The 121896-nt window shown below is 31.8% G+C and overlaps 1 protein-coding gene across 8 annotated transcripts; it reads left to right on the top strand.

Moving 5' to 3' along the window:
* The first annotated feature begins 555 nt into the window (after positions 1-555).
* Positions 556-103778, top strand: LOC123709414 (atrial natriuretic peptide receptor 1-like). 8 transcript variants are annotated; one of them, XM_045660738.1, is made up of 21 exons: positions 556-729; positions 18686-18938; positions 21815-22004; positions 37744-37927; positions 38788-38993; positions 75404-75518; positions 75839-75986; positions 76919-77117; positions 77969-78060; positions 83054-83192; positions 84135-84216; positions 88452-88575; positions 89286-89612; positions 91893-92052; positions 92957-93115; positions 96563-96728; positions 97752-97901; positions 98745-98937; positions 99319-99493; positions 100499-100689; positions 101972-103778. In XM_045660738.1, the coding sequence occupies exons 2-21, from the start codon at positions 18756-18758 to the stop codon at positions 102575-102577; spliced, it is 3789 nt and encodes a 1262-aa protein (XP_045516694.1). In that variant the 5' UTR covers positions 556-729; positions 18686-18755; the 3' UTR covers positions 102578-103778. The 8 variants fall into 8 exon arrangements, with proteins under 8 accessions (XP_045516694.1, XP_045516693.1, XP_045516691.1 ...); XM_045660737.1 differs by lacking the exons at positions 556-729; positions 18686-18938; positions 21815-22004; positions 37744-37927; positions 38788-38993 and adding exons at positions 43707-43815; positions 59819-60686; positions 60881-61074; positions 68483-68693 and having other exon boundaries at positions 101972-103776; XM_045660735.1 differs by lacking the exons at positions 556-729; positions 18686-18938; positions 21815-22004; positions 37744-37927; positions 38788-38993 and adding exons at positions 43707-43846; positions 59819-60686; positions 60881-61074; positions 68483-68693 and having other exon boundaries at positions 101972-103776.
* The last annotated feature ends 18118 nt before the right edge of the window (positions 103779-121896 follow it).

Genomic DNA, 121896 nt, shown 5'->3' with positions numbered 1-121896 from the left:
TGTGTACCAAGATACCTTCACACAGTGGTTTAAGTTTAAGTCGATTTTTTTTCTTTCAATCCTTAAAATTTTATTTGTTTGAATATCTATGTAAAGACAATATGACATGTACTGTTCATTGAACAAACACTGCTTTTGAACTAAGTGGAATATGTGGATTTTACCAAAACTGGCTAACCGAACCTAGGAGCAAGACCTACAGCCGAATCACAATTTATAACTAAAATATGTAATATTATCATTTTTGACTAGTAAGTCAAAATTTTTGACCGCTCAAGTATGAGCGGTCAAAAATGAAAAACATATCCGTGACAAACTGACCTAACATTCAATTAATTTAGACGCGATGAAATAATAAGCAAATATTGTGGCACAAAAAAGTTACGTCAAAACAAACACTTATAAATCACAGTGCGCATAAAAATATTCAGTATCTGCCACTCGATGTCGATAAGTTATATTAAACCGCGTTATCTATATATTAATTCTCTTAAAATATTAATTGACTATCTTATCAAAGTACTATCCTATCTATATACCGAAATTTATTTTTGTACATTCCATGGTGGATAACAATTGATTTTCTTTTGAAATATGTTTTAGTTGCACGGGGCTTGAGAATTATCAGTTTGTAGCGTGATATTGGCGCGTCGAGTCGCGTTTTGTCGCTCGCGCTCGCGATAAACTGTTTTGCGAAAGTGCATGTGACATTTTTGAGTGGAATCTGTGGTAAGTCCACATGAACATTGACGTTTCAGCATAACTTTCAGTATGATTTGATTTATTATCACTTTTAAATAAAACTGCTTTCTTTTTGAGAATTATATTTTTTTGCCTATTGTATTGCAATTTGTTTGGAGTTTGTTCGAGTTTGGACAGTCAGTGTAATATTATTTTTAATATTATCTGTAATAAATGAATATCGGTCAGACTAATTTCTTTTACTTTATCTGATATAAATTATCTACTTAAGATAAGCTATAATAAAATATTGCAAAGATTTTTATTTCATTGATGAATTTAAAATAACATCTTATCAAATTTTGCTAACTCGAAGTCCATTATCAAACTACTTTTTATCTTTTATTTGCTCTAATTCAGTATTTTTTTGCTATAATTGTTTACTCCACATGTAAATACATAGGTTATAAGTTAGTATTAAATATATCATCACAACAGTATTTAAGAAGTTAATACGCTTCTGAAGTAAATACACAAATGTAGATTTGTAGCTCTAATAAATGTACTAACAATATTTCCGTGTATCAGTAGGTTCGTAGTTAATTTAGTGGTTCCGTTTGTGAAGTACAATTATTTGTTTCTAACTGGATTAAACTGGTTCGACAAAAAAGCCTTATGCTAAAACAGATATATATCTGCCCTATGTTCACCATATGACAAAAGACTTAAAACAAGAATCGTTAAAACTTTTCGCTTCAAATAAAAGGCCAAATCTATTAACAATTCATTTTAGTAAGTATTATTAATAAGTAAGTGTACATAGAAATCGATCGGAAGTTCTTATAGCATTACAATTTTTCCATTAGAATAAAGTTGTCATAAAACAAATTTTCTATTTATCCATTTTAATTATTAAAATTATTACTATGGTTGTTTTAAATTCATAGTGCGGGCAAATAAACAAGTATAATATGCAGCGGTTATTAACGATATGTTTAATTCTTAGAGAGCTTTTATAACATTAAGATATATGTTCTCTAAGCTTCAACGAGCATCTGTTGAAAGTTCTCAGCTTAGTACACAGCTTAGGAGTAGTAAATCCTAGAGTCTATAATAATATACATAAACCTTTCAAGATATTCGAATATTAATTCAAAATTAAATATACTAACCACTAATAACTTAGAATCGCTTAAGATTTCTTAGACTCACATTTTATAGGGAGTTTTAAAAGATAACGAATTGTTTTCCGTTATACGCAAAATTAATTAAAGGATAGATAATATGAATTGCTATAACAATTACGCATTTGTTAAATTTAATTAGCTCCGAGTCCTATATATCGAGGATTTATTAAATCTGATTTCTATTAATTTCACTAGCATTGAATGTGTGTTAATAATAAAATACTTATGTACGCTCAAGGTTTGAACATTTTAAGGAAAGTTTTTAGTTATACTTTTTAGTTTTCATATACACTTATACGTACATCCCAGTACAAGAGCTTTATAAAGACCTGAGCAGGAGCTTACTCCGAGGACCATAAAGCTGGGGCTTTTCTCGCCTTGGTCTTTGAAAATTATTTATTTGTTTAGGTTTTAGTATACTACCTTGTATTCTAAAGCGCGGGCTTTAGAATACAAGGTAGTAGACCCGGGTCTTGTGCAGTAGTGCGGGATACCCCTGAGACAATTCCAGTGGGTCCTGTACCCTGATCTCCGAGAAATATACAACTTGCTAATTCGACTAAAAACATATCACAAATTTAGAGATGCAAAGGATGCGAAAAAACCATTACATTAGGTTGTTATTTTATTTAACATTTTACGAATTTGAATCTACAAGCAAAGACCTACTGTCTCAAAGAGTTTAGTAGAGCTTTTTTTCCATTTTTACATCTACCTCCTGTGATAATGTCTGTCTTATAGATTTTCTTAGTTATCTAAATAGTACTCACCATTAACCTTAGAGGCAGACATGATTTAGTATCGATTTTTTAACAGATTTAAACGTAGAAAGTTTTGTCGTATTAATCCGAACTTTAATTCCTATCAATACGAAATACAAGCAAATCATATACTAAAACGGTTGCTAGCTATATGTATGACTGTGTGAGGTAACCGGTCGTATGCAAAATCTAATTTAAATTAATTAATAATTTAAAAAAAACTAAATAAGCTAACCTAAATATGGAATACGGTGTTTTGAAGCTATTAACTCACTTTATACTCGTATTAAGTACACTTGAAGAATCTTTTGGACTCAAAACAGTCGTAGAGACTTTAAATTAATGAAATGAAAGAGTTCAGCCAACGAGTTACGTTAGTGATTAATTGTATGAATCGTTTTGAAGAAAGTTAGCAAAATTTTCTGTGAACACATTTTTGAAATTAATTACTAAAATCGAATTATAATATAATTTTGCTGCATATCATCAATTCTTGATAAAATTATCGTTTCAGCTAATTTATTAAGAATAACGCGTAAGAATTTTGATTTTTTAATTTATTTTGAAAGGGAGTGAAAACTTCAGCCAAAGTGTACCAAGATACTTGGATAGTTCTATAGTTGTCATCTCTTATCCCGTAATATTGCAATGCATCTACATAAATCAACAATAACATCTTAAATAACATGTGAGTTACGAAAATAATAACTTCAATAATTTTGTGTTAATGTATAGCTTGGTTGTTAAATATCGTTATTGATGTTAAACAATAGTATCCTTCTATAGATTTAGGGACATAACAGTCCGCAGTATAGGCGTAAGAATCTTTATCTTCTCCGGCAAGTTATATTTAGTAGCAAGATTATCTTTTTATGTGTACTTACACTTGCGGTACAGGGAATATTACAATAAAATCGGCAGGATTTTTAGGTTCTAAAACAAGATGTCTCAAACAAGGAAACTTGATAAGCACATGCAAACGAATCATTCTTATATTATTAAGTTTATTTATTATTAGTATGGAGTAAAAATAAATTCTCACATCTCAACGTCGTGGTCGGCAAAGTCTGGAGAGGACTGTCGCCATCAGTTTTTTGTCCAGCGATCTCTTCCTCACTATCATTACACTACATCGTAATGTAGAATAGAATATATTATATTTAATTGTAGGTTAGTACTCTAGAATTATAGTAGCCAGTCAATCAAATTATATAGTACATAATGTGGTACATCAAATATAGTGTTAATAGTCAAATCATGTTATTGCATAACTAAATTGGAATAATTCTCAAATTCGATTCGCCCATTGTTCTTTGTATAAACTATTATCTGTATTAATAACCAGTGGCCTATCCTATAGAATATCTAAAAGTACATGGTGGAAACCTTGGGCCTCAGATTTCTGTATCTTTTTCGTAGTTTATTTTTCCATTAGACTAGATAATAGTAGGTAGGAAGTCTTCTGCACCTGAAACATACCGCTCACTTTATTGGTCTAAGGCATGCCTGTTTTCTAAAAATGTTTATCGTCACCGTACGAGTGGTGTCCATTGGCCCACAGCCAGCATCGAACCTAGCACCTTAATGGTTAGAACCACATGCTGAAACCACTAGGCTGGTGTTGACCAATCACAATCGAACGGAGCGCGGTCTATATATTCTTACCTGTTTAGTTTAGTAATACTTTTTCACAAATACAGTGTGTTATTGTTTTTAGTATTATTTTTGGTGTAGCCCAGTTAAAAGGATTTAGTTTTATTTAGATCATAGATAAACTTAACAAAGTTATCTCTAGTTATCTTATTCAACACTAGATGTAATTATGATATATTTACAATCGAAGTATGTCTTACGTGCTAGTGAGACTATGCTTAAGGTCCACGAGAATGTAAGTGCGTGCTCCCATTTCACCATGCCTTCTGCTGATAGAGGATCTTTGACAATCTGAGACAGATCTTTGTTTTTAATTTATTTTATTATTATTTATTACTTAAGATGTCACGTGGAACATGGTGTAATGGTTGTAGCTCCTTACAAACGTTGTGTAATACAAAAAAACAACTTGGCGATTAAAAAGAGTGGCGGAGAGTTTATTGCCAGTACTTCTCTTCCGTTCTACGCCCTTTATTCGAGAACTAGCAGTAAATGTAAAATTAGTAGCATTTAATATATGTTTCTTTTTTGACGTTCATAACTGTACATTTTGTTACCTATATGAATGATTTTTGACTTTGACTTATCCTTATAACAAGGTCACTGGTCCATTTTTCAGATACTAACAGAAACTTAACATACTCGTAGTTTCAGTAAAAAAACTAAACTTATAAACTTTAACAGTTACGTTACCTAACTGCATTACAATAGCCAGAGTAATTTGAAAAGGATATTATAGAAATAGTATCGTATATTAATAAAAATATCAAATATCTGTATTGAAAAGAGGCGGGTTTAGCGACCGTCAGGCTACAAGGCGTCAATACAATTCACGTGAATTTTAGGTGAAACATTATTCCGAATGTTTATCTCGCAGCCAAATACATTAATTAGCCGTTCAATTAACAACCTATCCGTTTAAATAGGGGTCTGAAAGATGTTCAGCCAGTTGATCAAACAGCTAGGCAAATGACTTGACTGTTGACTGTTAATTCAAATTTAATTCCACTTTCTGCTACTCTCAAACTCTTCACACTGTCAATAGGGCGTCGGCAAACCACTACTTTGATGGAGTTTTCCAAAGTTTCATGAAAAACAAGAACAATGGAAGAATGTTGTGACAATAATAATGTGAATTTGACTTAAGCAATTTAATTTTAAAAGCAATATTTTTTATGTCATCTTATTTATTTCTGCAAAATAATGACTATCGTACGAATGGCCCAAGCATTAGCCAACCAGTTTATTAAATGTTATAACAAACGCTACGGCTGAATATCTTTCAGGCTGTTGTTTAAACGGCGCCGTTTAGTTAAAAGGCTAGGCTGTTAATTGAACGGCTAATTAAACTAGTTGGCTGCGACATATGTATATATAGGCATATAAAAACGAATTGCTGTTTTTTGTATCGCCAAATCTCGGGAAGCTAGACCTAATTTTGATCTCGATTTTTTTGTGAAATAAAAGAAATAATAAATTTAAGCATAAATAATTTAATCTTCCTATAAAATAGTTTATTGCGCTGAAATATTTGATTTCTTACCTTTTTCTAAAAAACAATACATTGCTTTTTTTTCAATAAAAAAAATGTCACTTGGTTTGTGAAATATTTTTAGTTTTGTTTAGAAATTTGTCCGTTTCATAGACGTTTTACAGTGTAACCATTTACACCATTATAATGTAGGTGATACGAAGTTCACCTTAAATAAAATTGCAAGTAAAACATACTAGAATTCTTAAGACTCAAGCCGTTGTTTTTGTAAAAAAAAACCAACGGAATTAGCTAAATATATGGAAAATTTAGGGAGTCAATGTTATGTACACATAACACATTTGAATATCGATGTAAAGTTATGTTTGTTTTATATATTAAGTTATCAACGCGTATTTGAAAGCGCCACGTACAACTTCCTATCTATTTTTTTACCTAGAAACTACAATACGTCATTTGGCGTAAGCGTTCGTTTTATACGAATCTCAAAAGATTGTAACTATTCAGGCAAATCTTGGGATAAAACATACCCTTGTGAAGGGTTAAGAGACCGTGTTAGTTTGATGGCCACTTGACCGAGTTACAGCGTGGGATGATTTTGACGATTGAGAATCCTTTATAAGGCAACTTTTGATAAATAGCATCTCTGTCGCAAATTAGCTCGATTTACAACACGCTTGGTTGAATAAAATACTTTAGCGAATCGCTGGCCGCGACTGGTGTGAAGTACAAGAAATGTATGTTAAAATAAAAACATTTTATGATCAGCGTATTCGTGTATGAGTACTAATATCATGTTTATTAAATCAGTTTCGGCGATAGTACATGTCAGCCTTAAAAGGTAGACTTATGTATTTCTTATTAATAATATTCCGTTTCCATTAGTAGTAGGCTATATTATTATATAGCCAATTTACAATTCAATTTATATACACATATTATTATACACTTTAATTTGGATACTTTTGTATCCGTAATTTATTCAAGGACAAAAAAAATGCTACCCATTTTTGGTGACTTTTTATATCCAACACTGTTATAAGGATATAAGATCAAATGGCGTTTTTGAAAGATACAAAGTTCATAGTTCAGCAAAGCCTAACACGTTTTATTACAAAACGTAAAACGTATTTTGTAGTAAAAGATAACCTTAAACACGTAGTACTAACAGAAAACTAATGATATTATAAATACAGGCAGAATACTTTGAATATTTTTAGACGAAGTAACGTTAGAATTGATTTGTTTGAACGTAGAATGATCAGTGATGTACGTAACTATTTGTAGTGAGTTTTGTTTGAAAATAGAATTTGTTCTTATTTTTTTCAATTCCAGTAGTTCCGCGCTTTAGTTCTTATTAAACCTCCTTATTACTACTACTGTTCAAACATTAAAACTTCAGGTAATGTATTTAACAGTTTGTTTTATTTTCATTACCCATTAATAGTTCATTTATACTATACAGTTCATAATATTTTCAATCAAATACATATTTTACACAATTTTCTGTAAATATAAAGTTACTAAGCAATCAAACTTTTTCAATTTGCGGCTTCAACTGAGGAAACCTGACGTTTGATATTCAATGTAGCTAATAAAGTTTATACAAGTTCCTATTTCATTAAGTTGGTTAAGTCATTAAGAAATACTTAAATATTAATTAAGTAGCGGACCCAACCGACGTAGTCCTGTAAACATTCATGGATTTTCAAGATTAATGCCACAAACACTTAGCGACTGTAAATATTTTATATGTATTTTATCAATATCATAACTACGATCGAAGCATTTATTTTTAACGATATTCATTTTTCTTACATCAATATTGTCAAAGTGATGAAAGGATGTAAGAAAAATATTGTCAATGTTATGACAAACGCCATAGGGTTACACGAAAAAAGTTTAAATTGTAAAGGCACTATGCACTGAAAAAAAACTTGATATCGTAACAAGTTTTCTTAAATTTTCTAATTTTCCCGCGAAATTTTCTAATTTTTTTCTTTCATAAGAACCTTCTCCTGACAATAGCAAACACAACAAAAAAGAAATAGCGAAATCGCCCCAACCGTGACCAAGGGAAATAGAGATTCATTTTTATATATATAGATTAATTAACCCATTTTGTAGACCCTTAAATGAACCTGCCTCACTTAACTATGCGATAATATGTTTATCTATAATATGAAGCTATTTAATATTCAGTCCATGCATGATATTTTAATTAAATATTTAAGGCCCATCATTAATACCCGCTTTCTGTAATAAAGAATTAGTAATCATAATTTTGTTTAGGGAAATTTAATTAAGTCAATTTATTAAGTCAGCCAAGCCCCTGAACAAAATTTGTCTAGACGAAGTTGAAATTTTGCTAATTTTTTAACCAATAGCGAGACATGACTCTTGTGTCTGAGGGCATACGTTCGAACCCTGTCTGTGTGCTTGTGCTGACAGTGTGTTTTCTCCAAGCTCTGACAACTAAAGGTAGATGCAATAAGTATACTTCCTTTTCATTATTTCCTATACATTTTCTTATCAAGGCTGCAGACCTTGTTAATAAATAAATGTAAGTATTATGTAAAACTAACGACGGTTATATACGGCTGTTACCATGGTTACAATCTTTAGTCTGCGTTTTAAATTTTTTTTACAGAATAGGGGGATAGATGGATACTCTCAATGCCAGAAGGCTCGCGAGTGCGTTGCCAGCATTTTAAGAATTGGTACGCTCTTTTCTTGAAGGACCCTAAGTCGAATTGGTTCGGAAATACGTCAGTGGGCAGCTGGTTCCACATAGCGGTGGTGCACGGCAAAAATTGCCCTGAACAACGCTTAGTCGTGGAACGGCGGACGTCGAGGTGATACGGGTGAAATTTTGTATTCTGCTTCGACGTCCGATGATGAAATAATTGTTACTTGTGGATATCATAAATAGTTGTGGGTTACGCGCAGAACGCGTCGGTACCTTGATGTCGAGCTTATCCAAAAGATAGCTGGCAAGTGAGCCATTTGCTATTTTATGCAAAGTGTCCTCCTTTCAAGACTCTGGTCATATTGATTTATTTAGCGCATAAGTACCATACTGTGAGCATAAAGCTCTAACAAACTGCCTTTGTTCAGATTCTAATCTATTTGTATGAATTTTGTATATCGTAGCCCATACAGCTAAACAGTATTCAACCATCTTTCTCATGAGAGAGCTGTTTAAGACAATCAAGAAGTCGGCTTGCCTGAACAGTTTAGCGATTCTAAGAGTAAAGGACAACATTCGATTATCTCTACAGATATGTTCATGATGAGGTCTAAATAACAGAGTCGAATATTACTCCCAAGTCTCGAATCATCTCAACTCTATCCACGAGAATATGCTTAACATTATAGTTATACTGGACAGGGTTCCTACTTTTGTAAATGCTATTGTTAAGTCCTAATACTTAATTAAACCTAGGTTTTTACTGATTCTTGTCTTACAAAACACATCGAAATAAGTAAAACAACTAGATGTTTGCTTATATTCAAGTACGAAACTATCATTTCGAGTGGCTGTCTCGCGATAAGGTGTATTAAAAGAACATGTTGCCGATAACACGGTAATCCCACAAACTTTGTTTTTCTTTTGAATTCTCGAAGCAAATTGATTAAGATACAAAAATGTAGAAAAAGTATAGGAATCAGTACTGCAGGGACTCAATAGGCAATGTCAAAACAACAACCCTATAACTTTTAACCCTAAACCCTTCTATTGTATCTGTTTGCAACATTCTGTGTCAAACACGGCGATTTCCTCACGATTATGCCTTCGTAGGGGCAAGTACGCATATTGACAGATTTTAATGGAGCATGCACTGCCGTGATTCGAACGCAGGATCTCAGGTATGTCTCTACCAACACTGCTACGATTTATATATTATTCAATTAAAGTATAACGGAATACTAATGGTCTACGTTTCACTATATTTGTGCAATTGCCTTTTAAAGTCACACTGGTTCATTAGATTTTTTTATTGTCGTGATATCACAAAAGCATTAATATAAGATGACTCGTCTATGCAAATTTTAGACAAGTATATAATTAATTTTTATACGATATAAACGCAAACATGTGAACAGAATAAACTAGTAGTGGATGTTCTATTAATTGAAATTTGATTATTTTTATATAGATAAAAAAAATCAATAGCGCTACAACCATTTTAGGTCTGGGCCTCAGATTTCTGTATCTGTTTCATGATCATTTGCAAATCGAATAGGCTAGTAGGAGATCAGCCTTCTGTGCCTGACACACGCCGTCTACTTTTTGGGTCTAATACAAACCGGTTTCCTTACGATGTTTTGTTTCACCATTCATGATAATATTAAATGCGCACATAGAAAGAAAATCCATTGGTGCAAAGCCGGGGATCGAACCTACGACCTCAGGCACGACGAAGGCACTAGGCTAACACTGCTCTAATTCTAATCTTATTTTTTATAAGTGGTTTGTATTTTAAATATAATTGTATTTGAATATGCAGTTTAAAGTGAATATTTTCTTGCAGCATACTTAATATATTTTACACAGAGAATGCATTATTCAAGATTCAATTCAGACAAGGTTTTATGTATTTTATATTTCACCCTACGGGATCCAATAATTTAAATTGGTCTGGGTACACTCACCGACTCACAAAATCATATATTTTTTATCTTTTCGTATGCTTTACGCTTAAGCATGGAGATGGATACTCTATTATTAAAGTTTGATTTGAAATTACAAAATTTTGACATGTGCCTTATCAAATTTTTTCATAATAGTAAGTGGAGAGAAAAATAGCTAGGTTTCCTCTTATATTGTTTCTAGTAATTTAAATACACAAGGTGATCGCAAGCTCGGATACATTTCTAGAATATTCCAGATCATACTCTAATAAAATAATTCCATCCGTTCAGTAGCTCATACAAAATAAATTAACTGATAAAACTAATATTCGTCGTTTCACACAACGTTCATCAATATCATAAGGTGTGAATTTTTGCTATGCTCGCGTTCATTTTGAAATATCGCGCAAAGGTATTTCGGAAGAGTAATTGCAAAAATAAAGCTACAATTTTACTAATCCTTTTGTGCCTTTTTCGAAAATAAAAATTAAAACATGGCTACCAACATTATCAAAGTCAAATATTCCGCTTCCTTGGCTCAATAATTTAATGTTGAACAATCCGGCGACACAATATTTCGAACATAAGTGACTTACGAAGAAAATAATTGTGACTTGTAAAAGACATAGTATCGTAAATTATATCGCTAATCAACACGGGACAGACTAAATACTAGCGATCTAGGATTAATTAACCTTGAGTTCTCCGATTTATATTACGGTCCTTAGGGCTGAAATTCCATTTATACATATATTTTTATATGTCCCGCTTATTTGTAACACGGTACATACACCTGAAAATAAGAGAGTATGATGACTGTCTGCACATTCCTCTAGGGTATTTCACCAGTAATTTCAAGAAATGCTTATAAAATTACTAGCTGCCCCCCCTAAATTATTATCTACTTAATATCATGTTACTTAGCCCACCTTTTTATTACATTGCACATTTTGGAACATTTTGCTATGTTGCCCCAGAGACTGTTCGGTTTTATGGAATAAAAACTTTTTGATTTTTTATATATAAGCCACATGTACGAGAGGTGAAATTGTGTCTTGCATGCGTTGATAAACAGCAGACATGACATGACAAGACATGACTAGGCATGGCAAGACAAGACGACGTGCTGTGATAAACTGATACCAATTGTGAATAACTAAACTAAAATTTCTGTTGTAATAAATTAATTTAGGGGTTGGACCACCTTTAACATTTAGGGATGAAGATGATAGACGTTGTCCGATTTGCAGATCTAACCGATATGCCCACAAAATCTCACAAAAATCAGTCGTATGGTACGACTTTAATTACAAACACCGTGACACGAGAATTTTATATATTAATATTGTGAAGATTGTACGACCGGATTGTACAATTGTCATAGTTCCAGATGAGTTCATAATTGCTTTTTTCATACTCTAATGCTAAGCTTTGAATGATAATAATTGTATAAAATAAATATGGTATCATACTTAAAACTCTTAGTATATCTTGTTAACAATGAAAAACAAATTGCTACCATTGGTCGTAGATTTCTGTATCTGTTTTCTTTGTAAGTAAGCTTATGATCAGCTGGTGTCTAGTATATATACGTAGACAAGACAATAATATATATTGGTTGATTGCTAGAGTTGGTACAAACGACCTCAGGCTTATGGGTCGTGCTCTCAGCTACTAAGCAGCTATTGTTAACAATAGGCGCTTTAAAATTCCAGAGCACATCACACATTCTTTCGTTTTACATTCATGCGCTTACGCAGCGTTCATTTAAAGAACTATAAAACAATATTAATTATAAACAAGCCTCGTCTTACTATTGTGACTATTCATGAATCTTTCGCTTAACTTTTATGTTTACTGCCGGTGTTAAAATAGCACCTGTTTATATTTTGTCGTGACTTGCGATTCTTCTATTGATCTATAAGTTTAATAATTATACATTTCACACCTAAAATATTATCTCTATTTCGTGATAATCAAATAACTAAATTTGTTAATTCCTATCCTAGTACAAAGACCTCTAGATTTTTTAAATGACTTCTTCTTTGCTGCGACTAAGTAATAGTTATATAATGTAAATTAGTTCGTGTAAAAAAATTACATTTATTTATCCAGGTAATTTTTTATACTATTAATTAAACAAAATGTTGCATAGCGAAATAGAATACAGTTGACATTATGAAATGAAAAGAGGGGCAACTGGTGGCCTTATCGCTTTCGAGCGATCTCTTCCAATCAAAAAAAATAATTTTTGTAGGCAATTAATTATGTAAGTAGTTATTTTTAACTTCAGTTTTCCTTAATTATTTTTTTTACTGAACCCTTGTTATAATATTAACTTTATAAAAACGATCCTCAGAGTTCAACTAATAAATTAAAAAAGTATTTAATTGATCCAGCAATCATCGAATATTGCGGTTAGCAACATATTTTTGGATTCTTTATTCATATATAAGATAACAAAAGGTATGATGAAGGTAAGGTAAAAGTTACTAAATGAAGCCGAGCGTACGTTGTGGCTTTTCTGATTCAAAGAAAACATCTATATATATCACGTACATGTTTTAAAACAAAATATAACATGCATATGAGATGTTTATAATATAATTTTATACTGAAAGTTCTAGCAAAAACCTGATGTGTTTAAAATTGCCGTTGAACTTATGATGTTTTAGTTTATAAAAGTAAACTTGTTTTTATACTTATACTAAAAATACTCTAAAAACGTGTAGATTGTTTTAGGATACATTATTTAAAAAAAATGTCTCAAATAGTGGTTATCTATTGTACTCGTACTTTAGAAGAAGCTATACAAAAAAGAACAAAATGTTCTTATGTTTTTCTCACATGTGTTTATACTCTGTATTTTTTATGAAGACTTTATGTATTATATGATAATACCGTCATTTATTATAACATTATAGTGTTAAAAGCTTAACATGTGTGACTAAAAAAATATAATCGAACGAACATATACTATAGTTTAAGTTAACAGAACTAATAATAGAACTATGAGTATTCTTTCACTTAGTAACAAAAAAGAATTTAAATCAAATTATTATTTAATTCGACATTTGTCGATAATAATGTCTTCTATAGATTTCAATCTAACCTTAAAAGAATTGAAAAACACTCGGATTTTGAGAGGTTTGACAGCAGAAAAAATGTCATAAAACATTTTTAGAGTTAAGACAAACAATATTCATGAATTCAGTGTAAATATAATTTATTAATATTAATACCTTAACGTACACTTACAAAAAAATGACTTTTAATACCCCACCTAAATTATTATATATTAGTAGGATTTCAGATAAATTTCACATTAGGTTGTGATGTACAAAATCATGAATTTCAAAGATCCTCAACGTCACTATGAAATGTTAAGATGAGTGATGAAATGTATAAGCCGACTACAAATTAATCATAAGTAAATAGTTAAGCTACGATGTCTTTTGAGTATTAATAAAAATACTAAAGTCCTTCTGACAAAATTTATTTCACATATATATTCTTTAAACACTATCTAAGCAATCAAAACAATTGATTACTTTTATAAAGATGTAAGTATCTTGTTACTAATGACAAAATACTGTACTACTGTACTGTATTATGTACATTTCAGCGAAACAAACCACACGTTAAACATTGTATTATAGCTATTTATTATTGTAACATAAATATGCCGAAAACGATTAGTCGATTAGTGGTAAAATATTACAAACAGCAGGCAGGTGGCGAATTTTCTATCAGTCTATGAATATTAAAATATATGAACAGGAAATAAAGATCGACAATATTGAAGTGATTGATGGTTTAAGATGGTACTAACTGTGCCAAAAACTCAAAAGTTTGCCTTTTTCTATCAAATCATATATATCTGTTATTTCTATCATAGAAGAGGCATGAATATAAAGCGTGGTTACAAATTTAGTAAAAACTACATGTACATTTCGTTACATGTACACGTGGCATTTCGTTAGTGAATTCAAACGGCTTACGATTTCAAATCATTCAAGCTCTAATAGGCGAAGACGCAAAATAATAACTTTTTAGTTAGTAATGATAAACTAATCTATCTTTAATGATTTGAATAATTCAGATTACAATTCCAATATATATTATGCGGAATTTATCCATGAATATTGCTAACGTGTTTACACAACTTAAACTGGCAGTTAATGGGGGATAAAGTGATGGAAGTGGTAGTGACGGGAATTTGACGATGTTTACACTTCTGTGCCTTGTTCTTCGGACTCGATATGTATCGGGATCTTCACACAAATATATTTTGCTAAGGCTTGATCCTCTGGTGCCAAAAGAATTTTTATGGTAATGGTCATTGTCCTAAGCGTGATGCAATGTGATTCCCATTTAATGAAGTTTATCGGTCACGCCTGACACACTAACTATTTTTGTCTTATCAATTAGTGTTTTATTCTAATTTAGCATAAAAGATATACTTTTTATACAAAAATCAAACATTGGTTAGATGTTTTGGATGAAGACAGATGGTGACACAGCCTTTTATAGGTTTTGGTCTCAGATTACATGTAACACTATGATAATTGACTTTCATAATTTATTTAAGTATATTTTTATCTTAGATGCTAGTTAAAATTCAGCAATATTTCATTATTGTCCTTTTAAAACCTTACCACATGAAAACGAGTACGTTATAAACGTTATCACAATTAATTTATTCATAATGCACACTTGTAACTCAATATTAAAAAATATCATCAGAAAGCAAGATTCGTATCTGCACATTTCAAAAACTTATCTGCTTAAAGTAATTGCTTCCGCATGGAAATAAACATTTTAAGACTCCATAATAGATGTGCGATAAAAATTAATCACCCACTGAAGTAATAAAAGAATCAAAATAACACATTATTTCAGATATCTTTCATTGCTTACATGTGCGTATTGTATTCAAGGTTTTGAAAATCAATATTTATGGATGCACATCAGCAAAATCAATGCACTACTTACGATTTTGTTTACCACGGAAAACTATCAATATAGATACGGAATACCCTTCCCTTGATACCCGAAGCCTCAAATGAACGCCTGATATCGTGATATTTGGTCGTGTATAATCCCGATTCAATTTATGCGTAGGAGTTATTTTACAATTATATTACAGTCAAAACCTTTTACGATGACATCGTTTAGTACAACATACCGGTTATATTGATAGAAAACCAAAGGTACCGGTTGAATTCTATGTATTAGGTACTTAATAACAACGTCATCGGCTGTTACGACTATCGGTTTTTACGACCAAATATGACTAGTCCCTTCGATGTCGTTATAACAGATTTTGACTGTAGTTTATAATATTCGTATTTTTTGAAATTTGATTAAAATTAATTTATCAGTCTTAAAATATATATTGAAATAGTGATCAGCATGTGCTAGATAACAAGTTATAATAATTACATTACCCATAACTCATTTATATTTTATTGCTCGCCAATACACCTTGGTATATAATCTCTAAGTGTTTTACAATCGTACTAATAATATCACTATCATAAATCACAGAATTATCAATATAATCAGTCTATTAATAGATATTGTGTAGTTTTAATGAAAATATTTATTTTCAATACATCCTATAATTTGTCTTTTTGTCGGAAAGCCTCATAAAACTCTTTAAAAAATTAAGTAACTTTTGACGTGACAACGTCTTATAATTTGACGGAGGCGGCTGCACGCACGAAAAAACATGACTCATGAGGCGTTACCTCGCTCTGAGGCGTTTCATTTATGCGCGGAACGAGCGACAAAGAGGCACAATCGGCCTCCGCGTTCGGCAGCGTTCGACATCTGTCTTTCTTCTACTTGAGTGAGCGATGAAAAAAAAATTACATAAGTGTATTTATGCGTACCAATAAATGTAACTTGATCAATTCAATTGTGATTTCCATGTACCTACTTCTATATATCCATACAAAATATTTATCAACAAATAAAATTAAAATTTTCTTTTGAAAAAGCAACCATTCCATCAGTATTTTCTTATGACGTTGTCACGTTTAACTATCTTCAGTAAACCGACTTTACAGAAAACTGATTTTTTTAAATTGTAAGCAGAAGACTACAAGCGAAGGTGCGTACACGAACTCCATAAATATATGTACTACTATCATTAGATGTAAGCCATATTCTTGTGAATATTGAAAATTTCAAGACATATAGTAAAAGTTCATTTAGTGCATACCTACACGCTAAATCATAAATTATTAATTTAATTATTGATATCTCATTTCAACGGTAAGCAAGTGGCAACTCTCAATCAATCGACACCCTAGAACTAACCTCAAAGGAATAAAAATAATCATTATTTCGAAGAAACGTTATTTTTGGAATCCACTGTATGCTACATAAAACATGCCTACGTAACAGAGAAATATAAAGAAGACGTCTTAAATCATTATTTCTTGTATTATATTTTAAATAGACTGTAATAATTACAATTTTGAACGAATCTAGATAAAGTACATTTAGTTATCGTATTTCACATAATACACATATACATTGTTTATTAAGCCCTAAAACAGAAGTTGAAATAGGCAGGGCATATTGCAAGATATACAGATAAAAGACGGACTTTAAAGACACCTATATAGAATATGGAAGGAAGCAAGGGAAAAAAGGAGTAGTGGGTGCCCCACTAAGAAGTGTTAGCAGGAGATGGAGAAAGAAAGCCATGGGCAAAGTTAGTTGGAAAAAAATGGAGGAGGCCGTTACCCGTGAAGGGGTTCCGGTCGATGGTACTGAAGGTAGATAGGATATAGGTTATACAGGATAACAAGAAAAATATTTGTATAAAGCTGCCTGTCAACCCAACTTTGGGGCCTTCAAGAAAAGTTCGTACCATTTCGGTATCATGTCTATGGGCAGTGGTGTAACTTAACATCGGGTGATACTTCTGCTTGATTGAAACCTCTTCTATAAAAAGAATTACATAAGAATAATTTTTATACCCAAGATTGTCTTCATTGAAAGATATTATAAAGGTACAAGGAATGTTTTTCAGTAGATGTTTGTTGTACTGACTTCAAGACTATCAAATGTATAGAGTCAATCATGATAATGTACTCTATGCGGTCTTACAGAATTAATCAGATCGCTTAAAATATAATTTATTAACACTAAAGAAAATATTGTATGCGGGATCAACCTTTATATTAGAATTGCCATTTTTTTCGACAATATTATCGAGTCGTTCTATTTTACCGAATCGATTTATCAAAGTGACGAAATGCTGCTATTTCAATCTACAATTCGATAATTTCAGATAAGATTATACATATTTTTCAAACTATCTGGTAGCCGTACTGAATTACTGTGGAGACAAATGGTTCGATGGTATATATCTAGTTATTTAATATCTCGGCCTATACGCAAATAAATTCTAAGTACCAAAATACAGAATCGTATACGAATATCCAATATATAACTACCAATATATAGTAGCCAGTTTATGTCTCATAATGGACTGTTATTACCGTTATAAATATACGGCGCAATGCATGGCTACACTAAGCGAAGTTATCAACAAATTACAAAATTAAACCCAAATTTAAATAGGATTCAGGTAGTCGGGCTGAAATAGTTTTACCTTACATGGGGGTTTGGATTAAGTTTGCATACTAATACCGACCCTTCTTACGATATACGATCTTTAAGTACAGATTTTATTAGGGTAAACGTTTTGTTTTTGGACAAATACCAAGAAGGATTTTAATTTTTATCTACAAAATATATATACTATAGATAAATACCATAACTCTTAAATAAAAGATCAAATACATATTACATAAAAAATACATTAAAGCCATTTAACATTTTATTGTTTAAGCGTTTTTAATATCGGACGAAGCTCTTTAAATAAATTACCTATAACATGATTTTGAAATAAATATTTATTTATACGGTAAAAGTGTATTTTCAAAATCTCTTTTCTAATACCATTGTATACTATTGTAAAAATTAAATAAAAAGATCACTTTATACCTAGTATATAATAAAATGCATTTTAAAAACACAGTGTTATGTCATGGCGTAAAAACCTGAAGTTTTAGCTTTTATGACCTTTAAATCCATATAAAAGCATAAAATTATATTTTCAACTGACTTAAATACGTAAAAATGAAGGAAACTTTTATCATTTCGACGTGTATTGTTTGATCTGCCGGGATCATTTTGCAAAGAACTACAAATCTTATATATATTATATTATATAGTATATTTCTTTGTTTCAGATGGTGACAAAGTGAACTAAGATGTAGTGATAATCTTAACAATAGTGATGTGAGTAGTTTTATCGGTAAAATGGATTGGCGGGCAGTGCTAGTGCTGTTATCGATAGTTGGTGGTGTCTTTACACAAAATTGTAGAGGAGAGGAGCTCAAGCCCAGGGCTTGTGAGAACGTTTGCGATGAGAATGGACAATGTAAAATACGAGCGGCACTTCTCTTGCCAAAGAACACGACATTCTACGCTTCCTTACCCGTGGTAAGTTAATATCATCCATGGTATGATTTGTTCTTACCGTGGTACCATCAGCTGTTTATCCCACATTCTATGAGCTACTTAATTTATGCTACATAAAATTAAAATATAAATAAAACGAATACTATTTTAGCCATACTATGAGTATAGAACTTCGAATATTCCAAGAAAAATTGAAACTCAGACTGGCTATCAAATTCCATGTAAAGTGAAATTACCTGTGGAGCAAATGTGTCGCAGGGCTTAAGCGATAACTTTTTATCTGTATGATATATGTAATAAATAGTAGCTTTCAAATGTTTGTGAAATTGGGGTTTCAATACTAAGCCCCTACTCGACGGAATGACAAATATTTTGGTACTATCGTAGATTCTTTTAGGTTGAAAAAATATGTCTTAAAAACATAAAGGATGGAATGTTTTTCTTTGTCTTGCTTTCAAATGTAACGAAAGTATTGAAACTGTGTAACCAAAACCGATATTAAATTCAAAACACTTCTAATTTTTATTGGAATTCAGTTGAAACATGTATTATTAGTGCTCATAAAAAAGTACATGGGTCAAATTTACCATCTCAAATCGAGTTCTAGCAATATGAAGCTATAACTGCTCACTAACATCAAAAGTTAGTGAAATTAAAAATGTTTAATGTTTAGTCATCGTGTAAACAAATATGTTATATTAAGCGTGAAACTCTGTTAATATAAATTCCAATGTAATTTTATTGTTGTTATGTAGACGTTGAAATATTAAATCTGGAATTAAATTATAATTCATTGAAGTTTAATGAGTTCACTGGTTTGTGAAAGCTTTGTGATCGAATCTGAAGACATTAATTATTCTATAATAACCAAACGTTTCCCCCAACAAATTTTATTATTTTTTTCATGTTTTCGTGTGACAATATTTTCGTTGTATTATGCTTTTTACGTTTAAAATTTGCTAAAGTTAAGCAATCTATGGTATTCTTTTTTTATTTTCACTTCACCGAACTATAAGAAAAGGTCCGATTTGCGATTAAAACGGCCAAATCTCTTTTAACGTGCTCACAAAATTCTGGGAATTTTCTAATTTTGGTCAGAAGCAGATCCTAATCTGATGATCATGGGTAGAACATTTTCAAATAAAAATGTGTACGTGTACTAGTTGTACACACGTAAGAAGTGAAACTTCTTTATGACCTTATTTTTCGAATAATGCAACTTTACTAATTAGTTAAGTACAGTTAAATAAGATAAAGTTTACCAAAAGGATTTTATTATCATAGACATGAATACCAATAATACAATTATTTCATTTTACCTTATTACTACTAAGATTATTACAGAATTTCATTATTTGTAATAGTATTATTACTATCATTTTTATCGTTATTATATATTTTTGTTATAAAAGGCTTTGAATCTCTTCGAATCAACCGTGTCAGGGAAAAGAAAAAGATGGCGCGTAACGCAAAAATTTAACGCCTAACTGAAAAATGTGGCGGTAATTTTTTTCCAAATCCTTCTGTGCCTGTATTCATTTATTAGTTCAGAAATAAACATTGTATGGTTATAATGAATATATATTTTAAATAAATTTAGTTCTGTTTAGTTTTGTTTTAATAAATGTGTATAACATGTATTTTTGCACTACTTGCCTATCTTATGTAATTTAATACATTTTTTTTCCTTTACTCACAGTGGTTGCCTGGAAGAGATCGCTCGAACGCGATAAGGCCGCCAGTTGCCCTCCTTTTGATTTAATTATGTTCAATTTTTATATTTTTTAATATTGTAGTGTAATGAAGTGTAAATAAACATATATTGACTCAAAATCTTATAAAAGTTTTTTTTCAATAGAAAGGTCATTCACGCCTTGGGAATAGGTAAGTTTTGTGTAAAAGCATATTTTAGCATATCATCTTCAACAAGTTTGAAGTATGTGTTGAATAACTCTTTCACCCATGAGGGTTAATATAAATAATTTTCACGAGAATTCTTAAGCCATTAAAAGAAATTAGATAAATTGATAGCTTCATCTGCGTGATGAAATAATAAAAAAAGGTGTGCGCGTACTAGTCTACACACGTAACAAGTGAAACTTCTTTATGACCTTATTTTTCAAATAATGATCTATTATATGCAACTTTACAGAAATTAGTTAAGTACAGTTAAATAAGATAAAGTTTAAAAGGCTTTAATTATCATAGACCTGAATACAAATAATACAATTATTTCATTTTCCCTTATTACTACTAAGATTACAGCATTTCATTAATTGTAATTATCTCTTCGAATCAATATGGTAGGGACAAGAAAATGATGGCGCGTAACCGAAAAATGTGACGGTAATTTTTTGCCAACTGGCGTTGGCGAAGAAGAAGTTTCACTTCAAAAAATGTAATGATTTTGCCTGAATACCTCTGTACTACTCTGAAATTTATATAGCAAGCGACATCTTGGTGTTTTGGTCTCCAATTTCCTTTTATAATTAAAGTTCGTATCGTTATTAGAAGTAACACAGACCAGCACTGTATTTTCAGCGCTATTAATTCCATACCAATAAATAATTATATGTACACAGATTTTGAATTCATTCAACACATCTAAATTAAATTAATTTAGTTTATTTATTTGTGTTTTGTAATTTAGTTTACAAATAAATAAAAACCCAAAAATTCTTGAACTTATTAACTCATCAGTATTGTTCATAAGTATCATATCATACATTTGTATCGTATGTAAATTGATATTTTTTCATTTGTTTACTATATTTGTTAGTTATAAACGATATGTTCCCATTACAGTACGAATCATTAAAAGTCTGGACTCTAACGAACCAGAGAGTTCACAATGAAAAAAATGACAGAAGAAATTAGATCTAAATGTATTATTTCAGGTGGAGCCGGTCCTTGATCTTGCAATTCAATCGCAGGCCATTCGAAATGCATTCCCACCATGGCTCAGTTTCGAATGGACGACTTATGACGTCACAGATTGTGATGCTGCCTACGCGGTCATATCCGCTATAGATGCCTACAATGACTGCGCGCATGTGTTCTTTGGTCCAGCCTGTGATTTTGCTCTTGGTGAGTTGATTATATTTTTTTAAAGTCCTTAGAGGCAAAATATATAATGTGGAAATGTTTGAGAGACTGGGGCTGCGTGTGGTAAGCGATCGCAATTGCTGGCAGTGCCTCGGGCGCGTACGAACTTACTTAGAGAAGCACCATTTACGCGTGTCTTGCGCACCCTAAATGTTATTGCTTGTGAGACACATGTTTTTATTTGCACACTGGCTGAATTCACAAGAATTGCATTTATTTATTTTTAATTAGTTATAAAATGGTTTATGTTTAAATTATGTTTTTAGTTTAGTTTTTTATTATAAATAACTTTACAATATTTATAAAAAATAAATTTACTAAAATAAATACTTATCGATATTACACGTATATACATAATCGATAAAAGGTTTCCTAGATATTATTTGACGCTGCAATTAAAAACAGATTGTTGGGGTGAACCAAAAACAGCTCAGGCCGGTTCACAGTACCCGTAACTCCAGCGTTCCTAACACAGTTTTTTTTAAACCAGTACCTTCATCTTATTACTATTCGTAATTTTAGTTACTGTATTGTCAAACTAAGCAATCAATAATACATTAATATATATATTGAAGTTATATTTCTTTTGGCGCGTTAGGGAAAAATAATAAGAGTAAATTTTAACCATACGCGCGTACACCGTCTCAAAACCGCCAGCCTGAAGTTTGCATAGTCTACATTTTATAATAAAAAATGTCAATTTCTTTAATTAAGTAAAAAATATTTAATATATATATATATATATATAAAAAAGTATATAAATAAACTCTACTTAGCTAGATAATTCGTAATAAAACTTTCAATGAACTAAACATTTTTTTTCTATTGTAAGTGTCGTTTTTTCGACAAACGTAGAAATAAGGTGAAGTATAAAAAATTTAAAAGATTTTTATCTTGTTACGTCAAAAAAGTAAAACTTCTAACGCGTGTACATAAGTACACACACATGTTCACATACATATAACACATACATCTTCTACCAGCATTTCTTAACCTGTCCTAAATGTCAGATGCTGGTGCTGTCAATGTTGATTTGCGTTATCAATTATACGCGGGACCGGAATGGCATATATAATAAACATAATGGAATCTGATATTAATTGAATTATATGCGATTGTTATCGCTTAGTTTAATTAAAAATATTTCATAAAGTACAGGCAAGTTGACTGTATGAACCAAGCCTGTACATGTATTTACATGTACATGGCTATACTCTCGGGGCATACCTTAGATGAAATCATTAATCATCAGATACAGGCCATCTCTTCATTAATTAGCAAAGCATTCCATTTAATTACATAACGTTCATTTAGCATTAATAGCATTCAATTGTTAAGCAAAAAAATATTATTTTGTTATACCTTAGCATTAAAAAGTGTACATTATATTTTAAATTTTTTTAAAGTCTTTCTCAATTTCCTGACTTAGGAACTGTACCATTCTAAGAACCATGCTATTTACTATGTCAGGTTAAGTGAGTACGTGCTCCCTAAACGCTTCCCTAAGCGTAGGGAATTAGGGAATTTGTATGATGTTTGAAGAGTTGTATCATTAGTCAGGGCCAAACTTGAGTTCCAATACATGTTCCTTTTAATTGCTATTTCGTGTTAACGACGTTTCCTCTTCAAACTGTCTTAAATGTTTATAACATCATCAATGAAGGCTTTTATGTAGTATTTTATGACAATTCTATTTCTTTCCATATTCCTTTGCTGAGTTTGGTTAGGTGAGGTTAGGTACACTTTATACTGTCTTTTGTTTGTGCGAGTACTATTTATTTACTAGTTTTAATTCACAATTTCAGTTATAATAGTAGTAACTTCCGTAGCATATATTGGTCACGAATACTGACTCGTAACGACTGCGTAACGCTACGGCGCTACGAAATGGAATATAAAAGTTTAAATTAGTAATTTGATAAAATGCTAAATTATTTTAATCTATATGATATATTTTGTATATAAAAAACATTAAAACAATATTTAATTTAATTATTTACTTATAATAAAGTCGTGTAACATCTGTTAGCTTACAACTGCCATTCATATATTATTCTTTGTCTTTCTTCGCGAAATTCATCTAAAATAATGAAGTAGTAGTTATACGAGTTATATACTAATGAAAATGTATTCAAACTATTTCGGCCATGATATATTTCTTTTACTTCAAACTCAAACTCAAAATAACTTTATTCATATAGGTAACCAAGAACACTTATGCAGAAAAGAAGTTAAATTAATAGTAAATTTACATTTACTACCAGTTCGCAAGTCAAGCGTGTAGAGCGGGCAAGAAACTTTCCACCACTTGTTTGAATCGCTAAGTTTTGAGTCACACAAATTGTTTGAATGGGAGCAAATCCATCCCAAGGATTGTAAAAACGAATACAATTTCCATATAAGGAGTGGTTTATCTTCTGGAGCCTGGTTGGTCGTACACTCAAATTGGTTGTGTTTCGACTTACCTAAAGTAACATTATAATTGTAACAGACTTACGCTTAGAAGTCAAGCATTATAAATTTAATACGTTGTGATAACGCTTAAACTGGACTATCTGTGTTCACCGGCTTCTGTCCAGGGCAGTTCTTATTACAGGATTAACGTTATTTGGGGTACAAAGATAGACACTGAGAAGTAATGGCTTTTTTAATTATTCGCCAATTATTGACATGTTTTTAAACATGGAAATGTTCGCAGTTTTACCTTATTACAGTTTTTGTTGATACGGTTATGTTGTTGAATTTAAGTACCTATATAGATACACAATTTTAGCTATAAAAAATATGAAACATGTATTTTAAAATCATTTTAGGGCCATGACGTCATCTTTAGCTATCCGCCAAGTCTTCCACTTTTGAAGGGACCAAAATAAATGTTAGTCTGTGTCTGTGATAGACTAGAATAAATAGAGTTAGCAAAGTCTACGTGTAGCCTAAGAGAGTTAATGTTTTCATTAAGTAGCCTTTGAGATATATTTATATCTAAACATGTGTATAACACGATAAAAGCACTCCATTATGGTACCGTGTCTAGTTACTATATGAAGGGAACATACGATACTTTGAAAGGCTGAAACACGGAAAAGTGTTTACTTAAATAACTTTATAACTATATAGAATATCTTATTTAGGAGTAGCGCACGTCTGTGTTATTAAAACTATAATTGATTTAACCATAAATAATCTGTCTACTTTATCAATGTTTCAAACAAAAAAAAATTTTAAATTATTAGGCTTAGGTTTTAATAATAAATCATAAAATTTTATTTCTTTGACTCAGAAATATTACATTTTGTACTTACATTCTAAGGGTTGTAAACGTAGAATAGGCAACGAAACGTTGAGATACAATATTCATTTTGGTTAAGATTAAACTAGGCCTAGCCTGTATTATAAACGCTAGTTCGTTCCAGTGTCATTAAAAATTGGTTAATTTGTTACAATTTATTTTTTTACTCTCATTAGCAGGGCAGCGGGCACCTTACAGTTACGCAATCTTCGGTAATAAAGAATTTACTGAGATGAAATATACTTTAAAAATAAATATACATTCTAAAACTTTTATGTACAAAAACTAAATAAGAACGCGTTGTTTCTTATTAAATACATAGACGAAGGTTCCTTATTTAGGTGCCACTTTTTGATGCAGAAGGGCTATTAACAGTTTGAGTTACATGTGTCTTGCGCTTATTGCAACTTATAATGATAGGTAAAAGTCAAGGCTCTTCTTGGCTGGTAGAAGAAGAAGGAGAAGTGATGGTTGTGGAACGTACAGGCGTACAGGCGTACCGGCATACCTTCCGCCAAGGAATTGTTGTAGACTAGCTAAAGGTAAATATTAAGTTAAAACTGTGTAGTAACAGAATTTACTACTTCTCATTACAATAAAGGAAAGAAAGGCAGTTGTAAAAACAATACTTTATCCAAAGGTACTTACTCGTTTTCTTTAAATTAAATTACTTCCATAATTCTAAAGTAGGCCTGAAGTCTGCGTAAATTTATTTGTGACGCTTAAGTATCTACTCAATGAAGTGACAATTGGTGTAAACATCGTTAAATCGGGCCAAGGTTTTCGTCTGAGTCATTTTATCCAACACTTGATCTACGAAGGAACAAACACCTTTGTAAGATATGAGGAACCATTTCTGAGGGCTTATGTACGTATTGATCAAATAGACGGTCTATTTTGGTATATACCTACGATATTCTCCGTTTTCACTAAATCAGTTAATGGTACTCAATAACTGACTTTGAAAAATGTTAAGGAATATTTTTTTTGAATGTACAAAGACTAACCCCTTAAAAACAATTAAGTAAAATTGCAACAATTTAGGTAAACACTTTTTGGTTTTCGTTTTAATCTTCTTTATGATGCGATGAAATGAGATGAATTCTTTTTTTCTCTTTTATCAATATAAGACTAATAATAATTTGACTATTACAAATCTTATCTATCTGAATTTGAATTGCTTTGAAGCGTCGAAGATTACGCAAAAATACGATCGAAACATCTTAGACGATTTCTGTCAAAACAATTGAATAGCGATACTGAATAAATGAGAAGGGAGAATAAATCATTCAATAAAATATAAAAGATTCTTCTCTTAGATTTCTCTCAGTATTTTGTTGATTTTATATATTTTTAAGCTAGGGTGGGATTAGATAGAGAGGTCGGCGGCGTTATATAATTCATCAAATTCGCCTTTATACGCAACCAATATTAAATAGGAATAATGGTAGTATTAACTTAATGATTTCACGGCCAGGCTAGACGTTAAGTTCTTGGGATTTACAGTACTATAAAAGAAAAGGCTAAGAGATAGTTAAGAGATTTTTATGTCTAAGCAATACATGTTCGAAACGTTTCATAGGCGTATTTAACCTATGAAACGTTTTAGGCCTAGTTTTTAATTTAATTTATTTTAAAATAAGTTCGTGTATTCTTTTAATTAGGATTTATTTATTTATTTGCTCATCAGTATTCCTACAACTAATCCCTGATCAATATCCAAACAAATACAATATACACAAAAGCCAAAAACGGAATACACATTCAAACATAAAGCAAACTTAACAATTTTTACCTATTCATACAAAAAAATAAAACAAAAACAAAATATACATTTGTAAGTTCTAATATGCATTGATCATTATAATATATATTTAATATAAAGTAATACGAAGCCATTATCAATAAAAAACAGAGATTTTTAAATTATATTTTAAACATTTTTTAGTTATATCTATTTGCTGCTAATTTGTGATAGAAGGTATACGATATATACGAGTTACGTAAATAGCTTGTTTTTAATAAAATAAAACGTTCAAGGAATGAGTTTCAACTATATTCATGCTGCGCTTAAATTTAGGAGAAACCGAACGGCTTCGTAAGAGAAGTCGATTAAGCGAATATACAATAACGAATCACCGATAGGACGACCAGATGTAAGTATCAAATACTCTACTGCGAAAAATAGTACTTATGTTCACGTTTTACTGCTCAATATTGCGTGTACACCCATTACCAGTACTCATCTACCCTTTAATCTCTTTGTGCAAAACTAACTTATTAAATTGTTTGCGTTTCCTCCCTTTATTGTAAGGTCGTAATTGGAATCCTATTAATGTTTACCTTTTAAATATTTAATGGCTTATTTTCATTACGCTTTTAACTTTGGAATTTCGTTGTAATATTTTATAAATTGAGGTTGATCGTACTCTCCTAGTACTCGTAGTTCGCCCTTTGTAAAGTTTGAATTATATCTGCTGCCGTTGTACATTAAATGATGTTTAAATGGCTTTGCGTTACGATTTTACGTTCAGATTTTTGATCATTTTCATTTCATTGAATTTTGTCGCATGTTTTAGCCTCTTCTTTTTGATAATAATGTTGCATTATTATTTAAAAGCAGTCACCATTAGTAGTAGGCATGACGAAATACGTTTTGAATAGATATTCTAATATGAATTACTTAACGGGTCAAACCACGTTTACCGTTATTTGATGGCGGTATCCCGGAGCTTTTATTTTATGACTTTCATTTCAGGCCTCGTACTAAATTTATTAATCGTAAATATTCGTTGTGTATCCTATTTATAAATAATCTATTTATATTTGACTTATGTAATTTATATACGGAAGTTTAAACACTTTATTATCAAAGGCTTTAATTTCACAAAATACATATAAGTTACATCAGTCTTCATATTCGATATTTCATATAGAATTTGCAAATAACAAATTGTAAATTCTCTCCCTCATTCCCTTTTATTGTACTTATCAAATGCATGGTTATATAATTATTATTAGAACAGTATTTATTTACTAACACTTTGTTGCATAATACATAATAACAATTGGACATAATTAAATTAAAAGGAGGGCAACTGGAGGCCTTATGCTTTATCGCGGCAACCACTGTATGAAAAAAAATTATCAAATTAGATATGGTAGGAAAGAAGTGCAAAAACATATATTACTTATAGATATTAAGGAATAAAACTAAACAGGAACAAAAAACAAACTAAACTAAAAAAGGATACATGAAAAATTATAATGCACATGAATCACGATAATTTAAGATTGGTATATAAAAGTTAAAAAGTAAGCCTTTTTTGTCTTTCGTGACGTTATCAACTGATTATCCATAACAAGGGTCCTATTTGCATATTTATCGCTATATTTGAATTCGAAAATAATGTTTTAAATTAGAATGTGTTTCAATGATGATTGAACTAGGCCGTTAAGTAGCTTTATAAATGGCAGTGCTGCAAACATGGAAAAGCTGATATAGGTTCTACATTTCTAATATTTCTATTTATATTGTTTATTTTATACTCATATATGCAGCCAAACTTTTATAAGCAATGACACTAAAGTCGAGTGGTATGAATATGCTATGTTATTTCTACGATATTGCAAGATATGCAATTGAAACGAGATACAATAACAAAATAACTGTATTTTTGTATCTCTATAAAAAATATACTTTGTATATTATAGCTATCACAATATAGTGATGGGTTGTGATGGGGTTGATGATGTTTCTACTCATATTATATTTCTTACATAATATTGCAATTTCTTTGCTTGTTATTTTCGTTATTCCCACAAAAGATTTATACCAACAAGCTTTTGTTAGTTTTACTTTTATTCTCATCAAATAGCGCCGTCTGTGCTTTGAAAATCTCTGACAGAAATAAGGCCAGCAAATTTCCAAATTTCCGTTAAAGAATAACTGACAAGCTTTATATAGATTTAATAACAATTTCGTATAGTAGTAAAAAAGACAAAAATGTAATGTTAATTTTTTACTACTGATTTACCATTTACACAGTAGTTATTGTGAAGAAAATTAAGTTAAAATGATAATATATTGTGTATTATAGTGTATTAGTTTAATACATAAATATAAAACAATTTAAAATAAAAAAGCAAACCGGCCGGAGGCTTACCTGATATTAAGTGATACCGCCGCCCAGGGACACTCTCAATGCCAGAGGGCTCGCGAGTGCGTTGCCGGCCTTTAAAAAATGGAACGCTCTTTTCTGGAAGGACCCTAAGTCCAATTGGTTCGGAAATACTTCAGTGGGCAGCTGATTTCAGCAGTAGGAACCCTGTCGAACAGGGAATCTGTAGCCGTTTGAATGTGCTCGATTAGTCGGTTAGTTTCGTCATTTCCGCTATGGGACCTATCCAGGCACGCATAGAATCGCGGATGGTCATCGCAGTCTACGCGCAGCCAGAGGTTAGATAGGTCCCTTCCTACAAGCGTCCCGAGGCGACGAGTACAGATATCCTCTCTGATGTACATGCAAACTCCCGCCCGCGGTACAATGTTCCAATTTGTACCCCGGGTACAGGAGAGGTAGGAAGTATCACCCGGGGAAAATATCCGAGTCTCATTAAGGAAGAATAAAGCTGGCTTCGCAGTTTGAAGGTGAAAGTGAACCGCGTTGAGATTAGAATTGAGCCCCCTAGCATTAGTAAAGTCCACTGAGAGCGTGGAAGAGGTTGCCTTCGGTAAATTCTTTCGTTTGCCCCAAAACCTAACACTAGATATTAAGTTTTTATCGCAGTTTTTGCCCCCCCCCCCCCAGCGAATACTGATTGTTTCCATGATGGACGCTCAGAGGGGGATTCTCCACAGCCGAAACGAGTGGCACCCCCCCTGGGGTAGTCTTTGTTTAAACTGCACCTTCAAATTGGGGGGGGGGATTGATGGGCTCCGGGAGTCTCACTCACCGCACGAAACGCGAGAACAAGAAGATGAACCTACTATATCACTTCACGCCGGTTTTCTGTGAGACAGCTGTACTGCCCCGGTCGTGCCTGCCCATTTGGCTAAAGCCCGAAAGCAACAGCATGGCACTTCCACATGGTTTCTCACGATTGCTGTTTTTTTTTTAGATTCGAAGCAGTGTTAATGTCTGAGGTCCATTTTAAAATGTATACAGACCGGAGTTCTGTGAATTACTCACGTGAGGAACATAAGAAACAAGGCACGTCAACGAGTAAACAAATCACATCGAAATTATGGAGATTTGCCGATATTTCAAATTAACGTTATTTGAAATAGGAAAAACATGGCTTATATTTCAGTTCGATCAATACACGTTTCGTATTTTATCAACAAAACCCGATTGCGAATAAATTGTCTGATCCTAAGCAAACGCAAAGTTTTCACGCGGGTGAGAGGTTTTTGCGTGTCGCGGTGTAGCATGAGCGAATGAATCTATTGCTTTTGTCAAATATTCGAATTGGATAAAAAACGTTTTAGGGAAACAAAACTATATACAAATAGTTTATTCAATCCACGACTTTAAACGGTTCAGTGAGTAGTATTTTCCGATAGAAAGGTCTTCAAAATCTATGACCCTCATTTTATAAGTCTTATTCCAATAATGAAGCAATTGTGATTTTATTTCGTTTTTATCATTTAAACAAGAGAAGAACAAGATGGATAATTATAAAAAAACCGTTGTTTCTCTCAAATCAAATAAATTAAATTAGCCCTCAGCTTCACTTTTAAATTTTAACACATGAAGCTTACACATCTTTTCATACATCATAACCAGTTGGAGGTTAACCAAGTAATATAGATATTTTAATATATAGACAAGCTACCCGTAAAGATTGACGTCGTATAGGTACATAGTTACCAATATGATTTAAAAAATTGATTTGATATTTACCATTAATTCACTTTAGTACAGGGTTATATTTTCGACTAATATGACAAAACCTCGAATATGTAATGAATATGTATTTCTATTGACGAGCTGAAAAGTTAGACATTTTTGCGATGCAATGTCCTGCGTATAAATTTACCAAAGGCAAAATAAATTAGCACATTATTATATAGGTCATCGGGTATTCTCATTATTATAACTATTGCTTTTTGAACGATCTATTGCATCTAATTCTTCGTTTCGTAAACTTATAAAAAGGTATAAGCATGTAGCTTGGTAAAGTTGATAAAACGTCTTAGAGGTCTTGCTCCGGTACTTCCAATAACTAGCGATGTTGATCCCTGTAATTTAGATGTATTTTTCGCAATATTCGTATCACTGATGTTGTAATCTTGAGATAAAATCTCGACATTGAAGTTGGAATCGCACTCGCGATTGTCAGTTACAATTTACCAACGCTGTATATTCTATATCTACAAAATTCAAACACGCTCTATAGAGAATATAGCGTATTATTACCTTATATACTGTAAAATTAAAATGAACCAGACACAGAAGGCTGTTCAATGCCCGGGTTACGCGATTTCACACACACACTCTAATAAAATCCTGCCAACGCTAGGTACACTAATGCATTGGTACATAAAGGAAAAAAAAACACAAAAACACAATATGACTAGTGTAAAACTATAGTGTTAAAAGAGTAACAATCACGACGAGACGAAGACGAGACGAGACGAAAAAAAAACATCTATTTGAAAATTATAACTATACATATATACCAAGATTTGTTTCTCAGAATCTGGATATAGGTGAGTTTTGGCTTAAACACGTTTTTCTAAAAGATGTACGTCCCACAAATGGGACGAAGGGTGGCCTTGGGTATCTAGAGACTGATACACAAGAAAAACCCTTTTACGTCACAATTATGTTTGGAAGTAACAATTTATTGAATTAAGTGATGAGATTTATGAATTTAATAAATGATAAGGTTTACTCAGTACTCCTGATCCCATCTACTTTTCGTTTCTTATTTAACATTGAAGTCGGCGAAAAATTATTATCCGCTAGGTAAATTTAGACATGATTTACCTAAAGGAATAATAAAACGACGAAGCAGAATTATTATTTTGTAAATATATATAAATATTTTTAGCGTTTGTTATAATTATAGCTGTAGTGGTTTAATTACCTTACCAATACTTTCTTATAAATTTTGTGGTTCAATAACAGTCTTTATACTAAATCTCGTGAATAGGTTTAAACTGTTTTTGTAATTTCTCTTAATTTTAATGTTTTGCGGGCTAATTATTGCTGTTAGATATCTACAAAATTGAATTGACTTAGTGCAGGCATCAACTAAAACCGGATATAACAGTCCAGGCGCAGTAGTAACCGGAAATCACTGTCGGTAAGCCTCTTAGTCTACATAGTAATAGACAATCTAACTTGAGTAAGATTTAGGAGTGAATAATTGAGGAAGTTGGATGGTAGATAATAATTTAATACATGCCCCGAGTACCTAACTTTGATTACCTAGTACGACAGCTGACTCCTTGACAAGTAATAATCATAATCGCCGTAGTTTACTTTATTGTGCATGCCGAGCGCTCTCGTAGGAACGACTAAACGTACATATGTGTTTCATTTATGTTTCAGATTTCTATGTCTGTCATGTCTATCTGTTTTATATCCAACCACACGGGTACTCATAATACAGGGACTTCCTAGTGTGGAGACTATGAAAGCGATGTATGAATTTTGTCACAACCCTTTTGTCATAAATATTAAATATACAGGTTAATGGGTTTGATTTGTTTGTAGCATATTTTTTCATATTCACTCCATATGACTATCACTCCTGAAGGGCTGAACGAAGACACATTGGAGTGACCGACGAACGAAGTAAGGGACCTCACCTTCTCTGGTGTAGCCGATTGTTAACTCGAGTCTAAATTGGTTTTACCGCGCGGGCGGCTTTTAATTTGTTATTAGCTAACGTGGTTAGGATCATCCGGATTCCTTAAAATGTGTCGGGGCGTCCTACGCCCCTAGGGGAATCCAAATCTTGAGATATATTCCTAGGAACACTCGTGAATAACAGTTCAACAGTTCTCGTTGAACTTTCGAACATTATACTAGAAATAGTTATGATTAGAATAAAGTAAGATTAAGAAGACCATAATTTCTTAAAATAACTTAATTGTTAAAGAACTATCAAACTTAAAAGTTTTCTTTAATGAATGTGGCCCTCACTGCTGCTTCACGCTGCAAGAAAACATGGTGTGTTTTGAGATTAAGGTGCTGTTGGTGGTGGAGGCAGGGTCTTATCATCATTTTAGGTAGTTTGGTTTAGGTTGATTGGTCCTTATTTGGTTAAAATAAAACTTCCTAATAATTCGTTGAGAAGAGGTGAAGATGGAATGTGGAATGTGTTTAATTTTTAAAAACTGTGATTTATATACAAAAATTATCCTACACTGGCCACTAGTAGTAACATGTGGTACCAAGATGCGAAGGGTGCGTAGACGATAAAATCGAGGCGCGGCAAAAAGTTGTCCTTTTCTGCGCGCAACCGTCGAAGCGTACGAACGTGTTCTTCTCAGAACAGTTCGATATCGTGGTCTTACGATAACGCAATTAACTGTTCTTTTCAGAACAAATTATTGTTTCATGACGATAACGTTTACAACTGTCCTTGTCAGGACACATCACTGTTTCATTACGACACGTACTAATCACCTACATCATCATCAGAGATAGGTTCCTCTTTGTTTGTTGGCTTTGTGCAAGACTGCCAATGTTACTTTATACATCTTGGTTCTGTAGATGTTCTGAATCCCCTGATCGGTTGTTCCATACGCTAAAACATCTCTCTACAGTATTGCGAGTTCTAATGTGGGCATAATTGTATGTTTCTTCTTTATGAGTAGTCGGATTTATTACTGGAGTCAATAAATAAGGAGTGTAAGCATAGCCAGAGTCTCCATGTAATCTACCATGAACTTTGTAGATTATGATTATGACCCTCTCAAAAAATTGTTTAAACGACTTTCATTGAAAATCCGTCAGTTTAGGTTATATCAGACTTAAACTATGATTGCGGTTGGAATAACGCTAGTATGAACAGTTACACCGACGTTATACTAGGTTTTAGTTATTCCAGGTTATTTAGTAGACATTTTGCTTATTCTTAGGTTATTTTTAGTATAACATTTTAAACCACGTTTATTTGTACCACTGTTACTTTCACGATGTGACACGAGAATTTTATAGACAAACCTGTAACTTAATGGTTGGCCCAACCGATTTTCGTGAAATTTTACGTGCATATTTGTTAGGTCTGCGAATAGGACATCTATTTATCATCCCCCGAAATATTAACGGTGATCTGACCCTAAACTTTATTTTTTAGACAAAGTTTGTTGTTGTATTTTTTTATGATACCGCATATAAAAATATATGTAAATCCTCTACGATCAACCCCTACTTTTTATTTGTAAATTAAAAACTTATGGCTTGAATTCTAAGGTTTATATAGAGAAAAACCTAAAAAGTTTTTATTCAAGCCAGTGTTCTTATAGATTTATTCTGGTAAGAATCTAGCCGAGGTAATATGTACTTTAGTTTGTGTATCTTGACGGTTAGCTAGTTTATATTAGTTTACATTTTTCTATATGTTATTCAGTAGAAGTTACAGGAAATCCATCTCCAGACCTGGGGGGATGAGAATGTAAAATGAAAAACGCAAGGCCCAACATTGCGTTCGGCTGTGATTGATATTAATAACATGAAGTATAATGTCGCAATACGTGTGGGCCTAGATGAAGCGCACAATTGTTTGATCTTAAGTTCTAATCCCTAATAACGATATGCAACTAGATATCTTCAAAATCATACGATTTCTTTCATACATGTTTACCAGAACTCATTCTGAATGATTTGCTAGTAAAACAGAATTTACGACGATAATAAAGGCCATTCCGTTTTATTTAATTAGTAAGTTAATACCGTTCGACAAGGCTGGGTGTGGATGACACTATCAGACATCTTTTGTAGAACATTCTCTAATTAAACGAAGATGGATTTTACAGGGTGATGTTGAATGTTAAAGCTTTTGGTTGTTCGTGATTAAAAGCTTTGTTATATGAACGTTATAATAATTTAAACCAACTTCAAAGTTCGCAAAATAGGAAATTACAATTTAACGTATATTTTGTATTAGTTTTGGGTTTAAAGCGTGTATCGCCGTAGTCGAGCCTTGTCGCCTTGTCGCCGTTGTCGAGCCAACAAAAGCCCTCAAATTTTAAAAAAAGTAACTAAATAGGGCAAACTTAAAATCTGCCAAGAGCAGTACTGAATCTTAACTTCTCTAAAATTGGATTTATTGTTTTCATATATTATAGTAAAGCTGGTGCAAATATTAAAATAAGTACTTTTATTTTAATACACTTTTACTTTAACACTTTTTTCAATACTATATAATACAAATGAGCGGCACCTACATCAATCCGATGAAGTCATACCCTGAATCGCGCTATCTGCACCCAATTCGACCGATGTCTACCGTTTATATAAAATTCAATCATTATATGACGTACGAAAGTCAAACTTAGCGTTCCCTTTCTGAATATCTTGATGCCGCCCTTTTTTATGCAAATTCGCGTTAGTTCTCTCAATATTCGTAGCGCTGATGTCGTAACCTGCTAACCTGGGGATCGTACAGAAACTCAGAATTGTGATCAGAAGATAGAAGGGCTTAGTTTTCGGGTTAGAAGTATATATACAACTTCTCAAGTTTAATATAATAATAATAATAAAAGCCCGTTTAATTTCCAATCAATAAAAAAATAGAATTTTTACACTTTTTACAAATTACCGCCCCATTTTTCGGTTACGCGTCACAATTTTCCGTTACGCGCCATATTTTTCATGTCCCTACCACATACTTGTATTATTTGTATTCATATCTATGATAATAAAAGCATTTTGTTAAATTTTATCTTATTTAACTGTATTTAACCAATTTCTGTAAAGTTGCATATAGTATGCGAAAAATAAGGTCATAAAGATGTTTCACTTCTTACTTGTGTACACTAGTACACGCACACATTTTTTTTTCTTGTATATATCCTAGCTACCTTCAGCACCGTCGATCGGAACCCTTTCAAGGGTAAAGGCCTCCTCCAGCTATTTCCAACTAACTCTGTCTATGGCTTTCTTTCACCGTTCCTGCTACCGTTTCTATTTTGCTCTCCACCTTTTTTTGGCTCACCCTCTTATCCTTGAGTCCCCTTGGTCATTTCTACTTCTCGACTTTAGTCATTATAATTCTTACGAACAGTGATTTTTTTTGACTACAAGTATTACGGAGAGTTTAAATACTCTCCAACTATCGAGCTGTTAGAGTTGAATATAAATGGTATTGAATAAATTACTTTTAGCTACGCAAGGTCTTCATCATCAGATTTTCCAATCTAATTATTAATAAAACGCATCTGCAGCATTATGCGAATGAAGGTTATATACAGAAATATACACGTTACTTCGTAGAATTTGAAGGACAAAGAGATTTAATACGAGACACGCAAATGAAACTCAAATGTTTTTCTAATCGCGTAAATAATATAGCGAAAATTTCGTACTGAGATTAGACTTTAGCAACGAAGACAACAGGGAGCACCGTATTTAATTAATTCAATTTATGGTAAATACTATCCATTAAAATTAATGAGGTGGGTGTATGCTAATGACACAAAGAATTAGTATCATTTTGTTTGTATATTGAATTATTATGAAACACGCGATATTATCAACTCTAGTATTTCGAACGAATTTTAAAAATAAAGATTTTTTTAGAAAGTTACCTTTATTTAAATACAAGCAGACTCGACAGACGTTGTCCTGTCTTAACTATGAATATTGATTTCAAATGATTAACTAAACATTTATTTGATTTTCTGGCGCGTATATAAATAGTTTTCTTGGTATTACGACACGGGAACAGGCGACATATAACTGGCGGAATATAATATATTCTTTTGAAGTGAAAAGAATATATACCATTCCATCGAACTACAGTTGACCTAATTAAAATAATTTTTTTTCTAGCCTGATTTTTAATTTGTTGGCGGTTGTTGTTTGGAAATGTTTAAAGAAAACTCTTTGTGTGAAGCTGGGTAACAACTGGTTGTAATGGTTTAAAACATGAGCTTATATCTTACATAAAACTAAGGGTAGTGGGGTTGCGACGCTAGCAAAAACTAATTTGGCTCATCTAAGGATAAAAATCTAAGTGACATTTCAATACAAGTGCAGTCAACCTTTTTGGACATTAGTAACAATAATGTAAAAATACAATTTTAAGTGTGGTAAAAACTGAAGTGTTCATAAATGTTTATATGTTACAATCAAATGTTTATATGTAACTTAAATAGAAGTTAGGTTATATAACTTTTATGTGAAATTAATACATAATAGAATAATATACAGAACATAATTTTTCAAAATTACATTTCTATTGTTTCAGCTTCCGTGGCGCGCATCACTAAATTCCTGGGTAACTCTGGTATACCTCTTATTACGACTGGTGGTTTTACCTTCGACTTCGTACAGCAAAAGCAGACATGCCAGGATGAGTTCTACATGCTGGTACGGACCAGCCCTCTTGGCTTCAAGGACATGGCGTACTTCATTATAAATGTCATGAGGCAGTGAGTATATTGTCAATGCTAAAGATAAAAATCTATGAAGAGTGAACCTAGACATTTCTTACATTCGGTACTTCTATAAACTACAAATCGCATATGCAAGATGTAAAAAGCACTTGCAAGCTTTTCTTTTACGACCTAACGTCTGTAGAATGATTTTCATATAAATCGTCAGCTTTTCTTTTAAATTACTAAGATTTAAAATGTGAGAAATAACGGCTTCATACATTTATTATTTCTTTTAATATTTCGTTTAAATATTAATGGGTACAACGGAATATACATGGGTTAAGTGCCAGGGCTAGTGACGTTACTTAGACTCCGAACACTCTTGGAAAGTCTGTTATGATTGTTTAATCACGTGGCATATATTGTGAAATTTTTGTAGTGAATACTCTTCCATTGTTAATTATCTATTCCGTGGTGCCCTGGCATTAAATAAACACTGCGTTAACGGGAGTCGATAAAGGCACCATCAAAAGGTAATTTACTATGATTTCGGTGGTAGTGTGGTTTTTAGTTTAGTATATTATTTTTTGTTAAATAGTTTAAAGTGCGAAAGAGAATAAAAGGTAAGGGCTTTCACTATTTGCACGCACTATAATTATTATTGTAGTTCACTTTGCTTTGAATATATAACTAAGTATTATAAATAAATTATTGTAATAAAGAAAAATATTCTTTTTTCGCGTATCATTTTAGTCTATTTAAGGTAAGGTTAATAATATTTTATATATAATGGTGACAAGCTACATAAATATATGTATACATATTTAAATTTAAAAACATGTACTTTATTGTATTTAATATATTAATTTTGCACGTGTGTTTGCACTAAATGAAACTTATTTTACGCCATCTAGTTACGACTGGCGACAGCTGCTTCTCATCAATGAACCCGAAGCACAAGTCGACGTCGCCGGCAAATCCACATGCCATCTCATGATGAAAACTTTCGCGAACTTCCTTAAAATAGAAGATATAATTTATACCCCATGGGACACAACGTCGGACGGGGGATTAAATCATACTGAAAATTTGAAATTTTACCTCGGATATAAATATACAAGTAAGTGTATTATTTTAATGTCTGAGCACAATGTAGTTCAAACATTGTTTTCTAGAGGGCGTTAATATAAATAAGTGCGTTTTAAAAATGTCTTGACAAATAGTTGGACATAGTTTCAAATATTACCGAAAGATGGCGTTATAAGAAAATAATTTTTAACAGATTTGAGTGGAATCGTGCAGCACTTTTGTATGAATCATCAGCTTTTGCTGAATACGTTGGCGCTAGAGGGGGACACTTATTGGCTAGCACTATTCACGACTACCTGATTCGTGAAGGGTTTCACATTATCGGTAGAGAATTACAAGGGAATATACCGGCCATTGAAACATTAAGACATTGGGTCGGGTTTGACTACAGCAGTAAGTCCGTGTTTTGTCCGAGGGGTTATTGGGATTGAACACTGTGTGATAGTTTTTGGTTTACGGTTTAACGAGGGCTTATTTTTAAATTAGAGGATATATAATTATTATAAGCACTTGCAAGCTTGTTTAGGTTACTCGTAATACAGTGTGACTTTTTTGCACGTTTTGAATGAGCTTCACAGTATTTTATAAGGTATAACCAGTATTACATAAAACATTAAATTTGTTAATTTCCTGCAAAATAACTAAATTAACAAGAGCGAAACCAAATTTACAACCATCTTTATCCTGCGTTAAGAATAGATTGAGCAATTTTTCTTCATTGCCAAAATCGATTTAAGTTTAAATTAGTTTACAAATAACAGCAAGGAATCTGTTATATTTAAAGAATGTGGTACTATTTTGATACTGTAAAATATTTTTATTGAATAACCTGCTACGTGCTTGTGTAAAAAGAAATAATGACCTTTCATTCCATTTCATCAATTTCATTTGCAGAAAATACACAAATCACGCCAAACACACTTTTTCATTATTTTTTAATTTATTACACATTATTTATTGAAACAGTAAATCAAATCAAGAAGTTATTTTATAGATATTCCACAAATTTTGGGAATATACATGAGTGGTTACTGTCTATCTGTAAATTATTTAAGAAGCATAAAAGTAGAATTTGGTCAAACATACATATTATTAATTAAAACATGTTAATTTTAAAACATTTCATTTTGAATACATAAATATTCCATTTTATCCTTTTAACAGGTTTTCATAAATACTATGAACATGAAGAATTATAATAAAAACCCGTTATTATAGTCATTATTATGTTGACCCAACGTTTCATGTGATTTACAGCTAGCATGGGCTTAAATATTATATAACTATATTTCTGTAAGGCAAATGATACTCGGGTACTCGCTACGTTATTTTATATTCGAAGAGTAAGTGTACTAAAAGAAATAACATTAGGATCTATGTAATTGTTTTAACCAATTTAAAAAAAACTCTGCAAATAGGCTTGCTTGATTACATGTTGTCTCTTCCGTGGTCATTATATAATGATTAAATTTGTATTTAATAAAATATTAATATAAAACTAATTGAAATACGAAATATATTTATTGTATTCTTTTTAATACTAACCATGTTTCCTAACTGACTTAGTCCACAATTAACAAGTCTGAGCTATATTATATTATACACTCTGTATATAAAATGAATACTACTGTGTGTATTAATATCTTATAATAGCTTTTAGTCTCGATGGTGCTGAAATGTTTGCCCGAATCGCTTCCCTTAACATTTAATTTGTACAGAAGCCTTTGATGTGGTTATCCATTGTTCTAAAACGAGATTTAGTTTCAAAGTGCAGTAGATGAAATCAAGCTGTCATGTTATGGGTTGACAATCAAATCAGGATATTTAACCGAATGCCAAAAATCCGACCTCGATTCCGTCTGCTAATCAATATTAAGAGTCTATTTATAATGAATTCTTGAACCTATACGGCGCAATATTAATGCACAGAATATGGAAGGAATGTGAAATCTAAGTATAAATGAAATGGTGAGCTGTGAAGATATAATTGCACAGTTTTTAAATATAATAGCTTGTATTTTGCCAAACGATATTATTACAAAAAAAAAAAACAAAATACATATAATTCTGACAAAAAGTTTGATGATATTATTTGTGTCTGTTCAAGGGGATTCGAGATTTACAATGAGATGTCTTTTTCTTTAAGACGTGTGAACAGAACGTTTTTCCAGTCCTAGTATATAAAAATCCCAGACTAGTATATAAAAATTATCAACTCTGAAAGGTATCTATTTAGGTAGGCACCGTTTCCATAAATAAACCGTGATACAAGTACGGACTAATTTTTTCACAAAATTATTAGGAAAAGCTTTATTACATTTTATGAACATTCCCAGATTACACATCATTCTACACTCTATAGCTCGTTGATTACACCCTTACCTTTCCAACCGTAATAGAAGATATGTTAAACTGGCATTTTATTTTGAATCTTTATTTTATTTTGTGACGACTTCGTGGATTTTTATTAATTAAAACGTTAAAATTCTAGTTATTTTTTATTAAATCAATAAGGTTTATATAATATCCAATTTCATAAATCTTAATACGTATAGAATTGCTTCACGTTCATAAATGGACGAGGTGCGTCCGATTGTGATTCGATCTGATTGTAGTGTCAGATGAATTTGGTGAAAAGTTCCTTTAAAGGCCATGGGTTAAATTAACTTGGAATGGAATTGTTGCCCATTACACTCAATATATCTGAATGCTGTGTAAGTGTTGCAAAAAATCAAAATCTTACCTTGAAGGATTAGATTTGGGTTTAGAACTCTCTAGTGCTCATGCTCACATTGTCATATAAACAAAAACGCTTAGTTCCAGAATGACGGACAAGGTATTACGTACGTGTAGATTTGATGTCTATAGTAGTTTGCTGTGACAGTTGCCCTTAAGATATTCAAAGTGTTACGACGAATAAGGGTCGCTGAATTTTTGTACCTTAACATATTTTTGGTTCTCTTTAAATTAATTTTGTAACGCAGCGATGGAATGGATCAAAAGGACCTACTTTAATATTCTCTTAGAGAGTTTAAAAGTTACCTATTTCACCGAGTTTACTATAGCACAGTTCCGTATGTTTATCACTGACTCTCTGAGTACTGTAGTAAAGGATTTCATTTAAATTAAGACCTATATTCTGAATTTAGACTTTGTATCAACCACATTTAAGCAGATACAACAGATATGTGATTATTATTATAATAACATTATGTATTTACATAATAATATAGGTACTAGCAAAGAAAAGGGGTTATAAGATCCATATTTTGGGTTATAAGATTTACTATCTGCTTTTATTGCATTTTATGGTTGAATATTGTTCACAATTTACGTTACGTTATAGGCTTGAAGGGTAACTTTGTCTAAGGAAAATCGAATTCACTCTATAATTAACACTATGTTATTATGACTAATTATCGTAAATATTATCACTTAAAATTGTCGTAACATACAATGATTTGTAGCACCAAGCACAATACCGGTGGTATAGAATATTAGAGATTGTAATAAAAAAATGATAAATAAAAATAATTATAAATACATAATTATTTATGATTCATTTAAGTCAAATTTTAAAATAAAAACTTAGATATTATTCAAGTGAGCAGTGTTGGCCTAGTGGCTTCAGCGTGCGACTCTCATCCCTGAGGTCGTAGGTCCTAGGATCCCCGTCTGTGCACTAATGGACTTGCTTTCTATATGTGCATTTAACATTCACTCGAACGGCAAAGGAAATCATCGTAAGGAAATCCGCTCAGACATTCTTAGTGCTCAACTTGCCCCATACCCTTGCTCAACTTACCTTACCTATGGGGTACATTGAGCATACTTGCTTTCTATATGTACATTTAACATTCACTCGAACGGCAAAGGAAAACATCGTAAGGAAATCCGCTCAGACATTCTTAGTGCTCAACTTGCCCCATACCCTTGCTCAACTTACCTTACCTATGGGGTACATTGAGCATACTTGCTTTCTATATGTGCATTTAACATTCACTCGAACGGCAAAGGAAAACATCGTAAGGAAATCCGCTCAGACATTCTTAGTGCTCAACTTGCCCCATACCCTTGCTCAACTTACCTTACCTATGGGGTACATTGAGCATACTTGACTTTCTGCATTTAAACAACATTGGAATTGTTACAAAAAAATACCATGGATACTAGGGATAAATTACTTATCTATCAGGACGAAAAACAACTCATGGAGACTTATCATTGTTGAGCTATATCCGCTCAAGTTAAAATTTGCTCAACTAGCCCCGCTCTACCCTACGTTATGCACAGAAGACTGATCACCTGCTTGCCTATTAGATTAACAAATGATTATGAAACATATTGTAGCGCAAATAAATTTTTATTATTTTTCTTCTTATTTCAACTTGAAAAAATATATATTTTTAATAACAGCATTAGGTATATAATACCATAAGAAAAAAATACATAATCTTATATTACATCAAAGAACTGATGCGTTTTAAAGTCGCTCACTCTTCTATAATTTCTAAGGAAAAATAAAAGATATTTACCCTTAACTCCTCCTTACATCTTCGTAAAGCTTTGCAAATCCTTCATGAATCAAGATGACTCACTACTGTCTACTCGAAGATAAGGCTACTAATTTACAAAGCGGTAGTGAGTGGAAAACCGGTTTTCATATCGGCAGCATATTATACGTCAAGTGGAACTAGAAATTTGAAATTCGAATGCCGCCAGTCAGTCTATTTCAAACCGCGCGGGAGGTTGTACGCTTCTCGTGTGTGAATTCGCGGGAAGTATTCGAGAATAGAATTTAATCTCTTTTGTCGTCATAATAATTACAATAACTTTTTAATGAGTGCTCTAAGGTGTTGTGAAACGTGTTGCTAGTGCTTTGTGGTTTGTTTCCTTAGAAATTAATTTTAAAGAGCGAAACGTTGGTCGTTTATCGGGTATAAATTCAGCTGTACAAAGAAAATGTATTTGGTATAAATTTACATAAAACCTATAAAATTATTTATAATCAGACGAAAAATATAATAAAGTTAAAATTTGTCAATATTTGCTACTCTTAATTAATATGCAATATGATGTAATGTATGTCATTGAATTGATGACTTATACATAATTTTCGAAGAAATAAATATTTTTTAATTTATTATACTACAAACGATTTAAAATGACAAACAAACAAGAAACTCAAAACGAATCTGCATACTTTGTGTACAAGTCAATTATGAAGCAAAAGTTTTATAAAAATAATTTCTTTATTATTGAGGAAATACGGTATTTCATAAAAACTTATTTTAGGCCCAAGGTTACATAATAGTAATTCGTAGGTAATTACCACGATTAATAATACGAACTTTGAATAATAATTGAGAATTATATAATTTTTTACTCACGTTTTTCAGTGCCTTATTACACGTGTGTCAACATAAAATTATTAGGATATAGCCTTAAAGTTTATAATAAGGAATTTATCATAAAACGTTAATACATTTAAATAATTAAAAATATTTTTACTTTATGATTTTTACATCGGTGACAATTAATGCCATGTCAATGTCATGTCATGTAAATATTTTACTACTAACTAAAAAAAGCGCTTATGAAAGTAATAAATACACAATTTATATGTGTATTGTTTGAGTTCTAGTTAAATATATATCATAAGTAAGGTAAGTAAGTGTACAACTTGCTTTTTAATATGAATCTTTTGTAATAAGATGTGACAATACAGAGTGCATTTAATGTTTTATAATGATTTGCTGTTATTCCTTCACTTTTTAACAATTTTATATTCATAAAAATCTCTTGGGGAGCGGCGCGTGTCTTACTATTTTTGGTGACATGGTACTAGCCTCAGTTAAATAAAAAGTAACCTACTTAAAAAAAAACCTGTTGTTCAAATGAAAGTAGTAATTAATTCTTTTCGTTTCTGTGAAAATACATTATTTTCGGAAATGTATATCTCTGCTGTATTTGTGTGGTTTAATTATAAACACCACTATATTGAACGCTACTCTACATACCTGCAATATACAGTAGTTTTAAAATATGAGTGAAATTACTATTCGTGCAAGTTAATGTTGATTTTTATTAGTGAGATGTATGTATTTTTTTCGGCTTTTAGCCAATAAGATTCTGATATTATTAAACGTCAAAAATGCATGTCATTTTTCAAATGAAGGAGTTTGATGAAGTTGTGTGTTGATTTTCTGTCTGCAGTAATTATTGTACTTACCCTAACTAGCCAAATGGCATTAAAATGACACACTGACAAATCTTCATAGCGAATACGAAATTTTTAAGTTAGAACAATCCTTTGCCATAGTAAATGTTCTGTTAAATATAAATATCACACAAACCTCACAATTTAATCTTTTACACATTTTTTTATTTGCCTCCGCTTATATTGTGAAAAGCCTTTTATCCAAAGCCAAAAATCTTGTATAAAAGGTAGGCTTTTCTGACATCGTTAAAAAGGGTAGATATTCATCATCTTCAAAGTGAATGGTTAATCTACGAATATTATTTTTCTGGCCATTTGGCACGGTGCCCAAATCTTCGACATGTCGGACTACAGTAATTATTTTGGATGGCTGTTTTATTTTTAATAATAATAATTCAGCAGCCTTCAACAGCCCTTAGCGAGTCTTGACCGGGTATAATTAATAAATTATACTATAAGTAAGCACTTGATTGTATTATAGTGAAATGAGTACTACTGATGGATTGCCATTGGCTCCCTGTATTTTACATGTCGTCGATTATTGTTTAAAATATCTCGGATTCCTCTTAATATTTTTTAATATACGAGTAAATGTTATAGGTATGCATGGAATGCGTACGCTTAACCACTAGACTAACAATGCTATTTGTATTCAATTCAATAACAAAATTTTCTAAAAATTTCAGGAATTAATAATCTTCCTTTTGAAATCGATACATTATTTTTTATTATTCATAGAAATTGAACTGTATATTAAAGATCCCTTTATGTCAAATGACATTAACTAAGTCATCTAGTCTGATAATAAATTATGGTACAATAATGTTTACCAACCAAAACTAAAAATAACTGCAGTAACCTTTAGTTGTAATATGTAAAGTTTATAATTCCAACGGAAGTATTAATTGATTGGGTAATTAAACCCAGCAAATATAATGTTATACAGTGTATACTGTATATAGCGACACTGAAGGGACTGTGCATTTATTTTATGTCGTTATAGAGAGTTGTCGTTGAATGAAGAGAAGAAAAAGTATAGATAATCCATGACTCCTACTTATTAGTCATGGTCAACTACCAGATGTAGATTACACGTGCAAAAATCCCAACTTGAAAAACAAAAGAACTAATTTCTTAGAAAGTTCAGGTGCATGATGCCGACAATCGAGTTTATTGCGGTCTTAGATAATAAAGCGACTACTGAACGTACACAGACAGCTACGTAGTTTTTACTAATTTTAGCAACTTTAAAGGTACTTTATTGCTCAATTGTTGGCGTTATTGAGAGAGGGTGTAACAATGTAGAGTGTATGGATGACAAACTAAACCAACCAAAACCAATCGATTTCGACGACTCAGGGAGACCGTCGTTAAATTGAGGGATGTTACATGGAGTTTCACTGAATATAAAATACGTATTTATACCTATAGACTAATTGATAGGCGATTTACAAACTCGAAAATAGTATCATAATGTGTACTCATAATATAAAAATTGTATTGAACTAAATCTATTTGTATATGTAAAATACAGATATGCGCCGTACAAAGTATGTTGAATAGTTGACGTTACTGTAATGTACTATCAGCATAAAATCACAATAAGTATTTTACTATTTTTTTCACTTAATTTCATTAAACATTTACTACTACGTCCTTGTCGTTCGAATAAGTTAACAACAATGAAGAATTTATTTATATAAGTTAAATGCCTTACAACATTTTCTAAAATTTTAATTTCTAATTACTAATACATTAACGGTACTATTAACAACTTGTCTTTTTATATTAGTTTAGTCTTTCGATAAAATCTGTCACATTAAGATTGGTAACATAATTTTGCGGGCTGTACATTTTCCAATAGTTGCACGTGCCACGTACGAAATACTTCATGAATATTTTACCAAACTTTATATCAGACATATCGATAATATTACGTGAAAACTTTCTATAATCTTGGTGAATTAGTAACTACTATTATAGGTGAGATTTCACTTTATCCCGAAATTGTATAATTCGAAAAACATACTAGCAGCCATTCTCAGCCTCAAAAGGAGGAACACAGTATGGAAATAAATACAGTATATACTCAGAGAACAGTGATGAATTGATAGGTTGATCCGCATGGTCATTCTTGTAGTCAAAGTTCACGGCTTGGCACCAATGAACTTTTCTGTCTATATGCGCAATTAACAGTCGAACGGCAAAGGATCGTGAGGAAACCCAAAAATCAAGCTCGTACCAGCACAGGCTGATCACCTACATCCGTTTAGAAAAAAAAACCGATTACGATATACAAACCTGAGGCCAAGACCATGGGTTGTAGTGCCACTGGTTTTTTAGTAACACTCAGGGATTCTGTAGCATTAAGAAAACACTTTTTAAACGGATTGAAGCTATGTATTATTATTAAAAACTTATAATTATTTACATAATTTTAAATTCTTCTCACTACGTAACTCTTGGAGTTGCGGGCTTCTACCGCATCTACCATGGAGAATGTGCAGAGGAGTTGTTCGCGATAAACTTCATCATCGGACGTCGAGGCAGAATTCGAAATTCCACCAGTATCACCTCGACATCCGACCTTTCAGAACAGACCGTTTTTGAGTTTCGGCCGCACACCACCACTATGTGGATCCAGCTAAAACTAAAGTATTTCAAAGCCAATTTGACATAGGGTCATTCAAGCAAGGACAAATTCTTAAAAGGCCGGCAACCCATTTGCGAGTATTCAGATTTCTAATTAGGTGAGCCGGGCAGAACCCCTGTTCGATAAAAAAATATATAAGTGAATATATTAAGACTGTTAAGATCTTGTGATATGCCAGGAGGTGCTAAAATCAAAATCTTTGCCGAAACATGTTTAAATCTTGTTTATTTATAGTTGACCTTCACTTTATAACGTTAAGAAATAAATAATTTAATGGGAAAATGCCATTCTATTTATATTCTAGTTCTGTTATGTAACAACGACATCCAACTTCTCATATTTGGTCATAAAAAGCGATAGTAGTCACAGCCGATGATGTTGTTATTAACTACCAAATACTTAGAATTTAGCCGGGATCAGTCTAATTATATTATATATTTGTTAAGAAGTTGTTTATATCATGTAACTTTACGAGCTTCACTTAACTGAAAGATTTTTATTATTTTGACAATAAATATAGCCTATACTAGTATCTATATAGCCTATACTAGTATATCTCCTTATGTTGAAAGTGGTTTAGAAATCAATGCAGTACTTTTAGAAATTATTTGTTACTAACAAAAATACAAAACTTTTCTCTTTGGAAAATTTGTATTGATTAATTACTGACCAATAAGAACTCCAGTTTAATAAGCTTATTGCTCACTATTATTGAATTTAAACTGTGTGAAAATCCGTAGAAATAACAATTTATTACTTCGTCCATATTTTTAAAACAAGATTCTGTAGCCACGATATTTTGGCAATCAATCATGTTATTTTACGAACACTGTATGCATTTCCAAGAATAACTCACCAATTACAAATAGTTACGATTGTGTTTAATGTTTACAAATATCAAAATACCTAAAATAATTTCCATAGAGGTGATTAGTATGTGTGTGTTCTTCAATAAATATCAAATGTTGAACTATATCTATTTCAAGTAACAGTTACTCATAGTCTAGGTGCGATCTGATTTGCCCTTAGTACATCAATGAGTATTACAGTCAAAACCGTTCACGAAGACATCGTTTAGAACAATATCTTGATTATATTGACCAAAAACAAAGGAATTCTAAGTATTAGGTACTTAATAACAACGTCATCGGCTGTTACGACTATTGGTTTTTATGACCAAATATGAGTAGTCCCTTCGATGTCATTATAACAGATTTTGACTGTAATTATATTTTATATTACGCAATATCTGATCGGAATATGTTTGTGATTTTCGGAAAGCTGACAGCTTTAATGAGCTCCTGTTACACTGACGTTGGTATTGTAAACACAATTTACGATTGGCTACGTTTACGTTCATTAAGAACAGTCTTATTTTAATGTAGATGACCTCTGTTCATTCAATATTTTCGGTTTGAACTTTCAAAATCCAGGGCTATTTTTAATGTAAAGGTGCAAACTTACCCACGTTTATTACATATTAATTCGTGGGAAGCAATTTAAACAACTGTGCAATTTATTTAAACTGAATTATTTACTTCTTATGTAGTTGATTTTGGTTAAAACTAACTGTGAGGTTTCCAGTCTTCTTAGTAGAACTCATTCACCCAGTGAAAGTTAAAAAATAAAATTTCAATGAGATTTCAAAATTATTTTTTTTTTCTCTGATACATTTCTTTTGATATCGAACGCAGGTCACACATAAGTAATGGGAATATTAAATTTATATTTTCTTATATCCCTTTAAGAAGACAAACAAAACGTATTTACAATTTTCTTCCATCTATAAAATCGGTCTATAAAATCATCAAATCTTGATCTACGTATTTGCAAAAAGTGCAATTTTAAAGTTGTTCTAATAAAACTACCATAAAAGTCGAGAGTCTTATTAAAAAACCAAAAAAACGCTCTATTGTTTTTAATAAAATTAACTTATAATTTTCATATTTAAAATAATTCCACATAAAGAAATATGTAAATGTACTCTAAAAAGTACTTAGACTTGTGAGGAATTCGCCATTTTTATAGAGTTACTAAAAATTCTAACTCTATAAAAATGGCGTATTCCTTAGCTTTTGTGTAAGTGTTGACTGAGATTGATGCTTGTGTCTGTGACCAATTGGTGTAAGAGACACAGAGGGTGCTCATTTGTGATTCAAATTCAGTGTTCTCGACTCGAATAAGAGGGTTTTTATAACGTAAGCAGAAAAGGTATTTTTATATTTAGATAATTTTGCAGTGTGAATTTTGTAGTAGGAAAAACCAACGTGTACAAATTAAAACTAGAATAAATTTTTAATTGCATTGAAATAATATTATCGTTATATGCTTTTAAGTTTATACATATTGCTGTTTACACCTATATATTATAAATATTTAAACGTAATAAATTTGTAATTTAATAATATTCAACGTAGTATTTGAAACCAAATATAAATTATCGGTTGATTGATGCAAGTGCAAATAAATAGAAGATTTACTTATTTAAAAGTTTAAAAAATATTCAATCAATGGAAAATCACATAGAATCAAGGAACATAAATGTAGACAAAACAGAAAGACTTTTATACAAGTTGATGCGTGTGGTATTAGCCTATCAGACTAGAGAAGTCGAGATATGTCATTACTTAACTAATTAAGTATATAATTGAGCTTCGATTTCACAATAAACTTTACCCTATTTGGCAACTTGTTATTTGGCGTCGGTAGCAATTACTGTAAAACAACAAATTATTATTTTTAACCATTTCCGTTACTTTAACTCCTACGTAATAAAAATGTATTGAAGCTAGCAACAGTTCATATTACAAGATGTAAAGACATCCTTTGTTAATGATTAAAAACAAGGAAGAGGTTCGATGCGCATGTTCTTTGTATATACACGCATAGCTCTACTATCCATGAACCGTGAACACATTGATTTTTGGCACCAGCTAAAAACTAGCCTGAGAAGATCATCATACCAGTTGTATGCAAAAATAGTTTTTATTCCGCCAGGCACACGGTGTCGGCGTAAGAGTCATGCCATTCTCCATGCGGTGTTTCCGTGATATTTTCGATTGATTGTTATTTGCGCATTGCAATTAGAATTCAAACGCTTCGGGTTAAAAAATTACACTACCAGGGAAAAAGGAAATTTTTTAAATACAATGCCGGCTCACATCAATTATAATTTGTAATATGTTATTTGAAATTATAATAACTAGAAGTTGAAATGCGCTTTGCTTTTTTATTTTGAGTTATTATTATTATATACAGGATAATATGATAATATTGATATGCTTTCTTAGGACTTGGAAACGAAAATATTAGCTAAGTAAATAATTTTGTATGTATGTTATTTGTAATCCTGAGAAAGCTAAATTTATTAAAATAAATGCGTAACTTTTATACAAAAGTTTAAATTTTCTACGAAACTGATGAGGTCTTATATTCTGGGTGTGGGAAAAAACGGAATTTAATATTGCTAATAAAATATCAATGGTAATGTAAAAAGTAGGCAATAAGGCCATAGCTCATCAGCTCATGATGCTGTTGGTCCTCGTTATCCATCACGGGGTATGTTATTGTAATTGGTTAATCCCAAAAGACTTGAGACACCATAGCCAGATCAACCTGATGATATCTATTCTACAATAATATCCATTCTCTCAAATTCGTCTATAATTCTTCTGTATTCAGCGCTTTTATAAAAACAGTGTGATGAGATATTATTCCATAAAAACAAGGGAAAAAATATCTACAGATCCGGAACGTTGTTTTGCCACGTATATTATTTTTAGTTCAATAAAAATAACCCATCTACTATGATGACAAATAGTTAATCGTAGATCGGTGACAATTAAGGGTTGTATGTATGCTGAATCATAAAAAAGTTCATAATCATCGGTTGAGCTGTTTCTGAGGAATATGGGAACAAAAATTGTGACACGAGAATTTTATATATATAGAGATTATTAAAATGGCTTAAAACTTTCCATAAACATTTCCGGTATCCGGTTTATTTTATTTAATTTTCCCCAATGTTTAATCAATTAACACTGCAGTGGGCGTGAAAATTGTAATTTTTATTAAATATTAAAATATGCCCTTCAGCAACTCGTAATTTATGCTTGTACCAATAATATAATTAAAGTAAATGTGATATGTATGCTACAATGGGTATAATTAATGTCCAACAAAGAATAAAGAGCTTATTTTCTACGCAAAATTGTAGCAGGCTCAAATCTTACAAAAATGTATTTTTATTTACATGAGATACTTAATATATACGAATGAGATACTTAATATATACGAATGAGATACACGTCGCTATCAGCTGTCCTAATTTTAGTCTTCTAGGCTTATGATATGTATCTTTAATGCCATTTTGAATTGGTTAAACGCGCTTATTCTCATATTACGAATTTTAGACGGTAATTGATTAAATAATTGCACACCCTCATACTTAAAAGACTTCTTCAAATAATTTGTACACGGCTTTCGCAAGATAAGCAATGTAACACCTTCTATAATCATAAGTATGTCGAATAGACACCTGCCCAGAACACAGGCAACCCTTATTATTTATACCCTTGCTTCTCACTTTATTAAGTATGCGCTCTACAAAGGATTAACAGTAAAGTACATTCCAAATATATAATTAAAATAATATTTCTATGAGTAATTTTGCTTCTATAAGTACCTAGACATAAAGTTTTGTTCATCGTATAGGAACTAGGCGTTTTTATAACTAGTTTTGAGAAGAGAGTATGTATTTTTGAATTGGAGTATTTGGAAAGTAATTTCTCAGAAATTCAGGATTCTCAAAGCTGAAGTGTTTCAATTATTTCTTGCTTGTTTAAATAATTTAAAATACTTAGTGCGTTCTTTAAATCATAAAATACATTACTTTTAGATAAAAATAGCAGTTTACATGAAAAAGGTCTACCATCATGAAGTTTTCAATCTAACAAATGTACTGTAATTTTATTAGATTTTCGTATATAAATCTATATTGATTATCTGTAACAGATTGAACAACTGTCACATATTTGAGCACGGCCATATGGAATTTTACAGCGACCGACATTGGAACGAATTAGAAAAATTCTAAATACATACCTATTTGATTTATTTATCTTCATCCCATGTATGTTATCGAGAAGTCTATTTAAAAAATCGAATAATTTTAAGATTACGCGAGAGCTTGCTTAGATTGTTGAGTTGTAATTAGAATGTTAGCACGCGACTACCTTAGACCCAAAAAGTCGACGGCGTGTGTCAGGCACAGAAGGCTACTTATATACAGAAATCTTAAATCCAAACCTAAAAGGTTTTTGTTATTTGGTTATATTACGGTTCTCTTATTCAAGAAGCCGGGGAACACATGTATATAGAAGCGACCGTACCGAGTCCGTACCGTTTGTAAGTTTCTCTTGTTCCTTGCCTTGTATTCGACTCACCCTCCAACGAACCTAAGACGTCTCTACGTCCGATCTCGCGATGTATTTTATTTAGACTGTCACATGGCATGACGTCTACATTTGCGTTAGGCCAACTGTCTCGATTTGTGGGCTAAAATTAAAGAGGGAAGGCTTAATTTTTAATCAAACATTATTATTAGTATTTATACATAATTAATATTAGTATTTTGAACGGCGTAATGAGACACGTGTGAACTACATTTTACATTTTAAGAATATCAATATGAAATTTGAATTTCAAATAGGAATTTGACTTTCGAATCAACCTTGATAAATATTGTAACTAAAATTACACGCGTCTGAAATCTTTTTAACAATAAGTAAAATAGATGTTCTCTCAAGTAACAGAAGGTCTCATGTATATTTCATTGTATATAAAGCGAGGTACGGTTATCGCTAACAATACGACTATAAATAGTTTTCAATTGTATTGACTATTGTTTCAGTCACACTTTGTTAAAATATTTTCGATAAGGTGTTACGCAATTAAAAATGCTCGCACTGTTTTTCGTTTATGCTATCATTATACATAGGAAACATATTTTCTTTTACAGGTAAATTCAATAATTGTTTTTAGGTTTTAACAATTTTTATAATAGTTAATAATGAACATGGCCTTTACAGTTGGGTAAACGAGAAATTTAGGAGTAAGCTGGTGCAATGTTGATTGATCACATATTTATCTTTAATTTATGGGCGACTGGTTCCAAAGTTAAGAAAAAAACAGTTAATATAAGTTTTTTTATTTCTATAACCTAACCTTCAAACATTCGCATAACTACTATAGTATAGTATATAGTATTTTATTAATTTAAATTGCCTATTATACATTGTGAACCCAGAAAGAAGCCTAAAATACAAAATTAAAACTACTGTCCGACGTGTGTTGGTCCTAATTAAGTTCTCATGAAAATACAATTGTCATATTGTTAATGCTAATAAAGTTTTTTAAACATAAGTTCATTTCGTTAAAATACATGTTAATTCTAAATATGCGAATACGTTCGTTACCCAGAGTACGTTCGTACAATTATAATTTAATTATGTTAATACTCATTGTAAAAATAATGACGTCTATACCAATATTTTATATATAAATAATAGTGAGACAAACAACTAATTTGTTCGTCCTGCGATCCTATTTCTGGATTTTGTTCCGTTCAGTAAAGCGGTTCATTAAAAATTGTCATGTGAAAATATGTAGGTATTGAAAAAAAATCCATATGCATTAAGTATGCTTTAATAAAATTAATTCTCACATCCTGTCAAACACGTTGACAAGCTACTTTCATAAAAATAAAAATATTTATTCTTTCCTTTTATAATACTTTTAGACTTTAAACAATCAAATTTGAATGTTTGAAAGTGTTGTATTTAATCAAAGACCTAACAGAGATAATAATAATTATTAACATTAATATAAATCTACACTTGAAACGCGAGTAACTCTCATGATTTTCTAGTTTTTATAAAATGAATATACAAGTTATTATAATTAGAACGTGTTTAGTTGTTACGTCTTACAAATCATATCAATTTTCACATGTCATCTGTCATCTATCTATCACTCATCTGTCAAATTCAGAGTTCGCGCGCAAACTGCATTCGAGTTAGTGAGTTAGCCAAAAAGTTGCGCTCGATCTCTTTGAGGCAAGTAGACGATGAGACGTTTGTGACAAATCCTACTGTTTTAAACATAGCAGTAATCTACTTTTACGGATTTCTCTTCGCATGAAATTCAAACTCCGAATTTTTGGTAATAACGGTTAATTAAAGACTCTGTGTTGAAATTCTATATTGGATCCAAAAAGAATAACTCGTTCCCACAATTCAGATTGCCGAAAGTTATTTTTAGCTGCTCAGGGCATTCGCTTCAAGGAAAGACGGTCAATCTTCAGTTACGCGACATATTTCGGTATGACTCAGATGATATTAAATATAATTAGGCTGATAAGGTGCGTGAGAAATTTATTTATAACCAGGTTAATACTTCAATGTTGTACAAGCCTACCAAAACACTGAAGTTAATAGTATAAATTATTTATTTTGAATTTATTCATGTTCATTTGTAGACACAAGATTTTTTTCATTGTTATGCAAATTTTCTTTCACTTTCACTTAACGTTTGTGACAACATGATTTTTCCAAGGATATATTTATAAATAGGTAGAAGAGCTGTCTTTTAACAATTTGGATAGATAATAGATCAAAACTTAAATACAGATATGTGTCAGAATCCAACTCCAAATTTACGGTTATTGAAATTGTTTTTGTTATTATTTTCATTTGACGTTGAATTTTTAATACAAACATTGTATCATATTAATAATTTAATTTTTCGGCGCATAATATATTCATAATTATTATTTGAGGAATATGTTCTTTTAACGTTTTGTCTTTACGGACATTAAGTACGTAAAATTTATTTCAAGAAAATTTAATTCTAGTTTAATATTAGCTTTAATACGGACACAAATATAATAACCATATAGTAAAATTATCACCTTCATGATAGCTTATCATGTGTATGCGAATAACCACTTGTATGGAAGGGATAATGTGGTTCCAATCTTGTTTCGTTGACTAAAAGTAGATATGTAACTTATAAATCGGCACACCAAAAATATCCGAACGATTTTAAACTTTTATTTTTGGTATTCTGATATAATGCAGGCTATTTTTAGCTATTAAAATATTAATTACGAAAAATATATAGGCTGTATTATTGCCGATAGCTGAACCATTATAAAACAAATGTCAGTAATTATGTTCCCAATTGTATATCCAACTTACTTATCATTGCTTCGATGAGGTTAAATGAGCTTGTTCGACGATAGGTACCAATTACTTTTCGATTTTTGTAATTACAATTTAAGAAGACTCACCTACAATAATATCTAAGTAGGTGAACAGTTAATGCATGCCAATGTAAAATAATTATTAATTCGTTGTGAACGTGTAAACCAAAAAGTCACGGTCTTCGACTTTTTGGTTGTAATTTTATAATAGCTGACCCGGCTATCGTCGTTTTGCCACGTATAGGAGATGATTGAAGAGGGGTGACAATTAAGGGTTGTGTGTATTTTTGTATGCTGTCTCATAAAAAAATGAAAACAATTTTTTTTTCTAAAAAATTAAAAAAAGATATATAGTAGCCGATTCTCAGACTTACTGAATATGCATAAAAAAACATAAGCATCGGTTGCGTCGTTTCGGAGGAGTATGGGAACGAACATTGTAACACGAGAATTTTATAAATATAGAGATGTTAATATTGTGTGGCTTACTGAAATAGTACCTTTAACTTACGTAATAAAGAGCGTAAACAACATAGATCTTGATAGTGAATTATATTATTAAACTATTTTCCTGTGAGATTACATTTGAGGCCACATGACCTCAGGTTAATCACATAACATTCAACTCTTTATTGTTAATGACATATGTATGACCACGAACAATCTATTCAATAATACAAAATCTCCTTATTCATTAAAACTAAATCAGTCTAATTCTACGATTTTATTTTGGCATGCATTAACTGTTCACCTATTTAGATAATATTGGTGATCCTACTTAAAATTGTAATTACAAAAATCGAAAAGTAATTGGTACGTATCGTCGAACAAGCTCATTTAACTTCATAAAAGCAATTACCTAAGTAAGTTGGATATACAATTGGGAACATAATTACTGACACTTGTTTTATAATTGTTAGACAAATAGATGAAAGAGTCATCTCTTTATATCAAATTTCGTTTACGTTGTGATGAAAAGTGACGAGTACTGTCGTTAAACCGGTGCATTTACATTGTTTTACTATTTTTGAAAGATGGTCTGAAACCTTACGCACTAGCTTACTAGCTTTTTGGTCCTACTTCAATTTAACTCCATTATTAAGGAGGCAACTGCCAGACTTATCGCTAACAAGTTAGGTTATCTAGTTAAGAACAAGAAAATAAGAATACTAAAAATCTCCTCTTACTCCTATCTCGTTTTACTGCCTATCCAGCTTCAGATTCTAGATTTCTAGAAGATCTTCCGCAGAATGTATTTATACAATAGTTCTGATACAAAATCACTATATTCGAAAAAATCCAATAACGCACTACATTTTCCAATTATAAATCACGATCCTGGTTCCAAATCACTGCTAAACTTTGTACATAAAAATAATAACATCGCTTTAATTAGTTTTTTAAATATTTTGTTGAAAACTTAATTATTAAAGAAATAACAGCTAGAATTATATATTTTTGTTAAATAACAATTAATACTTTTATAAATAAGACAAAACAATGGAATGTTTGTTTCTGTAACAGGAATAAATTCAGCATTTATCTAGAAATATACTATTGAGATGGCGGTCAACTTAGTAGGAGAAATGATACATTAACCGTTTAGTATTGTTTTTCTTATGGAGTATTAAGTATGAAGTTAATTCATAAATATTAAGGTTATATCTCACAAAGAATTATATGACATTGTAAATTTATGCACGTTGTTATCGCAAGCAAAATCAACGTAACTAAAACAAAATTGTAATAGATTTTTTTTTTAAATAATAACGAAGCTTGTCATACATGCTTAGAAGTAAATATCGCATAGTTTTTATAAACGATATCTTTGCTATGTACGATATAAATCCTATAAGAGAGTATGAAATACGTTTTGTTGCTGAAGTTTTGATATTGAGACTCATCTCGCCTGCCGAGATGTCATTTATAAAAAATAGGTTATGATTTTTTAAAATGTTTTGTCCTTATCACTCTTATGTCACTTTGCAAATTAATAAACGTGACAAAAAATGAACATGTTGAACTAATCCTACGTGGATAAAGTTACGATACTTTATGACTGCCGGATCTCTCATGTAGTATTTTCCTCCAAAGGAACATTTACATGTTTTTGTTTTGCTCACATTTAATTAAATAAACTGACCTCTACAGAAATATGAGATATCGATTGCATCTCCTTTAACATTTTTCAGGAGAACCCTCTTTAGAAATGAAATATTTTACGAAATGTTCGTAAGGAAGGGTCCTTCCATGACGTCTCTATATCGAATCTCAAATAGTTAACTCAGATCGATTCTTCTTTCGAGTTGGAAACATAGACATCACCGGAGTAGAATTTAACTAATAAGAAACTATTCAAACGCAATATATACATAATAGATTAAACAACAACTGTACTACATATAAACATAACGACTCAAATGGCCGTGACTTCAGGTTTTGTATAAAAATAAATCATGACTTATTATTTATATTTTTAGAACTAGTTTTTGGTCATGTCCTTCTTCGTACCTTTCAAACAAAAGACGATATTTTACCTTCGTTTTATTCGATTAATTATTACATGCGCTTATTTGCAGACTAGCGCAAATATTATTCTCAATAATTTTCTTTGATCGGTAACGTTATTTCGTAATTTTTAAAATCGGCTCACTACTTTTGCAGATCCTATAAACTCAAAAATTTGCCCCTATTGGTTTAGAGTTAGTTCTGAGACATGCATTTTGAGTAGTAATTGTAAGTAAAATAATACAAAAACCAAGTAAATAAAGTTTATTCGTCAGTATGACTTGTTGCGGAAAAATATCGTAATTCTATTATTTTTTAATACTTTATATAAATACATAATTAGTATATATGGAAATCCCTAAGAAAAAAAATTATATATTTGAGGAATAATATGATGTCGGTCTCATTGGAGGCACTTGGAGGTATGTATTATAACAAAAAATATAATTTAGAATTAAGATCCCATCGTATTTTGTAACTAATGTCTGACAAAAACATTAGTTACAAAATACGATGTATTTTGAATCTTCGGTCAAAAAAGTCAACCTTGGCTCTTTGCAATATTTTTGAATTTCGACGCTAAAACGTTAATAAATTTAATAAGTATTAGATACTTTTTTGGTTTCTTCGTCTGTTTGTAAATATATATAGGGAGGCAGGCAATATTTTTATAGAATAAGGCGCAAAGGTAGTTTCCACGTTTGTGTATACCTTTTTAAATTTCATTTTAATTATAATTTCGATGCTAACTAAAACATATTAATAATAAAATTTACGGTTCCCTGAATTGAAGACTTAAATAACATTTAAAAATTATTATAGCCAGTTGCATCAACATTTTTTAATATAAGATAATATAAGGTTTATTTAATATTTTAAATTAAACCTTTAAATGATTATCAGCGTGACGCGAACACACAGATATTAAAAACAGACACATAAAACTCTGAAGGACATATAGACACAAAAAAACATAGCATTTAATTATGCAGTACTTTATAACGTTAACAATAAAGAATAAGCGTTCATTTTAAATTTACTAAAACTTATACAGAACTATTAACTTTAACTACGTACATAACCCGTGTATTTATATAGAAATTATTGCATAGCACTTTTGTGTGAAACAGAAATTATTCGTACATTGAAATGTAGAATGCGACCTTCGTAAATGACCACCGTTTCGAGTTAAAATCTTTAAATCTCTAACAGATGAAGCAGGAAGTAAAATTAAACTGAAATATGAGATAAATAACTCGGAAAATGATAGAGGGAATCGTGAAGACGATTCTCCAGTCATATTTTGTGGAAACATTCAGAAGTAAGAAGAAATTATGCGCAAATCCAGCAAATTTTAGAAGAAGACGAAATATATATGACCGACAATATGAACTACAATTCAAAAATATGGACGGTGCTCAAACACACCAGGTTAAAAGCCATCAAGGAAAAGTAAAAAATGTCAAAGTGTCAACGCTTTTATCATTCCTCGTTTTCTATGTATGTGTTTTAAATGTGATAACTATGTGTGATGTTAGTGTTAATAAAAGTGTAAGTATCGAACTTAATAATAGGTATAATGTTAATTTAATTGTGAGTAAATATCGACGTCCGCGTTTATCTGAGAGCTTTAATGCTGAGCTTAAGAATATTTCTATGGATGATGAAACAACTGAAGTATACTCTAACCGGTACAAAAATAAGAGAGATTATTCAAACTTCACAATAGATCGTGATTACACAGATAGAAGGATCTATGATTCGTCATGTGCTATCGGCTTTCCTCATGATCTAACGTCTAAACCTTTTTGTGTAAAACACACAAACTTCAACCTTAGATCGGAGACACGTCAGTTTAATGATAAAATTGTGAAATTGGGTGTCCTATTACCCGGCGATTCTGGAGAAGTGTTCTCGTTGGCTAAAGTTTTGCCGATAGTGGAATTGGCTATACCAGCTTTAACAGCTGGTAATGGGCCATTACCAGGCTGGAAAATATTGGTGGACTATCGAGACACAAGATGTTCATCAGTCGATGGACCCTTGGCAGCCTTTGAGTTCTACGTGAACGGTTCAGCTGGTAAGTTTTTAATACACAATTTAAATTTCGACTTTTTAGGCGCCATTTCTGTTTATTTAAAATTGATTATCAGAAAATAGTTTTATGCAAATCAGAACTTAGTCGTATACAGCTAATAACACATATAGCTTTTATACTAATAACATACATTGACTAAAAATATCTATATACAATAACACGGGCGAACATTTCAGATGCCTTTATCGGACCAGGATGTGAGTATGTTATCGCTCCTGTGGCGAGGTACGCTGGTCTGTGGAATATTCCTGTAATCACAGCAGGTGCCCAAGCCGAGGCCTTTACTTACAAGGTTCCAACCTTCATGACCTTGACCAGAATGATGGGCAGCTACACACAAGCTGGCGTCGCAATTCGAAAAATTTTTGAGGTAATTGAATCTCTTTCTCGATGTTGTGATTGTATTTTAAAATACGTTTTTAAACTACTGTGTGTTTTATTTTCGTAATTGTCCGCTTTTTTTATATGTTGCATTATGTCCTCGCGGTTCTATTTATACGTGTGGTTAGGATCTGTCGTTAATTGAATATTAGTACACAGCAGTCAGAAATAGGAAATGCACGTAATTGGTATTTAAAGAAGGAACAATGCGTCTCGAATACAAAGTACCTGTGTGAAAGGTGAAATAAATTAGCATTTCTTGAACGTAGGATTAATAAATGAACATTTATTATAATTGAAAATCCGATCGAATGTATTTAATAGCTTTTTGAAAAAAGTACACGTTATCTCTAGGGCCGTCGCTGTTTTTAAATTGGCATAGATTATATTGCCAGGTAAAAATAAGTTAAAAAATTGAATGTAATGTAGTATACAATATTTTCAAATTTTAATTATGATCACTAAATTCTAATCAAAATGTAGTACACTGCACTAATTCCATACACAATTCTACATGGTTTTACAATTTTTGCTGTTGACTGTTTTAAGACGCCAAACAGTCAAGAATAAATTATTTTTCTTACGTAAATATATAACGTCTGCATAACTTGGATAATAAAATAGCACGTGATTGTATACCAATGAGGATAATAAATACTCTATTGTTCTGGATATCAAAGGCTACACTATGTTATGGATTTATAATTAATTGGCATTTCAACCTTTTGATAAATCAGTCCATTTTAAAGTTTAATATAATTAGATATGAATTAAAAATATTCTCTCTGGGCCTATATAATTATAATTAATTGGCCTAGTTTAATTTATTAAAAAAATTAAATTAGGCCAATATTTAAACATTTTTTTTCGGAAAATGAATGATTTCATACTGGCTACAGTCCCACTTTATCGATCAGGGTGGGAAAGTTCGCTGGTTGTCGTTGTTTCACAATGACATATTTTCTAATTTTATCTTAACTATAGCGTTCCAATGACATTACTATTATATTCATTTATTTTTGGTAATTATTGTTATAACTATATAATATATTAATAATACTATTTAACTTTTTACTATTGCATCGGTGTATCTTATTATTTGACGTTTCTACCAATGTCTCAAAACAATTATTAATATTGAAGCGTTATTATATTTGAGTATGCCGAAAGGGTTTTTTTTAGGATTTCGTTCACAATATTGAGGCTGTATTAATCAAACCACAATTTTCCAATCCGTTTTTAGATTGGATGACACTGAAAACAAGTATTTGCTTACAATCAAATTGACAGAATATGGCTAATCTATGCATCTTCACTTAGCCTCCATAAAATAGGTAACAGGTAGGTAAATATTAGCAATATAAAGAATTGGGCGCTATAATTTTGAGCAATAAAAACTCTTTCGCTTTTCACGAAGTTATGCAATAACAGGTTATTATATATAGGACAGTAGCCTTTTCTTTTTTAAAACATTTAATGAAGTCAATGAATTAAATATTTAAAAAATATATATTTATATTATTTACCATTATTTCAAAAAAGTCGTTATTTATCTTTAGTGATATTTAAATTCAAGGAGATTTTTTCTAAGGTTTAAATTTTTACATAAGTTCGTTATGCAATAAATAATTTAGATGAATAATGATTTCATTATAACTTTCGTGTCAAGGTTATTATTTACAACTTTACGTTAACTATTGGGGAATGTATAAATTAAATATTTTTTTACGTTTAACACTTGTGTACTTAATACACGACAACTGAGGTGTGACAGTATCACACCTCAGTTGTAATGTATCCGAAAGAAATTTTAAAAATCTTTCACTTATTGTAAACATGTTCTTATATTCCTTTATATAATTTAACTATATGAGAAATAACTCTTTTTAAATATTTTAAACGCAAGCAACGTATTTTGGTGGCAATTAAAAAGTTTAGACAATTTTTTCCATATTTATCATATATAAAAACTGTAATTTTGTGTCTGGAATTAATTAATTTTTTTATGACTAATATCTGTAATGTAAAATAGTTAACTTAAGACAGCGAGATTATCTTTTTTTCCATTATTGTGAAACTGGTTGACGATATTAAGTTCATTAAGTCTATTTTTTACCTAAAAACATCTAGCAGCAACTGTCAAACAAACAGTTTCAAACTTCTGTGGTTAAGCCTCGACGTTAAGGGTAAATATTATTTATCATTTCGATGCGTAATAATATTATAATAAAAACCAGGAAATATAAGTAATTCAGAGCTTAAAGGCCAACAAAAGGCCCCATACCTATAATGATTGATCCAAAATAGTTATTTCCGGTGTTAATTTGTAACCCTGTATGCATATTTAACACTGTAAGCCAAGTCGCTTTCTGTAAATTAATAATGTATTTGTATGACATGGCTATTGTGATTAATTTTTCGCACACTAAACTCGCAAAGAAACTCTTGTGTGCGTTGTGAAACAATATATTGTTTGAGAAACTTATAAATAAAATGAGTTAAGTATAGATGGAGGATTTGAATTCTGGTAGTGATAGAGGTTTTCTGCAGTATTTTTTGTTTGATGCTACAAATTGGCGAGGGTTCTTTCCTAAAGGGAAATGAACAATCAGCAAATAAATATTTTCGTGTTTGTAAGATGTTTCATGCCCTGTTTAGGTGGCGAATTGTATTCTGTTACATGAAAAATGTCGATTGTTTTCTTATTTTTGCGACTATAGCATGATATGCATATGAATAATCAGCTCCTTAGATATTCTTTTTATTATATAATTATATCTATAAGACGTTGTATTCACTATAATATTATGTCTGCCAATATCCGCCTCACTGGTGCAAATACTACATAGAGGGACTAAAACAATATTCAGTTGGCAATGCATATGTATATGGTCAATGGGTAAGCAAATGATCATACTGGCTTGACTCCCTATAATATGTGCAGTTGTGCACATAAGGCGTGATAATTGACAAAAATAATTATGCGCAGAGACTATAACAATCTAGTTGGTTTCATGTTTAGCTTACTGTGTTGATAAAATTTATAACATAGTGAATTTCATTTATTACAATCTTAATTGTAGCGACCATTTAGCTATAACGACGTTAAATCTAAGTCCTTTGAATTTAAAGGATACTTTGGTACAACATTCATCTGGTTATTTACTTTGCCCTTGGCTAGGTAATTTGGATGTAACACCCAGTTTTAATGAATCGTTTCTAACAAATTCCTAGAAATCCAATGCAGATATTGCGACCGGAGTCAGCCGCCAAAGACACTAAGATTTTTTCTTTAACAAACAATTTTTATCTTTTCAGCAACTGTGGAAATCTTTCTTTAACTTTTTAGCTAATTAGGTAGGTAGGTATACGTTTCGGAGTAAAATTTATTTATTAGTCTTAAAGTGATATTCTGAGTTATTTTATAAGTGAACTATATATGCAAATGTTTTCAATAGTAAATTAATATAAACTCTACATAGTGTATTTATCTTCTACTTTTGCTAATAATGACTTTCGTATATAACGTCGAAATTAGAATGGTCCCTTCATAGTCGTTATACGCAAAATTCACTGTATTTCAATTTGGTACCATATTTGTTTAGTTTCTTAGTGAGGTCTTTTAGTCTTTTGTTAACCTTCTTTAAAAGTACTATTTTTATTTGATAATTTTGTTATTATACTATATTGTAACTAGTGTTATTCATAATTTATAGTATTTAATGTCAGGCTTATACTAAAAAAGTAAATTCAGTTGGTACTTTTCATGAGTTGTTAATTTTACATTACTTAATGAAATTCTTCGTTCCAGGATTGTATCAATGAGCATTCTCTTTTATGTAAGCCAACTTAAGTATAACTATTATTTTTGAAGTTATACTTCATTTAGCGCGTAAGGGAAAAATGATGAGTGTAAATTCTCGACACCCCGAAGATAGTCAACATTTTAGTTTTTATTGTTAGTGTCGTTTTTTCTACAAAAGTAGAATACAATTTTTGAAATGATTTTTATCTTGTTATGCCAAAGAAGTATAACTTCTAACCCGTGTACATATAGTACAGTAAGTTTATTTTTGTTGATGTTGTGAAAAAAAATCTAGAAAATATCACAGCAATAATCAATATCGAGTATGTAAACATCATGCATATAAATCTTAACAGCAACCAATAGTGGTTTAGATAAGCGAATAATAATTAATAGCTATTTGCTAACTGTATCATAGGAAATATCGTATTACGCACTACACAAGATTACACATATTATGATATCAATTTTCATGTAAACCTTTAAGTGAATTACTTGAAGATTGAATAAAATTTTCCCGACAACTTGCAATCCTTCATAATTTAATTTAAATAACGTAATTGATAATTTAATGATTATAGATGTGTTAAACTGTCATATTTTGTTTTCGGAATATAAAACTAATAAAGACACAAGATTTAAATTAAAATCATTCGCTAGATGAGAACTACAAAGGAAAGTCAAAACTATGGCACATATTAACAGAATCTCTCGACTGATAACTGACACGAAACACGATCGGTAATTTTATTAGACCAATGTCAATCAAATAAAACCCGCCGTATTCTGTTAATCATAGTTCTTCTTCAAATTAACACAATCGATAATTTATATACGTGTTAATAAAGTTAAAATTATACTCGCGTACATAAATACAATGTTTAGTTTAATGTTCTCTTAATCTTTAGTATCCAATGGCCTTGCACATTGCAATACATTCTTATCTATTAATAACCGGCTTTCTGTAATGACTATTTCTATATTATTTTATATTCATCTGATTAATACATCTTTCAATATGTGTTAAAATTGATTACGTAATTATTGTATTTTTTATTACTCGTATATCTGAGTCAATGTCAATGTAAATGTCGTACATTTAGTGATAGGTTTAATTTCCGCAAAAACAATATTTTTAGGGCCTTCTGTCCCTTGTCATTTAGCTCCCATAATAAAACGATAAAACAGAAAATATGTATCTGTGCTAATGGGTTTTGGACGGAACGGACGTTCGCGACGAACTTCAAACACACACAATACGTGGTAACCATAGCAACAAGGTTCATATCTTATAATATATACAAATCTCCTGTTACGATGTTTGTCCGCGATGGACTCCTAAACTAAACTTAACCGATTTTAATTTTAATTGGCATACCGTGAGCAGTCTGGTCCAACTTCAGAGATAGGACAGCTTAGATCTTTAATTATAGTCGCAATTTTATTTTATTGCAAATTATTTGTCTATAATTAATTGACAGTCACAATTATCTGTTAACTCCAAAAGATTCTAACAGCTGTCGATACTTTTCGACTGGATTGAGTAAGAAATCAGCAGATGCATGCAAGCAGATGGCACTGCTATGGTAAACCGATGATGAACATGATTACCACGTGTTATTGAGGCTAAAGTATAAATTAAATGTATTTTGTAGTAAATGAAATACCATGAAATTCAATTATTTCTATTTTTTTAATTTTTGGTGTTAGCATAGCCAACCACGTGTTACTTAGACCGAAGTGTAAATCAAATTCAAATTATAGTGACGATAATACAGTGAAATTATTCTTTCGTGTCACGCTATTAAGACTAACTAAAACCACATTAAGGAGAAACGAAGTTCGCGGGGGCAGCTAGTTTTATAATAATACCGGATATTTTAAATCTTGCATTTGAAAAAATAACATAAATATATTGTTTTAATTTATTGTAATTTAATTTAATATTTTGTCCTATGCTTCCTGGATTAATTTGCGACGGTTTAAATTTTGTAGCCTAGTTGGACTATTCTTAACAATGTATATTATCAACTAGCAATGCCCCGCGCTTTTACGCGCGTAGATACCGATTTTGTGGTAGTGGAAGGTCTACTGAGTCGGACTATAGATATAGTTTTGTTATAATAAAAGTTTTATTTTACTTAGTTTTTATTTATTTCCTTTCAAATTATTAGATACACACATTCATAATCTTATCAATATACAGATTTTACTTTACAAGAAATATATCTAATACATTTTTAAATTCGTAACATCATTTACGTAGAATGTCCGACATCAGTAAATTAAAAAATACTCAACAAGTATTGAAAAATTCTTAATTTCAAGAGGGTAATGAAAGTATTTTTTCAATCAGTCCAGGTCCATTATAAATTGTTAAAAATAAAAACAAATATTCAAAATGCGAAAGTAGCTTTTGTGGCAGCAAAATAATTTCATGTTTTGGAGTTCTGACTTGGGATAGGCCAACATACCTGCCCATGGGTTAAACTTTCTTTATGTAGATATTGATACGTTGTGTAATACTGTACTACATTTTTTGTTCAATCATCAATAGTTCAAACAGCGCACGCTATGACAGATTTTTTATGGATAAGCTTTTCACACCTTGGGTTATATAGATTTTTTGAGAGAAAGCACTATAGATTTTTTGTTACGGATCCATACTTTAAAGAATTTTTAAAATAGTTCCAGTAGTTGTTCTGTAAAAACATTACAAACATACATACAAAACAAAAGTGTATCCTCTTTGTAATGATTAGTATCGATATATAATTTAATTACCATTCACAAGTAAAGTAACGCAGTAAGTACAAGTAACAATAACACACAAAATTATTAAATTTAAAAATTTAACATACAGTAAAAAGAGACGATAATAATGATTGTATGAAAATAACATTTAGTGGGGGGTACCCATTAAATGTTATATAACATAATAACAAATGCAGTGCATAGTATTACTTTGACCTCGCTTACACTCGTAATAGACACTCAGAACAGGTACCAATGTGAACACATCACCGATTTCCAGGACACGACAAAGATCGCACAATCAATAAGATAAAGTAATTTTTTTTACCTATTTTAACGATTACAGTTTTATTGTCTTTGGTTAACAAAGCTTTTACACATTGAAAGAAAACAATTTTTTAACCGGATTAAAGCTATTTGTATGATTATAAACTTATAATTATTTAGTCGATACCAACTCCGGGGAAATAAATACAGATAACACAACTTTCTCTACAGCTGTGATACTTTTGACATTCAACACCTTTGTGTGTTTCGTGACCACGCACGCTGTAAAGCACGCGAAACGTCGGAAAAATTAAATTTAAAATTATGTAAATAATTATAAGTTTATAATAATACAAATAGCTTTAATCCGGTTAAATAATTGTTTTCTTTTGATTATAGTTTTGATAAATAGACCCCTACCTCAGGTTATCATTGAAATTTGGTTAAAATGCAAATTACCTATTAATGATCATAGAATACAGATTATTGCGGATATCGCATCGATTTTTCTTACTATTTATCTAAATCAAATAATAAAATTTTCACATTTTTACATATGTTTTTGTTACAGGAGTTTAAATGGCGGAAGCTGGGTATGCTATACCACAACACAAAAGTATCAGCTGGCAAAGGAAACAGCCCCTGTTTTCTCACGCTCAGCGCAATATTCACGGTATTGGAGAAGAAAGACGACACAATACCTATCGTACCGTTCGACGAAACAAACACAACATCGTCAAAATTAAAGGAAATACTACTAAAGCTATCTTTAAACACGAGAAGTGAGTAAATGGAAAGGTGTTTTATTGAAATCCTTTATCAATCAAATTGATGTATTGTTCAACCCTATACATACGGCGCTATTTCTACGTCCTATATATTCAATCTATAACATCAATTGAACAGTTAAACGATAACTGAATCCGAATGCATCAAAACACCAGATGGGCCATGGTCAGTTCGACCAATAAGCTTAATTTCGATATTAACAAAAAGTGTATTTTTAAGTTTAGAGTTAGAATTTTGCACCCTAGCCTGACCATAAGGTCGATTGGGTGATAATTAAGAAGATAATCTGAACAATCAAACACAGCCTTTGCTTAGAACGGCCAAGAGAAGCTTAAAATTGTTAATCAATTATTACTTAAAATATTTAAATTGAAATCTTTGAAAACACAAAAAGATATCTCAAAGGGATCAAAAGTACCGATTCAGATTCTGAGTAATTGGTATTTCTATTGTTTCTTAAATAATTTAAGGCCAATTTAAACAAAAAAGGCTGGGTTGTAATTACTTTGTCTTTTAAAACTGGATAAATCGCGATAAGCCCAGTTATTTATTGTAGACAACTATTATTGATGTGAAGCGTGCAAATATTGCGTTAATTAAACGCGTCGGTCTCCTTAAAAACTTAAAGTAATAATTTGTTCACAACTTTTTTACTATACAAGTAGTGGCATCAACACTAAAATATTATAAACTTTAGAATACTTTGTCATTGAAATCAGAATTACGATAAATTAATTGATGATAATTATTGCGGTAATTGCTTTAAATCTTTTTTTCCTTACTTGCATTTAAAGAGCTTTACTACATTATCTGAAATAATTACTAATTTACATAATTTTATTTTCTGACCGTGACATGCCAGATAAAAGAAATGCCTTTTATGTTAATTATGATAATTTCCCTAGCAAGGGTCATATTCGCTCGAATTAACATAAAAAGCTCGCGATAATTAAGTTGAAATTTTATCTTCAACTAGTGGACCGGACGGACGTTGTCCTGTCTTAACTATGAATATTAATTTCGTATTGGTATAATAATTGAAAAATATTTCAGAAACAAAGTGTTTACTATTCTAATGCTTTATGATAAACAACATTCTTTGATTGTTTTTCTGGCGCGTATATAAATAGTTTTGTTAATATTCCGACACGGGAACAGGCGACATAAAATTGGATTGGAGCATGTCAAAAACATGGATTTTCAAGGTTAATGCCACAAGCAATTAGCGACTGTAATTATTTTATCAATATAATAACTCCTTCTTACACCCTCTTTGACGATATTTGCAGCACGCATTCTGTCAATGGTATGTCAAATGAAATTTTAAAGCGGTAAAATAAATTCAGATTGGAAGGTAAAATACTTAAATAATGATATGGTTGAATGGTCGATTTTGGACGTAGATCAAAGTTGACATTTTGCCACCATTTTATTTACACGTATACGAAATCTATAATGAAAGATTATTTAACCACATAGCAGACGTCTTATTTGCCTATATATATACCACTTACATGTTGCAAGATCTTACAAACATTTATCGTATTTCTAATTAGAACATAGAACCTTTTCGTTCTCAATCTCAATCAATAAGCGATGTATCTCCTATCATACAATCACTTTTACTAAACGTAACGTTTATCTTTTATAAAGACATCCCATGATTATAATATTAGCCGACGTTTGGAGGGTAGAATTGCTAGTCTTGCGTAAACTATGGTTTGCGTACGTCACAAATGAGTCATAGTTCGTGCTTTGTCTCGTCTCTAAATTTTACCTTTATATATCGTCTTGTTAAGCTACCCTGACAGAACACCTTAACTCACTTGCAACAATAGTAAGTTACTGTTACAGATAAATAAATTTTTGATGTAAAAAGAAGATAAATATCATATAAAAGTATAGTATACAGTATCTCTCGACGATGACCTCCTCCGAATGTTGCCATTGTGAGCTGTCCCTCGCTCTAATATAGATAGAGGGTAGATAGTATATAGATGGACTCCTTATGCCGTGCTCCCAATGCCTAACCTGTCATTCCTTGCATTTATTGCCATCCCTAGGATAAGCTAATATGTTATTTTGGCATACACTTATATTAAGTTATTCGCTAAGCTTATATAAGTTTATTGTAATTATTTATATATATATATATATATATATATATAAACTATTTAAAAAGTCCCAGTTTTATTATTTTTATTTATTGAATATAATTTGAAATATTATTTAGTATCTTCAGGCGCAATTAAGCCACGCGTGACGCCATTTTAACGGAAAGGATATAAATACAAACATATTTTCGAACGAGTTAACTCCGGTTTTGATTTGTTTAGCCGTAATAGGCTTCGAAAAATGCGGGACTTGAAAAAATGACATTGAAATCAATAAAATACAAATATTTTTTTTTATAATATGGTCAAACGGTCAAAAGATTTCCCTTTATTTTATTCAGTGACAATTTGACGTGTATTACATATATTACAACTTTACGGCCCCTTTTTTGTAATTATAATTATCAATTTTGACCGTGCCTTGACTTGCCTTAAAGAAAAATATATTTTAAGCTTTAAGTACCTTAGCACAGGTGTGATTATGTATAAACTATTTTCAGGATCAACCATCTAGCTTATTAAGGTTGAAAAATTATCATTTTGGTGTAAAGCATGACAATTGTAATATTTGAACGTTTTAATTTAACTTACGTTTAAAACAGTTTCAATATATTTTGATCTACTTATGAAATCTTTGTTGGCGCAATGGTACTGGGATTTAATGGTTTTATGAAAAGATTTTATTTTACAGTAAACAGTTTGACCTTGTTTGGAATATAACAGAGGCGACGACGAAATCCAATTAAACAATTAAGAATATCGATTTAATTTAAAATTCTTGTTTACATTTCGGTATTAACACGTTTGTTACATAACTCAAGAAAATTTAGTTTTTTTATGAATAGGCATATTATGGAGTGGAGGTCTACATAATACATGTTTGTTCATTAAAATATAGTCGAAGATAATATATAAATACTGGATATTAAACATAACTCACTACCTTACACTCGTCTCCTCTATACGCATGGTAACAGCTCTAGTATTTTACAAGATCTAATAGCACTAACGATCAATATTTTTAAGCCGTTAAACAATTTAACTCGATTTTATTTTTGTTATTACGTTTAGTTTTGATGATAAAATTAAATTCATCCGAAATCACAGTTCATTTATACGAATGAATATTAATTTAAAATTAAATATTAAGCAATCATACATTACTGCTAAATTACGTGTATTTTAAACTTTTGAAAAAGTATAAAGAAGCTTCAAATTTTTAAGAAAAAACCTTCAAAAGGGAAATATTTTTCAATCTGCAACAATGTGTTCTGATTTTATTTAACAAAATTTTTCCAAAATTTTTGGAGGCACTATACTCGTCTAAGACCGAATTTTTTTTTAAACATATGAAACATGTCCAATGTTTCATATGTCTTTAGAGTCAAAATAGAATCATTATTGTATGATTTTATTCATTGTTTACTTAATATGAGGCCATGGATTTTATATGGCTTTAATTATCGCTTAAATCAAATATTTGTTAATTATATTAACTTCAATTATTCAACTATTTTTCGACCAACTCGTTTGTGATTTAAATTTGCAAATCATTCTACTGTTTATTAAAAGTACACATATATGTCGTATATAATTAGCTAAAGCTATATACAATATATATATAAGTAAGTTGGTTTAGCTTAAGAAATTAGCTTTTAACCTGTCTATATTACATTCGTTGAAGTCGCGGTTAACCCAACCCATTCCACTTCGTATAGATTTAATTTCGCTTGCATTTGACGCCTGCGATCCTTTGACCTTTTCAACGAGTAATATAACGGAGATTTATTCGTTCCATTCAGTTGTATTACGTAATGCTTTCCAGATTTTTTTAAGATTATTGCGTGGTATACTCTATTTAAGGCAGATACTCCTTGGAGGTCGACAATATCGTTTAATATTTAAAAAGATACGATTCCCGATACATTGACGGCTAACAAGAGTCGTTTTTTTATTATGTCTAGCGCCATCACATCTGACGTATGTGACTCAGTCATCAACACGTGTCTTATTATCAGTTTTTTATATGGTAAATACCAAGGAGTTCTACACCTTCGTTGTTTTAATAAGACTATATTTTCATAGTTTCTTTACGATATAAACATTGACTGGTAACTAGTTCTCAAAGCGATTATATCCGAATTATCCGGACGGATTTATGGTTAAATGACTCAGACCAAGCGTAAGGAGTTTTACACCTTCCCTGTTTTGATAAAAGCAAAGGTTTTGATTATAGTTTACGGTACGTTTGGGGCGCAAAAGTTCTTGTTGGTCGTGTTGCTAAAAATATATGCAGGAACTTTACCCTACAAAATCTTACAAAGTTATGTGCGCTTCTTTGAATGTATATTAAGATGTCTAACTTGCAATAAGATGTATGTCTATAGTTTATTCTCGCATATTCTGGTATGAGGGAAAATAGATGGAATGATTGAGACAGTATCATCTAATCATAAACAGTATTCATTGTCAAAAAAAAAGTCCGTGATTTACGGTCCAATTCTCTAGCAAAATACACTAATCAAATAGAAGTTTATTCAGTGTTTGAATACGAGTATCAGTGAGTCTCCAAACGGTAGCTTTGTAAATAGATCCAGAACTAGTCTTCCAAAACTTTTAGAAATAACATTTGTATCGCGATTGAAGAATATTTTTTTTACTTTTACGGTTAAACTTGATTTACACACACCAGCCTTTTTATTCATGAAAATTAAATTATTACAATTTTATAATTTCCGTTTGTATTTGAACTATCCAGTTACGAAGATGAAGTTCAGTGATCAGGTTTTAGGTTTAATTTTATGTGTTTCGTCCGATCTTTCTTATTAATAAAATCTAAATAAGCCTAATTGTACTCTTTTTTACTGTAACACTTCTATCTCTCTCTGTCAACATGTGTTTACAGTTTGGTAAAGAGAGATAACAGTTAGAGGGTAGAGTAAAATTAAGTAAATTAAAAAGCAATACATGGATTTATAGACACATCATCAAAGAATGGTAAAAAATTAACCAATTTTTTAAACAATTCTGTATAGTATATAACCAGTTACGTAACTAAATTTCATAATACATGAGACAATTGTTCCAAAGGAATACAGGTTACATGAAATAGCTCAAAGCTGAGTAAATATTATGTTGGGTCAGTCGGCCTATATCCGACACTTGTACGTGACATCTTTTGAGTAGGACCTGAAGTTTTTGTTATTAAAGACAAAGTTAATACCGAGGGACAACCGGCACGTGCGGCTTTATTTACGTCAAACGACAGGGATAACTATTGACAAATTGTTTAGACATAGAAAAATAGTTTATATATATAGTTAAATTTAGTATGCAATTTTTTGTTAGAAAGTAAAGCGTATGTTATATGTTCTTTATTGCAGAATTTCCATTTGGAATCCATACAATAGACTTAAAACAACATTAACATTCTGGTTGATGATTAAAATACTTTTTATCGATAAACAATGAAATGTTCTTAATTCAAACAATTGAAAGTGGCCGAATACGACTTTATTTTTACAAAAAAAAAAAAATATTTTGTTCGCACCGTTAAGATATGGAAACAATCCATACGAATTATTTAACATGACGTTCTCCAAAAAAATGTCGACGGAATTTTATTAGACAGGCGTAAATGCTTCGCTAAATTTTATTTAAAAAATATAAAATTATTTTAAGTTTAATGAAACGAGTGTTAAAACGAAGAGTTGAAAGTCAAATGGCCAGCAACATAGGAGCCTTCCTGCAATGTGAGTGGGCGGCGGTAACACATCAGGTGAGCCTCCTGTCCGTTTGCCTCCTATTACATACAAAAAAAAAATTAATCAGATTTACACCGTTAGTCCAGTAACTTTGGGTCCGGTGTTCGTCCTCTTTTGCGACTTAAAATATATTTAATAAATAATATTACTATCTGCTTCCCGAAGTATAATGCGCGTACACTAGACCTATTCTTATACCTACCAAATTTACATGTACATACAATGTACAGTTTAATAATAATTGGTCAAGCTGATTTGAAGAAGTATGAAAACAATGTGATCCGAAATTATGTATGTATATACTAACTTACCCGGCAAATAATTTCCACGTAACAGTCAATGAATTAGCCTATGCCTTGATTTTTAATCATAAGAAGTCTAACCTTTCTCGATTTATAAATGACTATGCCGATTTGTTTTATACAGATGTGAGGTTGAGGGCTATTTTGGATTTTTTGCAACTAAGCATTTGCACCGCTTTTCTCATAAAATATTTATTTTATTAAATATAATTATTAACAAATATATAGTCGAACGCATATAAGTTTTAGGTCAAGCAGATCGCCGATACTTACCTTCATACGCAAATATTGTCATTGGCTATTCTTTTTATTCAAAATTACCTAACCAGTATCATTAAGTACTTGAAGATAAATTGTTTATATCTTTTTCTATAGATTTAATATTCATATAACATTATAACCTGCTCTCTGCAATAACCACGTCTGTTCCGTTTTTTATTTATCAAAAAAGCTTTGACGTCTCTACCGAACGGATCTGGTAATAAATATAACCTTATTATGTTATGCTTATTTATTGTTACAGTTGTTGTGGTCTGTGCAAATCCCAGTACTGTACGTGAAATAATGCTTGCAGCAGATGAACTCAATATGGTGTCTTCAGGAGAATACGTTTTTTTCAATATAGAATTATTTTCAAAGTGAGTTAGAATTGTACATTTTATTCTACAGTTTAATGAATATTGTTTGTAAATAATGAAATTACTTCTGATATAGTAATACTGTTAAAAGAGATGGAACACTGTTCGTCTCTTAATTTACAATTACTGACAGTTCTGTAAGCAAAAATATATAACGGATGAAACTACTGGCAAGAAACTCTACGCCATTTTGATTGCCCTAAGCAGTGAATAAAGAAAGTATCGAATGTAAATATGGCTCACTGAAGAACTGGAATCTGATCTTACTAACCTAAAAAATATGTGAAAATGTATACTTAATAACGGCTATAATATTTTAGCTTAGCCTCGGCCTCATCAAAAGAGCCGTGGAAGGTTGAAGGTGATACTGACGAAAGAAATGAAAGAGCACGACGTGCCTATAGTGCTGTTCTTACTGTCACCAGTCCAGTGCCTGAAAAGAAGGAATACCTTGAATTCTCTGATAAGGTAAGACTTGGTTGGTTAACACCGCCGCAATTTGTTTGAATAATTGTGATTGTCTGGAGTTAAGAGTGCTTACGTCCGCAATAGCCATGCACATTTTTTTATAACATACACTACAACTACATATTAAAGCACATTTCTGTATAAATTATAGATAGCCATTTGGTGATTAATTTAGCAAAAACCCTTTAATAAATATGGCTTTTTATAGGATTATCACTTGACAAAATTTTCGCCTGTATATTCATAATTATGCCACTGAGTCGGAGAATGGTTTTGATCGAAATAACATATATACATATTTATTTGTATTATATAAGAATCATTATTAAGGCATAAAAAGGCTTTACGTTTGCTTACCTGTCTTCAGGCATGGTATAGATACAGGTATGAAGCCATCTTACAAAGAGAACGTTGTGGAGGGGTTTTGAAATTAATAATTAGTAATTTTTTTAGTAAGAATTAAAAATAGCATTTTGTATAGATTCTATCGATTCTATAGTAATTAAATCTAAAATGGTTTTCTAATAAATTAACAAATAGCATAATTAAAATATATAGAAAATAGGAACAGCACATTTGTACTGTTGCGTAATAAACCTTGGAATTAAAATATGGTAAATCATTTAGCAAAGGGAAAAATCACGATAATTATAATAATTTATGTTACACTCGTTAAAATTATTTTAAATTATTTCAATGTTATCATGTCATATATATCCCCACGTTCCGTTTTTATATTGACAGTGGTATCAGAAATTATCCATTACCATTTTTATATCAGTGCATACAACTCGCCTAGTTTGTTTTACTGTCCAAAATTATATAAAGATATTTCATACAAATAAGAATGATTTCTTTAATAAAATGGTACGAAAAGTTCTTTTAAGACCCTCGAATTCGGATTATTGCGTGCTTAACCAAGAATATTTCAGGTCAAAGACCTAGCTGCTACGAAATACAACTATACGTTTGGCAAAGAAGAGATTGTGTCTACGTTCGTAGCAGCTTTCTACGATGCTGTACTCCTCTACGCGTTGGCGTTAAACGACACGCTACGACAGGCTAATGACCCCAGAGGGCAATTGGATGGCGCTGCTGTTATTAGGAACATGTGGAATAGAACTTTTCAAGGTCTGTAGTTTATTATCTTTCCTTGGCGAGACGTTTGGTTTAGTGCTTTGCTGTAAAAAGACTATTATCTCTGTATTTGATATTCGTAGTTAGGTAAAATCTAGAGTTATGAGTGTGAAAAAAATTGCAAAATAATGAATTTACAATTATATATCCATTATTTTATTATAAAGTAGATTTAATTGTCAGGAATTAATGATTAACAACAAAATGGTTTTACGTAATTAAGGTCATCAAAGTTCCCAAAAATCAGGAAACTGTGAGGCTTAATGAAGATAATATATTTTTATTGATTCAAAATTTTGTTCATTACTGTCCAATTATCTTTTTATTACTACAATATATCTTTACTTGAATGAACTTGGATTGTGAGTTGTGCAATTTCCAATAATTTTTCATTCACTACAACCTACGTAAATATAACTTATTAAGTGGGTTGTAAATTAATTATAAGAACTAGTACCTATAGGTGATTTCGTTTATGTTGTGTTTATATTACCACAAATTCGTATACATTCATTTGGTTTCTTTGGTAAAATTCTTGGTAATATCTATCGAAATTGAAGGCTTTAAATCAAATTTTACTTCGCTTTTTTTCATTCCTCTCTTACTTTAAAGAGTAATTTCCTATAAAGCTATAAGCTTCGCCGTATTTTATCTATGGTCATTTTTGATGCTATATATGCTATGAGTATTTTTCATTATTGTTTTATGTAACATACAAATAGAATTGTTTTAGAACAGATGATAGAAATATAGAACACGAATACTTTCTAGATTTCAATTGATGTTTTATTATTTTTTTTAGTGATTTCTGAATAAAGTTGTATTTTGTATTTTTTCGTTTCAAGGCATCACAGGCGAGGTGATAATAAACGAGAATGGAGATCGCGTGGCGTCATATTCTTTGCTGGATATGAACCCCAATACTAGTAAATTTGAGGTTAGTTATAATATATTGTAATGTTCAATATAAAAAATCAGTGGCGTTACAACCTTTTTAAGGTCTTGGCCTCAGATTTCTGTATCTGTTTCATGATCATTTGTTATTCTAATAGGCAAGTAGGTGATCAGCCTAGGCCTGACGTACGCCGTCGACTTTTTGGGTCTAAGGTATGCCGGTTTCCTCACGATGTTTTCCTTCACTGTTCGAGTGAATGTTAAATGCGCACATAGAAAGAAAGTCCATTGGTGCACAGTCGGGGATCGAACATACGACCTTAGGGATGGGAGTCACATGCTGAAGCCACTAGGTCAACACTGCTCGATGTTAAATATATATGAGATATATTTGTTATGTTTTGTTATATATATATATATATATATATATATATATATATATATATATATATATATTAATTTCGTGCAATATTTTAGCTAGCTAGAGAGTATTTTAAATCTCTATATAAAGAAATGTTCACGTTCTAATACGTACTTATAAAACCATGCATGCTCTAATCTAATAGACCGTACTATATCGTTAAAGGCCGGGAACACATTTGCGAGGCTTCTGGCGTTGCAGCGCGGCGTTAGCACTTAATTTTAAGTGGCCGTCTCCTCGTTTGGTCTTGTCCCATAAAATAACTATAAGTCTGACATAACGATTAAATATTTGACTTATTTTTATATTATATTATAAATTTTAATTTACTTTTATAATTTACTCTTATAAGTAATGTCGCAGGAACCAGTAAGTATTACAAAACAGCAATAAAAACCAACCAAATTTTTTTAACGTTTCTTTGTTAACTTTGTAAGGGAAAACAAACAAAATTGGGGCGTGGTTCTGCATACCCTATCAAAGTAGAATGTAGCCTCCATATCTCAAACAAAATTTCGCACAAAGTGTTTAAAATTAAATTAAAGCCTATAAATCCTTTTGTAAACTTTTTATTTTACATTCCATAAATGACATCAAACGAGTATACATACTCTGTATTAATTCGTCTATTTCTAAAGTCTATTTCGCATTGGTAAATAAACAACTGAGAAATTATTATCATCTATTCTACTCTGCTATTAGAAAGCAGTTTCATTAAACAAATACCTATACGTAGTAGCCATAAGTTCTGTTATAAATGAAAATACATTTTGTTTATGAAGTACTGTAATATTATAAAAAAATTATACCTAGATATTTAATAAAGTCTCAGGAAAAAAAATCTATTAGAAATGGCCACCTTAAGCTTTTTTACAGGCCTATAATTTGTTTGTCCAGGAACGTATTTTTAATTTACGCACAGTTTCCAAGACAAATTTCGCCACTCCAAAGATTTTTTAGGAGACTCAAAAACGCCGTAGAGCAAGCCATGTTCTTTAAAACTGACCATAATTTGAAGTCCAATAGGTTGAGGTCTGGGCTAGATAAGGGCCAGTCTTCAGCTGTTATAAAGTACGGGACTTTGATTTCAAGTCAGGCTTGGGTAGTTCCTGCTTTGTGATTAGGCGTAGAATTCTGCTGGAAAGTCCACGGTATATTTTAAAAAGTGTATTGCAGAGAAGTTTCGCAACATGATCCAAGATTGTATCTTGATACATTTCCGCTGAAGTTTTAACTCCATTTTTATAAAGAAATAGTTTTGTGACTCCCCACCAACACCAAAAGACACTCACCCACCAACAACCCATCACTGACGTAAGATGATGACCACGCTGAATCTTTCCGACCGAACCGACCACTTGAGCAGCTTCTTTAGAACTGTGAGCGTACACTTTATCATTTGCTTATTGTTCTTCAATCTTGAACATTCTTTTTTAGGTAAAAATAATAATTATGTGATTTTCACCTGCGTATCGCGATAGGAGGCGTTTTGATCTATACACTCTCTTTAATTGTAAAGATGTCCTGGATATCGACGATAAGCACCGAGCTTCAGGTCTTGTTTTATAATAGGCGACAAAGTCCCTGTCTAGTCCCTGGATAGTCGTCGTATCATTTCTCGTGATAGGATTTTTTGCTTCCTAACTGTAGTTAGGCACGCGGTCGCCTCGATCTTTTTTGGTCTTCGACAGACGAGTGTAGTTGTTCTTGTTACTGTGATAGTACGATATACGAACATACGGCTGATACCAAGTTTTTTGAGTGTCTTCAATATGGCCGACGGCTTCATACCCACTTTGTACAAGGCAATGACTGCAAACCTATTTTCTTTAACACACCAAATCATATTGTAATTTGATAATGAACACGAAACAATATGAGAAATGGGGCAAAATCGACCGAAGTTATTTTGTTTAAAATAATATACGTGTTCCAAATTCAAAATAATTAAAAAGTTAAAGAAAATAAAAATAAATTATATAACAGTATTTATGCCCCGACTTACAATATGAGTGGACGTTTAACCTTTTTCCCTTCACCCTCATATTTATTCTATACTTGTTCCTCAACTTTTATGCCTATCAATCAAATTTCCAAACTTATCCTCGTGTGGCTTTTTCGCGCCAAAAACAGTACTGTAACTCAAAATATGTAATGAAGTTATGTAATATAACATATACTTTATAGTTTTTTAATAGGAATATGTTAAATTATGTAAACAGGAAGGGACTTTTTATATCATAACTCGATTTTTATACAAACCAACCTGCCTGGTCAATTATTGGCCTGAAACGTAACTTAAGGCTGTTACTTAGCTTAAAGCCGGAAACCTCTATTTGTAAAGATTCACCAAGTCTGTTATTATATCAAAATTTAATTAGGCTCGCCCTAAAATAACAAATTGAGTTTACTTGACTGGATTATACTCAAATAAACAAAATTTACAAGTAAGCCCTGTAAATCTAATATTGTTTTTAAATTCAAAGTAACGTATTCTGACTATATTTTAAAATAATACCGATCTCTAGCGTTCACATGGCATGGTAACGGCAGGTTAATTGTAAAACATACACGTTAAATAGTAAACCTTTGGCTATTTTAATAAATAAATAAAATTTAAAAACTGTGAATCGGTGAACATTTATAGCAACATACATCATATAATCAAGAAAGAAAACATTTAAAAGATGTAAAGTATTTGAACTTTCGGGTCGGCCTTTTCGCGATCTATCGCATGTAACATGAACTTTTGCCTAAGCAGCGACATCTAATCAGTATAGTGTATTATAGCTTCAATAAAATTATATTTTGTATGTGTATTTCTAATTGAGCCAGCCATTTCACCTGGGTTGAAAAAAACAAAATAGGGAATGAATGTGATATTAATGGAACGATATCGTTATGCAATATCATTTCCTGATATTAAAATGTTCATGTGCTGATTTTTACTATGCCACTATCTTTTATATCCAGCATCTAATGTATCTTTTATAACTGTACAGATTTCATTATTCAAATAGAGAACATCTCATATAAATTGTATCTACTATTATATTTAGAATGTAGAGGAAAATGACTAAGTCAACATCATTTAACATACATTACAATTGTATATATACTATACACAATAGTAGGCACAGACTTATTACACCAGGTTCTATTAAGGTGTTTTTTGAAAATCTGAGGGCACGTCGGTACCCCGCAAAGTCGAGCAAAAGCGCGGCACTTACCATCCTTTTCTCGAAACAGTTCAAGCCATTTTCAACCCACCATTAACTTAACCCACCGTTGTAGATAAAGCTAGAAGTCTAAACCCACTTACAATCGGTCTACATGAATCTCGCACCATTTTACGGTGGAAGAACTGAGTTGTGAGACTTGTTTTTTTTACAAGTTAAGTTTTTGATAGCATGATTGTTATTAATTTGCTCCCCTGCATATCCTGCCAAGTGCATATATATATATTGTCACTCATGGCACGTCTTTGAGGTGGCGCGGTTACGCGCACATTCTACACACGTAAAGCAGATATACTTGTACCGGAAATGATACTAGTATGGAAAGACAACTGCCAACTATATTTATATTGTTTTTTAATTTTTTCATATTGTCTAGTTATTTTTAATATTATACGTATAGTTTCGCCACAACATTTAACATCTCAGTTAAATTCGTTTTAGTAATCTTTCCGCATAACTTTTCAAATCATGTATACAACGTTTCATATACATGTTATATGTATTAGATTATAGTCAAAGGCACTCGAAACGATAAACAAGGTTAAAAAATGGAGAGAAACAAATCTTTTTTTTCTTACTTAGGTTTGGATCTTAATTAGAATCTTATTTAGTTTGACAATTTTGTGTTACTCCTGCAGAAATCTATTCATTATATTTCTTAATAATCGATTACTATTGGGATAGGCCGCCACAATAAACAGCATCCCTTATTACTAAATAAATCCTATTATGCTGTATAAATCAGAACCAGGAAAAGACCATTAGCGCTGGAATTGATCAAGAAATAACGAGGTCTCAATTTCCTCTGGTTCAGACAGTAATGCATTTAGGACTAGCTCGATAAATGACTCAATTTAAAGGAATATTGCCCAAATCAAGATTCTTTTGTGCAGCGAATAGACCAATATTTATTAGTTTTTGCGTTTTATGCCACGTATTGTGAGCCCTCTCAGTATAGGCGGAAGTGAACTCTTACCTAAGGGTTGTTTTAACACCTGTTCCTTTAAAGAATTTAAGTTACTGTCCGTATAATATTCAGTTATTTTTTTCCATTATCATATTAACCTTCTTTCTATATAAGAAACTTTATCTAATCAAAGGTATTAAAGTATGAATAAAACAGGATTTAATGCTGTTATATCCTGATTGATGAAACTCTTTAAGAAATCATAGGACATAGAGCCATCAATATCATGTTATACTTTAATTGATTATTATTCTTTAAGTAATTTTATACAAAATGTCTATTTTGTTGTGTAAATCACAAAAATTCTCAGTGAACATTTACTTTAAGTTAATATATTCGTACAGGCAAAATTAACCTGTTTCAATATGATTATTTCAATTAATGTAAAAAATACCATTCAAATTTCCAGGTCGTTGCAACATACATAGCAGCAAACGCATCCCTAAGGTTTGTGGAAAACCGCCCAATCCATTGGGCGGGGGGCCGAAATACGCCACCACCTGATACACCGACTTGTGGTTTCGATGGATCTCTATGTCCTGACACTTGTAAGTTATCCTATTTTATTAAAACTAATATGTTTAGCGATATTTTATTTATAATTAATTCATTAATTGATTCGATATTTTAAAATTTATTCTCTTACATTTTAGGATTCGTGCGAATTTGAAGTATACGTATTGAGATTTGATAAGAATTTTTTATACAAAACTTCGTTGCAACATAATAATTTTCTTTTCATTACAGCATACTTAAATTTTATTAGTGTAGAAGAGGTAGATTTAGTTAAAAATGAAGGGAAACTGCCTTACAGAAAACATTTCATATTGCAGTCAAATATCGTCCGATTTATTCCCATAATTAAGAAACAATAAATTTAGTGAAATGTTAATTAAGTGAATTTTAATAACATTTATAAATGTTACAAAAATTTGCATTACTGGAAAACAACTGCTATCTTAGGTTACGAGTATAACTAAACTACTGTTGTGTATAAATAAAATCAATGTTGTATAAAAGAAACAATTAAAAATCTTTCAAAGGCACATCTCATAAAATGGAAAACGTGCTTTGTCTACTATGGACGAGATTACTGACACTTTATTTTCACTTAGACTATTTTTAAAATGATGTTTCATTTTGGTGCATCTTCGAGACAAAGATACAATTGATTGACTGCAAGAAAAAGTAGCATACTAAAGATAAGCATTTTATCACTGAAAGTTAATTGTATTTGAATTATTTATATACAAGGGGTGTGAAGATGTTGTACGATAAAAAGGGGTAGTTGGACGAAGGGCCTATGCTTTACCAGACATTAAAATATAATTAATAACGCACTAACACTTGGTGAGTTCCAGAAACTCTTGGGTCTAATTGAAAACATATTTTTGTGCTGAGTTCTCGATTTATTGAGGCTATGGAAAAAACCAAAAGGCTATGATCATCGCAATTAATCTATCATCGAATCATTAATACTTTTGTTACAGCGTTACCAGTCTACGCAATCCTCAGTATAGTTCTGAGTTCCGTTGTAGTCATCTTGGCAATTCTATCTGTTTTTATTTATAGGTAAGTTTACAACAGCTGTGTATTATTAATTATGCATAGATAAATATATAGAAATTGTAAAATTAATGGTTACTATGACATCTTGCATATTGGTTGTAACATTTTCCTGGAAGTTATTAGTAGCACGTTGAAAACATAGCAATTCTATTAAATTAAATTACTCAGTTGAAATAAGTTGGTCTATCTCTATCTAACCACACTAACTGAACATTGGCAAATGTAAATAAAACGAAAATATTTGAATGTCACGAACTACTTGTATTTCTGTACTATTCCGTACATTACGCGATAAAAATGCCAGGACTATGCAACGTAAGTGGCCGGGGGCCAATAATCTTGTCGGTCAACTATATAGCACTAGTTGAATTAAGTACTAATTACGTACCTTTCTATTGTATTATAATGTTTTATAAATGGTTTGAAGCTAAATAATACACATTAGATATGATCTGATTTGCCGATATAAGCGCGGCCAAAAGATATCTCTTAAATGACAACTTTATTATTTTCATTTGTGTGTTGTTTTTCATTATATACTTAAAAGATTTCCTACATATTTATCAAATAAAGATCTTTTAAATTCACTAATGTAACAGTCTGAAGTTCATGTCAAACACATTAGGTTTTTATTTCGAGCAGAATTACTCACGTTAACCTCAATATATAGGTTTATTGGATCCATATAATATAATAGATGAAAAAGTGATCCAAGGATTCTTTTGATATGGAAATACACTTTCCTCGTTACGATGTTATATGAGACACCTATGTCTGTCATCAGTAATTTGAATGATTGACAGCTTATTTGTTATTATTTTAGTCGCGAGATCCGTATGGCAATGACCTTTGGCTCATTTTTTTTACTAAGCAGCAGGTGTAGGTGTCATAAGATTAAAATTTGTCGCTGAGGTTGATAAGATAGTTAACTTTTCCTATGACGTTTTCGTCTATATAGCTGTAATAGTTAATGTATAATATGTACATTTTAATGACAAATCTAACAAATACTAAAGGCTTGATAGGCTACAAGTAAAGCTTTATTTGTTAAGCAATCATGCCGGAAAACGGTAAAGCCAGGAAAAGGTGTTCATTTCTGCCATTTTTCTTATACAATAAAAGTCTTTTATAGACAAATTACGTTCTGTTAAGAGTCTCAAGACATATTTATGTACGTTAAAGTTCCACATTTATGAATACGACTTCGCTATGACATAAAAGTGTTCTGAGGAATCGAATGATTTCTACCTAATATAATATCACTATTAACGTCCCGTTTTTATTTTTGTGCAGCCTCTTCGGCCTAAGGTTTTAATCCCATGGATCAGAGGTTGGGTTATAGGTATGATCCAGACAACTAACCATGATAAGATTCAATTAACACACTAGGATACCCTACTACTTACGTGTAGTTATGAAAAAACATGCGTAACAAACTAGATAATACAAGGCTGAATATGAAATCGAAATCTTCATATACTTGTGCAAACGATATAAACCCCATAAACTTTCATAAATACTTTATAGATAAAAAGTTATTGGATAGCTCATGTATTTCAATATACAGCTTAAGATAAAAAAGGGTGAGAATTATTGTTTTTCGGATAAATTGACGTTCAGCTCAGTCCGTGCTGCGATAAATCATTCCTAAACTAGGGTCCCGAGTAACGGGCTCGTAGAATATATATCATGAAATTATTACTTACCCGTTCAGAGAAAATGGCCGATAAAATTAGTTTTTTTACGCTAGGGATAATCAACTATCTGAAGCGTATAAAATGTCCCTAATGATAAAAAATATATCAGCGCTTAGCCTCAGACATCTTCTTCTGCTTCTGTTTCATTGATTATTTTTAGGCAATTAGGTAATAAGCCTTCCGTGCCTATGTCAGTGCCCTTGAATATTTGTGTCTATCACATACGCATTCGTAAAATCGAAATCCATTGGTTGGCCTAGGTTCGATTGCACGACCTCAAGGAGGATTGATACTAGGCGTTACTTCAATTAAGATACCAGACTTAATCGTAGGCATAATATCAAATTTGTTATGCCTAGGCTGTTTTGATATTAAAATGTTATCCTAATCGTGCAGACGCCGCTAACATTATTGTTTCGTTTACATTAAACCAAAGTTATTAATAAAAATCTTGGTTGAGTATGCTTTTGATAAACATAATATTTAATTTTTATTGTTTATTATATATTTAAAAAAAAAATAATATGATCAAATTTGAAGATAGCAAGTGCAGCATTGTTATTGTTGGAAGTAATTGGACTGACATATAATTGGAGTATAGTTATAGTTTTTTTTAGTATAATATTCAAACTCTTTATTCAAAAATCAATTTTATTACATTTAAAAGTACAATAAAAATATTTAATGGATATCCATTAATCTATCAATTCAAGTAATATTATTTGAATCGATTTCATGATTAAATCAATATTTCCAAAACTTTACAGTCAAAGACGATACGACATTTTTAGAAGAATAATTATGATGTGTAATAGGCGTAACTCGGCTCGACTGCGTAGAGTGAGACGCGACGTACATACATGGTATTAATTAAGTTGTAATTCAAATTCCGTATTCATTACCGCATAGCTTCTCAATAATTATGACATAAATTGTTGTTATTATACTGAGTAATTGATATAATAGATGTTGATTTTACGATAGCGGTTTAATGCATCAATCATTAACAGTCTTGTCATTACTGAGATTTCCTAGTCATGTTGGTGATTCAGATAATAATGTATTAACTATTAATTAGTTGGTGGTGCTGATTTAGTCGATAGATGCGCAATTTTTTTTATAGATATTTTAAAACTTATATTTAATAAAGTTTTCTCCACCACGTTAAGATCTTGTCATATTATAACCCATTATAAATATGATTAAATCGCGTTAAAAATATTTAGAGTGGTTTTGACATTTTTGCGATTATCACGACTATTCATTTTTTATTGCGCCTTAGCAAAAAGCACTTTAGATATCACCATTGAGAATAAATAATAATCGAATATTCTCGCTAGTAAAGTGTCCGTGTCAAAGTTCCCTCAAGTTCTGTTAAAGTAAATGGAATCTCGCGCGAACTCTTTCCCATCAATCAGAATCTTGCTAAGGTCATAATAATGTCTTAAATAATACCTTATATATTCTGTGTACCACGATTGACATTAAAGTGAATTTGAATTATAAATTCATACACCACGTACTTAACATAGTAATAAGGTTAGATATCACAAGTCTTACCCATTCTAATTCTTTTGATATTCCTTTTTCAAAACGATGTATTTAAATGTAAATAAAGTGTATTCGATTGCATGAGTAAGCAGATCGCGCGATTGAAGCGTTACAAACATGGCGCGACTTAAGTATTTCACGATAATATGTACTTTATTTTTCAGTCGTATTATTCGTTATTCCAATTTTAAATAATAAAACTCTAGGAACAGGAGTGACATAACCTTTGAGTTAGTAAAACTAGTGTCGTGTAGCGAATATAAGTGCAAGTGTGGCATCTCGGACCCACGAAAATAGTGCCAACACATTATAGAACACTAAGGCTGTTAGTGAACATCTTAGTTAGATAATATTTTCTAGTATTATAGAAAATTGAGTCAGTATAATTTGACATATTAGCCATAATAATTGAATAGGCTAGATTGGAATTTATATAAAGTTGCTATCTCTTTTGTGAACTTTATAGTTAAAAAATATTAATCGATTTAGAAGAGAAAGAAAATCATATTTTTAAAACTTGTTACGCTAAACAATAAATATACATTTTACTGTTTGATAGTATCTACTACTAATAAGATAAAAATATGAAATGAAAAACATATCAACGATAATATTAAAGTCGACATAAAGTTTTTTTTATAATATGGATTTGTTTATTTTTATGTTTCGTAAACTTTCGAACAAAATAATTAACGACTGTAAATTTTATATTATTAATTTAAACTGGTAAATAAAATAAAGGTCAGATGCAATTCTGTGCCAATTTCTTGCTTAACTTGTGAGTACTGAATTATCTTTACGCGCTAGTATCAAACCGTTATTTTCTGCTTAATCGAACTGAAAACCCATGTGATTTAGCAGTATTAAGATTTAACAGAAATTTAATCACATGCTTGGTAAACCCGCGGAGATGGCTTTATCATTGATTAATCAAATTTTATACTTAGAAAACTGTTCGAGTCGTGTATTTATTTTTATTACTTATTACAGACATTACAAGTTAGAGGCTGAAATAGCTATGATGACGTGGCGAGTTGGTTGGAGTGACGTACTCATCGGTGCGAGTAGGTTTCCTGGCAGTCTACATTCCCTCGCTCGAAGGTATAGCTCAGGGGTGAGTCATCTTCATAAACTTATTAAAATAACTATAACCACGTAGCTTATAAGCTTATAAGTAACATAAAATTAGGAGCAATGGGGTTGCTACGCTAACAAAAAACTATCTTGTCTTATTTAAGGGTTCTTAAAACTAAGTGACATTTATGTTAGCTATAAAAATATAAGAGTATAGACATTATCGGAAACGAGACTGTTATATCACAATTTATGAGTGTGGAAAAACCTAAAGGGCTCATTTTAGCTTTAAATGTGTGATAATTGCTAACATTTGGTTTGCGTTTCTAATTAATAACTAATATATATATAGGTATATGTATCTTTATATTACACAGGAAAAATATATTTGCTACTTAGTTATTAACATATCTGTTCTAAAAATAGTTACGTATATTATACCTTTATATTAAGAACCATATTTTATAAAATCTGTTCATTTAATTAATTCAGTGAACATTTAAACTCGTGAGTACCGACTGAAGTGAGTTTATGCAAAACTTTATGGAGTCCTCTTTGTAGATAAAACGCTACTCATTTGAATATTATCAATTATTCTTATAAATTCACCCTGAGGTCCAAAAATTGATAATAATAGGGCTCTATTATCCTGACAACCGATAACGCCTGTTTAAGTAACCTCTGTTATTCGATTGTCGAGAAACAATTTATTAATTTAATTCAAAATGTAAACTTGAAACCTGTTCACAGACTGCTTACTCAGACGAAGGCATGTCACTGGCAGGCGATAGACAAATTTACGCTCCTTGCGCCTTTTACAAAGGTTGTCGGGTCGCAATTAAAAAGGTTGACAAACAACGCATAGATTTGACCCGACCTTTGCTCCTGGAGCTTAAGAAAATGAAGGACCTTGAACATGACCACTTAGCGAGATTTTACGGAGCTTGTGTCGATCCCCCTCACTGCTGCCTTTTAACGGAGTACTGTCCTAAGGGATCTTTGCAAGATATACTGGAAAATGATACAATAAAGCTGGATTGGATGTTCAAAGTTAGCCTGATGCACGATATTGTGAGGGTGAGTACGTTGTAAAATATCCATTTAGTATTAAAATTGATTTGTTTTACTTCATTAAATTTGTCGTCTTTTTATTTAAATAGGACCCTGAAAACATCTCTCTCCTGTAATCAACTAACGTATATTTACCGCAAATGCGTAAGCAACAAGCTAGATACTTCGTAATATAAGAGTGACCCTTAATATATTTAATTAAACCTTTCAATAAAATAACAAATCGTTTTATTTTAATAGTGGGAGTGACCTAGGATAAATCGTTTCGGTGTGATCGGTCTTTCTGTTTAAAATTTATGAGCGATTTCAAAGATATAATAACTATTATAACTAACGTATTTTAAACACTGTAAGCACTAAAGGCGTTACATAGAGGTAGGAAAACTTTATAACTTATTCTTGGCCTCACATTATTTCGTATACTTTTATAACGCGAACGTACATTATATTTTTTTTAGGAAAAAACATTAAAACGCCTCTTTTTGGAGAATTTCTAGGTTATGCATATCTATATACATAATTTTTTTGCTGATAAGAGAAAACAATACAAGAATTACAGTATACATTTATTTAATTAACATTAAATACGATTTAAAATATTGCTTGGTTTAGTTCTGATAAAGATTAATATAAAAACAAAAATAATATTATACATGGAGGCAGCATAATTCAACGCATTTGTCGAACGAAAAAAACAATTGCCAACGTACGAATCGTAGAAACTTAATTGAAATTCGTTTGCATTTAAAATATTTATGAATCAGGCCCAAAGTTTTAATTACATTAAAATTTCATGTATCCTCTTAATCATTCCATTCTCATAGAGGCATTCCATCATCCCATTTGGCCCACTCTTTAGAAGAACGCATTTGGTCAAAACTCACCAGATTGAGCATTCTGATAAATGTGCTAGTTCTGGATATCCATTCAAACACTTTGAAATCAATAATTTTTTATAATATATCAATCGATGTATTTTCTTTTTTCTTCGTGTTTGTTGAAATAAAAAATCAATGGTGCTACAACCTTTTTAGGTCTGGGCCTCAGCTTTCTGTTTCATGATCATTTGTTAATCGAATAGGCAAGCCGGTTTCCTCACGATGTTTTCCTTCACCGTTCGAACTAATGTTAAATACGCACATAGAAAGAAAATCCATTTGTGCACAGCCGGGGTTCAAACCTACAACCTCATGAATGAGACTCGCACGCTAAAGCCACTAGGCCAACACTACTCTGGTTTATTATGTTAGCCAAAGTGCTTGTCACGTTAAATCTTGCATTTTATTGTTATAATAATCAAATAAAATGTATAGTTAGTTTGCTCTGATAGCCGTTGAAGAGATCTTAATATAGGAATTAATGAATACAAGAATCTAGAGAGAGCATTATGTATAATACACATACAAAACAAATGGTTCTATATTTCCACAAATAGTTGCAGACATAGATAATAGTCTTTAGAAAACATGGCCTAGATACAATAGAATTTTAGTCCGAAAACAAATCACTCTCATCTAGATTAATTTTCATTGTGATAGAAATATCTGATACATTTGCGCTCCCAAATTAATTATTCCTTTTGTATTTGTTATTCAAGCAAACAACATAACTTAATTCTCTTGTCGACACGTATTGTGGCGAAAACAATTCTTTGTAGCCTCGGGTTTGGGTATAACTTTGTTAGAGTTCGTTAAATATGGCTTACGCGAAACTTGTGTTAAGTATGCAGCTCTAGAATGAACGATGGTTTTATGCGACTTATTAACATAAATATAAAAAATATAAGGATTAAAAAATAAATGATTGCGTTACAATTACTTAGCCAGTTAATAGAGAATTATAAAACAGTAGATAAATTGGATATTGAACCTTAAGAGTTGATCAAATTCCGCAGCTAAGTTGATTCCTTTTTTAAATGTAGAGACTTTGAATTAGAAATACAAATATTATAGCCACGCTTACATTACACACTCAAATGCCGATAGGTTGTTCTTAATATATATTTATTATTTACATCTATCTTTAAAATATACTATACTATAGCGGTATATGCCAATTTACATCCTGTGTCTTCTTATTTTATAAGTTTATTAAAACTATATAAGTATATAGTATATTATATAAGTATATAAAATAGAAAAAGTTTACGTAATAAAAACAATTTTAGGAAAAATAGCAGCGATTCGAAGCTAAAAGTAATATAATATTTTGAATTCTAAACGTGTAAAAAAATTGCACTAGTTTGCTTGTCGTGTATATATTTTTACATAATCTTATCTTGTTCAGGGTATGCATTACCTTCACGGTACGGATATCCGGTCACACGGCGCTTTGAAGTCTAGTAACTGTGTGGTAGACTCCCGGTTCGTTCTGAAGATTACAGACTTCGGCCTCAACGCCTTGAGGACTTCTGAGAAGGACAAAAGAGCCCATAGCTATTGGACACGTAAGTAAACTAGAGATGATGGTGATGAATGAATTTTTAAATTTTCTGTTAACATAATAACTCATACACAAAAAATGTTCCAACCATGTGATAAATTAATACAAAATCATTTTAGGTTAGGCAATTATAACATTAGTGTTCTATTTGAAAAAAACAGGATGTTTAGCGATGAATCCGTGAAATCTACAAAAAATAAATACATGCTTGAGTTAAGTTCGGTGGCGTTGGTTGGAGTGATGCTTAAATTAATAAAAAACTTTGAAGCAAGGCGTCAACTCACTTTAATCGTTTAAAATAAATGCTTATGGGTTATATATTAGGGGTTGCGACGCTGAACTAATGAAAAACTGTAACTTGTTTATGAGTTCGTACAACAAAGTAACAGGAAGGATATAAACGAAATTAAACATTATCGCAAACGAGAATGTTATGTTACAATTTATGAGTGTATAAAAAACTATAGGGCTCAGTAATAACAAGACTGACGTTATAAAATTTATTGTCTTCATGTGCAAGATGATTAACATTTCGGCTTCTAAAATATTTTAAAAAACACCCACATTTTTTCAATTTTGTTTCTTTTGCTCCATAGCTTCTCGATAGTCTATACTATAATATGTGCTTCACACATGCAGTTGAACTAAATAAAATATCAAAAATAATAACTATTCCATTATTTTCATTTTAATTAGTGTTTTTATTCTTCCTGTAAAATTTGATCAATGTGACGTTGGTTGTTCTCCAAAACACTCTTCAAGTATTAACTATATATATAAATATATATATATGTAACTTAACTAATGTTATTTTACAAAACTTTTATTTCAACAATTTATTTGAATATGAATTTTAGTCTTGTCTCATTCACCATAACATATTATTTAATCTATTAATTGTTAACTAGGTCTTCTTTGGACTGCCCCTGAGCTGCTTAGAATGGCGGATCCACCTCCCGAGGGAACCCAAAAAGGGGATGTGTATTCGTTCGCTATCATTATGCATGAAATAGTCAATCGCCAGGGAGTTTTCTGGCTAGGACCCGGCATTGAAATGTCACCTAAAGGTTAGTTCCTTAATATAAACATAAAATATTTATTATTGATATAATTTGAATTTAAAATATATATTTATACTTATACAGTTAAAAATTATATTAAATTAAAAAATTGTGTTAGTAAGTGTAATTAGTGTAGTAAGAGACAAGCCATTAGGGCAATGTGTGGTAACAAAGGTATTTTTAAAATAATTAATCCCATGATGCCGTGGAATATATGCTAAACAAACATAAAATATTATATAATGGATAACGAACTCAAGATTAAGTGCTTAAGAAACACTTTGAAGTGACGATGAAAATGGAGGTAATTAAATGTCATTCGGGTTTTACATTTTACAGCAATTTTTTAATTTTTTGAAAATACTTCCTGATTTTTAATATTACCGACATATTAAGGAAAGGGATTAGTTGTGTATAAGGAACGCTTAAACACTTCCATACAGAATTTCTAAACGATCATCGTGATTTTATGCAATAACATGATCAGGCCTGATTAGGTAAATAAGTCTTTAAATAGAAATCGCGACAATATGTGGAACCAACTACGTACCGAACTGAATTTCCGAGTTAGGGTCCTTCAAGAAAACTGGCAATGTATTTACCATTAGTTCTATAATAAAATATTGTAAAACCTCATTTATTTGACTTATCAACATTATCTAATACGACCCTATTATATGGTCTTAATCAGGCAGGCTTTCAGTCTGCAATGGCACATGACATACTTACTAATCAACTCGGAACTTTGAACTAAAACCTTGCCATTTGAATAGTATAATTAATAGCTTCCGAAAGCTAATTAAGGAAATAACCGCACTCATGTAAAAAATTATCTTATGTGAACATTTGGTTAGGATTATTAATTGTTTTCGTTATCATATATATTATACTAATAGTTGATAACGACACCAGGAATTCTCGAACGTAATTGTATGTAGTCAAAGTTCTATTGTAGTTGTAGTGCGATAAGAAGATTCGTGCGATAGAATCAACCGATTTTTACACCCAACTCACACTTTTCTACGGCAAAGAAAACGTCGAGAAGAAATGGCATGACTTAGAGCACGTGTCACGTACATATCACTGACCAAGAAATAGTGTCAACGAAACCGATGCAGAAATGGGTCCTAAGTGTCTATAAGGAGTTACGTCATTTTCCACAAAATAACTAAAACGATTAAAATGATCAAAGAAACAAGAAGCACTTACGTGAAGCTTTCTAGTCATTGTTCATTTAATGGTGATCATAATATTGATCAATTAACAAATAAAAAATTAATATAACAAACAACAAAAAGTAACATTAAAATATAATAACTAAAATATATTATTAAGAGGAGTCCCTTTAGGCAAGGTTCCGAAGATACTGGCAGCGTTCCCCCTTTGAACAGCTAGACTAATTCTTTAGAGATAGCTGCCAGCTCTTCGGTCTCCTGAGATGTCGACTACCCTTTTTGCTATTTACTTAAAAAGGCTCATAGCGTTAGGACCCCACGGACCAAGGGTCTCGACACTGAATGGGACAAAATTATATTCGGAGCCTAGACCATGTCATGCTTTTTTTTGCATGATTTCATGCAAAGAAATGGATGTAATCTAAGGACTAGTAAATGAGGTTGTAGCCCCACTAGTTTGTTATTAATACGAGATAAAAAACTTTACCTACATAAAAGAACTAAAGTTTTAGTTTATAAAATTATTATCAAGGCTGTACTGTGTTTGAAAACTCGAAAACCTTTCGAACTTTATAAAAGCTGTTAACGTGAAAAGGTTAATAAATCTGCCTTCAGGTAATGTAAAGTTAAACGTAAAAAGCGTATACAAAGAATTGAAAAAGTTGCAAAAATCTAACCTAACAATATTTACTACGAAATGAATTTGTTTAAATTAATGTAAAATTAATTATTCTGTCTATTCATTAATAACACATTATCCAGTGCGTACCTAAAAATATCTAGAGATTTCGTTTAAAACTGTGTAGAGAAACATACAAAAATATCAGTATCAAATCTCTATTGATATGTGCAATGTTTGCAGAAGATATTATAGTGCCCAATTATCTGCGAAGAGACACATTAGTCTATTCCATAAGACTCTACTCTTAATAATAACAAATCATTATTGCTCAAATACAAGCATAGCATGTAGTTGAAACCAATGACGCATTAAAATATACTCATCATGCACAATAAAAGTATTTTAATATAAAGTGACGAGTTAATCATATATCCTAACATCGAGCGTTAGCGTATATATTATAGCGAAGGGCAGATCAATGCTATCTATTTTTCATTGGATGGATGATCAGGCGGTTTCCTCACCGGGTTTCAGAAAGTTATTTGGGTATATAAAAGCAATAACTATTGCTTCTTAGCCAGGGTTTAACCGTCCGACCTCGGGAATGATATCCAATAACTAAATTTTTCTTTGCGCGTTCGATAGGAAATCTATATAATATTGGTGTAAATAAAATTTTATCAAGACTAGACACAGTTTTTATGATCAAAGAAATTACAGAGAACCATATTTGCGGAATGTCGTTCGCGATCTTAAAATGTTTATGGCAACGGAATTCTTTTGTACTGAGTTCCTGGTCTACATAGATAGGAAAGAAGAACATTAGAGAGTTTATGAGTAATAAAATAAAATGTAATGTTTCACAATCGCGGTACGAGATTGTGTCAATATTGGCAATGCTTGTGTTTATTGGTTTTGAATGCGATTTTGTTATTAAATGCAAATGAAAAGCAAAATCATCCATAATTATATAGAATACCCAAGAGTTTTGAAGTTCTATTAATTTTACGAAATATTTTTAATAGTTATTTGGCATTCAACATAAGCTAAATATTTTGCTTAATTCAAATTTGTTGATTTATTGTATTAAACCGTTTTGACAGAATGTTGTGGTTCTTAAAGTGTACTGTTGTGATGACAATATAAATATTATTAGATTTTTTCATTTAAAGACCTAAGATAATATTAGAATTATAATATGTATATACTTATAATATGAACACAAAAATAATCGATTAAGAAAATACCTATTAAAGTTCTAAGATGTACATCTTCTACCCTTTGTACTTACGATTGCTTATTATCACGATAAGCCATTGTGAGAAGGTTTACCAAAACAAACGCCACTAGAAACTTACGTTTTCATGTGTGGGCAATGTGCAATAGGTTCTATGTTACATAGATAGATCTTATAACAGAAAAATACTATGATAACTATACAAGGTTATAAAGAATAAAAAATAATCATTGCTGTTATATTTTGTCAAATAAAGGACCTTATAGATAGATTATAGTTTTAAAACTATGATTACAACGACAAAGCATTGTGTATTTGATTTATTTTAAAACTTATTTGTAGTTAATAAGTATGTTTACGTCCTCAGTTCAATGTATAACACATTTGAAATTTAAAGATTTTGGTCATTGTTTTTAAAGAAATAATCGAAGCAGTGCGCAGTGCTGGTTTTCGTCCCAACACAAACCAATATAGATCATGCGAGGCTGATGATGCTACTGAGTTGATAAGACGATGCTGGGCTGAAGACCCAGCTGAGAGACCAGACTTTGCCCATTTGAAACATGCTATTCGACGGCTTAATAAGTAAGTTCTAAGCTTTTTAAAATAAATGGTTTTAACATTTGTTTGTTGTCTTTCTTTTTTTGTTTCTCTAAAACCAATAAACTGTTTAACATTTACATTTTTCAGGATTCTATATCTTTTTGTACAGTACTGTTTAAAAAGTTGACATTTCCGTTACCGAATTAAATAACCTTGAATGAACCTGAAAATATCACAATTTAACAATTACTTAAATTGAAATTCATTAAAAAGACTATTCCGAAACTCCTTATCAAATATTATCGCGAGTTTCATTATTTTAAATGTGATATAAATAATTGTAATAATGCGACCAATCTTTGAATTAATATCGTTTAAATATCAAACATTTCCCTAATATCAATGGTACCTTTGACCTTATCAAATATAACAATTCCCCTTGAGAACTGATTTGCGAAGTGATTTCTAGTTAAGTGAAACTCCCATCGCTACGAAGAAACTTTATTCTATTAAATGCAATATTAACTTATATTGAATCCTGTTTCAGCCAAGTGGAACAGTTAATTTCGTTCAAGTAACTTACCTTTACAATATTGAGATGAATAAAGTTGATTATTAACTTAATAACACTTTGATGGAGAAATATTAATAAAATTTTGATGTTAATAGAATGAAGATAACAAGCTCTTTCGTTGATAATGGCTGTTACCGTAGTGCCAAGTCATAAAATGTTATATTTTTGTTTGTAGTTTATTTTTTAATAGGACATGACAAATCTCTGTGACTATATCATTGATCAGCTTTTACTGCACTTCGAGTGAGAACATAATAATCTCATTTCACGATTTGTATGTTAAACAGTAAATAATATATCTGGATGTACATATTAATATTATAATATACCATTGCATATTATGCACAAAACTCAACTGTTTAAGATTAGGCGTAAAAACTGTATTTAAAAAATAATATGCACAACCTACCATAAACATATTAAGCATATTTATTATTTTTTTAATTAAACTAAAATAAAATGTGTAATATAACTACATAATTCTTTCTCAGGTCTCAAGAAAGCAGTAATATTCTCGACAACTTGTTATCTCGAATGGAACAATACGCGAACAACTTAGAGACATTAGTTAGCGAACGAACACAGGATTATTTGGAGGAAAAGAAGAAATGTGAAGAACTATTGTACCAGTTGTTGCCAAAGTAAGTTGACTTAACAATACTTAGGTTTTATATAACTGTGTATACATTTTTTATAAACGCTTCGCGTTGAGAACTTTAACAATAGATGTACCTATATGTATAATAAGTATAAGATTACTATTTTCTTTTAGAATGTTTCCATTAGTTTGTACTACATTATTATTTTATTTATTATAGTTGCTATATATATTGTTATTATAGTAGTTTATAGTTGCAAGCACAAATACAACACAAAAATACAAATTTATTCACGGGACTAAGATAATTTAAACATAAAACGTAGGAGTTAAAAATCTAATTCTCGAAAACATCAGTCTTGCTTGTTGAGATTGGTCAAGCAATTAACCAATCACCATCAAGTGATCCATCTCTAGTTCGAATTTTAAAAAGTATTTCCTTGTTTGTACCGTAGTCCAGTCCTTAATTGAGGTATTACATATATGACACTCGCGCCTGTAATTCGAAATAAATTTGATTTTTACCCATATATCTAGTTCCGATATAATTAATGTATATATATATATATATATACACGTAAAGTAATAAAACTAATATAAATTAATATAACAAAATAATAACGATCCTTAAAATATAATAGCTAAAATATTCGGCAGCGTTTCCGCTTTGAGGTTACATTTTAACTGACTTCAAAACGGAGGTTATCAGTTTGACTTGTATTAATGTCATACTGTTGGAATTTGATAGTATTTGAATATATACATTTCCTTTTAAGACTTCCAAGCATGAATGCTAAATTTCTGTAGAGTTTATCTGTTCACAATTTTTTCAAAAACTAAGTCATATTTAAAACCAAAATGTCGGTAACTAAGAATATATTTTTAGGTCCGTGGCATCTCAACTTATCAACGGTCAGTCAGTGGTAGCGGAGACGTTTGAGCAAGTCACCATATACTTCTCCGACATAGTTGGATTTACGGCTTTGTCTGCTTCTTCAACTCCAATGCAAGTGGTCGATCTTCTGAACGATCTATACACCTGTTTTGACTCTATAGTTGAGAACTACGACGTGTATAAGGTGGGATTTTATATTAAATTAAATACACATTTTCTTATATCAAAAATATCAGGCGCATAGTACAATACAGATACAACCAGTCTTTGATTATTCGAAGATTTTTTTTATCTATATAAATACTCGTCGCGATTAATATATTATGTAAATAGAATAAGGGCGTTAAACAAATATTAATATGTCTTCTGTCTTATAAAGTCTATACACGAACAACTTATAAAACAATCAGCATATAAATTAGTCAAGGCTCGCTTTATGGAAATATATGTCCTATTACCATATAATAATATCTAAAATAGGAATTACGTGTTGAGTTTCTAGAATTTAACGCTTTTAGAGCTGGTAATTATATTAATTATTTTATATCTGTAAAATTGTATCTAGGTGGAAACTATTGGGGATGCTTACATGGTAGTATCGGGCTTACCTGAACGAAATGGAACGAGGCATGCGTGTGAAGTCGCGAGGATGGCGCTTGCTTTACTTGACGCTGTGAGACGCTTCAGAATACGGCATCGGCCGCAGGATCAACTGAAGCTTAGGATTGGATTGCATTCTGGTAAGAAACTACTAGGACTAAGACCAAAGAGGTCAATGTGAAATGTTTGCCTTTTTAAATTGTTCAGCTAAAGATTCAGGTAGCGATAACGATTTTGAAAAACGTATTATTTTTATAGTTGAAATCATAAATCATTTTAACTATACGTAAAATTATATGTTACATTTTCTAGTATTTTTTGTGCCCGTTCAGATTCTCTTATTGTGGTTTTATTATTTTTTTATTATTGCTTAAACATTATAAATAAAGATTACAAAAACACCAAAAACTCACTAAGGAGCCTTGATGCCTGAAGTATTATCAAAGTCTAGGTTAACGAGTGACTTATATAAAAGATTAGAAACTTATAAAAATATTCATTTGAACTTTATACATTAAATGTAACGCGTGTATGTAAAAAGCTCATCCAGTGAAAATTATTTTTTTCAAAACGTGCAAATTATCTGACCTTACGTCATCACTTGGTTTATAGAAGTATTGGCAAAATATATTCTTCATTATTCTTCATTCACGTGATTGTAATTCGTGACTCCTGTTTATGTAACATATATGTATTCTATATTGCTCAAAAAGTGTAGTCATGTTGTATCAGTCGGCGATCACAAATGCGTAAAACTTTGTTTAAAAATCCCCTTTAACACTATGCTGATTTTATGTATGGCTTTATACCATCAATCAAGCTTTGCATATGCGCATGTTAAGGCGATGCTAATATGTCTATGCATAGCAATGTTTCCTCAGTCTTTAGGTCATTTTCATATGCCTTTTAAAATTTAGTGTTTTTACCTTTAACAGTTTTGTACTCTACGTTGTCAATATATTTATAACCAGTAATCTACGTAGTAGATATGAAATATCTTTTATTTCCTTTTGTATAAGGTAAAGTTAGTCGTAATAAAAACTCTCTGCTCTAACTACTACGACGACGTACTAAAGTGATACTTAGCGACAGATAGTTTATAAAAAGCTACGTGTCAATAATCGATGTTTTATAATTGTGTCTAGGTCCCTGCGTAGCTGGTGTAGTAGGCCTGAAGATGCCTCGCTACTGCTTATTCGGGGACACCGTAAACACAGCTTCCAGAATGGAGTCCAATGGTGAAGCGTTAAAGATACACGTGTCTCCCACAACCAAGGCTTTGTTGGACACATTCGGTACTTTTAAATTAGAGTGCAGAGGAGAAGTTGCTATGAAGGTAAGAGTTAGTTTAATAAATGAAAATAATTCTTAAAAACGGTCTTATAAATACATACATGGCTTTCTGCTTCTAGAAAAGAACGTCACTTTAAAAAATATATAACACATACGAGTACGCTAGTCGCGCTTACATCAGCCATTTGAATTTTAAATCCAATCGTATTTGTCGTAAGTGGGTCCACATTTGTCGTTGTCACGTACCTATACTTATTTCCAGTATATAGCATTTGTTATTTTTTCTGTCTTACTACTGTATGGCTTGTTCGAAGCTTTCGACTTCGAAGTTAAGACTTAAGGCGATATTTATTATAATCTTATTTATTATAAACTTTGAATTAAATCAGTTTGGATATAGTTACTTGAATATTAAAAACAATAAAATTATTACAAATATATACATATTTTTGTTAATATAAAATAGAATCGAAATTCACTAAAACCAAATAAGTAATAATATTTTCATGTGTTGTTTTGGCCTTATATAATAATAATAATAAAATATGTTTATTCATTTTAAGTTCAATTTCATTACAATGTGTAAGATTTGGGAACCCTTTTAAGTAAAAAATATACCTGTGTCAGGGATTCCAGCTCTTTCATAACAAACTTAGTTATACATTCCTTAAAATATTTAATTTATATATAATTTAGCTACATCTTCTATTAACTTTTTTTTCTTATATAATTTATAAAAGAATTGGTATATAAAGTGTTAGTTTATTAAAATAAAATGGGTATTAAAATCGTTTCTGTATTTTATAAGAGTTGCGCGAGTTTTTAGTTTTTAAATGAAATTGATAACGTCCTCAATCTGTTTTTTTTTTAAATTCGGTTAATAACTACTGAGAAACAAAAAACCTAGTTTATACGTCATAAATACATGATAGTATTTTTTTTTGCTAACAATTTTTTCCAAATGTCATTGACGATGACGATGACGATTCATGATTATCTCGATTTTTACTTTAAAAAAGTAATTAAAGTAAGTTCCAAGGCAGCCTCTAGAATGTATTGCCGGAATTTTTAAAAATATCTCTTACACCTAAATAAAATTTATGTTAATTTGCGTTCGGTATATGTCTGTTGGTCGACGTAATTGTTTTCTGACTTCTCATTACCATAAAGAATATAGCGCGAGAAAATAAATCAAGATTCTTAGAGACGTTAATAAATCATATTTTTTATTACATTTAAGAAACAGGAGTTAGGAAATTCATTATGAGAAATTGTTCTAGTAACAAACAATGTTTTGTATATTTATATCGATTGATTATTTTTAGGGCAAGGGAGTTCTAGTCACATATTGGTTATTGGGCGAAATCTACGACCCAAATCAAACGAACCATAACCCACCAAAAGACACACCTTTAGTAAAACTTCAAACGCAATCGAACAACAGTAGCTCACTGTCCCGCTTAACACCTTTTAAACATCGGTTGGAGCACGGTTCCAGGTCATCAAGCAGACGCGGTTCAGGTATATTCCAGCAAAAACCAGACCTCACCAGATTGGAAAAGGAAGCTCAACCATTACTCCAAGTCGTAAAAATGCAAAGGCAACTCTCAGATCCAACAGACCCCGTTACGAATGGTGATCATACCGATGACGATAAATTAAGTGTCACAAATTCCATTTCACTCAACGTGAACTCATTAAACCATAACTCGTTGAATCAGAACAGCCAACCAAAAGTCAAATTGAAGGATGCTCCGATAAATCCAATAAATCATTTATCGAATAAAATAGGTAATAATAATTGGATACCGAAATTGGGGACAGCGAATTCGTTTGATAATGGAACGAGGAAGGGAAATCAATCTCTGAAAGATTACAGCAGCGTCCCTCTGCTGTCCAAATCGGATAAGCTTAATGATTCCATCGTTTGAAAGGGTTTTTTAGTCATTGAACGATTTTGTACATTATACGAATATCGATTTTAATTATGCCTCCAGCTAATATGGATTAGTATGAACAAAAGTATTCTTTGCCTGTTTGTGAGAATTTTGTGATATCATTGATAGTTTATTTCAATACCTCTGATTTGTAATAATATTATGTGGATGTGTAAAAAAATGGTATGTGAATATTCTTTTTACGTTTCACCCGGGGAAGATTATCTAAAAGGAACACAAAAAGATGGTAATAAAAAAGGAATGATTTTTTATTTAAAGTTAAAGAAAATAATGAGACATTATAAAATCACTTGTGTTGGTTATTTCCGGAAATTTTCTTTCCCGGCCCAGCTGAAATGGCCTAAAGGACTTTAAAGATAATTCCTATATCGCTAACTTAAGGAAATATGTTAATATAAGGCTTTATTTTCGAACTGGTGTACACGTCTTAACTTATTAAAAAAGAAAATTGTAAATATTACTTTAGAATTATATTTTCAAAGTGTCAATAATTGTGATTTCCATGACATATTTCTGTAATACCGCTTTATAGGTTAATTAGAAAAAGGTTGTCTATCGTGTAATTGTTGTAGAAAGTATAAATGTTATTATTTTATTCATGTTCAATTTTGTTGCACTTTGAGATGTTTACCTTTTAAATGTAGTTTATAAATTGTAGTTTAAAATCTGCTCACTGTATATAAACAAATTTCTTTTTATAAATAAAGGCACGGGAGATTGCTAACCTAATCAATCATTATCTCAACTTTGATTTTGGGATTTTAATAAATGGTTACACCTTCATTAAAAAAAGTACTTAATTTAATGAGTTATTTATTATAAACTTCAATGTGATCTAATTGTTGATAAATGTTTTAAACTTTATTAAATAGAGAGAGTGAGATGGACTATTTTTTTATTATCACAAAACTTGAGGGGATTTTTTTAACCCTATAAAGCTCGGATTCTATACCAACAATACTAGTCGTTAACAAAATAAAATAACGACTTACAAATTCTAATAGTGATGGCGATTCCAACTTCAATACTGAGCTTTTGTATTAATTATATTTTTTTTACTTATTATATAATAATAGCTGTACAACAAGACTATACAAAATTAATTATTAAATGGTGCCTGCCCGCACTCTGAGGCACAAGAATTTGTAGATTGAATTATTCAATATACACGATAACGTTTAATTTAAATGGAAATTAACTTAATTATCATTCGGTTAACTTGATTAATTGCAGAAATCATGAGTTTCACAGATATAGATTTGGGATACAATAAGAGTTTATTATTTGATATATTAGCCTCTCCATGACGTACCCCTCTTTTTATCTATCCACCAGGCTCGCTAAGTAATAATGAGATTGTCTGTTATGAGTTGAGTTTCAGGTACATGTAAAAATATAATCTTATACTTGGAGTTGAAAGCTGAAAATGTGAGCTTTTAAATTGCCTACATTGTTATATTTTCAACGCGTACTTTAAAAATATACGTTGGAATGGCTATATATGTAAATTCGAAATTGTCTATTAAACAAACATCGAGTAAAACCAGAACCAGTTATCATATACGTATGATAACTTAATTAATTACACATTTACGAATACGTAATTTGTAAAGTGAAAATTGCTAATTCAAACACTTCAATCAAAAACACTCCGCAGTTATTTGATCGTTTACAAAAGGCCTTGAGAAATCTGAATTTACGAAGCTTCTACGCAACTTTCTAAGGAAAATAAATGACACGTGTAAGCTTGATGCTGAGCCATAAAACTTATATCATCAGGCGAAATTTCACGTCATGTGTGACGTAAATCTGATGTTAGAATATATAATCAAATTGGATCACGAATTCGTGTGTTTTAAGACTGTCAACTGGCTTGGGCATACCCGTTCCTAAAATGGGCTCTGACAGTACACAACTGCATTTATCTTAAGGAAGTTTTGATGACATAGGGTTTATAGTCGGCTTTTTTAAACCTTGTAAAGTGTGATTGTATCGTAATGTCCCTCACCGGGACTTACTATAAACTACGACATGTTACAATATTCGTTGTAAATAACGCATTGTTCAAATAATAGATTTGTTGTGTCAAAGGGACACTATGCCAGTTGTATTATGAAATATTTTTATATAAGTAAAAAACCTTTTTATCTGAAAAGGGCTCAGAATAATCCCCTATCGGTTCTCATGTAGCTGTCAACGACAGTTCCGATCGGAGTTGATGGACACAGGGCTGTCTTCCGTGACATTTTATGATATTATATTTTCATGGCTCAGTTATTTCAGTATCGTAAGTATGAGTGAAGCAAAAACAATATTCGCTGTGAGTGACATCCATAATTGAGCAACGCGGCAAATAAATTTCGTTGTACAATGAACATTCTTAAAATTCGAATGTTTACACTTTAAATTAATATTGTAAAAACATATATTATCGGTATAATTTATTGTAAATTGTAATTGTTTCATTGAAATTATATGTTTGGTAATTGATGGTATATATGGTTGGCTATTGTCAATGCCTTGTCGATTTCGGGCCTTAAGCCAGTTCATTTAAAATGTTTCTTATTCACGTACACAGTCAAAACTATTATTATCACTTAAGCTCTGTAGTGTAAAATCATATATTTGATTTTTTTTCATATAAAAGGAAGCAAATTGGCAGGAGGCTCACCTGATGTTAAGTGATACTCATGGACCCTCCTATTACTAGAAGGCTCGCAAGTGCGTTTCTGGCCTTTTAATAATTGGTACGCTCTTTCCTTAAAGGACCCTAAGTCGAATCGAATCAATTCGGAAATTCTTCAGTTGTTATTGTCCACATAGTGATAGTGCGCGGTAAAGACTGCCATAAGAACGACGGAGCTCAACGTAATACGGATGGTATTTCATACGCGTTGCAGCAGCTAATATTGTTTTAAAATCAAAGTCAAAAAAAAAATACAAAGAAAAAATTGGATTTGACTTTATTTCAATAGTTTTAAGTATGGAAATAAGACTCGATGAACAATTATTTAAAAACATAACACGAATGTCACGAATCGTGGCAAACTTCACGTAGCATGAATAATTGCAATAATATGGCTAATGAATATTGTAGTATTTTCGATTGCAAAGCGATCGTGTCCCAGACACTAAACATTCATAGGACATACAAAAAATATTTGGCAATATCCCGGCCATACTAAAATATTGCTGTAAATACTGGCTGATGCTACCATACCCTTGCAGCTATATATTTTCATGAAAAAATGCCCCCTTAAGCTAAACAGTCAAAACATTTAATAGTTTTAGATTTATCGCCATTCGCCTAATTATCGCCGTATACTTATACGCCTTATAGATTGTATCTTATAATCTACAGAATATATGATGTGGTGTACTTTAATTAATAAATGAGTACTTCTAGAATGTCAACTTATAAAGCATTTATTTTGTATTGGAGTGAAATTTCATTTGTCTAATCTTTGTAGGTAAAATCAAAGCCCTGTTTCGTAAAGTTGAGAACGAATCTAAAAAAAATATTGCTACAATTAAGGCATAAACTTAAGGTTCACTCGTTTGGAAGTTCCAGCTTTGCAGTCAGTAGCGTGAAGAAGTCGGCATAGATATAAAAAAAGTTTCAAATTAGAATTTAGCTATAGCTACCCACGACAAGTCAGATTTACCTTTAGTAGAAATACACTGTTTATTTTCTTTGTATTTATTTCTCTTTTAACAGTTACAATATTACAACCCTTTTTTTTAATGAAGTGGAAATGCGCTTACGCAGGCCCCCGCCAAGGATGTCGAGCTTAACGCGGGGACTATGGGGCTGGTATTACACTCAAGCCCCTTTTGCTATTCAGAGGGGTAGCGATACCCCACCCACTAAAAACACCTCAGCCCTTCATATGCCCTTAAGATGGGCCCTCGGGGCTCGCTAGGCATTCTACCCAAGGGAACATTACAACCCTAATTAATTTCTCATTGTTAATATTTGTTTAAATTAATCTTCTTAGCACAACCCTATAAATCTTTATAGTGATATCCAGAAGTTTTACGAAGCCTGACGTGAAATTTACGAGTACATTGTGTCTATTTACCTTAGAGTTAGGAAGGTAAATTGACACACTATACTCCGATGTTTTCCGGATGTCTCTAACCAAAATTCCGTGAGGCGCTATATTTTTTATTTCCATTTTTAAACAGTTGTATTTTATATATAAAATGCGAAAAATATAAGCCAAAGTTATGTTATGTAAGTTATGTATAAAGTAATTGAAATTTCGCATTTTCTTAAACATAGCTTATGTTATGTGTTAGGCTTTCTTGCAAGTGATATATATTAAATCCATTTATCGAACTGATAATATTCCGTTAACCTTATTCATATATTATACTCTCAAATCAAGTTTAAATTGATTATACGTAGTTAAACCCACAACCAGACGGCAAATTACTTTAACAAATAACTTCTGACGTTTAATGTCAAAGTCGTTCAATTTGACCAAACAAGTTTAGGGATCAGTTTTACAATCCAAATACGGGTAATTGCTACGAGACATGGTTAATATTATCTTTATCTAGAGGCGAGTTTAAAGTTTAAAGTACATATAATGGCTCTAATCTCAATGGATTTTTGGCTTACATTACTTCATTTATCATACATAACTTTTCTGTATAATCACGTAAGGGTTCTAAATCTACGCCGTTTGGGTGTAAAACATCAGTTTCATGTTTATTGATTATAAAAAAATATACTTAATGGAAAATAACAGTTACACAACAAGCATCTTAGTAAAAAAAACATTTAACTACACGTAGCCGACACAACGCTAATTATAATCATATACCTAAAATCAGAACCGAATACGACCGACAACGGCCTGCTTCCTGAGATACGAAAAGGTACTAATTCGAAGCCTTCCAAGTTCGAAGATTTTGCCTGCAATTGTTTTGGTGCGTGAACTTTGATAAATATAGCGGACGACTGCGGCATAATATATTTTATTAATTTTATATTTGTCTAATGTAAGTAACATGTAGATGTTTGTATGTAAATAAAGTATAAGACTTTTATATAATGTTAGCTACGAGCTACATAGAGAATTGTATGCAGCGATGTGTATGCAGCTTTTAAGATTAAATATACTAAATTTTAATATCTATTATACTATCTAAAAATAACTGAATTTATATTTTATTATTATTTTTAGGTTATATTTTAGATACTGGTTAAACCAATTATTATTATTTTCTTGCAATTTTTTAAAATATCAATTCAATTGGTTCAATTTGCAATAATCATGAAGATTATTGCTATCAATGTGCGATTGATGTAATCCAGGATACATTCATATTTGTTCCAACCCAATTATTTCAACGCTATTGGCTGAAAATTATTCCACACAAGAAATTGGGACTAACAGGAACATTACTTGCGTGAAATCACTCTTCATTCGGTAGCGTAAAATTGTATTAGGAAAATGAAAGACATTGTATGGGATATGTTGAACAAAAAGTATTTTATACGTTTTTTTGCAACGAATGAGGGTGACGTTTATCCGATAATAACAGATGTGCAATATCTTCTAGATGTTGGTATTACTTTTTTAACGATTTAATCAACTACTTTTAAAATAATAATTTTTACGAATCATTTTCACAATTTCCTCATTTCATTAAAACAGTATTATAGTATATTACAAATCAGTAAAATAGTTAATTATTTACAAATGTATTTTCTTTATTTGTTTTAATTCTTTTCTATTGCTTTTAATAACAACTACGTTACATCTCATATACTTTAATTGAAGCAAAAAACAGTAATAGTCTTGTAGTAAGTAGAAATTTACACTTTGTTCTTTTGTGAGTTTAGGTTGGGAGAGGCTCCTAATTATCTATATATATTGATAATTTTAATTTACAAACGGCCTCGGACAATGTTAAAAAATAAGCCGTTTGACTATGAAAAATTTCAAATCCTCTCTGTCAAGGCGAAATTTGCTCCCCTATTACGGATTTCAACAAAGTTTTAATAGCCAATTTGTGGAGTTGGTGTCAGCGTAATTCTATTACTAATTAGACTTGACTTCGCAACTTTGTAGTATAATCTTTATAAATGAGGGTGATCAGGTAATTTGGTTATTTTTTATGATTAGAATCGTTATTAAATATATATTTTACTTTACATATTGTTCACTTACTAAGCGTGTATTAGTAATAACGCCCTCTGTATGGCAGTGCGCAAAATACATTATTAGTGATTTTTCCTCACCTATCGGGGTAAGCTAATAGTTGATCTGGAGTTAATTCTATCAACTCCTAAGTTTTAGAAGTACAGATATAGTTTAAAAGGTAAGTAAAATAAGATATGAGCTATAGTTACGACTCGATTTGACACGTTCTTATTCCTAATTTACAAAGATTTCCTAGTAACTGATCAATTAGGATCAACTGAACAACGGTAAAATTACGTGGATATAAAATGCTGAATACCTCGAAAGGTTTTCACGAGAGGAAAATATTAACGAATTCGCAGACCGCATCATTAAAGCGACTTCTTATCACTAGGTTTAAGTAGGGTTGTACTTCATCATATCATTTGTCATATATTATAAAGATTAGATTAGAGCATTAAAAAATTCTACAATTTTCTATGATCTTATTTCTATATTCTATATACTCATAAACGGATAAAAAATAAATAATTTATATAATTATCTACTATATTGCTTTATATTTAATCTATTTAAGTAACATATTTTGTTTACTTGTGTTAATTTTTACTAGTTTGTAAAGTAAGTAAGGTTTCATTAACTAAATAGTTTCTTTTACATGGGAAAGTATCGTAAAGAAAAGCATCTTGGAAACAAAGTAAAAGTGTTACATAAATTTCATATAATGTATTTATTATTAAATGTTAAGTATGACCCTGCAAAAATCCTGCTGATACTGAGCCTCGTCATATTCTATTTAATTTGTTGGCAGGTTTCAGATAAGACGTAAAACAAATTATATCTACAAAAGTGTTGACAAATATGATATAAGACTTAAAAAAAAATTACAATTACTAAAAATGTTATGAACTTTTAGCATAATCAGGCGATACGTAAAGCTCGAAAATATTTTTTGATAATAGAAAGCTTAATATCACAATAGTCATAACTTATAGAACTTATGAAGTTCAGTTGTCTCGTTTCAGTATTATTTTGACCTCGGCACAGATTTTCGATATTCATTGTGAAATATATTGAAAATTTTAGTCAATGTTGCCAGCAACCTAACCGTGAAGCGAAGGTGAAACCACAGTGTCAAACTACTTAGTGAAGAATATTTATGTGAAATAAAAGGTGAGTTTAATAATTTCAAAATGTGTGCGTGTACTAGTGTACACACGTAAGAAGTGAAATTTCCTTATGACCTTATTTTTCGAAAAATGATGCAATGATACTGTATGCAAACTTACAGAAATTGGTTAAATAAAGTTAATTTAGATACAGTTTTTTTTTATCATAGACATGAATACAAATAATACAATTATTTCATTTTACCTTATTACTACTAACATTATTACAGAATTTCATTAATTGTAATAGAATTATTACTGTCATTATTATGGTTATTATATATTCAAATCTCTTCGAATGAACCCTGATAGGACAAGAATAAGAAGGCGCGTAACCGTAAATTTTTTTCAAACACCGATAAAGAAGTTTCAGATCAAAAATTTCAACTTAATGTTGTGATTTCTTTTGCAAATTGGTATTAATTTACTAAAAGCAGCTCTTAATGTTTCAAAATTAGTAGCCGCTAAATGAAATATTTAAAGGTCAGTTTTAACAAAGTGATAACCGACGCCCATGAACACCTGCAACGCCGGGGGCCAGCGGGTGTGCTGTCGACCTTTCAGGGAATGGTTTTTTCGTGAAGGGCCCTAAGTCGTATCGGTTTGGTATCTTAATAATAATAATATTTGTTCGGTGTCGAGTATATAACTTCTCCATGCGTAGTATATAACTTAATTATTTTTGATTTAGATTAGATATTAGATTTAAACAAAAATTAGTATTCTGGTATAACTTCTTTGGCGTCGGGACGTGACGACCCCATCGACCCCCAAAACTATATGTTTCGATCTCGGGGCAAACGGAAGAATTTACCGAAGGCATCCCCTTCCACGCTCTCAGTGGACTTTACCAATGTTAGGGGGCTCAACTCTAATCTTAACGCGGTTCACTTTCACCTCGAAACTGCGAAGCCGGCCTTATTCTTCCTTACTGAGACTCAGATATCCTCCCCGGCTGATACTTCCTACCTCTCCTACCCGGGGTACAAATTGGAACATTCATTTGTGCCGCGGGCGGGAGTTTGCGTGTACGTCAGAGAGGATATCTGTTCTCGTCGCCTCGGGTCGCTTGAAGGAAGGGAGCTATCTAGCCTCTGGCTGCGCGTAGACTGCGATGACCATCCGCGATTCTACACATGCCTGTATAGGTCCCATAGCGGAAATACCGAAACTGAGCGACTCATTGAGCACATCCAAATGGCTACAGATTCCCTGCTCGAAGGGGTTCCTACCGCTGAAATCGTGATACTTGGCGATTTTAACGCTCACCATGCCGATTGGCTCGGTTCGGAAACCACCGATCACGCGGGAAGATCCTTTCACGACTTTGCTTTAGCTTACGACCTGTCACAAATGGTCCCTGCGATTACGCGAATACCAGATGTGGATGGTCATAAACCCTCTTTGTTGGACCTTCTGCTGACCTCACATCCGGAGACCTATCAAGTCTCTGTTGACCCGCCATTGGGTTCATCGGATCATTGTGTGGTCCGGAGTACTGTGCCTACTACGCGCCCTCCTCGGCCCCGTTTTTCGGGTTGTCGTCGTATTTGGCACTATCGGTCAGCAGATTGGGATGGGATGCGGTCTTTCTTTGCGTCCTACCCTTGGGGGCCTATGTGCTTTTCGTCGGAAGCTTCAGATTCCGTCGCTGCCTCTGTCGCCGAAGTGGTTCTACAGGGCATGGAACTTTTTATTCCAATCTCTGCGGTGCCGATCGGTGGCAAGTCACAGCCCTGGTTTAAGCGTTCTTGCAAGGCGGCATCGCGTCGAAAGCGAGAATGCTTTAATGCATGGGCGGAAGCGGCGATATCTCGTGATGCCAATACCAGCGAACATAAAAAAAGCATATAACTCAGCCTCCAGGTCCTTCAAACGGGAAATCGCTAAGGCAAAGTCAGAGCACATCGCCAGATTTGGCGAGAGATTGGCCCAACTCCCTTCTGGGACCCGAGCCTTCTGGTCTCTCGCCAAAGCTGTACAAGGGAATTTTTGTCAGCCATCGATACCACCGCTGCACAGAGAGGATGACTCGCTCGCCCACACTGCGAAGGAGAAGGCCGACCTCTTGGGCTGTCTCTTCGCGTCCAACTCGACTTTGGATGACCGGGGGAGATCACCACCGGCGATTTCGCGGTGTGATAACTCAATGCCGGAAATCTTGGACATTCATAAGTCGAGCGGGCCGGATGGTATCCCTCCAATTGTGCTGCGTACTTGTGCTCCTGAGTTGGCTCCGGTCCTGACGCGCCTTTTCCGGTACCTGTACTCGCTCGGCACTGTCCCGAAGTGCTGGAAGACCGCTTCGATACATCCGATCCCTAAAAAAGGCGATCGCTCTGATCCATCCAACTATCGCCCAATCGCAATAACCTCCTTGTTCTCCAAAATAATGGAATCCATTATTAATGGCCAGCTCTTGAGTTATCTAGAGGGCCACCAGCTGATTAGCGATTATCAGTACGACTTACTTACTCATAGATGGGCAGAGGCAATTGAGTCCAAGGGGGAGGCACTAGCGGTTAGTTTGGACATAGCGAAAGCCTTCGATCGGGTGTGGCACAAAGCACTGCTCTCGAAGCTTCCAGCCTACGGGCTTCCTGAGAAATTATGCGACTGGATCTCCAGTTTTCTAGCCGATCGGAGCATCAAGGTCGTCGTCGACGGAGCATATTCCGACCTTAAACCCGTGAATGCTGGGGTCCCACAAGGCTGTGTTCTGTCCCCGACCCTGTTTCTTCTGCATATCAATGACATGTTGCAACTTAGCAACATTCATTGCTATGCGGACGACAGCACTGGGGATACTCTTTACACTGGCCGGGCAGGTATTTCTCGGGCAGTTGTCGATGAGTACCGGAACAAACTTGTGTCTGAAGTCGAAACTCTTTTACGTGGAGTCTCGGACTGGGGTAGACTAAACCTAGTCCAATTTAACCCCAAGAAGACACAAGTTTGCGCGTTTTCCGCGAAAAAAATAGCCTTTGTCGCTACTCCTCTTTTCGACAACACTCTTATTGAAGCCACAGCCAGCATCGGAATACTTGGCGTTGACATATCGAACGACGTTCAGTTTCGCGGTCATTTGGAGGGAAAGGCTAAATTAGCCTCCAAAAAGCTTGGTGTGCTCAGCAAGGCGAGACGGTACTTCACTCCGGGCCACCGCTTGCAACTCTATAAAGCGCAAATACGGCCCCACATGGAATACTGTTCTCACCTCTGGGCGGGGGCTCCCCAGTACCAGCTCCTTCCACTTGACCGTATCCAACGAAGAGCGGTTCGAATCGTCGATGACCAATCCCTCTCCGAGCGGCTCGATCCTTTGGCGTTGCGTAGAGATGTGGGGTCACTCTGCATCTTCTACCGCATTTACCATGGAGAGTGTTCAGAGGAGTTGTTCGGATTAATACCTGCAGCTGAGTTTCAGCATCGGACGTCGAGGCAAAATACAAAATTCCACCCGTATCACCTCGACGTCCGACGTTCCACGACTGAGTGTTTCTCAAGGCAATTTTTGCCGCGCACCACCGCTATGTGGAACCAGCTGCCCACTGAAGTATTTCCGAACCAATTCGACTTAGGGTCCTTCAAGAAACGAGCGTACAAATTCTTAAAAGGCCGGCAACGCACTCGCGAGCCCTCTGGCATTGAGAGTGTCCATGGGCGGCGGTATCACTTAACATCAGGTGAGCCTCCTGCCCGTTTGCCCCCTTATTTATAAAAAAAAAAACTAAATATATCAAAAATCATTCGTAATTGGTGTTGTTGATTTTTCTAGAGAAACTTTATTACACATTTGTACCTGTAACACAAACGAACGATATGTGTACTGATAGTTACCATCCTGTTATTAATTACATCGTAAAGTTTTTGAATGAATATATTGACAAGTGGTCTGTGGACATGCATACATCGTTTGAATGGAGTTTGCGTAGACGCAATCCAAAATGATATTATCGTAAACTAATATTTGATAGTATATATTTCGTTATGAAGTAAAAATATATGTAAAGGCTTAAAAATCTCATAATTACGGTTATCTGCAGATGTAGAACTCCATTGTTCTATATTCTGTGGTTCAAACGACGTGAACATATTGAGTATTGACAGTGCACACGTGGCTGACTCCGTGAAGATGAGCCTTCTATATCTAGGTATTACACTAAGATTCTAAGTCATTGAAGCGTGGATAGATCTTATACTTTTATTTTTTATATACATAGCATGTAAGAATTTTTCAACAGCTAAAATACATCCTTGTAAAATGTATGGAATTGGTAGAAGGAGAGTTATCAATTCACGACGTCATTGAAAGACGTTGATGGAAAGTTAGTTTAGATAGTGCCCTTTTTCATAATCTTCATTTTTTTTCGTTACAGCGATAGTATAATTTGACAGATAGAGGCGAAAGAGTGCCTGAGCTGATTCCTCGGCGGCCTTCCTTTTGGGTATTACAATGATTTTTATTTTATTTTTTTATTTAGAGGTCGCCGTTCTTATATTTTTCTTGTCTATATAATATAAATCTAGGAATATCAACAAGAATGTTCAGAAATGTACGACAAGGCGATATTAAGTACGTCAATTAAAAGTTTATCATTATTTGAAAAGTGAGAGAAAGAGTGTGAACAAAGTGTGAAATATCTGTTATGTAACTGGAACCGTTGCTCGATGTCAAACAATTCAAAACTTTCTTTAATTCCGTGTTAAGACTTTTGATTTAAATTCCAGGATTTGGAGTTATATTGCGATTTAAATTATATCTGCAAAGTTGAAAGATGAATAAAGTTCTCTATTTTGCGTTCAAGAAATTGAAACATTTAATACTTTGCTTGATCGTTGGGGCAATGCTATGCGAATACTCGACCCAAACTACTCCAAACCAGACACTCTAATATTCATGAACTCTGTAGTTTCTATTACGAGGCAAAGCACGTAACTCAGTTAAATTCTGCGTGCTAGAAATAAATAATATAACTATACGAGAAAAATAACTAATATATATTTTAGGCCTACTAAAGGATCAATTCGAACATTTTTATCGGTGAAGTTGAAACTACGAGGAAAAAAATATTTTATATCTCTTTTATGATTAAATTTATTCCGCCCGTTAAATTTATGATCTTGCGAAATGTTTCCATGCTAGAACTTTAGTTTACCTTGTTTACTGAAAACATTCATGAGTTAACTTAGTGTGAGCTTATTACTGAACTCAACGCTGGCAATCTCTACACAGTGGGATACGCGGATGACATAGCTATCTTTATATCGGGGAACTTTGAAAGCACTTTATGTGATCTCACGAGAAAGGCGTTCAAAGTGATTGAGAGATGGTGCAATGAGCACCAGCTACCTAGGTAACACTGAAAATATTTAAAAAATAAAGAACGGCTTCATGTAGAAAGTTGCCAATACCTTTATTGTTTTTCGAAGTAATCTCCGTTCCTCTCTACACATCGTCGCATTCGATGGAACCACTCAGAAAAGCAGTGAGCCCATTCTTCCTTAGGGGTTTCTTCTATGGTGTTTCCGTACGCTTTCACCGCATCTTCAGAATACCTCGAATTGTATCTTTAGTTTTTGGGAATAAACGAAAGTCGCAGGGCACCAAGTCAGGACTGTATGGCGGATGACTCCTTATATCGATATAAGTCAAATATTCACCAGTCCATGCGAAGGTGTTTCTTTCTGGTCGTCGGTTAAGTTTGGGGAATCCATCTGGTACAAAGCTTCCTGAAGCCTGAATGTTTGTGAAATATTTTTTGAACTTGACTCATACCAATGCCTAGGTTTGCCCGTATCTGCTGATAGGTCACTCTCTTATCTTCCTCTATGATACATCGCACAGTACTGATGTTATCTTCAGTAGTCGCTGTTAAAGGACGTCCCTCGCGCGGATCGAAAATTTTTTCGCGTTAGGTTCATTTTCACGTGTACCAAAAGTTTTAGATTTGCCGCCAATTGACAAAAACAAATGACAAACGAATGCAATATACTACAATAGGTTACCAAAGAGTTCTAAAATTTAAATTAAATAAAAACTTTTCATTAGCAATATTTCTAACTGGCCCGTTCTAAACATTTTCAGTGTTACCCACGTAACTAAAAATTACAATATTTGGGACATTCTATATAATTTTAGTTACTATATGGTATAAAATATGACAAGTAGAATGACAAGAACGACGAAGTAGTTAGAGGAAATACAAGGAAATTTTGAAAGGAAACTACAGTCTACGACACAATAAGGTAATAATAGATTCAAATAGGTATTCTATCTTGTCTGACATACGCAAGTCAAACGTGGGTTCTCAACAAGAAAACAACAAGAAAAATCCTGTCTTACCAGCATGCAATGGCAAGTAGCATCTTAAAGTTGAGAATAATAAACAAAACAAGAAATGTTGTCATTCGTAAAAAAACAAAATGTACATGTACATTGTCATATTGCTAGAGCGCAGGATATAAGATGGACACTAGAAATAACAAAATTGACTGGATACACTGGAAAGAGATGAATAGGACGACAAAAGAAAAGATGGACAGATGATATTATAGAACTAGCGGGGCAAACTGGATGAATGTTTCTCAATATTAATATTAAATAATGTAAACTAACCACTTGTTGTATGGATTAATTATTAAAGCTTTTATTATTAAACATTTTTTAACAAAAATAAACTAAGACTAAATCCAGAATTAAGAATAATAAGGCAAATATATAAATGTATAAAAGTTTCTATTTGTAAAAAGCTTCATTTAAAAATTCTGAATAAGATTCGTTGCTAAAAATTACTGAATATCCTAAAAGGTTCAGTAATTTTAAGAATGATATTTCATGAAAAAAATTTATGAGCTGTTAAAATCGGGCCGCGGTAACAACACGATTAGTTGTTAGGTTATTTATTATAGCAGTCCAATTGATATATTACATACTATCTTAGACGCCACTCTTGGGTTGTAGACGTATATAATTATTTAGAAGACTAAAACAGTTTTATTGTATTGAAATCACTATTATTATTACATTTATATTTTTATTTAATTGTGGAAACACAAAAGTTGTATTTTTTATAAAATATTTTACAAAACATTACAAAGAAATTATTTCAAGGGGAAGGTGATATTAAAAAAAAAATTTTTTTTTTCGCGTGCTTTTTAGCTTCAATCCGGTAAAAAAGTGTTTTCTTTAAATATTTATGTATTGCTATTTATGCGGATATTTGTAGTTGTATCGGCTAATAAACGATTTATAATACTATTATTATAGTGTACTTAGAATATCTAAATTATTTAGATTTGGTAATTTGTCCACTAGATAAATACAATGAAATGAGCCCGCATAAACGAACATGGGGCAAATCTAACCAGACATTTAGCCTGAGCAGGGATGACGATAGATGTAGCTGTCAGTCAAACCCACAAACAAATTGTTTCGCGGGGACAGAAACTTAGAACACACTCTCGAAGCCCCAGCTGTAGCAGTATCAGCACTGAAGGATATACGTGTAGATACAATTTTATAAAATGTCCATGAGGATTTGTTCGCTAATGGATTGTTCCGTTTGGTTAAATCTTGTTAAGTGTTTTCTAAGTGCACGATGAGAATTGTTTGAAGGTCCGAGGGTCTCAAGTGGTACAATCTAATAATAGCATTTAAGGTTTACTAGGATTTTGTTGTTATGTTTATTTTTTCCTATAAAACTCATCATTGAAAAAAATTGCTATGTCTGTAGGAATGGTTGTTTACAAAGGACTTTGATACGGCAATGTAATATCATTGAATGATAAATTTATTGATTTACATCTACGTAAAAAGAAATGGTCTTATTTAGAATCAATATTGCATTATTATTAAAAGCATGGAAGCTTATAACAATCATGATCTTAAAAAGGAACAGAATTCATGAAGGCCTGGTCTCATGAAAACGTGATTAAGATTCAAATTTAATTTATACATTGTTTGAAACGCGAGATTTAACTTATTTTCATATTTAAAGAACTAGTCACTTTTTTCACTACGCCCTGGTTTAAATGCGATAAGTGAACACTGAGAACCCATTTTAGGGGCGAGTAGAGAGTTGAGAGGGTTGAAAGTTTTAGTGGGTTTAGTCTCACTACCCCTGAGCAGAGGGTTCTGAGAGGTGGGCCTACCACCTCAACAGTTAAGTTACACATTCGTGGCGAGGAAATGCACGTAGACATTTTCTACAAAAATACATCCTTTGTGTTTTGCTTCTTTAATATTATTAATCAACAGATATCAAGAAACTATAAAAGCATAATTTCATTTTTACAATGATGATTGATGTTTCCTAAATTTATTTCCTACAAGTACAGAGATAGGGAAGAACTTCTTGTTAAAACTGTGCAGATGTCGTCGAAGTGTGTCTACTAGAGTTAAAGTTTACTAAAACTGCGTAAGAAATGAATTTCCAATGAAATGATTCAATTCATATAAAAGATAAGTTTTAAACGGCAGAAGGATGCGGGGAATCTGTCTCAAAACTTTGACAATAAAGAAAAGTGCTTGAAAGCATTTGTGAAATAGATGTGATATACTTTACTAGATACTTAGCCTCGGTTTGAACTTACAAATTATACGTTGTAGATAAATTATAAAAACTCTAAATGGTATAAGATATTGTAATGTAAAATGTAAAAAAAACAGTAAAATAAAAAAGAGCAGTGTTAGCCTAGTGGCTTCAGAGTGCGACGCCCATCGCTGAGGTTGTAGGTTCGATCCCCGGCTGTGCACCAATGGATTTTCTTTCTATATGCGCATTTAACATTAGCTCGAACGGTGAAGGAAAACATCGTGAGGAAACCGAATTGCCTTAGACCCAAAAAGTCGTCGGTGTGAATCAGGCACAGACCGCTGATCACCTACTTGCCTATTCAATTTAGAAATGTTCATGAAGCAGATACAGAAATCTGAGGCCCAGACCTAAAAAGGTTGTAGCGCCATTTTTTAATGTAAAATGTAATAAGGTTATTTATTACAAGGGGCTACTATCTCAACAATTGTGAGAAAATCGAATATCCATACGACATTTCCTTTTAAATCTAAAAAAAAAATATTTATAATAAGATTAATCAATACAAAATTTAATATTCGTACTATTGTATTGTATTTCAAATTGTCTGAAGTTAAATTTGGATTCATGGATTTCTTTTGTAACGAAAAATCACCTTTCTTGCCGTGTCTGAGGTTATGTTGGATAGTTTAAATAACTAATTTTACACATGAAATAAACTTTGTAGAGTATTTAACAGTTGTTCGTTAGATAACTTTTAACGGAATGGGTAATTTTAGATAATATAGTGACCGAGTAACTAAGCAGGGGCAGTGTCGAAATCTCCCCTTTCTTAAGGGACATTATTAACTTAAAAGGGTTGGCGGTTGCTTAAGCGTGGTACCAGGTGCCATCTTCTTACTAACATTTTCTCGTACACTTTGCCCATTACTGGCAGTAGGCCTATAGGCCAATGGGTTAGTGTAGTCAGGTTTTCCCGGCTTTCATAGTTAGATAATATAGTAATGGAAATCTCAGAAATTCTTTTGATATAATAGCCGCTTATCAGCCGAGTACCTGTGATAAAATATTATAGCATAGTAATGACCCAATAACGATCACTTACAGCTAAACACGTAAAGCGTTTTACGTTCCTTTATAGAGGTTTAATGTAACTAAGTAAATATTTGGCTTTGAATGAATAACTACCGAATTTCATTGCAAACAAGGAATTATCTCAGTTCCATAGCTGAAACAAACCAACATGTTTTATGCAAATGTGCCGTTTAGACTTCCGTTTTCGATAATTCTGTACAAGACATTAAATCTAAAACCGGATGGTTGCCTTTTGTTTATTTCTTTGAAAATATTTGTACTAATAGATAAAAACCACACCAACAACATGATAGAGTAAAACTTGAAAATTACTACTGCTATGGTTTGGAAACCAGTCTCCCAATCCCTTCTTAACTGTAATCTTATTTATTGTTGTAAATGTTATATGGGAGAAAAATAAATAAAATTATTATTATTATAAAACTAAATAACATTCGTTATTGCATAGATATTGAAAACAATGAATGACGTCTTCTGCCCCTGGTGAGAAGATTTAAAAGTACAAAACCATTCGGATTTGTGAATTAGTGTGATAATACTACCGTATACTAGTACGAGTACCGTCTTACCAGTTAACCAGTGTATATAATAGTACACTGTAATAAATATTCACAAGTACAGAGACCTTAATAGAGACCGTAAGTAGTGTTATTGGACACTTTATGTAAAATATCCTGTATAGTAAATTAAGATAATTTTATATTGCTTATTAGTCTTAAGTCAGGCTAGATCGTAATAGTATATGATGTTAAAGTTCAGAAACATTATATATAAAAAAATTGTTTGGCAATCCCAAAAGCCTCCCCCAGCCTCTTCCATTCTACCCACCCAGTCCTTGCCTGAAACCAGTTTTACGTCATCTTCCCATGGTTTGTGCTGTCTATATTTTTCCTTTTTGCAGTTTCTGGGTACCAAGTTTTACTCTACTTCTCAGCTCCTCGCAAAGTGTGCCCCATCCATCTCCATTTATTCCTTTGAATGCTCTTTATCCTTATATATATACTGACATTAATGTACGTTAAAATGTTTGTTATCGAGGTGTGTATATCGTCAACGTATTTACCCAAATATCTACCAAGTTCGGTGATATTTTACGGTGTTTGTTTCACGTAAGGTAAGAAATTAATGTGTTTTGACAAAGATTTCTCATGTTTGATTTATACTGAATAAACGATAAGTTGTTTTTCTCACAAAATACCATAACAGATGAGACAGGATTACGTTGTGTCTGATTGTTGTGACTCAGGTGAAACTAACATTTTACATATTTTTAATTAATTATTTTCATGCCGCCTCAATAAACCAAATCATGAGAGTTAAAAAAAAAATTCTTGTATTTTTTTCAATCAGGAACTCAATATTAGGTATATGGTTTGGCTAACAAATTATTATTTCCTATCCTTTATGATATTGTTACGAGCTACAGGATCAGATAGAAAATGCCGTAGATTTCTTCAAGGGTTTATGGGCACAAAATATTCGCGGAAATGCACTTATAACACACAAAAACACTCACTTATTACTTAATTATGCACATTTCACACAGTACTTTATCACTTGTATTCACTTTATTCGCACTTTATGGCTTCGGTGTTTATCTCTTGATATTGCATTTAAAACTAAAAATAACTGGTCGCGTTTCGGCTCGCTTATATATCCCTGGGAATATTCTTAAACAATATTCGAGAACACTGTAGGTGGGATTGCTACTGAGTTGCGATTGCAGAGTTCTATAACACCTACACCCACACCTAGAAAATTCAGTCTAGAATATTCCTTCATCACAGGGGTATAACTAGGAATGAAAACGGGTCTCCTAGAAACTGCACCACTCGACTACACATGTTCTAAAACTGACTGAAAAAATGTTTCAGCTTCCTGAAAACTAGGGTAACAGTATGGAAATTACAATTTTCTAATATGTTATTGACCCACTCCTGAAACGTTCAGAAATCATATTACAGCCTGTTGAAAAGTTCTCTAAGTAGTGAAAAATCTGGAAACATTGCAGTTGACCCGACTTCGTAACAATATATTTGTTAGATCAGAAAAAAATATTTGTCTTTTTATATCGACATTAAATGATCTAAATTCATTATTATTTTGCAATAGGCATATAACATTAACATATTTTGAATATGGTACTTATTGTACTAGTTTTAAGTACCATCACTTCATCGAGAACTCAGCTTTTCTGGATATCAACATAACATAATCATCTTCCTATCGCAAAGTTTTTCCACACGTGAGCATAAATATTTTCGTAACACGTCAGAAACCTCAGTATAGATAAATTATAACATTATTTTTAGGAAACCAGTCTATCCAAGTAC

Source organism: Pieris brassicae, chromosome 5 (genome assembly GCF_905147105.1).
Source record: "Pieris brassicae chromosome 5, ilPieBrab1.1, whole genome shotgun sequence".
NCBI lineage: Eukaryota > Metazoa > Arthropoda > Insecta > Lepidoptera > Pieridae > Pieris > Pieris brassicae.
Note: the sequence above shows the minus strand (reverse complement) of the source record. Positions and strands in the feature narration are given on the sequence as shown.

Bases quoted from the DNA above. Each gene is read 5' to 3' on its own strand.
- LOC123709414 (XM_045660737.1), top strand. From the start codon at position 59,870: ATGATAGAGGGAATCGTGAAGACGATTCTCCAGTCATATTTTGTGGAA. The intron at 77,118-77,968 runs GTCTGTAGTTTA...TTTCGTTTCAAG, and splicing joins GTGGAATAGAACTTTTCAAG to GCATCACAGGCGAGGTGATA. The intron at 93,116-96,562 runs GTTAGTTCCTTA...TTGTTTTTAAAG, and splicing joins CATTGAAATGTCACCTAAAG to AAATAATCGAAGCAGTGCGC.